Genomic DNA, 130754 nt, shown 5'->3' on the forward strand with positions numbered 1-130754 from the left:
GTTCAAATTAATTGGTAGAAAAAGATGATATAATAAAAAATTAGGATTTCTACTCAAGAAAAGTAATGATCAGTGAATATCTCGAAAGTAGCGCCATTTGTAAACAAAATGATATAGTTGTTTTATGTCTCCTTTGAAACCATATAACTTTTGTCTAAACCATTTTTTTCTAAAATGCTTAGTTTTTCGCCGTGCCGGTACTTTTTATATATCCTATATAATTACGACGAATTTCTGATTAATGATTCGCGCTTTACTGTGAAGAGGCCGATTGATCGAGGAGTTAATTATTTAGAATAATAAATCGATGCGCCTCTCAATGAGTTTAGTCGAGCAAATAATGATCTAATATTTGAATATTTGTTCGTAATGTAACGAAATGATATTCGTAAAATTTAAAAAATTTTTCTGTCCGCGATTGCTGCAATGTAAATTAACAACGAGTGGATTCTTTTGTAGCGAACATAATGAGCGCTGCGAGTTCTTAGACGTACGCTTAACATACTTTATTAACATAACCTGGAGATAAAGCGTGGCGATTTATGTTATCAAGCAACGTTATCAATTATTATCATGCATTGCGTATGTTTCTGTTTACTCATGCGACGGCCATAGTGCAAATCTTAAAATTTTTTAACATCTACCCTTTAGAAGCGTATTAATAGTCTTTCTACTTGCAGTGCCGTTGGTATAAGTAAGGTATTATTAATGTATAAAGGTATAATTAATTGATTAATAAATCTTATTTATTTAGCAATTCATTAATGTAGTTAGTAGAAAATAGAGAGCACAAAGAGAATTTTCTTCTTCTCTATAATAGTTCATGCTTATTATCTATATTTCTTCGTGATTGATTTCGATGTTTCTTTCTGTATGGAATTACATTGCAAAGATGACATTTGTATTTGTATAAATAACTGCCCTCTTTGTAAAGTGATCTTAAATTGCGGAAAGTTTTCATCATATATAATATGTTCTGTGGGAAGCGAGGGTGATTTTTCGAATAATCTTCGAGAAGGCGAGAACGAACGTGCGGAGAAGCCAGTAAATGCTGGTATAGCTTGATGCTATTTAGTCGGCGGATTTATGAGGATCTGTCTCGCACTCATTGAAACTTCCGGCGAAAAGGGGGAAGGCTGACGCTCCGTTCCATGCTACGCGTGCGAAACTCTTGCATATATGTATATGTATACGTGTTTCTTCTCAGTATATTAGGTATGCGATAAGGTCCGGGCATTCGAGAAAAGAAATGAAAAGACTATTTCCGCGGTCATCGTTCTACGGAAGGACTATTTTATTGGCTCACGCGCGATCATATATAAACATTTTTTGTGTTCTTATTGGAATCGAGTCTAATTTCCCCAAAAAATTGTTATTGGAGAACCTAAATAGAAGAGCTATAGGCATTGTAGACTACTTCAATTAGTGACGTCACACAATGTCGTCTATGTCACGGTAGAAGTATTATAATAAAAAATTAAGTATTAATTGATTGAACATTAAATAGATATATTAATTAAAAGTTAAATATACATTAAGTAAAATATTTAAAATTAAATATAAAGTTAAATAAAAGCCAATGATTGTTTTAATTTTTCCATGACGAATTCCAGAACAACGGCTTTTGTTTTTATACATTCAACAGTGTTATAAACACTATTATTGTAAAATACAGAAGTTTTAATAAATTATTACAAAAAATATCATAATATTTGTAACTAGTAATTTGTATTTAAAAATATTACAATATTTATAAAATTTATTCCAATAATTTGATTATAAAGAAGAATCTAGTGTGCGAAAAATAATGGAAAAATATACATTATGTTTTAACATATGAAGAATATTCAGTAAAATTTTCAGCCTTAAATACTTTCCAAGAAATTAAATTTCTTTAGATCGTTTTTCCAGCTTTATTTGTTTATAAATAATTAAAAATATACAATCGAATATAAAAACCACGGAAATATGTAAAGTAAGTATTAATCATCATTTCATCAAGTAAGTATTAATCAAGTAAGTATTAATCATTAATTATCAGAAAAATGTGAAATTATACTTATTTTCATTAAATTATAAATAATATATCGTAAAAATAAAAGAGAAAAAGATGATAAATATACTAATTTAATATACTTAATTTATTTATATTGCCACACAAAAGGTTAAACGTGACGATGGCGCATGAACACTTCTGGAAAACGGCAAGCACACTTTACCAAACGGTTCAATTATACGTTAGTAGCCATGTTAGAGAACATTTTCCATCAATATTTTTTTTCGAGACACACTTTTCTCGTTTATACGGTGCGAGATGAAGTCCATAGCTTCCTATAGTATGATTATGACGTTGCATCTCTTGCAGCTGACATTGCGCAGCTCTGTTATCATTCACCTTGCAACACCGCTCCACCGACTAACGAATCGGCAGCTTCCGGTAACGTTAAAACTGATAAAATATCACTTTGCTTGGTTATTGAAAATATCTGATGTCGCGTTATTTTCTTTGGTCGTGCATTTGCTAATTTTTGTTTTGGCTTTCAGAGCTACTCAAATCTTGAATCTTCTCGTTTTTTTCTGCGAGTTTTTAATCTGCTGCGTTTTCCTTTCTACTAAGTAAATGCTGCGCGAATGAGTCATATTGTACACGACATGCCATGTCTTGAACTGAACGACATTTTGATCATCTCTAGCAAGTCCTTCTTTCAAAACGAATTTCCGGGTCGCAAAAATAATAGCTTATATATACGGGATATACAGGATGTCCCACATAAAATGTGACAACCCAAAAACTCTAAAAATATTTGTCGTATCGAAAAATTGTTCATGACAAAGTTTTATGTATTTGAAAAGTCTTTCTAACTATATAAATAAAAGTCCGCCCCCGCTCTCCTCTGAAAGAGGATGGGAGATAACTTCTACTAAACTAGTTTTTTAAACTAATTAAAACTAAACTATTTAAAATTAGTTTTTAAATGAGACTTCCTATAAAATGTTATATATTTAGATTCTACGGGAAGAAATAAGTAAATTTTATTTGGAACATTTCTTTAAAAAATACTTCTATCAAAAGTTATAAGCATTTAAATTTTATAGTAAAGTACATTCAAACTAAAGTGATAAAATCATAAATTAAATAAAAGATTTCATAATTTTTTATGTTTTTTACTTTATTAAATATTCGAACTGTTGACCACTCACATTTAAACACTTATTAATTTGTTTTACAAAATATGGTTTTGCAGTGATAGATAAAGACAGCATGATCAATGAACGAATAGGAAACGGTTTAATAATTTGCGATATTGCGAAGTGTGCAATTGTCGTACGTCAACGAGGTTATGTCTGCGAGTCAAATACGATAGCCAATATTGCAGAGATTAAAGACAGTGAGAGGCTAGCGACTGCAAAAAATAAGCGGATAGATTCTTAAGAAATACTATGCTTTACTGAAAAGCGGCAGGATGGAGCAAAATATCGTGTTGGAGAGACAGTTTAGGCCTATTTTCAAAGCCTTGAAACTGATAGTGGAAAATATTGCTGATGTGGAAATCGATTTGAAAGCTAAAGCCACTCATGAGTACCCAGCAAACATCAAGTGACAGTTACATAACTGTTAACTATAATTTCTTCCCATTCACGACAATGTAATCTTTACATAACACGCGTGTTATATTGCATTTATATTGTTGAGTGGGAAATTATGGTTAACAGTTATATTGTTATTATTTGGCGTTTGCTAGCTATGAGCGTCGAAATAATAGGTGAAGCATCAATACTCGGAGGAAAAAGGAAAGCGTGAAAGAGAAGACAATATGTGGGACAAGTATCGGTTATTTCGTCGAATCATTCTGCTGTATCCTCTACACCGATCCAATCAAAGTGGACACGATTACTGGACGTTTCTACGAGAGACACTATTGGAAACAATTTAAGATGAGTAACTGTACAATATATCATTTGAGTTGGTCAATATCCTGCCTACTGATGTTTCCGAGACCACGGACGAATTGCTCGCTATATTAGTTAGATATCAGTTAGAAATGTTCGAAGGAAAACGAACGCGATCATTTTAGTTTTCAAAGGGATAAAAATATATTTGATACTGAGTGGCAAAAATATCGCCATAGACAGCGTTTATGCTCAACTATGATGAAATGATGCTTGGTGATAAATGTTTTGACGTTGACAGGAATGATGATATAGTTATAAACGAAATAAGAGATACGTAGGAACTTCGGGAGTTTATATTTATGAAAATCCTTAACGATATCGAAGCCGATAAAGAAAAGTACAAAAACATACTATTGGTGGCAAATACTCACAGATGCAGCCGCAATCTTTGAATCCAGTACTTAGTAACTAGGGATACATGTATGAGCATGTAATAGTTTCCTTACTATCCAACAATAAGGAAACAATAAATTTGTGTGTTAAACAATAAGACGACCGAGAAAAGTTTGTTCGTATTGCGAGCTACGATGGATTAAACGACAACGAGATCTTGCTCTTTCTTTCTTTCTCTCTTTTTCTCTCTCTTTCTCTCTCTCTCTCTCTCTCTCTCTCTTTCTCGCTCTCCCTCTCTCTCAATATTGGCTTCAGACGCCTGTTAAGGCGAATTTTCCAACACCATTGTACGATAAACTAGAGTACAAATGTAGAATGTAAAGATGTTAGAGTAAAAACAGGGACAACGTGGACGCTGTTCCAACTATCAAAAACAATACGTAGTATTGCTGTTGCGAAAACTGCATCTGAAAGCCACAAAGGTCAACAAAAGATTTTGATTACGACAATGAGATTCGCTACGTGCGTTGGAATGATCCCAACGAGTTGCTGGATCGTCTGCGATTGCTGGAGGCTTCGCGTCGAGCTGGCAACAACGCTCATGACAACGAAATTCTGTTTATCATTGGGGAACTTTGCGAAGCCGGGCTTCTTACTAAATTAAAACGCACATCATATTGATGTCAGTCAGTGTTTGTCTATGCCGATATGACGATTAATAAATTTGGATTTTTGTTCGATGGAACGAGAATGACGATAGAGCATTACAAATAAAATGGATCTCTTTAAAAAAGTTACCAAATTTTCCTTAAATATCTCAAAAAATATTAGGCAAATAAAAAATGTTTTAGATAAAAGTTGTTCAAATTAATTGGTAGAAAAAGATGATATAATAAAAACTGGGATTTTCATTTAAGAAAAGTAATGATCAGTGAATATTTCGAAAGTGGCGCCACCTGTAAATAAAATGATATAATTGTTTTATGTCTCCATTGAAACCATTCAACTTTTGTTCTGAAACGTTTCTTAGTATCTTTCATATTTTTCGAATTTTTTGCCTGGCTCATTTCAAATGGGACACCTGTATATTTTAACTCAATTTAATTTAATACGTATGGGACATTCAGTATATTTTAACTCAATTTAATTTAATACATATGTTTCAATCTAAATTAAACTAATACATATGTCTTTTAACCTAATATAACCTGTCTGTACAATTGTCTTTTAACTTAATATAAATTCACCACTTTATACAGGGTGTCCGGAATGTGATCATTAATATTTTGTGTACTGATAGAACTCGTTAAAACAATTAAAAAAGTCCTGTGCCATTTTACAATTTTTTCAATATTTATTCTGTAATTAATTAAAATGTGTAAACGAATGAGCGCACGAGAAAGCGACAGGACGGGCTCTGTGTATAAGAAGATGGCTTACCTCGCGCGGCGAAAGGCAACTATAAGCGACAAGAGGCATGCGCGCGCGACGAGGAGCGAACGAGCGCGAACGACGAGCGAGCGAGCGCAGCGCGACAAGAGGCGGCCGCCCAGCACTCTCTACGCGCTCATTGGCTCACATGTTTCAATTAATAACTCGATAACTATTGCCAATTTGACATTACGGTACATGACTTTTCTTCTCGGCTACACCCAATCTACCAGTACACAAAATATTAATGATCACATTCCGGACACCCTGTATATGTATTACAATGGTATCTTGTAATGTCTTTATGATAACGTTAGTGACGTCATGATATGATGACGTTAGTGAAACGATATAATATTTGTATGGACTTAGAGCGATTTTTGTTTCGGACACTATATAGCTTCATACAGTTTGGACCTTGTACACGACTAACGGCTTTTTTCTGCTTTGTCCTTTAGACACTACGTGTAGTCGTCGAAAGTTATGGTCCTAGCTACGACATTGCTCTTGACATCTTTCGCCTTTTTAGTGTCTCTCTTATCGTCTGCCTTCAACGCGTACATTTTCGCTCTGAGTCCGACGGATTTCGTTATGTCGTTTCATTGTTTTCATCTTTCATTAGCCATTGAACCTTCTTGTTCGTTAACGGTGTGTCTTATGCATTGCCAACAGGATAATCGCTCGAGTCAACATATTGTGTTTTATAAAATCATAAACGTCGGCGCATTCGATATGGTAAATCACGCTATCCGTATCGGTGTATATAATTTTATAACTAGCGCAATATAGAGGAAACGTTCTCGTGATGAAATTCATATAAATAGACTTGGATATATTGTATGAATGTATATAACCACATAAATCGGATCGTTGAACTTTATATTGAATTTATATATTATAATTCTATGGCGACTAAATTTTCGAAAAATACATTTCTGTTATGAAAGTTAGGTTTAGTGATCATTGCCTCTAGACCTAACCGACCATTTCGTCAAAAGTGATTTCAAATTATTTTCCATGGTATTACTAAATATCATGTTATTTATCAATTTGTACGAATTTTTTTTTTAAATCGCTGGTTGCGCGTGTTTTAAATTGTATATTCAGTTTGATGTAGTCGCGGAGCCATCAATGATATATTGATTGCCAACATTTTTTAAATGATTTTTTTTAAATGATACTAGTAGAAGGTATATATCTTTCTAGTATGTTTGTTAAGTGGTCACTTCCTATAGTATGCTCTTAACATATTAGATTGTTAAGTTGAAAAGGATGGATATATTCTTGATAGTAAATAAAGTAAAAAAGTCTAATACTATTTTTTCTTACGACGAATAGTTAGCGAGATATCGTAAGTTAAATGTTGAAAATGTTACCAAGTTTTCTTTAAATATTTCAAAAAATATTAGTCAAATAAAAAAATGTTTCAGACAAAAGTTGTTACAATTAATTGGTAGAAAAAGAAGATATAATAAAAAATTGGGCTTTCTATTTTAAAAAATTAAGTTGACCTTCAACTGACCTTGAAAATGCCCTCTAAATAAAAAAACTGATAATACCATTCTCTTTCCCCTTCGAAATCATGAAAAACGTATTTTAGCTTTTTTTAATATCTTTCATAGTTTTCGAGATGTTTTAATGCGAAAGTTAAAATGGGACATCCTATATATACATATATATCTTATCATTATTATATGTAATGAAAGATATATATATCTCTTATTATATATATATTATTTATCTATTACTATATATATATATATATATATTTCATGATTAATAAATATACTTTGCGCCGTTACGTTATTCATTGAAATTTCACGAATCTAATATTGTTTCTTCGTATCGTTTATTTCTTAGATTCTTACGGTATATTTTAATTGATTGTCGGTCAATCGTCTAGTTTGCTTCGAAGCGACGAACAACTGGCTCGTGCTTCCGCTTATAACGAAAATAGATAAAGCGACCAGGTCGTCCACCTTTCTTGAAATTTTTCGCTTCTAATTGCCGTTTGCTCACGTACGGGACGGCACGTAATGTCACACATTTTTAAGCGGATCAGCGGGTTAATTAGCTGCACTCATTGATACGTCTAACAAGCGCGAAATGCGGATTAACCGCCCCCGTTCTTGACGTTACTGAACCCCTCTTCCTTCCATCATGCGCATGTACACACTTGTCTTGTGCGTTGGAAAAAAAAAGAGAACATTGTTTTCAACGGAAGACGTACCGTTATTCCGCAGATGGTTTCTTACGTTTCTCGCGTGGAGACAATGTACGAATGCATTGAAATGGTCTGATTTTGATTTATACGGGTTCAGAACAATACAGTCAACTTTCAGACTGCCAGTGCGTATTTCAAAAATGCTGAATGTAGAGACCGAGCGCGTCTAGAAGTATAATGATCAATAACCAGCACTGATCGTAAATTAATCGATTAAAAGTGGCAAGAATCTATGTTCGTATTTGCACGTAATTTGCATTTCGCATACATCAAGGCGTCGACTATGTCCTTGTCTTTAAATATACGCAGATAATATACATAACGTTGCGCAAACGTGTTGAAATTATGATTTTTATGGCGCTATAATATTAAAATGTACTGTATCGTATATAGTATGATTAAAAACTAACTATTAAAAATTAAAATAATATTTATTATTAAATAAAATATCTCTTTTCAATACTGAGATGCCATAACAATCATAATTTCAACACATTTTCTTCACAGCAATCAGTTTTATTCGTTTACCATTTTACAATTCCTTAGAAATGTTACAATTTTTGTCTGACAATATTTTTCGAATAATGTATGTTGCTTTTAATATTTTAGCTAGCTATACTTTATATCTCACCCTTCTCACATTCTTTCTTCCTCTCTCTCTCTCTCTCTCTCTTACATACTTTATATATATATATATACTCAGATATAAAAAAAACATATGCGTTATTATGTATATAAATCGATGATAACCAGCGATATACAATATATAAATGCACAAAAGTCTGAAGATTCTTGGGTACTTCTTTTGACGTCATCTTAATTATGACATTAGAAGCAAAAAAATAACACGCTGAAAATTTTTGCATGCCATTTTCAAATAAAAAAATATTTGTACGAAATGATCCTTCATATCGCGATGAATACCTAGAAATATTAAATATTATATTCATTATAATATATCAAAGAGACTTAAATAATTAGTGTGTTGGAGGAGAAACGGCACAGCGTGTGTATTCACAAAAAAATGTCATATTATGAAAAAAATTTTTTTCAGAGTTTTCAGGAGTTGAGGACAGTTTTGGATAGCATTCTAAGAGTTCTAAAAGAAATCATAATGGTCGAAAGCGATCCGATCAACCATTTAGAACTTATTCCACCTTAAAGATCCGGCGAGCGAAATTTGACTAAGTCCTGAGCGAAATTTTTTTTTAAAGTTCTCAGGAGCAGTTCTGAGGGCAGTTTTGGATAGCATTCTAAGAGTTCTAAAAGAAATTATAATGGTCGAAAGCGATCCGACCAGTAATTAAAAAGTTATTTGACGTCAAACGTCTGTACGGTAATACTGTTAGTAATTATTTTTTAAACAATTCTGTGAATTTAATTTTTTTCTTATATCAGGAACTCTAGAACTCATCGAAAGAAATCAGATAGACCATTCAGAAGTATTCGAGCTTGATGTTCAATTTTTCGAAATTTTTAATTTTTTGGAAAAAAATCAAAAATTTCGAAAAATTGAACATCAAGCTCGATTAATTAGTCTTTACTTATTTGTTTAACATTTACTGTCTAGTAAAGCCCAAATGGTAAAAAATAATTTCTAACTAGTTTCTAACATGTGATAACAGTTTTTCTCGGAGACGTTTCTACTCAGATTATAATGGGTGAAGTCACGTCGAAATCGGGAACGCGAAAAATGCGTAAGAATTATATCTTGCAAGATTCGAAGTAAAAATTTATTGAGTCAGGGGTTGCGCGCTGCGAAAGGACGCGGAGGGAACAAAAGTGGACAGCTCGCGCACTCGGCTCGTTCGAGCATCCAGTTTGTGTGTTACGTTTCGTTAAACCGAGTTACGAGTCGTACGTGACTGGGTTCCGTCATGAGTTGCTCGACGAATAATGCGATTCAGAAGCGACTGCACGACTCCCGTGCCGAGGTCACGGCTCACTCTTTTTTGTGTCGCATTTCTTCTTCTTTCGAAACTTCCACTAGCGAGGATACTTTGGCTGTGACTCGACATTGTCCCGATTTCTCAATCGTTTTTTGATGGTCACGACTGCTTGAGGTCTTTTACTATGAAGAATATAACCTCATCGTTTGTTTTATTTATTTTTTAGGCCTCTTTTTCGGACGTGTGTATTAGGATATTTGTTTTACATTGTATCAGGCTGGCAAGGAAGTTATGTTGTTTTTCTTCTATGTAAATGAAAAGCGATTTTTGCATACAAAGCAAAAACTTTATTCTATAATATATTGTCCGTTTAATTCAGACATTTATGACATTTTCTGTTTGGTAGCTTCATGATTCGGGCCTCAGAATTTCTGGTCCTTATCGATGATAAACTGATCCAAGTGCCGTTTGGTAGCCTCATCAAAATGAAATTTTTTCCCTCCAGGGAATTTTGCAAGGAACGAAATAAATGGTAATCTGATGGTATAAGATCAAGCGAATATGATGGGTGTGATCACACATCTCACCCAAGCTGCAACAATTTCTGACGGGAGACCAACGATGTATGTGGTCTAGCGTTGTCATGATGAAAGACAACAATTTACTTTGCGATCCCACCAGTTCTGGGCACTTCTTCTCAATTGCTTCGTGTAATTTGTCTAATTGACGACAATACAATTCCGAATCGATTATTTGGTTATATTAACAGTTCAAAAAGCACAGTACACTTGTAATCCCATCAAATAGATAGCAAAATCTTTCTTTGGTTAATGTCTGTTTTAGAAGTGTTTTGTGGCGGCTCGTCATATTTGCTCCACGATCTTTTTCGTTCCACATTGTCATAAATAATCCATTTTTCATCGCTAGTTAATATTCGTTTCAAAAACGAATCGTTTTGCTCACGTTTCAGAAGACAATCGCTGATATTGATGCGTTTGGTGAGATTAATTTTTTGAGCTTGTGTGGAACCCAAATATCGAGTTTGTTGACGTATCCACGTTGTTTCAAATGGTTTTCAATGCTCGTACGTGATAGGTTTAGCTTTTCAGTGATCTTTCGTATCGCACAATAGCGGTTGGATTCAAGCAATGCTTTTATTTTATCGTTAATCAACCTTAATTGGCCGACCTGACCGTGGCGCATCTTTCATAGAAAAATCTCCTGAACGAAAACGAGCAAGCTAACACTGACACTGGCATTCTGTTAAGGATTCCTCACCATATTCAGCACGTAACTTCTAATAGACTTGCAGAGCGTTCTTTCCTTTTTGGAAGTAAGAAAGTAAAATATGGTGGAAATGCTCGTTTTGATTTTCCATTTTAACCCAATGTCAAACAAACAATTCCTTAACGAATTATGCATTTCTTTTTTTTAAAGAAAGCTTGAAATGTTAGCTGTTAAATGATATAAAGATTATAGGATTTGAAGTGAAGTTAGCTGCGTTTAATGACAAGTAAAGCCATCTATCCGTGAAAAGCTACTTATTTTATTGCCAACCTGATATTTCTGCAAAAACCTGTTATTTCTGCCATATTTCTTTCTCTTCTCTTATGCAAATTAGACTTTATAGAAGTATTCTCGTAAAGTTATTCTTATTATCTTAAATGTAAAAGTTACGGTGGAACTCACGTGAAATCAGCATATAATCAATAGATATCGTAAGTTCATGACATCTGGGTAGTGGTAATTGGCAGGTTCTCATTACACGCATCTGCTTCGTTCTTCTCGTCCTGTTACGCACACGCGCTTGTATCACGCGATTACGAGATCCCGCGTTCCGTAGCTCTGGATAATTGAAACGCCGAATAATTCGGAATCTAAAAAGTTGCTGTTAATCAAAACTCGGCCGCGTTTCCTTTCAACGTACGCGCGACCGAACGCCTAATAGCGCAGTTCGCAGCGTAGGAACCAATTCGGGATTACGCCTCGAGTCCAGGAAGTCGTTCAATAAGGAACAAAGACATTTCCATAATTAACCATTACGGGGCTCATACGTCAGCTTGCTCGGGTTTCTCGAACGTATCTTGCTCCCGCTGTGCTCGCGCGATTGGCGTGGGCGAGCCGATCGATTACAACGAAAATTGTTGCCAGCTGCATTTCGTATGCATCGCCTACCGCAATCTCCGCCTTTGCGATTCGTGAGGCTCCGTGTTATCGATCATGCGTGAAAATTTCGCTTCACGAGTTACGGGTGTTATTTAAATTTAGCGACGGCGAGTTGATTGCGTTCACTTTTTTTTTTTATATCAGAGCGAGAGCGGTTGGGCAACGTGAATCACATTTTCTCGCGCTCGCTCGTCAAGAATGGTGTCATCGATCATGCAAATTTCGCGTCACCTGCGATAAGGATAATAACCTTATTTGAATTTAATGTTAAGTCTTCAATCTTCATGACTACGTCGCGGATTCTTAATATGCTGGACGCACACGATCTGTGTCGCTCGACGACGTGTGTTGTTGCCCTCGTAATGTACAATCTGCTGTAGAAAATTATGTTAATATCAATTGTGGACCAATTCGCGTGATCATCAATTATGAATTTTTATTATCCTGATAGAAATCTATCTACGCAGTTTGCATGTATATACACCCAATTACTGTCTAATATTAATATACTCTTATTAGTTGCAAAAATATTGTGTGGGAACTTGATGAGAACTTGATAAAATTTTACTTATGTCAGGGACTAATATGAGTACCGCGGACCGATTCTTTCCAAGGTGTAGTGTTAGTAATATTAATTCAATCTTATGTGTGCATGTATTATAATCCTTTAAAAAGAAAATCAATAGAATTAACCTATAATTAACTATAATTAAATCATCTTTTTGGTCATGTTTTTCGTGAATATCAAATTATGTATCTAATGTTTGATCAATTATCTCTTTTTTATATTAGTTTATTTTATATTATATTGTTGTTACTTATTGTATAACCTATTTCTTATTTTTAATTATTTCCAATCAATTATATTATCTGCTGTACTTTATAAAAATTAATAATATTTTATTGCTCTTTTGATTCGTAAATATCAGATTATATATCTAATGTTCTTTTTTTAAAAATCCTACAAAGTATAATGGGAATATATGCAAATTTTAATGAAATACTTATGTGTGACTTTATCTAAATTTATCATTTCTATTGGACTTTTTAGTAATCAAATAAATAAAAATTGTCATAATAAATCTCAAACTTATATGATATATTGTTTCATGTAGCATGAGATCAATGAGAGCCATAACACAGAAAATTTTTTTCAGCTAACAAATATAAAAAACAAAATATTACTAGGGCAAACTTATCCATTTTATGAGCAACAGGCTTAATTATTAATCAATTACATAATTCACTGATCTTTATTCAGTAAATGGATTTAGATTTGATGTATTTTTTATGTGCAGTAACCGCAAGAAAAAATATTATATTTTCATTTTGAAATTCATAATTTTCATTTTGATTTTCATAATTTTTCAGTTTCATTAGACAAGAGTCAACGCAACTACTATCCAGTAACTACTCGAAAAAAAAATTATATTAGTTTCTTACTAGGAAAATATAATTTTTAACAGCTTATGTAACGCAAAATGTTTCGGTCATTATTCGGTTTTCTTCAATAGTTATTTTTAACTGAAATTTGATAATCAATCATAATTGTTTGTCAAATTTTTCTAAAAATAGCTAATAAATGAGATTGGAAAATGATCGAAACGTTTATAGTATTATAGTTGGCTTTTAAAAATAAGAATCAAACATAAAAAATAAGAATCGACTAAAAATTGATTAAAAACTTATAATTATCTAGTTTTATCGTTCATTACCAAAGGCTTGTTTTATCGAAACATGCATCGATCAAACTAAGTAGGATTTAATCAGTAATACTAGACAGATGTTGAATACATTTCGAGTGCGTTCGGGGAGCGTGCTACCAATAGCGACTACGCTAATAGCGTAGTCCCTAAATGCAGCCTTTATTTTATTCAAGTTCCTTCTTTTTTCTTCTTCTTCTTTCGTAGTTGACTGTTACCTGCCCGTCGTTTCTTTTTCCTTCTCTTTTTTGTCCTCACCGCTCCCTCACACTCTCTCTTCATCAGCACTCTCGCGAAGTCTCTTCAGTATTGTTCGATTCCGGGAGAAGAGAGGAGAACGGAGGTTAAGTGGAAAACGCGGTCGATACGTGGGCACGAGTTGCACCTAGGCCGCGGAACGACCTTTCTTATCGCGGTATCGTTTACATCGGCATTGCCTTGCGCGCGGTATGAACGTGACGCCTACACGCGCTTTCATCTTATTATAATGCGGATGCGTTTGTTTTGCTTCTTCGCCACCTGATCCGAACGTCGAAAGATATGAGTGTTAAGTACAGCGCGCAGTTTTCTTTTCATTTTCTACCTTCATTCTTCGATTCAATTAATTCTTTATCGTCGTCGCATTGTTAAGAATTGCTCACAGAGTGACAACTTTCGCAACTCTAGTTAATCTAATCGATCTCGATTTGACATTTTTTTAGAATTCCTTATTGTTGAAGACGCTTTAAAATGAGTTTAAACATTTGATATAGAGGAGAAGATGGTATTATAACTCCTGTAGGTATTATGGCCACTCAATATCTCTGATATCAGGTAGTGAATTCCAGTTATTACTTATGAAATAATTTGTTTAATAGCTCGCTGTTAGCGCAGTGACGTTAATATATCGATACACAATAACTAGCACTTTTTACAACACATTTTTATTTTCGAGCATCTCGAAATATTTTTCAAGGTATTTTCAATATATTTTAGCATTTAATTAGACATGCTTCCTTATTATTTCTAAACTCGAGCGTATTATCACACGAATATATGTACAATTGAGTATTTTGTTTGTCACTTGATATTTTATTTGGCTGTACGTCTTTCAACTTATGCAAAAAGTTAAATGGAACAGCATGACATTTTGCTAATATGATATAATCCAATAAGAATGCTGATAAATACTGTCCTTTTTTCGAGGTTTTTATATCGAAGTAATTATTTGATAAGTCAATTCTAATCTAGTCCACTGTTGCACTTATGTTTGCACTATATTACTGTCTTTCTGGCAAATTGTATTTCCTAACAAGTAAGTCAATATCCATATTAAAAATTCTCAGTTATATTCATTATTATTCCCCTCCTAAGAGTTTAATTTGAATAAATATATAATTTTGTAACTAAACACTCTGTGTTGTTTTAAACAAAATCAATTTTTTGTATCAGTTTCAGTGGGATCAGTTTCACATTACCCACATTTCTATTTTTTCGCTGACCCATTATGCTATGTTGCCACATTTTTATAAATAACATAAGTAATAAACTAAATAAATTATATAAATTTGAGTATAATCTTTATAATAATTTCTATAATAATAATAATAATAATTTTTATAATCGACTAAACAACACTGTGACAAATGTAATCATTCAGTTCTCACTTTAAAATATTGATTATTGACAAAATTATTGTATATAAATGAATGAAAGGGGAGGCATAATACCACCTTCTCCTCTACTTTCGTCAGTATCGGCTTTTTTATGTTTGTGTATAAAATATTGTTTTTAATATGTAATTTATCTTATTTTAAATTGGTGCAATATTCTAATATTACTATTTTTCAAAAATTATTAGCACTTAACTTCCTGACATCATTTCTTTTTTTAAATATAAGTTTAAATAGTGAACACGATGGCATCCGAAAAGTTGTGTTTGAAGTACTGCTTTCTTTTCGCATTTCAATTAAAAACGAACGTTACTGAAGTCGTGAAAATTATTTGTCCTGTTTTGAATTGTGATGTATAAAAAGCAGACGTTTTGTAATAGAGATTTCGACTATTTGAATCGAGAACGTCCTGTCTAATAAAAAAAAATTTGAAGACTAAGAACTTCGACAGCTATTAAATTAATCCTTAAATATTAGGATGGGTGAAAATTCACCCGATGATATTTTTTACTAGATAAAAATAAATTTAATTACATAAATCAAAGTTAATGTATATTTTTTGTATTTTTAAAGGAAGGATTTATAATGTTCATAAATATTTTAGACCATTTATGTTCAAGTAAAAAAAGTATTTTTTTATAGTGAAAGGCCATTATTTTTCCTTTAGAAAATTGTATATATGATTTAAAACTGTTTTATACATTGCTACAAATTTTTACCAAATTTATAGTTCATTTGCGTTGTGGCGCCGAAATTCCTCGAATTAAGCTATGAAATAGCCAGGACTTTTTGTCCGTGTTTAACGGTGACTAAAAAATACCGGGCGAGCGACCGACTGAAGAAAAGCCGCGAGAGCGTCCGCTGAAAGAAAAGTTTTCTTTTCTTCATATTGTTATAACAAATCGGCATATCAGAGGTACGCCACCATATGTTTCTTTTTTCCATGCATTTTTATGAACTCAAGGCTTCATAAAAAATAGTCTTTAAATTACTTCTTAAATGATTATTCTTCAGTAGTCTTTAATGGTCTTCAAATTATGTGAAAACGAAATTATACAAATGATTAACTGAATTATGGTGTACATGTCGTGTAGTAAATACAAGGAAAGAGTCATATGCCTCGATCTCATGTAATAATAGTAATAAGCTGGATTTCTTTAAATTGCTCCTTTAATGTTTCAGCCACAGAATTTGGTACTTACTGGGGAATTCCCGGATTGCGACGTGAAGTTGTGTGACTTCGGTATATCGCGATACATTAGTCACGGAGCAGACATACGAGAGATCTTGGGCACACCCGATTATGTTGGTGAGTATTTACTTTTTACGATCGTTGTTCATTTCAAGACACATTGAAAAGAAATTCTCATCGCAACTTTTTCGTCGCTATACAAGATGTTGGGTAGATAGTTTAAAGGCAGTTTATAAGGTAAATTTGCAGGATAGTCATTACTCGTGTGCAGATAGAATACTTCAAATTGAACAAAAGATTTGCAATCGTTTTCCAACCAACTATGTAAAATTTCAAGATGTTAATGAAAAAAGATTGGCAGCCTAATGTGTATGATACGATGGGGCGAGCTCTGTAAGCTCGTCTTACCGTATCTTACTATGATAATATTATTGAAAGATAATGTAGATAATATAATTGAAAATGGCTGAGACTTGCGGTTGTCGCTTACAAAGAAATCGCACGAGGTATGATTGGATTAGCTCAAATATGGTAATCGAAAAATATTGCGTCCATGTTTTATTGTTTACGTAGACTTTCTATAGTTTTCAAATTATTAAACATTAAGATTGGGAGACCTACTGTTGAATAAATCAAGTAGAATACAACGGTGAACATTAAGGGCTTCGATAACAGAAGATTTAGTCGATTACTGTCAGATTAATGGTTCAAGATCGAGCTTTTGTACCTTTTATAATTTTTGTTTTTTTTTCTTATGTTCGACTGGTGTATTAATGTAAATCTAAAAAGTATACACAAATCTTTTTATGTGAAATATATTTATTACACACATATATATATAGGGTGTCCCATTTTAAAGGACCCACTCAAATATCTCAGAAATATTGCGTTAAATCGAAAAATGTTTAAGACAAAAGTTGTTTAACTTGAAGGGGGACATAGGACAGCGATAGCATTTTGTTTATAGATGGCTCCATTTTCGAAATATTTACTGATTATCAATTTTCTTAAATAGAAATCCGAATTTTTTATTACATCATGTTTTTCTACCAATTAATTTGAACAACTTTTGTCTGAAACATTTTTTTATTTGCTTAATATATTTTGAGATATTTAAGGAAAACTTGGTAACTTTTCCAACATTTACCTTACGATATCTCGCTAATTATTTGTCGAAAGAAAAAATAGTATTAGACTTTTTTACTTTATTTACTATCAAGAATATGCTACTATAATAGTGCCCTAACTTTTATTAATTTAATAACTTTGAAATTTCCAAAGGTCGATAAGTTTTTGATCTGACTCGTGTTACAAAGAGACAAGGTTCGTTCAGTACTGCGTACTTCCATTAGAGGAAACAGGCGTGTTGCATAATCGGACAGAACAAGCCACTTCGCGGCTAGGACCGGCTGCGCAATCTGATCGTTCGCTCGAGCCCTTTTACGATTCTCGCGATTACCATAGCAATTACGTCCCGCTACCGCCTAACGGTCTTGTATCGAATGGACATAGGTTAGGTAATATCGAGTCACGAGAGAATCCCTTTACGGTGAAAAACGAAAACTCTCGTCTCACGTTCGAGTGACCTGCGGTTTTCAGGAGGGGCTGGTGCGAGGTCGTCTAACTTGAAGTAGCTCAGAAAAAAACGTAATTCCGAGAACCGTTCATGCGCAGAATTAGTCGAAAGATGATTTTCAAATAAATGTCATAATGTTGACAGCGAAAATAAGGACAGGATTATAATTTGATGAAAAAGCGTCTCGTTCGTTTGTTTTTCATTATGAATCTTAATTGATTAATTAGCGCGTTGAGACTTTGACATCATTAGCGAGACCATAAAAATTAAAATTAGCGAGACCATTTGTGCAGCAAAATAATTCTGCTGATTTTCATGTATCAATTAAGTTGAGGCATAAGCAAGAGAAACATCGGATTTCTCTTATCCGATTCTCAGAGTTGTCATGTTTTAAATTTCTCCTTTAAAACAAATATTTTAAACATGTCCTAAACATTCGACAATTTTAAACATGTTTTTCTTAAAACGTACGCTTTTTTTTAAATGTATGTTTTTAACGCAAACGTGTTTTTTAAATGTTTAATATAAATTTTGGACATGAATTTATATATATATATATTGGTGATATATATTTATTTCACAAAATCTTTATTTTTTCATATGCTTGCACATTATATATTTATTACACTTAAATGTATACACTTTTACAGGATTAAAAAAAAATAATTATTATACGTACATTGCCAATCATTTTACGTTCAAACTATTAACTATTAAAAATCAAATACATATATGTTTTAAACATGTTTGAAACATGTTTTTTACGCTTATTTAAAATATATTGGAAACAAAAAACAATTTTTATCTTTTGCACTCGGAGCCATCTTACGCGTTACTTACTAACAGCTCAGCGACGCGGCACCTTCATACAAATATACAAACAGGAATCGCGTCATATTAAATAGTGTAATTTTAAAATCAAGTAATTTATTGTGACAATGATATTTGGTTTATATGAATCTTTAGACATTGAGGAACATATGACAAAAAGTCAAAATTTTATATCTTATATTTTTGTAACGTGTGGTAACGTTTGAAACAGTCACCGATATGCATTACAGATTCCTTGATGCATGTTGTACAATAGGAAGTAATTTGTTTTGCGTCTTTCACCTAGTTTTTCTATTTGAGCAAACAATGCAGTCCCGTTTTCTTCCTCCCACATTGAGAATATGTAATTTATCATGTATAATCACTAATAAAATCTTTATGTCCCCTAAAAAGGGACATCCGAATGATTTGCTAGACTTACGATGTCCCTTCAGAGGGGACATCCGAGTGCAAAGGGTTAAGCAAAAAAACATGATGTTTTGTTTTTTTATTTTAAACATATTTTTTAATGAGATCTCCTAATTTTTATGGATTTTGTATTGTATAGCATCAAAAAATATTACACACAAAATAATATAAAAATATTTTTTCTGTTATTATTGTACATGGATGAATTTGGCATTTGATGCTCTTTAATTTTTGTTCGTACAAAATTTTTAAATTTTATGAAAATAATGGGTGGCAGTAAATAAAAATTTGACAGTTTCGGAAAATGTTGGAATATATCCTTGCAAAAAATATAAAATTTTTATATAAAACATTTTCTTATATACCTTATATACATTCAAAGATATTTGAATCAAAAATAAAATTACAAATGAAAAAGGTCGTTAGTTTCGACGGATTATTTTAACTTTTACATCACTGAGAAAAAATATAAACCTAATATTTGTTGATACTCTACAATATATATCCAATATATATCCAAAGTCCATAAAAATTGATGAGAGTTAGTTCCAACGGCTCCCTTGTGAGAAAAACGCATAAGCCTATGCGGAAAAATTGCAAAACCGGCCGATATAAAGTGGCAGTTCCAGCGTGGTTAGCGTTATTATATGAGGGATAGCTGCGAGTCGTTATATGCGTATCGCAGTGATTATACGCGGAGCATTAATATGTATGTTCATGGTTACAATTATCCCGTTAAAGAATGCGCGACTCTTTGTAAAGTACCATGTTACGGTATAATGACTAACCGCGACGTAATAATGTGTGACCGAACAAAAATGGTGATACTTCTCTTGAATTTAATTGCTGCGACGTACCCTCGTATATTGTGGAGGTACTAAAATTTAAAGAGATGCTATATTTGGAAACATTATCGATAGAATATTGAGTTTTTCTTTACAAAGTTTACGTCGTATTGGTTAGATGGTCGAATAGAAATAGAAATAGGAATAGAAATTTTAAATTATTCTATACAATAAAAGATATAATCCAAAAACAAATTAGAGCATTGTACAATATGTGACGGAAACGATAACAAATTTGGAAGTTGATCTATTAGTTGATCTCGATCTGTTAATCAAATTAAAAATAAAATAAAAAATTAGCTTGATATAAAATTTCTGCACTTTGTACGCACCGAGTATAAGAAGTTTGTTCGCTTTTGCTCAAGGGAACATTTCAAAGAACATTATTATATCTTTACAACTGAATTTAGAAGTCTAAAAATACAAAAAAAGTTTGCAAAGACAATTATTATATACACGTTGTCAGAAAACAGTGTGGTATGTATTTATATGAGATCCATATACACGAGAAAATACGAAAAGCTTAAAGCATAACATAATAGTGTTAGAAAGAGAAGAAAAACAGAGTAAAAGAGTGAGAAAGGAAGAATTTATCCATTTCATTTATTTGATCGGAGAGCCTACCTATCCACTATAATTGTTTTGTCTCCTGTGTATATGTTCTAGCCCCGGAGGTTCTGAATTATGAGCCAATCAGTCTTGCGACCGATATGTGGTCCGTCGGTGTGCTACTCTATGTATTATTAACGGGATGCTCGCCATTCGGAGGCGACACTAAACAAGAAACTTTTTGCAACATTAGTCGATGCCGGCTGGACTTCCCGGATGATCTCTTTGAGGACGTATCCGAGGAGGCGCGCGATCTCATGCGCAAGCTCATGGTTAAGGATCCGATGTAAGTTATATAATTCTCTCTAACGAGCTTTATGCCTAACATCGATTATAAGCAATGTAACAAAATATAACAAAATGTAAGTAGATTGTTGCTTCAATATTTGTGGATAATATTAAATTAACAAGAAGATGGCAAGACATGTAAAATCGATATTTGAATGAGTCATATTTCACTCGAATAGGGGGATTGAGTACATAATTGAGTACATAAAAACCCTAAAAGGGTTTGCGTGCATGGGCCTTCGTTTGCGAGAAATTTGCAATTAAGAAAACAGCTACATATTAAGTGTAGTAACTTGGAATCAATAAGCATAAAGCGCGGTAGCTGCGGAAGCTAAGGCGCGCGCTAGTATTTTGTCGTCTACGTCCGAGGAGTGTTGGAGTCTTCACAGTGCCAACTTTTTCTTTTTTTATAATATTATGTATTACTATAACTATTATACACAATACTATAACTATTATACCTATTATACTATAATTACCTACTATTATACTATAACTATTATATAACTATAACTATAACACAATGCAATACTATAACTTTTATCAGAGTTGTAGTTGCTACTATTAATTTTTGTTCGATTGTTGAAGTCAAGTAGGTTAGTTTGTGGTCAATAAAAAGGATATGTGGCCGTATCACAAAATGGTTGAGTATTTGGATGGAGAATCACAAGAAAATGATGAAATAATAAATAAGATTATAAATATATAAAAATATTAAATTTTTAAGAGTATTTAAAAAGAAAATTATTGATATTTTTAAGTAAAATGAAAATGTGAACAATTTTCTTCTTTGAACTAAATAAGTACTTATTTATATTAAATCGTAAATTATTTGGACCAAACAATAAAATTATTTGAAAAGCTAATGAATAATATTTATTGATTGAAATATTAGTTTTTTTAGATTATTTCAATTATCAAATTTGTTTAGATGCAATAAAATTAATTAAAGAAATCTCTCTCTGTGTTGGAAGTGGCCAGACATTTATGACTTTTTGTGTATATTAGCTATGTGACGTAGAATTACCAGCTTAAATTAAGCAAAATAAATGTGCGTTGCTGTATTGTTTCCCGAAGTGAAAGATAAATTCGAATAGCTCATAATGCGGACATTATTTCAGCAAGTAGCGCCTAGAAATGAAATTTAGAAACGTACGTGTATGACTGGAAACCGACTTGCAGGAACGAGATTTATATTATTCGGCGATCATCGCGGGCTGCTTTGTTGCCACTTGTCTTCATGTACTCTGTTGATTTAAACGAAAGATTTTCATTCGTTACACGTCCATGCGATCGAGACGAATAACGTTCATCTATCCATTCGCCGTAATTTCTCTACCAAAGAATTCTTTCTCAGCCAAAGAATTTAATTCGTCGATTTCAGATGGCTCGTCTGGCGAGTCGAGTGTCGCACGAGGAGAATGACGAACATGAGGAAGAGGAGAAGAAGAAGTAGATATCGGCCGTGTTATCGGAGAATTCTTAGACCGGTGAAAATAATTCCTTCATAGAAGGCTGCGGTGACTTACCGAGAAGGTCCGGTCCTTACCTCGAAACGAAAGGAGATAGCTCGGAGTGCTTGAACACGCTTGTGCCCAGCGACTATATTGCTAAGTTATGTCAGTATATCGGTCGATTTCCCGGAACGAAAACAATCGCGTTACGTAGACGTATCATTGTAACGCGACATTCCGCGATGGCGCAATCAGGATGACGGCATCGACAATGATGACGATCCATTAAGTGTAGCGATTCCGAATTAGTAGGTCAGTGCAGGTTCGAGCTTTGAAATCTAATTACGCGCCGCTTCAAGGCGAGAGAAAATCATCGAGCGAGAACGGTAGTTTCGCGTTTGCGCGGGTTTGTGTTCGGTACGTTTAAGTCCTTGACTGACTGTGGCTATTGTGACTATTACATAGATCTTTAGGCTAACGAATCAAAAGACAGGGTTTTGCAAGGTTTTGCAAGAAAATACGCAAAGCGAGAAACGCGCGGTTGTGTACTTACATGACAATGGAGACAAAATCATCATAGTGCTGTAACAACTGGTCACATAAAATTCTGAGTGGACTCAATCGATCTTGCAGACAAAATTGTTTTCATTCTTGCCCTGCATGCTTTATGAACGAAGACATGAATCCTAATGTGAAGTCAGAAATCAAAAATTTTCTGTTCGGAAATGTCGTCACCAACAATGTGATGTCTTTACAATGTTCATCAAATAGTGCAATGGGATAGGCAATAAAAAAGATACATTTACGAACAATATAAGCTTGATTGTGTGAAACGTCATCTCTTACATATTTTTTCTTTTTTTGAAATTTGTGATTTTACGCGAGCTGATTCTTTAGAAATATTTATATAATTATCATACAATTATATATTTCTGCTTATCGACTATATTCATAATCAATGTTTAATAGCATATATTTTGTGGCAGAAATATTTAAAATTAACTAAATTATAAGTTTTTAATTTTTTAAATTTCTAACCTTATTCTTAATTATCTAGTTATTATATCAAACTATAGACAGTAGATATTTAGGATACATTTCATACATGCCAAGCATTTCTTGCTATTATATTATAACTAGGTTTGTTTATACGATCTGTGTGATTTTCAATTTTACACGTATATGTAAGTATAAGATAAAAAATCATAAAAGTAACTAACTGTGATGGTAAAGTTTACGTAATATTAGGAATGTGATTTAGTTTTGAGGGTTTCGCAAGAGATGGTACTAATGTCAGTTTTATCGAACATTCCAATCACAGCTATTGTTTCTTAATATTTTAATATTAATCCATCATATTTAGTCATTTACTGACTATAGACGCAATAAAAATCGTGTTAATACTACTTTAAAGATGGAGCTTCCTAAAGAGCATTTTTGACATGTGTTGCTTTTGTTTTTTAATCAGAAGACAACGGCGGCTGAAGATCATAGAATTCTGATAGAAACTTATGATGTTGCTTCATCAATTAAGATACGTGAATATTGATTTTGACAATTCAAAAGTGGTGATTTCAATGTTAATGACAAAAATCGCTTGGAACAATCAGAAAAGCTTGAAAATGCATATTTGCAAGCATTATTGGACGAAAATTCGGCATAATCCGCTTTAGAACTTGCCAAAGCATTAAATGTTGATGGTACAATAGTTATTAAATGTTTACATGATATGAGAAAGATTCACGAAGAAGGAAAATGGGTTCCACATGAATTATCAGAAAATGCCATTGCGAACTGATTGAACATTTGCGTTTTATTGATTGTCAGACGAAGAGTTTTTGAATGAAGATTTTTTTGTATCGTATTGTTACTGGGGATGAAAAATGGAGGTATTTATTTCGGTAATCCCAGAAATCCCAGAAATAGAGAAATGTAATGTTATCTATATTAGTAAATTACATGTTTTAGCACTAACATTAACTAGTATGTTCTCAAAACTTTTTTGATTAATATTGTTTCAATAAGCAATGGATGTCGACTAAAATTTTTTGAAAAATATACAGTAATATTTTTGACAACATATCTCAAGGACAAGGTAATTAGATCTGGATTCCTTATATGGTAACTATCATAAATTATCTAAATATAAAACAACTAGGAATCATTTTTTTTAACATATTGATAAGAGGTATCTAAAAAAAAAATAATGACGCATTATTACAAAGTGTTTGAATCATGATACGATAATACTTGCGCGCAGATATTATTCATTAAAAAGTGAATAGTAAATTTTTATTTTATTATTTTGTAAATCGTTATGTAAAATATCGTGATATTAATGAAATAAAATAAAATTTTGTGAATCACTATGTAAAATATCGTAATATTAATGAAATAAAATAAAATTAATCAATCAACGCGCGTGATACAGTCAGATGAGATCTATCCATCAAAGAAATAATCACCAAACGAATAATAACAATAAGAATTGAGTAGAATGTGAGAAGGAATTTTCAGTAATGACAGGAGACGAAGTTCATATCCATTTTTATTTTCTTTGTAATATCTATTGCACTTTTAACTACTGGTTCTAAATACTAAATTTTTGGAATGAACCAACAAACATTACAAAAATGACTACTGAATAAGTTGCTACAGTTATAATTAAATTTTATACAGTTATAATTAATTTAATACAATTATAATTAAATCTTTTGCAATTTTTAAAGAGAGGAACTTCACGCAGTTTTTCTTTTCTCAGGGCATTGATCAAATTCAAAATCAATCGTTCACTGCAAACATATTTTTTAAACTGTTTGGAGTGTTATCTTAATAAATATGAGTGAACAATTATTCGATTAAAATAAATTTATTTCTGTGATGGAATAGATTAGATCTACTTTCGAGCATAAGCGGCGCCAGAACTATTCATGTGCCATAGGTGGGCCAGCGTTTATATAAATGGGCCATATTTATTATATATTGTATATCATTTTATTATTCATTTTAATGTTTCTGATCGTTGCGCTTTGTCTCTGGAAGAAATTAACTATGAAGATAGAATTTAAAATTAATTGTAGAATTTTAATCATAAAAATAACTTTATATAAAAAAGCTGAATACTTGACAGAATAGGACAGCATAATTATGCTAAAATTTTCTAAAATTTTAGGGTGAGCCAGCGTATTTTTAGATGGGCGAAGGCTCACCCAGGCCCATCCTTGGCGTCGCCTATGCCTTCGAGTAAGAATAATTGTTTGGTGATTCAGCGAGTGCACGATTTGTTTTACATAAATAAAAAATTACTCGAAATCGTGTGTGGAGTGACTATCACTCTACTTGCCGAAAATAAATTGTTGTACCGAGAAACTCAAAGAGTACGACGAACGTTTCGACTGGATAGTTTGACTTGATTCCTCTTTCGGTGACGTGAAATTTCCGTTCATCTTAGAAATACATATTTCTGATTATTCGAATGTTGTCGCATTGACATTTTAAATTATTTTATTCGAATTCTACGAATTTTTGTTTCTTATGAATTATGTGTATCATATTTCGCTTGTTTTACGCCTGCTTCAACATCTCGCGGATTAGCCGTACAAAATACAAAATGATAATATCGTGATTCCACTAAGATATATTAATTAACTCGCTTGTGTGCAGGTAGGGACTGTCGTCGATCAATCATTCGCTTTCGTCCGTCGGTCACGGGAAAAACGACCGGCGCCTTTCTTTGAAACAGGAAGAGCAACGCGATCGAGCGGAATTCCGCCAAAAAACTCGTAGATTCCCTTATCGCTTAGACAGCTGAAGGGAAGTTGCTATCCGGAATATCCGCGTTCTTCCTCTCTACCAGGCAGAGACCTTTATCGTGCCACTCATAAACGACTTATCATCATGTTCGACGACGTGGAGTGGTCTCTCCTTTACGGCCAATCTGCAAAGCACTATATTTAGTGAATCGGCCGGAGAACTATGTTGCAAGTAAATTAGAGGAGCTTTGAAAGTACATAAAACTTAGTACCACATTCCGTAGGTAATTTCAAATTTAATTGCTCGCTGCATCACTTGTTGGAATTAATGTATTTTAATTATACATTCGCACTATTTTCGCTCAGTAGTTTGAGTTATGCCAGCAATCACGGGACTGGTGTTAGATTATTATTATGTTAATGCGTGGCAGTTTGCATAACAAGTGTGTATTATCGAATAATTTACAGTGACCGCGCGGGGCATAGTTACCGTGTTATCTATTTTTCACCAATATGATTTTCCCATTAAAATTATCGATCTTTTTCTGCCTTGATTCCTGGAAATTATGTCGATCCACTTGATTGCAGACCTTGTCGATCTGTTGTTTTACGCGCGACCTGAATTCGATAGTACAAATCTCTCGCTCGCAGCCGATAATCTTGCGCAGTACTGAGGGAACTTCCCTCTAAAACGTCAACGGATCTTTGATAGGCCTGCATTCCTTGGCAGTTACGTGGTACGCTCCGTTATTGAAGACATTCTGTACCGTTTCGCGTGGCGGAAGTCGAGCGATGTGTACGTAACATTTCACGCGGGCTGCATATATATAGTATATACGATGCACGTGTGGCACGAGATAGCCGCGTGAAAATGTTCCAGTGCGAGCGCTGCGACGATGGCTACCGTCGATAATGCGCCGCCCGGAGGTCATTACGCGACGGGTCTCTTAACCTCTTGACTCTCGCTCGCGAGTTAACGAGGATGACGAGAACGAGGCTGTTGTTCACGGAACGAGGCTGTTGTCAAGATACATTTGTTTAAGAGGGCCGTACGAAAATAGCTGATGTGAATGAGTTGTGCCGGGGTCTCTCTTGCACGTTCATGCTTTGGTGTGATTATCGCGAACGCATGTTGCCGGAGGACACGCCAATGATTGTATTCGCGCAGTCACGAGAATATATATATATATATATATATATGTGTGTGTGAGCATGTGAAATATACCTCTTTTAGTAAACAACTTTTTGTCTGTTTGCAGTGAACGCCTGACGGTGACCGAGTGCCTCCAGCATCCTTGGTTCAGCATGTTTGAGCAGCCACCGGCGCCTCTGCTATTGTCCACGTGTTCCGCCTCGTCGGATGACAGTTCCAGCGCGAACTTCTCTATGACGAACTCGCGACCAGACAAGAGCTCCAGCTCGTCATCTACTTCGTCTTCCAATCCATTCTCTTCTTTTCAGAAGCTTGCCATCACCAACGGCCAAACGTCAAAAGCGTCGCCTACACCGAAGAGCGACACTGAGAAACAACGTTTGTCTAGCTCGACCGGCTCATGCCACAATACAGATTCCAAGCAAACAACGAGTCGCGCCATCTCCTCGCACACGGAGAATCTTTATACTAAGTCCACCAAGTCACCGTCCAAATCGTCGCCCAAATCCAAAATTAGGTTTGGCCTGAGTCCCGACCGCAGGGACACTTTCAAGAGAAACATGGACTCGCTAGCGCGTAAGTTCTCCGCGACGGAAATCGTCATCATCGAATCGATGATGTCGGGCACGGCCGCAGGCGGGAGCGAAAGCACCAGCACGGCCGTTGCCACCGCCAACAGCGGTGGTGCCATCGGCGGTGTCATCGGCGCTGGCACTCAGCGTCGTGCTACCGCCACTCACACCATGCCAGCCGGCGAGGTATTCAAGTGCACGCCTGTATTCATCCTCGGCGAAGAGCAGCAGTGTAGCGATAGTGGCAGTGACACCGTCTCCGAGATCTCGACTGACAGCTCGAGCGACCGTAGCAGTATCTACTCAGACGACTCTCTAGACTTCATTCTGTATGGTAAGAGCCAAGGCAGAGCGAGCTTCCCATTTTCCACCACCGACTCGACTGCCGACAGATGGGAGCAGAGGCATCATCAACATCGTAGCAACAGGGTATGGCCGCGTGAATGTAACGGCGTCGTCAGCAAGGCCCTCAGTCGCTTTATGTTGGAGGCGCCCGGCGCGAAGATTGCAAAGATCCCGACGATGCCGCCAACATCGACGATTACGTCGACGACGTCGACAACGGCGGCGACGACGACGGTGCGTGGCAGAACTGCGGGCCTTGAGGCGCTCCGAGAGCGTGGTGGCAATTTAGTGGTCATCAGGGAACCCGTCCGAGCCGGCAGATACACCAGGTACTGCGAAGTACAGTGCGAGTCGGTGCAGGCGCGCATTCGCCGGTTTCAGATGCACGATGCTTCGTAAAGTTCTACAGGTACACGGGCCATATGTGTTCGGATATTCTTTGTGTCACAGGTGAAAGCGCCTGATGGGCCTTAAAGGACCCGAGATTAAGATGGGTTTGATAGATAGTTGTATATATCATTGTTTGTGTACAGTGACGCGACGCGAGATACAAGAAGATGTTTAGTGATGAGGTACTCGAGGGATGCGCGGTGTCAAACGAGCGATAGGAAAGAGGAAGATACGGACAAAGTTCCTCCAGGTTTGCATATGTAGGCTGTGACTCAACGATGGAAAAAATTCTTGAGAAGTTTCGGCATTACACATGTTTCTTCCTTCACTTCTTTCTTACATGAATAAAACGTGATATTTTGACACAGAGAGACCTTGTGTAAAGTAGATCTGAAATTTCACCTTGAAATTGCGTTTCGACAGGATAGTAAAGATGAGAAGGGTATCGCGCGCTACACGGACGAAAGAAAAATTCAACGATGCGAAGTACAGCGTAAATTAAGCGTAGACTTATTAATGTTTGTATTGAGTGAATTACGTACCGTAAAACGGTAGCTGTAAAATAAGAAACTTTCACAGTTCTATGTACGACTGGTGGCAGGTCGTGAAGGTCGTAACAACTTTGTTGCGATATAATGTAGTCAATTTTTTTTAGAGAGTCAATTGTACGAATAAATAAAAGTAAACGGGAATGAGAAGTTGACGAAGTACCGATGTAATGTTCCTTGCACCGTGACTCGTAGCATTCATCATGAAATATCGATATGTTAACAATTGGACATCAATATTTTGCTCTTAATCTCATCCCTAGGCTCTATAAATTTCTATTCTCCATAAATTATACATTTCTTCAACGATGTCGCACCGTTTTGCATTTTAGGAAAGATACGTTCAGAAATAAAAGAAAAGAAAAATAGATTCGAAAGAAAAATCTCTTTCTTTTTATTTCTTTTGTTCATTTGTTTTTCTTTTGCATTGGTATAGATACATAGTAGTATATATAGTAATGCATGTGCACAATAAGAAGCGATGCGTTAGTCAATCGAGTGATAAATATTTGTTACTATTTCCGGAAAGAGAGAGCACGAGATAGAATAATGCATCGTTTCTTTATTGTACCGCGTATAATGCATTGTAACATAATGATGTTATTATGTGACCTTATTATGTGACGTCATTACGTGTGTAGAAGCTAACATCGTCTCCGTTGGCGAATTACATATCCCTTGCTTACCGGTTCATTGTTATTCGATTATTCGCCTATCGTTATTTGTCATGGCATTTATGTAATTTCATAATCGTTACGTCTTGACCTTTCTCTGCCAGTCATTTCGAAATTGTCATTTTTTATATTTCTGAAGAATTTGAAGTACATGATTTAAGACACTCGAAATTACATCAAGTGATACCTCGATAAATATCTGGAAGATTTTACCTCAATTCTTCTCTCCTCCTCGAAACGTTTATTTTCCAAAATTAAGTCAAGTTTAATTCAATCAATAAATTGATCGTGAGAATGAAAATTAAGGGAAACCTTGATATTACATATATTATCTTTACAATTAGTAAATATGAATTTTCAACGGTTAAAGGTAAAAACTTATTTATAGAAAATAATATCGATTATACTTGCAACTAATCATTTTTCAACAACGATATTCAACTTCGATATTAATGTCTGAATTCTAAACAACGATGTTATCCTCATTGATATTTGTCTCTAATTTGGTGTGATTGCAACCATACCGAAGCATGATATAATCATAGATTTCTATATAATAACTGAACTGCTGACTTTGGGATAATGGTGAAAGATCGACACTATACCATTTCTAATGTGCAAAATATACGTACTATCTGTGCGCATATATAATTATTCTAATCAGAAAAATAATGCGTCGTATTTTGTTTCGTTGGAATTATAAATCTTTGTTTTTTATACTTTTTTTATGTTTTGTTTTCTTTCTTCCATGCACTCTTTATTGACTACTAAAGCATGTATTGCTTGTCTAATACTTCTAACTTTTATTTATATTATACATACTATAAATCTTAATATTGACTTTAGCAGTGATTTCTGGTGTAATTTATATATATTTGGGTAAATTCAAAATAAATCGTATCCTATACTCCCTTTGTTTGGGATAAGGAGAGAGACAGTGCAGTCCCATTATCATGTAGAAATCTAGGCATAATGCGTATACTGCAGAGATTGAGATATCGATATCCTCGCAAAGCGTCGCGAGGTTAATAGGGAATTACGTTGCATTGAATTTCGCAAACCGGTCTCCAGCATCTCCGAACAGCCTCAAAGTTATCAACACTAGTCTGAATTTTAACGGATAACTTGGGAATGCGAAAAAGATTATATGTATAAGTGCGTTTGTACAAGAATGAAAGAGACAGAGAGAGAGAGAGAGAGAGAGAGAGAGAGAGAGAGAGAGAGAGAGAGAGAGAGAGAGAGAGAGAGAGAGAGAGAGAGAGAGAGAGAGAGAGAGAGAGACAGAGACAGAGAGAGAGGGCAGAAGAATGAGAGAGAAGAGAGAATCAAATGAAGGAGGAAGCAGAAGGGGTGAGATGAGGGAGAGAGTGGGGCGACATAGAGACAGAGGCGGTAGAGTTTCGGGGGAGGAAGAGAAGGAGAGTAAAAGCACAAGAGAGAGACAGAAAGGAAAGGATGAGGATGGAACGGAGCGAGAAGGTGGTAAAGGCAAAGATGAACAGAGATGGAGTGTGCGAGGGTTGAAGAGAGAAAAGGGATAAGTGATTTTAACTTTTTTTGTATTATATAGAAATAAGTAAAAGGCTGTTGTAAATACTGTTGAGTGTGTGAGAACGGGCATGTGTGCGTATACTGTGTACATTCGTGGACAAAAAGATCGTCCTTAGTTTTTTGTGCGTTTCAGAATGTATCCGTTCAATCCAATGGGATAATTTATTTAAATAGAGAATTTTCCTATGTACAGGGCGCATGCATGCTTGAAACATACTGAAAATAATTACGGACGATCTTTTCGTATCTCGACTATACGTGCTTGCGTATGTACGTACATATAATAAAGTCTAGAATGAGAGTATATCTTCGACAACATCATATTGTGGAAAGAAAGTTTTAACGGATAGTTGTAAGATGTATTCAATGCTATACAATTTTTGCCTGATACATTTTTTACTGTATCTCGTAGTTTTGATGAATATCCGGCTGCAATCATGTAGACCGTATTAATTTTTACGGTTCCCACGGTGCCTTCTTTAGAAGAAAAAAGAAGAATTACATTGCATGTTTCATACAATGTCACGTTTTCCGCGTTTGTTATCTACGACACGCGCTTGAGCCACAAGACTGTGATGTGTCAAGGAAAAGTTGTTCATTGTGCAAAGTGCCTTAATCGCGCAGCTTCGTAGATCAAAATTGAGGGCTTAGAGGAGTCTTGAGACATTCTCTAATTCTAACTAGCTTGAATTTGACTTGACGGAGATTAAATAATGGAGACCAAATGCTTTGAATGTTAGTGAACTACTTTTTGCACGAACCACCGAAAATCATGGCTCTCATATCGAAGGACATTTTATTTTCGTTATTCATTGAATCATATATTACGTACATATATAAATAAATACATACATACATGTATATGTTTGTGCATGTATGCGCATATTCTTTTCGTACGGATCATGCTATCGGAGATCTATTCCAAACTAATTTCAGCATTCTTTTTCGTCATTGCTCTACAACGGAGTTGTTCATACTACATCACGTGATAAAGTAGAAAAAACATGAACACTTCTCTATTCTTCGATAAGTTGTGGATGCGCAAATCAGAATTGTATATACGGTATCGCACATTTATTCAGCGAATTCATTATCGCATACGATCCGATTGCACGGTGCAACGAATGCTAGTCACAAGTATGATTCGTGCTTCTCGTGCTCGTCGCTTCTCTTTCTTTCACGTCTCTAAGTTTTGTTCACTTCGCCGCGGACACACGCTCGTTGGCGAGATGCTAACGAGCGACCTGTGTCTTGCTCGCGCGAAACGAGAAAGAACAGCGAACGAGAGCGTCGTAAAAATATAAAAGACGGACTTTATGTTTTGCTTTGAAGAACAAGAAGAAGAGAGAGAGAAAGAGAGAGAGAGAGAGAGAGAGAGAGAGGGAGAGGCCAGTTTAAGTATTGCGTCTCTCAGCTTGTACACCTTTCCATGTAAGTTTATAAAAGATACGGAAATTCGAAGTTTGTCGTTCATATAAATTTTAACCTTTTCGCTGTTGTTAAATTGATCACAAGGCGTCACCACTGTATAGACAACTCAGTCGCCGAATGCATATAATGAAAAAATAATTATATAGGTCTGTTTCATTTATATTTTCATCGATATAATGTCATCCTATTTCATCAGTTTATTTTATCGATACAATATCAAAAAATGACAACATATCCAATTTTATTATCTACATATTGCTTGAATGTTATTAAAACAAACGGGAAACTACTTTATAATAAAAAGAAACTTGTTTGGCTTTCAATGTATAATATTGAAGGAAGTCATTATAAAAGCACGTCGTTCTAAACAATTGCTTAGCGGAAAGTTACTATAACAGCACGTAGTAGTGGAAAGGTTGAAGACATGGAAACTTCGGAAAAGATTCGATCTTCTTCTTATTCGTATTATTTGCAGAAAAGCGAGGATAACATTTTTCCGCGTGTGTACGCGCATGTATAGGTATGTACGTACGTATGTCTGCATGCATAATGTGTGGAGAAATAATGAAAAATATATCTGTGAATCAAAGAATGGAAATAAGCCTGTACTTTAACTTTTCTATGATGGACAGAGCCGTGCGATTTGAGCGAGGCAACTCACTTTCTCTCGCAGCGAGTTCACGATTATTTATTCCCCTTTCAAGTCATCATGGTAGTCATAGTTAATCGATTCTTGCGTTATATTACGTTTTCGTTCTTTGTGCATAGTCTAAACTTGCGAGAAATGAAGTTGTCTCTTTGCCTTCTAAGACACTCGAATGCGCCGCTCTCCCTGTGAATACTCTATTATATTATTATTATATTATTATACATTATATCATTATTATTATTATTATGTGTTATACTATTATATTACATTATTATTAGTATGCCGTTTAATACTTAAGTTTATTCATGAAAGTTACGATTGCGCATATAGCTGCTAAAAATCTGTAAATATTTATTATTGTATTAATTTTAATAATGAACAAAATAAATGGAATAGTACATTCAGAATTATAGTGAGTACTTTTCTTACAAAACTAGCCATGATTTTCAGTAAAATTTGTTAATACATTTAGTTTACATATAAGTGGCTTTATATCCTTTCATGCTGTAATGTAGAATGGGTTGTTAAAAGGAAAAGGAATTCATACATCTCATCAAATCAAGAGGCACGATAGTGCCTCACGCCAAGTTAAAGCGCAACGAAGTTGCGCCCGAATGGCGCAAGGCACATCGTGCCTATATTACGCGAAACTGTTGAGTTCAAGCGCAACGAAGTTGCGCCCGAACGGCGCAAGGCACATCATGCCTATATTACGCGAAACTGCGAGTTGAAACGAGGTGAAATATTCATATCTCAGCAATAGCTAAACCAATCGAGATTCTTTTAGTCCCAATCGATTCGGTCTTAAAAAATAGGAAGAAAAGTATTATTGTACTTTTTGTGTACATTGTCTCTAAGTGGAGGCATTTTAAAATAAAGTCTGAATCACGGAAAAATTCAATTCAGTAATAAAAAAGAAACGTCGAACGCAGAGGAGTAGGGATATGCGTGCACATTGCTTTCCCGACACCAGGGGCGCTACGAGAGCTCTGAAGAAGCAGACAGTAGCGAATGCAACCGAGTAAGCGAGAGATATGCTAGAATACAGTATAGGATAAAATATGCGAGAGAGGGGGAGAGAGAGAGAGAGCGAGAGAGAGAGAGAGAGAGAGAGAGAGAGAGAGAGAGAGAGAGAGAGAGAGAGAGAGAGAGAGAGAGAGAGAGAGAGAGAGAGAGAGAGAGGAATGAGAGAGGGGGGAGGGAGGGGGGAGAGAGAGGAGAAGATGAGAGGGTGAGGGGGGAAAGTGAGAGAGGGAATGTCTAAAGATAATAATGTGAGAATATTGTTAAGCACAGTATGTTGTGCCGCCCGTCATTTGATTGCCGGTCAGCTGATGCTGAGCAGACGATATGATGGGCCATGCCATCGAAAAATTAATAAAAAAGATATTTTTTTAAAGGTTATCATTATTCAAGAAAGACCTAACGACAAAAAATATACGTAACAAGTTTTTACATGTAAAATTGATCAAACTTACCTTTTTAAACAAAAAGGTAAAAAAGGCGTCAAGTACAAGCGCAACACGTATTGTGTTATTTTTAGAAATTTTAAATTCAAATTATTTTTTTAAGATTTATATGTGTACATAACATAAGATTTTACAAGTAAAACTTACAATTATAATAAAATTCTACAACACTATTCTACTCTGAAAAAGAAATGATATATTAAAACAGTAGCGCCAATTGAGAAACCTAACATATATATATGATTATTGTGTACTGAATATTTTTAGAAATCTCAAATTTAAATTATTTTCTTTTTTTAAGATATATATATTATGTACATAACATAAGTTTTTACAAGTAAAACTTATCAAATTATTTTTCTTTTAAGATATATATGTACATAATATAAGTTCTTACAAGTAAAAATTATATCATGTTATAAAAATGTAACACTCTTATTAATAGTGTTCAATATTAAAAAGAAATATCTGTTTAAAAGTTATTATTATTCAAGAAAATCCTAACTATAAAAGATGTCCATAACATAAATTTTTACAAGTAGAATTTATCATTATTTATTAGAACACTGAGTTATATGGTTATTTTACTTGTTATTATAACAAATTAATTATTATAACAATGCAATAAAAAATATTTAATACAAAAAATCTTGGCGCGGCTGCATCAAAAACTATATCGAAGATGTATGTACATAAAAATCAAAGTACATATCATTGACACTTCGTCAATTACAATAAGAATAACATCTTTGAATAAAAAGATATCAAAATATGTAGAATATATACAGATTACGATATGTATATTCTATAGGTTTATAATTTATTATAATCAAAAACGAATGATTGCGATGTGCGCGAGATATTATATTTCACTCATATGGGAACTTCAAGTTCAAATAAAACTATTCAATACCGCGCTATAAATATAATACGTGTTGATAGAATCAAGTTAATTCCAACAAATATATTATATTATTAATATTCAATACATTCTAATATTATTTTAACATATTTATTTTAAGAGTATTTTACATTAGATGTATTTGTAAAGAAATGGTTTATATTTTACTATTGTTTGAGTTTTAGAGATTTTAATATTAGAGAAATGTTTCATCGATAAACGAGTAATTACTCTATATAAATTTAAATAAAACATTACACTATATATGTATAGAGAGAATTTACAAGTACATTTTATTATAATAAAAATGCTGTCACATATGTATTAAACAAGTTTTAGTTCGACAGTTTTTGGTGCAGCCGCGCTAAGATTTTTTGTATTAAATATTTTTTATTGCATTGTTATAATAATTAATTTGTTATAATAACAAGTAAAATAACCATATAACTCAATGTTCTAATAAATAATGATAAATTCTACTTGTAAAAATTTATGTTATGGACATTTTTTGTAGTTAGGTTTTTCTTGAATAATAATAACCTTTAAACAGATATATTTTTTTAATATTAGACACTATTAATAAACGTGTTAAATTTTTATAACACGATATAATTTTTACTTGTAAGAACTTATGTTATGTACATAATATATATTTTGAAAAAAGGAAACAATTTGAATTTGAGATTTCTAAAAATATTAAGTGTACAATAATCATATATATATGTTAGGTTTCTTAGTTGGCGCTATTGTTTTAATATATCACTTTTTTTTGTAGAGTAGAATAGTGTCGTAGAGTTTTATTATAATTGTAAGTTTTACTTATAAAACTTATGTTATGTACACATATATACCTTAAAAAAATAATTAGAATTTAAAATTTCTAAAAATAACACAATACGTATTGCGCTTGTACTTGATGCCTTTTTTTACCTTTTTATTTAAAAATTTTTATTTAATTTTTATTTAATTTTTATTTAAAAAGGTAAGTTTGATAAATTTTGCATGTAAAAACTTATATTACGTACATTTTCTGTCGTTAGGTTTTTCTTAAATACAATAATCATATATATATATATATATGTTAGGTTTTAAGTATTAAGTATATTAAGTATACAATAATCATATATATATATATGTTAGGTTTCTCAGTATATACCTTACAAAAAAATAATTAGAATTTGAAATTTTTAAAAATAACACAATACGTGTTGCGCTTGTACTTGGCGCCTTTTTTTACCTTTTTGTTTAAAAAGATAAGTTTTATAAATTTTACATGTAAAAATTTATGTTACGTACATTTTCTATCGTTAGGTTTTTCTTGAATACAGTAATCATATATATATATATTAGATTTTAAGTGTACAATAATCATATATATATATGTTAGGTTTCTCAGTAAGTTTTGATTTCTCGATGGCACGGTGAATTTTATTTGTAAAAACTTTACACATATATACCTTAAAAAAAATAATTTGAATTTGAAATTTCTAAAAATAACACAATACGTGTTGCGCTTATACTTCGCACCTCTTTTTATCTTTTTGTTTAAAAAGGTAAGTTTTATAATAAATTTTGTAAAACATGTAGAAACTTATGTTACGTACATTTTTTGTCGTTAGGTTTTTCTTGAATAATAATAACCTTTATAAAGATATTTTTTGAAAATATTGGGTACTATTAATAAACGTGTTAAATTTTTGAAATTACGCGGCCAAGCAGTATTGTGTATCCAAGCATGAAGATTCCTCAACGCTCGATATTTATTCGCTTACGATATTCGGTTTCTTACACTCGGTTACGCAACTTATATCACGGGCTGCCGCGCTTAGCAGCGATGACAAGTGGTGGGAATTTTTCCCATATGGGAGCATGCGTGAGCATGACATCAGAGCTTGACGCAAATATTTCCGTGATGGATGTAAGCGCAGATAGGCGCAAATAGTGCAGATAGTGCGCACGAAATGTCCCGTACGTCTGTCCGTTACAGTTGCCCTGCGTTTTTCCCGCGAGTACTTAGATTATGTATTCATAATGTAAAGTGGGTAAATATTTACTTATGGGGACCACCTCCCGATCTCAAAAATTTTAGTTATATGTTATGTAGATCATCACCCTGAGTAATGCGGGAAGGTTTTAGCCGTTGGTTACTATTTATTAATAAGTTATTAACAAAAAAGTTTGGTATATACGTGAGTTGTAAGTGCATTTAGCACGGCGCGCTACGCGCACCCCATCCCCATCTCACCTGCCGCTCTTCACCTCCTTCCCACTGTTTATTTTCAATCACTTTCGGGTAAATATCGGGGAGTGGGGATGGGGCGCGCATAGCGCGTCGTGCTAAACGCACTTGCAACTTATGTATATACCAAACTTTTTTTGTTAATAACTTTTTAATAAAAATAAATAAAGTGACCGCCGACTAAAGTCTTGCAGCATTACTCAGAGTGATGATCTACATAACATACAACTAAAATTTTTGAAATCGGGAGGTGGTCCCTATAGGTAAATATTTACCGTAAAGTATTATAATAAATAAGTGTAGCGATAAATGTAGTGATAAGTTAAAAGGAAGCTATGATAATAAGTGCGATAAGAATATAATATGCGATGTGAATATAATATATTGGCTGCAGATGTAAAAAAATTACAAATTAATAAATTTTATTATTATCTTTTATTATTCATATTTAAACTACATTATATTTATTGAACAGGAACTTTTTTCCTTCCCTATAATTTCCTTCACATTTCCTTCATAGTGGGGACCTAACAATACCTTCAAATATATACGTCCGTGAAGCTATCACAGTTGGTCTGTTCTTTGTAGCTGCACTGTTGAACTGGTGCAATAAGTTAAAATGAGACAAATATAGGTTTTCTCATTCTAGCTTATTGCACCAGTTCAGTAGTGCAGCTACAAAGAACAGACCAAGTATTTGCTCAATACGCGTGCGTGACTTTCTCCCACGACTTGTCATCACTGGCGCTCAGTCTCTAGTCAGTCGCGATTAAGATTCAAGCCATCATCCACACGCCAGCGCACTCTGTCGCATACGTTGCGCTTGAATTTGAGAAAAGTGCGAGAAACATTTCTGAGAACACTCATCAAGGTGAGATATATATAGTGGACATCATTCGGCGCAACAAGTACATACGCAATCGTGGCACGCTAGACGTGTCGTAAATTTCTCGCAAATATCCGCAGCTCGATCACGTTTCGACGGAACATCTCGACAAGATGAATACGTATGCTCATTATCGGCCGGCGGAGCGAAGGGAAAAGCGGCAGCCTATTATTATGCTCTTAATTGAAACAGCGATCTCGGACGCACAGAAATGTTCGTCTTGAATATCGACGGACGGGAAGAAAGAAACGACGGTAAAACGAGCGAAAAACGGCGGGCGGGTTGGCCCGTAGAAGAGTGTGGAAAGGCCAGAATGAGAGGAAAGGGGGGATTGGTAGAGAGAAAGAGTTAGCCGGGAAGAAAGGAAACGTGATAAATCTCACCGCGAACAATAAGTTATCGTAAAGAATCGTTTTCGCGTTTCGTGACATGGCGAAAAGAACAATGATTTGTCGGGAAAATTCTCCAATTCCATCTCCAATTTCAGAAATGCCCGTAGAGACACCGGAATGGCTGAATGTATGCTTCGTGCAAAAGGCTCTGCGAAAATCGGAGGAGGATAACTCGATCAACGTGATTGATATATTCACGAAACCGGCTACGAATAAGGGTGACAACTACGGCAGTGATATGATTAGGGCTTTAGTCGAATACACGCAAGATCAGGCCGGTCGTAAGATCACGAAGAAAAAATCAATCATCGTCAAGATCGCGCCTATCAACGACGGGATACGCAAGGATCTCGTGAGTGTTTCTTCTCATACATTTCTCAGAGCTCAATCCTTCAGAGATCAATGTTGTCTCCAGTGTCAAATCGAATCGGATTAAATTCTCAAAACTGAATTTGTAATTAATAATATGATTAGTAGCCGCATTAATTAATAATACATGGCTCTGAGAGCTGCTCGCTGGATGGATATTCGTATGAATATTTTTCTCCGGACTTGTAACACGCGCGATGAATCAATCTTCCACGTCAAACTATCTTCTGAGTCCCAATTATATTAATATTAAAATTCCACATTCCCATCTCTTTCTCTCTCTCTCTCTCTCTCTCTCTCTCTCTCTCTGTCTAATTATTTAATTTCGCGTTAATTAATTCCTTTGAAGATTCGCACGTTAAAATGTTGCCTTAGCCAAGGGCCGAACCTGAACATCTCTTTATATTCGCCGGATCTTAAAAAGAATCAATTAACGCAAAAATTAAGTATGATTTTTCAGGGGAGAGCGGAGAGATTGTGTCAATATGCGAGATCTGCATTTAAATCCTTGCAATTCGAAGTTTTCAAACGGTTCAAACAACACGAGATATTTCCTCAAAGTGGAATGACGAACGTAATCAATAGAACCGAAGTCAATAGACATCGGTGATTAGTTTAACAGAACTGACTCAACAGCAAACATGCAAAAAAAAGGAAAAATAATGAGACATTTAGACTTTGTCTAAATAATTCAAGAGTTGTTGTATGACTCGACATTTTGCGATTCGCATTTTGAATGAAGTTGCCGTCTTGTCTGACTCAAATAAATATTAAGCCTATTCAATTCCTATCAAGCCGCATTTGTTTACTATAAATAAGAGACTCATTAAAATCAATCATAGATGCCTACTCTAAATAAGAGACTTATTAAAATCAATCATAGATGTATGCGTGCGTATTATTAACATTAACGTTTGCTCACATCGTGACATTGCTATTATACCGGATTGCAATGTCGAAATTTGCACAAATGAAAATTCAAAAATATGCCGAATGAAAATTCAAATTAATTTTGAAAAATTTGCAGATCCTGAATTCGTCGTTCTTCGATACGGAAATGTCGATGATGTCAAACACCTTGATCAAAATGAATCAGTTGTTGAAATTCAAACATCTCCTAAGCGCCAAATGTTTGTACACACAGAAGAGAGACATACCGCTTCTGATGCTCCAGGACCTCGCGCCTCTCGGTTTCCGTATGGCCGATCGGGAGGTTGGTCTCGACCTGGCTCACTGTATATTAGCGCTTCAAGGATTGGCCAAATTTCACGCGGCATCTGTGGCTGTTTATGAAAAGGTAAATTACGCAATCCAAATCAACGTGTTTACAACGCAATACACATCTTGCCATCTAACTTTCTTCCCATCGACAACATAATATGAATCTAACATGGATATGAGAAGGTTACGTTACACAAGTTTTAGGCCTAATTAAGTTCAAACTGCATTAAAACCGCTTTAAAACTTCGTAAAAATTCCTTTGACGTAAATATAAAACTGCGAGTGATTTAAATCCGCATGTAACGAGCATCTTGTCAATATTATGATCGTACACGAAATCAAGCTTGAAACATTGAGACATCTTTTCAACAATAATGAATCTCGTGTGACTTGTGTCAATTATCGAAAATTAAACAAATTCATCAATCACATTTATGCGCAACGTGAAAGCCTTAAATATCGAACAACGAAAATTTATTATCACCAATGTTGTAAATATTTCTGTTTTTCCATCTTTATAAAATTTGTTTTTTTTTTCTTTCGTTCGTGTTTTAACTTACTCAGCAATTTATCTTATCTTTTGACGGCAAAAGTTATCACATGTATTCAATTACTTTTCCGCTCGTATTGTACGACTTTATTACTGTATGCAACGTCAAGTTTTTTGTTAATATTATTTTGTCGGCAGCAGATACATACATACATGATTATTTTATATATTTTTATACATATTTTGGAGTATTTTGTGTTATACAGGGTGCACGATTTATCTGAAGACATTGAAATATCTCGAGAACTATGCATTGGATAAAAAAAAGTGGTTAATGAAAGTTATTAGTCTCGAAGGGGGACATCCAATGATACCAAACTCGACCTCCCACCCCACCCCCTGGGGGTGCAGGTTGGGGGCAACTTTGAAATCTTAAATGGAAACCCCCATTTTTTATTGCAGATACGGATTCTACGCCACAAAATACGTAAATTTTATCCGAAACTTTTTTTTTTATTCGTGATAGATGGCGCTGTAATCGCAAAAAATTATATTTTCCGCAATTCTCCAGAAATGATCATTGGATTGAGAAATAAAAAATACCTGTTCAATATTTTTAAAGAACATAATAAAAGTTATTCCCCCCCATCCTCTCGGGGTAGAGTGGGTGATAACATTCAAATCTCAAATGGGGACCCATATTTTTCATTGCAGAATTAGATTGTACGTGAAATTTTTATTGAAACAATTTTTTTCATTCGTGATAGATAGCGTTGAATTTTTCCGAGAAACTACTTTTAGCGTTACACAGGAACAACGACGAGGACGTAATAGTTTTATATTCCCTTCGGGTACTTTTTTAATGTGAGTCCCCTTGCCTCTCACAGATCGGGGTGCTTTTTTAATGTGAGTCCCCTTGCCTCTCACTGTTCAATTAATTAGAGTAAGTGTTCGAAAATTTTACCTTCAACTTCAATACACTTATTGATCCTTTTTTCAAATGACTGTGCACAGGATAGAAGCATATCTGCGGGAGTTTCAGCGCAAGCGTTTCTTATGCGTTCTACCATGTTTTCACGAGTTGTTGGCACTTGTTGATTTAAAAATATTGAACAGGTATTTTTTATTTCTCAATCCAATGATCATTTCTGGAGAATTGCGGAAAATATAATTTTTTGCGATTACAGTGCCATCTATCACGAATCAAAAAAAAAGTTCCGGACAAAATTTACGTATTTTGTGGCGTAGAATCCGTATCTGCAATAAAAAATGGGGGTTTCCATTTAAGATTTCAAAGTTGCCCCTAACCCCCACCTCCAGGGGGTGAGGTGGGAGGTCGAGTTTGGTATCATTGGATGTCCCCCTTCGAGACTAACAACTTTCATTAACCACTTTTTTTTATCCAATGCATAGTTCTCGAGATATTTCAATGTCTTCAGATAAATCGTGCACCCTGTATATTATACCAGGTATGTAAATATGAAACCGGAATTTTTGTATAGAAAATACACGTTTATTGTATGAAAATGATAAAAAATATTTTATTCGAAGTATCGCCCATCGCTAGCTATACATTTCTCCCACCTGTCCATTTGTGGATGCCACGCCAAAAAAACTGTTGCTCTTTTGAGGCAAACCAGTCATCGAGCCATTTTCGTAAGAAATGAAGCGCTGCTCAGCAAGTGCATGTCCCATCGATGCAAATAAGTAGTAATCGGACGAAGCCAAGTCTGGTGAATAAGCCGCATGCGAAAGTATTTCCCAACTAAACGCCTCAATCGTTTCCTTGACCAGTTTTTGCTGTGTGTGATGGTGCATTATCATGAAGCAAAATCACTTTGTGTTGCCTTTTTTGATATTCTGGTCGTTTTTCATGCAAAGCTTGATTCAAATCGATTATTTGTTATCGGTAGCGTTTAGTATTAACGGTTTCGCCAGGTTTTAGCAACTCATAATAGATCACACCCTTCTGATCCCACCAAACACAGAGCATTGTCTTCCGTCCATAGCGATTTGGCCTTGCAATTGATGTCGATGGTTCGCCTGAAGTCACCCATGACCTTTTACGCTTAGGATTCTCAAAATATATCCACTTTTCATCGCCAGTCACAATTCGATGGAGAAATGACTTTCTTTTGTACCTGGCGAGCAGCATTTCACAAGTGGTTTTTCGGTTTTCCTGCTGTCTTTCATTCAGTTCATGTGGAACCCATTTTCCCATCTTCTGGATCTTTCCCATGGCTTTCAAACATATGGAGACGGCTTCTCGTGTCACATTTAATTGATCCGCGAGTTATTGTTGCGTTTGAGCGTCATCCTCATCCAATAATGCTTGCAATTCGCTGTCTCCAAACTTTTTCGATGGTCTTCCACGTTGTTCGTTTCTCACATAAAAATCGCCACGTTTGAATTTTTTAAACCACTCAAAGCACTGTGATTTACCAAGAGCATGCTCACCGTAAGCTTCGACGAGCATTCGATGCGATTCTGCAGCAGTTTTCTTCAAATGGTAACAGAAAATCAATGCTGTCCGCAAATCGTAGCTTGCAGGCACAAAATTCGATATGTTCAACGCTATTACAAACTACGCTGTTATATGAAACTTGTATTGTTGTGAGTTGAAAAAGTTTGTCAGATGTCAACAAATGGAAATGGCGCCAATGACGCGGTTTGACGGTAACTACATTGACAGCTAGGGCCATTTATGGGCAAATTCCGGTTTCATATTTACAGACCTGGTACAATAAGACGAAATATGATACTTAACGTGGAGTGAATTATTAGCAATATTGAACCGTAAATTTAAAATGATGCGAGTAAATATGCGTCGGGATAAGGAAAAATTAATGCGATCGTTAACAATCTCTATAAAACTGAACCCATCCAAGATGAACATCGTGTTTCGCGACCCTAAACTTTGATACGGCACATACGTATACGCGGTAATAATGCGTGCGGCATAATGATCATCATAAACTGCTGCGATTTTGTACAGGCGAATGGAAGTTTGAAACTACACGGTGGATGATCCAGCCGGTATGTCTGACAGAGAATAACCAAAGTTCAATATCCGTTATTACTCTTTAGAGCAACGCGTGCTTCGATGTTGAATAAGAAGGGGAAGAAACAGCCAAGTAAAGAAAAATTTGCACATCATACAAGTTGTCCTAAAAGTAACGGATCGCCCTAATAACTCTTCAATATTAAAGTTTCAAGGAAAATGATCTGAATAAAAATTGTAGGGATTTAAGTGAGCTACCTTATAATGACCTTGAGTTTGACCTTGACTTCTATTTTCAAGGTCATTTGAAGGCCAACTTGCGTTTTTTAAATGGGAACTCTTATTTTTTATTACACTGTTTTTTTCTACTAGTTAATTTGAACAACTTTTGCCTAAAACATTTTTCTATTTATCTAACATATTTTGAGATATTTGAGGAAAACTTGATAACTTTTTCAATATTTAACTTACAATATTTCGCTAATTATTTGTCGGAAGAAAAAGTGGTACTAGACTTTCTTGTTTTATTTAGTCTCAAGAATATATTGTTACAATAGCGCCCTGATTTTTGTTAATTTAATGGTTTTGAAATTTTCAAAAGTCAGTAAGTTAACGAAAGTCAGGGCACTATTGTAACAATATATTCTTCACTAAATAAAGTAAAAAATCTAGTAACAATTTTTCTTCTGACAAATAATTAGCGAGATATCATAAGTTAAATATTGAAAAAGTTACCAAGTTTTCCTCAAATATCTCAAAAAATATTAGACAAATAAAAAAAATGTTTTAGACAAAAGTTGTTCAAATTAACTAGTAGAAAAAAAGTGTAATAAAAAATAAGGGTTCCCATTTAAAAAACGCAAGTTGACCTTCAAATGACCTTGAAAACAGAGGTCAAGGTCAAAGTCAAGGTCATCATAAGGTAGCTCACTTAAATCCCTATAACTTTATCAGATCATTTTCCTTGAAACTTCAATAATGAAGAGTTATTGGAGTGGTCCGTTACTTTTGAGACACCCTGTATATAAATACCGATCTTGTCGTTATTTATCAATAGAGTTTGCTCTGGTAATCTGATAATTTTCGATAATCGGAGATATCAGTGAGATATCAGCGAGGTGTCACCAAGCTTACGTAAACTTAAGCAAATGTTTTGATACTTAGGAGCCGAGTCAAAAACAATTGTATGTAAGTGGAACGTTCAATCCCGAGCACCCGAAGAACTTTCGTGACTACTTCAAGAACACTGTTCAGTCGTTAGGAAAAGAAATAGAAACTTGGCCGGAAATGGACCAAAAGTAAGACTCGCGTGCAAACGCAATTTATCGGCAATATTAAACGTTTTCTTTTCCTTTCCTCGATTGTATCTTCCTGAGGTACCATGTGAAGCTCTTTCTATGAGACATATTTCTTTCATTAGATACACAAAAAAGATTGTTAACATCGCCAGTAGAACGTACGAGATAGGGACGAAAGTAAGCAAGCCACGCGAAGGCGATTTCTGCGTGATCAACCACGGAGATTTCTGGGTAAACAACATGCTGTTCAAGTACAATGAAGCTGGAAAACCAATCGATCATATTTTTGTGAGTACGCCATAGAAGTGTGCTATAAACGATAAGATACCCAAAATACGATGTTTTGCTTTCAATTATCTATCATCTCGGTATGAATCAAAATTGTAAAATAATCACCAACGCGCGCTTCAATTACAAGCGAAAATAAGACTGCGACATTGACTTCACCGGCACCGAGACAAAAAGAATGAACGATGATATGCGGTACGACTCAAAATGCAGCAGTGTATTATGAATAATGCAATAAATTCGGCTTGATCGAATTCAGATATATCCACCACCTATCTGCCCGTGTCGCCTACGTAAACTCTCGATTTCCTAAACACGGGTGCCACTTCTTTTCCCGTACACAGATTTCATTTCTAATTCAATTGCCGAGCGCTCATGAGATCGATCGATCGTGACTTCGTTTGATATTGCAGGTGGACTTTCAATTGGCTGTTTACACATCGCCAGCGATCGATCTCCTCTATTTCCTCAGCACAAGTCCCTCCGTGGAGACCATTGAAGATAACAAAGATGTCCTGCTGGACGAGTACCTTAAAACACTATCGTGCACTATGAAAGAAATTGGCTGCAAAACGCAGCCGCCTACCATAGAAAAACTGAAAGACTCCTTGAAGGAAAGAGCTGCTTATGGAATGATAGCTTCCTTCACGGTGTTGCCGATAGTGTTGTGCGAGAAGGAAAATATAAGAGATATCGACGAGATTATCGGGGACGATGGTCGTTACGAAAATCTGAGTATAAAGGGTGCACTTTTTCGTAAAATAATATCGAAACGAATACCCATGTATGATGAAATGGGTTTATTGGACTTATAACGACGTGCTCAATCTTTCACGACATAAAGGGGAAGAGCAAATGTATTAGGTGCGCAACTAAGTTCTCGCTGTTTTTTTGATGAAAATGCAACTTTATTGTGAAAAAATGGTTACAAATGAATCATTCAAAATATTGCCCATCGCTAGCGACAACTTTTTCCCATCTTTCTGGCAGAGCTCGAATACCGTCACGATAGAAGTGTTCGTCTTTTGAGGCTATCCACGAATCAAGCCATTTTGAGATGTCTTCATATGAGCGGAACTGCTGATTAGCCAGACCATGTGACATCGAACGGAACAAGTAATAATCGGACGGCGCAATATCTGGGGAATATGACGGGTGGGGTAGGACTTCCCATTTGAGCGTTTCTAAGTAGGTTTTAACGGGTTTGGTAACGTGAGGCCGAGCGTTGTCATGCTATAGAATCACTTTTTCGTGCCTCTGCTCGTATTGTGGCCGCTTTTCGCGCAGTGCTCGGCTCAATCGCATCAATTGAGTTCGATACCGTTCCCCAGTGATGGTTTCGTTAGGTTTCAACAACTCATAATAAATAACACCGCCCTGGTCCCACCAAATACACAGCAAAACCTTCGCAGCGTGAATATTCGGCCGAGCCGACGACGTAGAAGCATGACCGGGCAATCCCCATGATTTTGTTCTCTTTGGGTTGCTGTAATGAATCCATTTTTCATCACCCGTAACGATGCGATGAAGAAAACCCTTCCTTTTTTGCCGCTGGAGCAGTTGTTCACAGGCGAAAAACGACGCTCAACGTCCCTTGGCTTCAAATCATAAGGAACCCAAGTTCCTTGTTTTTGAATCATTCCCAACGCATGCAATCGCTTGGAAATGGCTTGGCGGGTAACTCCTAATGCTGAAGCAAGCTCTTTTTGCGTTTGGCACGGATCCTCATCGAGCAATGCCTCCAATTCAGCGTCTTCGAAGGTTTTTGGCCTTCCTTCACGCGAACGGTCGTCACTATCGAAATCACCGTCTTTGAAGCGACGGAACCAATCACGGCACGTTGTTTCACTTAGAGCAGTATCTCCGTAAACTTTTTGAAGTTCTCGATGCGCTTCAGCCGCCGTTTTCTTCGAATGAAAGAAGAAAAGCAACACTTCCCGCAAATGACGATTATTTGGCACAAAATAAGACATTTTCACACAACCAAAAGTATATGACGCAAAAACAAAATCACTAATGTGTCAAAGCAGTTTGTTTACCATGTGTCTAAGCTTGGTTCATGACGTTTTGGTTATGTCACAATCGACCAGCACTTACTACTGGAGCAATCTCTTGAAAAACAGCGGGAACTTAGTTGCGCACCTAATAATACAAAAAATCTTACGAATAACGAGATACAGAATGTTTCACAAATTCCACGTTCCTAGGAATTCACGAAGACATAGAACGGATTAAGATAAATATAAAATTCCCATGCTATTTTGCGATGTACGCAACAACCGAGCTATTAATTACAGAAGTGTAATGAATGAGCACGCGCCGAGATGGTATCGAAAAAGCAACGAAGCTGCTCGAGACAAGAGCGGCCCACGTGATCTAACGACAGTTGCCAGCGTGCAAGAAGAAGAAGAAGAAGAAGGAGAACAAGCCGTCGGCGAAGTAAAACACAAATAAGCTGGTGAGGCACCCGGGCGAAAGAGACGGGCCTAGGCGACAGAACGACGGCTGACGAGAAATATAATCTAATCGGAAACTTCAAGATAGTACTTCAAGATAGACCCGCTAAATATTCCCGCTGTGTCGTCGCTGCAAATTCGAGTATGTTGTTTTCACACACGTGAACGTGTAATTAGCTCAAACTTTCTTCACACGATTCTTGCGAGATTTGAAACGACAAAACTCGTCCCCAAAAAAAGACTCAGCCAATCGCACGCTCGTATGCATATAAATAACACATTTGGATTTGCATCTCGAATCATTCGAATATATCGATACTCGCTTTTCAGGTTCTCACAGAGAATGTCTAAAAATCTCCCTCAAACAAGCAGTATCTGATCTTGAAATTTTCACGGATCACGAAACTTATAAAGCGCAAGTTGGAGGAACGAGAATAGTTGCCTTCGCGGTATTTCATTTCAAGATGATACGTGCGCTCCAGTAGTATTCTCCACATGCAACATTTTTCATAGGCACATCCCGCGACATTTTTTATCAAGCACGAGCGACGAACTTGCGTAAAAGAGCTGGAAAACTTTACGAGACGTTTCGTTCAGAGGACAAAGGTTATCCGCGGATGTCACTTTCCCCATACTTATCCGCAAAAATGATCGTAATGCGGATTAAACATAAACCGCGGGAGCAGCTATAGAAGGAAAATCCATGCGGTTTTTACGATCTCATCGGCAGCAGGCTCTGATTTCTTCCCGTCTTTATCACCGACGAAAGAAGCGTCCCAATTTTAAAGAGCGATCATAAAATGCGCGACTACTTTGTCACGCTTATATCATCAACTCCCGCTTCAATATCCCACTTTCGACAGAGTCTCAACGCACGATCAAGCGCGAGTTATGAAGATTCAGTTTCCGCGAAGAAACTAGTCGGGGGGCGTTCGCAGCCGCGGTGGAATTTAACGCTCGCAGTCGCAAGGGCTTAACATTCTACTCGCGAAGGGACGCCATCGCTCCCCTTTTCCCAACAGTGCGGATGTTTAGCTCCTTTCTTCCATATTTTTCGCGACAACGATACCGCGACGAGGTCCTAACGAGGCAAGTTCGCTTATAACCAGCGTTTATGTCAAGAATGCTTTTCGGGAACATTCCGCTCGAGGGGTTAGTCCGCGATAGAAAGTTCCCTGCGACTGGAGACCGCTGTAGTTTAAAGTTAAACTGCAGCAAGAACATTGTTATTGGGCAGCCCTGAGATGGGCTGCTGTCATCCGTCCGCGACGTCTGCCGCGCGCCTTTGCGATTATCGGCAAATTCAGTTTTCTGGATTGTTTGCGCGATTTCAAGTGGCCATAATATATGGCGATAATACATAGCAATATGTGGCAATAATATATGGCAACAATATACGGCAACAATATATGGCAATAATATAAGGCCATAATATATGGCAATAATTCATGGAATATATTTTTCGTTACAAAAGTCAATGCAAATTTGCGGCATGCACAATGTAATAATAAAAGAGCTCTCTGCGAGCATTGAGTCAAACGCTCACCGATGATGATATTGATGATGTCCCATTGCATCCAACCAGATCCACCAATGTCCGTCCATGTCCGCTGCCGCTCTCCATGTCGCGCAGCATCCATCTTGCAGAGCGTTCCACGTTGATTGCTACACTTTTACCATACAATCCGCGACGCGGTCGATACTTGTATTAGAGCGGCTATATTTGCGTCAATTAACGAACGTTATACGTCGACATCGGTGGAAACTTTTTACGCGCTGCGAAACGAACTCTATAAACTCGATCGGTGAGGAGTAAGAACTGTGTGAAAATTTATCGACTCCAACGGTTGTTTACAGCGCTTTTCGCGATCGCGCCTGAAAAGTCGCGAAAATGCGGGAATATCGATATCTACGAGAATATTCGCGAATGCATGCGAGGAAAGATTAGACAATTAGAAACTGGTCACTCCGAGGGAGCGCAAAAAGAAAGAGAGTGAGAGAGCGGGGCAAAGTTTTAACGCATGATGGTTCCGTCACGACGAAGCTTACGTTCGTGATACTTTGGTGAAATGAGAATTTAAGCTTTCTTTGTTAGCAGTGCGGATATAAACGCGTATATTGATAACCGCGGTTGCGATATTCAAAGGCACGCAAGCGAGGTTACTTCAACCTCGGCGTGCGCTGGCGCAATTTCTGCGTGCATTATATGCTACTCGAGACAATAGGGATCGTGATTAATGGACAATATTGCCAAATAATTCTATAGCCTGTTTTGGAAATAAAAAAAGAGTAGCTAACGGTTTCGGCATTTATGCGTATGAATATATTTTACACGGACAATTGAATATTGTCAAATAATTGTCGTTAAATAATTCTGCGGCCCGCTGGAAAATGAAAGTAAAGTAGCTGATGACCGTATCGCGTTTGTAGATATGAATATCTTTTATTCAAATGACTGAACATCAAAAGAGAATCATTCGGTATTTTAAATCTCGTATGTAATGCAGACTATCGATCAAGTAATCCCCTGATTGTTTCGAGCAATATATTTTATTCAACGTCACAAACATACACATGCAAAAATCTATTTGCAATTCGCATTGACTCGAACGATATTTTATCTAGTCCCACATCCGTCATGCGGAATTTTGTTTCTCTTTTCATTCTGTATTTACTCACCGAAACGGCTTGCAGTCAGAGCCAGCCACGTTCCGCTTCAACTCTGTAACAAAAAATTCACATTCGCTCATCAGATTTGACCAACGTGCGGGCGAGTAAAAGAGTAGTTTACCCTCTGCGATCGTAATTCAAGTCGAGCCGGAAATTATATCCCAGCTCTAGATCGCCAAGGATCAAACAGAGGACTATAGTAAACTTGTAAACTTACCTTCAAGCCGACTCTGCTTGGCCCGAATCGAATCCTCCGATGCGGCATCTGCGTTCGCCGGATTGCTGTTGCTTTCCGCAACAACTGAAACAGAAAAATAATTTCCCCGGTTGATAACCTGCGGTAGAGAGAGAATATCTTTGATCGAGACGAATCGAAAATACGGAAATATTTTGATATGGGATTTTTATCTTTATATTTTTGTTCCAACATTGAAAATTTAAATGAGACATGCAGCTTTCAAGAGAGCTGATGAGGAACAAGTTGCAAAGGCAAAGATCGTAAAGGGTTGAACACAGATGTGTAGGAAACTTGTAAACTTTACCTTTCGGCCGACTCTGCTTAGCCCGAGTCGGATCCTTCGGTATGACATCAGCATCTGCCGGATTGCTGTTGCTTTCCGCAACAACTGAAACAGAAAAATAATTTCCCCGGTTGATAACCTGCGGTAGAGAGAGAATATCTTTGATCGAGACGAATCGAAAATACGGAAATATTTTGATATGGGATTTTTATCTTTATATTTTTGTTCCAACATTGAAAATTTAAATGAGACATGCAGCTTTCAAGAGAGCTGATGAGGAACAAGTTGCAAAGGCAAAGATTGCAAAGGGTTGAACACAAATGTGTAGGAAATTTGTAAACTTTACCTTCCGGTCGACCCTGCTCTGCCCGAACCGGATCTTCCGGTGCGGCATCCGTGTCCGTCGGACTTGCTTTCCGCAACTTCTGGAACAAAAATTTAGCGTTCCTGGTTGATAAGCTGCGGTAGAGAAAGAATGTTTGGTCGGGATGAATGGAGAATATTCGCTACGGTTTTTTTTTTTTTTTTCATTGACATTGAAAGTCTAGATAGGATTTGGAGCTCTTAAAAGAGATGACGAAAAAAATGACAACAAGAAGCGGAGACAACAGTTGTGTGCTCTCGAAAATACTTTTTCATGAATGGACATTTAAATTTAGATCCCGTAACGAGAGTAAACAGACTTGAAAGAAACGCTGACCGAAAACAAAAAAGGTCGCAGTCTAAGAAGCGGTATGACGTTGAATATTTTACATAAGACCGGTATACTCACCGGTATACTGTTGGGAATTATTCAGAATGTTTGATCGAGAACATGATGAATTAGAGATCCGCGTTCATGGACCGTTATCCGTCTCTGTCTGGATCAATATCTCTTGTATATAACAACGCAATAAATAGATAGACAGACAGAGATTGACGAGAGTAATTGCAGATTCATAAAGTCATGATTACTAGTCGGATGATGACGGATCGTGAATGCCGAGCGCGAAATTACGACTTCTTATTCCCGGAAAATTCGTCAAACGTCCGCTCTCGTTATCGGAGACCTCCCGCATAAGAAATGATTCCACATACCTGGAAACATGATATTTCGCTGCCGGCGTCCTGCTCCCCTGCTTCTACTGGAGTCCTTCGGATTTCACTCGCTCACGCTTCTAATGCCGATACTCGCAATTCGACTGTGCGGTTAATCAACGCGATGCCGACGCGGTGCCGACTGAGTATCTCATGGACCGACCAGATACATTTCTTTCTATTACACGAGACAGAAGTGACGAGCGCGTCGCACACGGCTGCTGCTGATGGAATAAGGTGGAATACACGAGGCGTGCGAATATTAATACGAAGGGCAAAAAGTGTCGTCGCTCGCGAACGGATCAACACATTCGGCGCGATGTAAACATTGCGGGTCTCGGCGGCGATTGAAGCAAGAGAGACTTGCCCTTGGACGTCTCTTCTTTTGTCGAAGGTTTTGGAACGACGAGGGGAATGCGAGGAGGCCTTTCAACTGTATGCGACATTGATATACTATTCATTGATTACTGAAAATAAAGACAATTATTCTGTCGAAGCATCGGACATTTGTTAGCTTTATGTTAATTAAAGACGAATGTGTACGATTAGAAAATGTATTAGCAACTAATTGTACAGAGTGTCAAAGTTGTTGGGACGCCGTTTTCGAAGAATAATTAAAGGTCATGATAGCGTTAAAGAGTGGAATTTCACCCCATGCGAATTTTATCTCGTTCTTATTAAATGTTAGATTATCCGCTGCGGACAATAACTCTTCTACTTTTCATCTAATATTCAATGATGATAAATAACATTTAATTGCATCCGTTTGGCTTTTTTTATTTCGGAAATAAAAAAATATATACTAGGGTGAGATTTCACCCATGACAACATCAACGTGACTTTCTTTGATGCTTTTTTTAAAAGTTCAGATATTTCGTCGACTCGCGGGATATTTATAATCGGAGTCTCGTCGCGTTAATTAACACGTGCTCTTCCGAGTCGATCGAATGCTCACCTGCGGCCACTATCAGTGCTACGAGGGAATGTCCGGAGCAGACGGAAGACGGGATGTTGAATTGAGAAGCAGGACGAAGGGAACGAAACGCGGGCAACGATACATCATGCGTCTCCAGACGTGTCAAATCGTTTATTATAGAGGAGACTTTAATACGGCAACATGTATTCGAAGATTTAACTTTTAATACGTACTTTTATTTTTTCTGCTCCTCCCCCCTCGTCCTTGCTCTATTTAGACCTCCGGGCATAGACTACGTTTACACGGCTTCTAACTTCGACTTAGTAACTACCGTAGTTAGTGCAGTCTCGAATCTGATTAGAGTATATTTTTAAATCTAAAAGAATATACCAATCGAATCAAAGAATTCACTAACTACGGTTGTTAATAATCCAGATTAACTTCGCCGTGTAAACGCAGTTATTGTCTGGCATAGAAATGGCAACTGTAGTTGCAGCACGGACATAAACCGCTTGAAAGTGGATGTAGCACGTACTGCCACCACATGCAGGTTTTATCGCTGAAACCTGAAAATGGATGTAACATCATAATTCCTCTCTCAAAATGGATGCAGATGGCGCCCTTTCCCAGTATGGAAAGTCAGTGTCGCCGAAAACGCCGTGTTGGCCGCTCTCACGTTCCTCTCTGCTACTAGCAATAGGCGACGGTGGTCTAGGAGGTTGGAGCGTTCGATAGTAACCGCGGGACCCAGGTTCGAGCCTACCTTACATCCCGATACGTTTTTCTCTGGATTGTGCGTGACGGCACAGCTGCCATCTTACCCGTAAACGTGACGTCTACTAGCAATAGGCGACGGTAGTTTATAGGAGGTTGGAGTGTTCGATAGCAACCGCGGGGCCCAGGTTCGAGTCTCGCCAACACCTGGCACGTTTTTCTGTAGACATTTACGTGACGTCACGGCCACCATCTTACCCGTAACGTGTGACGTCTACTAGCAGCAATAGGCGACAGTGGTCTATAGGAGGTTCGCGAGCGTTCAATAGCAATCGCGGGGCCAGGTTTTGAGTCTAGCAACACCATAGACATAGTATATCTAGATTGCGTATTCGAGAAGTGGGGGGTATAGCTCACGTAGGAAAGGATATAATCTGTTTTTACTGTTCGTTCTCTCTCGCACAGTTCTGATGGAAGGGGTATAGGGGAAGCAATTGCTGTACAGTGTTGTACAGTAATCACTGCCCCTATTCCTCTTCCATCGGGACTGTGCGAGAGAGAACGAATAGTAAAAACAGAGTGCTTTCTTTTATACGAAAGTTATACCCCCACTCTTAAAATTTGGGAGAACGCGCAGTCTAGATATACTATATCTATGAGCAACACCCGGCACGTTTTTTCTGGACATATGCATGACGTCACGGCCGCCATCTTGCCCATAAAATCAAAAAATTCTGGGGAGGAGGAAGGGTATCAATAAAGGAGGTATCAATAAAGAGGGGAGGTATCAATAAAGAAGGGGGTATGAATTAAAATATTTCATTAATAAAGTCAGATTTGAAAATATTTCATCAATAAAGTCAGGATTTTGAAAATTCATTCTGAAAAGTGAGTTAGAACCCGCCTTGTTTAACTACTAGTTTTATTAGATCAAGGATCGACCTTTAGTTTTATTTCCGAGTCTCTGTGTCAGACTGCGAACGAAATGACAATAGGTTGATCTCCGAATCCGTTGTTTCGGAGAGAAATATACCGGTCTTGCGAAATCGAGGATTTTCTTCAATTTAACTCCGCACGCGAGAAATAAGCCAACGTTTCCGTTGACCGCGTATGTCTTCCAGAGAATCACGTCATATGCAGCCTCGCAAATTCGGTCCGTCACGTCATGGCCACATCTTCGCGATTTGTAACTGGCGGATCCAAATCCGTCGAGCCAGCATCCGATTCATTTATTGATCGGAGCCGATCTTTATGAATCGTTCCTGCTAAGTGATTTGCGTCAGGGTCCTTGGAGCTCACTTACTGCACAAAAAACCGCTCTCGGTTAGATTTTGTTCGGTCCCACGAACACTCAGCCTGACGTTGATATTGCTCCGGTGCTGAATGCACTACGGACGCATTGCTACAGAAATTTTGGGAAGATGTGGAGATTCCTCAACTGCTCTCTCTTAGCGGAGAAGAGGAGCTATGTGAGAAACATTTCGTTTCTACTCACACGCGTTCATCGCAAGGCAAATATGTTGTTTGCTTGCTCTTCAAAACAGGTCACCCAATAAATCTTGGAGAATCGTTGCCGATAGCTATGTCGTTATATCTTCGTATGGAAAGCAGGTTACAGTCGTAACCTAGCTTCAAGAACTCAAAAATTCTGTGTTGTTAAGTCTATCAATGTTCAAAATATTTTCAGGTTTTTCATAAGTAAGCTCCATGAGTTTCCATAAATAAATATCTCTAAATTCTCCAAAAAATAATAAAAGAAATAAAAAATAAAAAAAGACAAAAAATTAAAAAAGATTCACAGATGTCGACTTCCTCGTGGTAAAAGTCGGGCAACAGCGATGTAATTATCGACGGCTAACAAACATCACAATAATATTATTGAACTTACGGGTCAGAGTCAGTTTTCAAAAATTTTGTTGAAAATTATTCCATATCTCTCGATTGAGGATGAGTAGCCCTCAATAATCTTCTGGTATTGAATTTTAGCCATATTTCACGAAATTTCAGCGATATGTACCGCCATCTTGGATCCGCCATATTAAAATTTGCAAATCTGATCTCGGGTTTGTAATCAGCGACCCAAAAAACATGTAAAAATATCATTCGATTGATATCGAAACATTTTTAGTGCAACCATTCCCTTTTCTCGTGTAGAAAAAAATCGGTCGAAATTTTTAGCTTTAGAGCGCCAATTTGGTCCGCGCCATGTTGAATTTTGAAAAACTCTGTTACTTATCTTGAAGTTTGGGGCCCATGGACGCAAGAAATTTACTCCCTAAGGTTGAACGCAGTTTCAATGTGATATCGTTGATTGAAAAGAATCTGTCAGTGGAAATTTACGTTTTTTTTTTCGAAACAATCGTTTATAACAATTTTGGATTATTGATTTTTTGAAAAAAATGACGTCGGATTCTGCAAGAGCATGACATTCTACGTAAGAAAAACTTTGACTTGAATTTTTTGAAGAACTAGAACATGATGAATTCTTTGAGCGAAAAGTCTCCAAAAATTGTCCGTTTGGACGTTAACGGGTTAAGACAGTTGTTATTATATTCGGTCGGTTAATCGCGCTTTCTCGTCTGTACGTTCATAGGGGAAACCGGGGATAGGAGTAACAATTTATATTCAATTAGCTTAATATCTCATTTAGTTGACCTGATTTTTTACAATTATGTAGTATATGATAGATAATATGGTAGATAAGTATCTTCACATGTATAAGATAAATAGTTATATTATGTAACGATTATTTTAAAAAAGTTACAGTGACATTTTCATGACTGCGCGTTATGTAACTTTTTATTCTATGTCTGGGCCAGAAGTAACAGTCTCGGGGCAATATTTAATACACAGTTTTAAATTATTAAGGATAGTTTTAAATTATCTCTTTTATTATTTTGACCTTATAAACTATACAAACAAAAAAGTAGCATCATTCATAATTTTTTTAACATTAATAAAACTTTTTTTTTGTTATAAACGAAAGCGAAAACTTTAAACGAAACTTTCTATCTTTAATTCTAAATTGCAAGATCTTTTTCAAGGTCATGTTTTGTAACAAAATGTAAAAATTAACTAAAACAAAAACAGTAGTTCTTCTTTTCTTTGATTATTTACTGTCATTATTGTTTTCTTAATTGTTCTCCTTTAAAATTTGTCTTTTAGCTTTATTAGAATTCTTTCTTTTTCCTTCTTTTTTTTGTTTTTCAGGTTTTCTTTGTCTTGAGAATTTTCTTTGTCTCTCTTGCTAACCTTGTTTGCTCTGCTACAATTGTAGTTCATCAGCTAAAGCTTCTTTTTCTGGAATGCCAGTTAACACGGCTGATTTTCTCACTCTACATTTTGATGTTTTCTCTTTTCTGAGTGATGCTTTTAGATATAATCTCACTAACTCACGCGAAAATTAATATTTTACTTACTAGGATAAGTTGTAACAGTGTTACAATTTTCTCCAGAAGAACGTTATTTCTTGCCCCAAAAATGATTTTTCAGATTCACATATATAAGTTCTAAATTAATATCGCAAACACACAAACGAAGCCATATATTCTCTTTGGGGTCATTGACAAACTACGAGGGTAGTCCTAGAAGTACCTGACCTGACGTATAGATAGCGGTTGTTGTTTGAAAAGAATGATTATGGTAGAAAGTACTAACCTTATAAAGCTTAAGTTTGAAGTTTGACGACGCTACGTTGTTTAGTATTTGTTTGGCAGCCATCAATAGTGAACACTCTCAGTGAATTTGTAAACATGGAAAAAATTGGTCATCGTTATGTGATACAATACTTTCATTTGAAAGGTCTCAGTTCAACCAATATCAAAGCGTAGCTAGATTCTATTCTGGGGGAGTCTGCTCCTTGGTTTACAACAGTAAAATATTGGGTGGCAGAGTTTAAACGAGGCCGTACGAGCTGCCAAGACGAACATCGCAGTGGTCGACCAAATGAGGTGACCACGCCAGAAATGGTGAAGAAAATCCACAAAATGGCATTGGATGACCGTCGACTGAAAGTACGCGAGTTAACAGACATGGTAAGCATTTCAAAAAGTGCTGTACATCGCATATTGACTGAAAATTTGGACATGAGAAAGCTGTGCGCAAGATGGGTGCCGCGATTGGAACAAAAACAGCATCGTGAGGATGTTTCAATCGAGTGTTTGGCGAAGTTTCGCAGCAATAAAGCCGAGTTTTTGCGTCGATTCATAATCGTGGATGAAACATGGGTCCATCACTTCACACCTGAGATGAAGGAACAGTCAAAATAATGGACCAAGGTGGCTTGATGGCTATTTTGAGGAGCTCGATTCGTACTATCACTATCACTTTAAACAGGATATCGAAGCTATTGAACATCGTTGGGAAAAGTGTATTGAGCTAAAAGGAGACTATATAGAGAAATAAAGATATTTTTTCCTAAATTTTTTATGTTTTCTTTGTTAGGTCAGGTACTTCTGGGACTACCCTCATATATTGATCAAATGTAAGTAAAACAATTCAGTTTTCCCCATTAATAAAAGAAATATACATTGAAAATCTATACATACGTAGCTGTTTTGGTATGACCTCTTACAACGGCGTGGCCGAGACAATTACTAAGAGGAAACTAATATGTTGTAATGAGACGAAAGTTTTTTGTCTTTGAAGTATTATTATATTTCTGTTCCTTTATGAAATAGAAGCATTGTTACAACCTATCCCTGGTATAAATCGGTTTCCCCTACAATTGTTTCGAATTGGCGATACCGACTTTTCTGATCCTGATATTGGCTCGAGTTGCAAGCAACTTTCGCTTTTCTTTAATGTTTTTGGCTCTTATTTCTCTTTCTACAAATGCTGAAAGAGAGGAATGTTCCGGGGCAAAAGGGAACATCTCAACTTTGTGGCAAGTTACTCATTCGATTCAATATACGATGCTCTCTGAATGTTTTCGAGTGAGATTCCATTCGGAAAATGGAACGACAACTGAATCACTCGAAGCCATCGTGATTTATCGTTCATGTGAAACGAATAATTATCTACTCTGAATCATCGAATTTTCATTCGAGATTAATAGTGAATGACGCCAAGAATAACGTATATAAATTCCAAATGAGATAAAATTCCATTAATAAAGATTAGTTGCAATTGTCGCTTCGAGTAAATTTTCGTTCGTTTCAAGTGAGATTTTATCGACGAAAGATTTAGAGAGCGCAATGTGACGTATTGCGAAAATAATAATATTTGCAACTCACCTGCATCGCATTTTTACGTTGTTGTTTCCTCGAGAGCTTACATGAAACTACATCGAACATACTCGCGGCGGGCACAATGCAAGTAACACTCCTCGTCGCTGCTACTTTGAGTCTATAGAATCGGGAAAAGCGGCCGGTATCGCGCAGAGCCGACGATAATTGCGCTGAAAATTGATATGAAATCGTACATACGTACGAATCGCAGTTGTATGAGCGTGTTACTCGACCCACCTGCGCTCGCAATTTCATGCACCGCACGATGTAGCGTCGTTCTACGCAATTAATTGTCAACGTCGACGCCGATTTGTCATCATTATACCCGAGAATCGCCGCTGAACGCTTCTGTGAATAATCGCGAAGGCAAAAAATTTCAAGCGCGCTTTGTAGACCAACTATCGAGAAAATATCAAGCAATCGCGACTCCAATCGTAATTTCGGGACCATAATTTCGCTATCGTAATGTATTCCATCGACCGATACTACGTGGCCACGTAGTCAACTCCGAGCTGAACTTTTATCATCCCGAGCAAACTCGTATCTCTTTTCGCGAGAGATTATTCGCTTGATCGTGTCGCAAATCTTATTTCTTTCTTTTTTCTTTCTCAAGAAAGAAGTCGCACGCTTGCCCACGGGAAATGAATAGCGACAACAAACGTACGTTTCCAAATGCAGATCCAGGGCAGTTTCTACATGTATTTCTCTATTTGTAGTATACAAATTCGTTCGATATTTGTGCATCATCCAAAGTCTTCCACACATGACACTTCACAACAGAGTACGCAGCACCGACAGATACGCCAGCGAGGTTTTGATAATCTGCATCCAATCAGAAGTAAAATTCTATTAATGAGCATCCAACTATGTCGATTGTGTGAAACGGAAAACGAAATCTTTCTGGAGGAATATTCAGTTTAGGACCTTGTCCCCAAATCGCGTTAAATCCTCCTTTTTGAACAAGGTTTCTGGAGGTTTTGGAGGCACGGATAGTAGAAATCACGAGGGAGAATAAATTTCGCTGCCGGAATAGAATAAAGCGTCACTGAACTTACATCCGTAAAACCGTTCAAGGAGAATACGTAAAATTTTCCGGCTGTCAGATATAGCATGATCTGGCTGCGAATCATACATATTAGGAGACTTCTCTTGCAGTTAAGTGGCATCTCGTACCAGTTGCATTGATAGCACGCATCCAGCACGTTTATGCACTAAACACGAGCGGCCGATTAATAATGTATTTCACATGGGCGTAAACCATAAAGTAATGAACAAAAACTTCGTTATCTTTATCAATGAATAGCGATTCAATTGAGACATATGATGACCTGTTGAGTCAGTTGCTCGCCGATCAAGCAATATCCATAGAGCATAACAAGCGCGATTATAGCGAAGAATATGAAAGTACAGCAGGTCGCCAGTTCCGAGACCTCCAGATTCTGCAAAATATATTCTTGAACATATTCTTGAAATTTCTTCTAGCAAAATTCCACTCGAGAAGTAAAGAAATAGCTGAGTCGCTCGAAATTAAATGACTTATTGCTCAACTTCGTGTAGCAAAAATTCGCTGTTCTGAACTACCGAATGAATTTTTCTATTAAAATTTTTGAAAAGTCCAAGTCAAAGCCAAGTCAAATTAGATCCTTATCTCTTGCAATTCTCGCGATTCTGATTATAGAAGAACTCGATGACGTACTATTAGGACATAATACATCGAAATAGCCAATATAATGCTATTGCCGAAGAGTTCATCCATAAGAACTATGTTAAAAGTGTTGTCCACAGACTTCGCCATCCTTCACGAACGCGACGATATTCCGTGATAAAAATAAGCAGACCGCAGGTGAAACATGAAAGAAAAAGAAAAGCGTTATTAACGATACTGTTGTGTATATCACGTGAGATTAGCTCACCATATTAGCTTGAGATGCATTTGGACGAAGCTGCGAATTCTGGCCACCAATGCATCTCGCGAGTATGCTTGCACGTTCTTAATACGGTACGACAGAATGGACAATTCGCCGCAGATGTGAAATACTAAAATAACTAACAAGCAGATCGCTGCCATGTGACATATGGAGTTGTAAATCATCGGGAACAGGTAAAGATACATAAGCACATATGTCCGAGTGTTAGTGATGTCGAAGAACATATGGATTTTGTAGGGTAAGACGAAGGATCCTGTGTTGTTATTAAATTCTGCGCAAAAAACGTTGAACAATAAAATATTGTTATTGATTACAATATTGATCAACTGATATTATGAAAACTCCGTAATTAACCGAATGATTTTAATGAGAAATTATTAATATTGAAGTATATTTAAAAAAAGTCAAATAATTGTAGAGAAAAACAAACATCTGGTTAATGTAAAATTAAATTCTATAGAATCTAATTTTGAACTCTAATCTTAACAAAATTGATGTTTGATTTTTTATTTTCAAAAGATTATTTTGCTTTTTATGCATGAAGTGTGCTCACAGAACGATTTGGATTGGCCAAGTATATTGTAAAACTTTGGTAAGTGAGAATCAATGAATCAAAAAGATATCAGTCCTCCTTCCGAGGAATAGAAATGAAAGATACATTTCTCGTCTATATACCTTGATTACTGATCGAGAAATTCATGAGCGGTCTAAAGTATAACAATATCACCGTGATGAACATGCCGATGATTGAGCCATAGAGAAATATCTTGGACATATAATTGTAATTATAGTAGATCCTCTTCTCCTCGGGATCCTCAAATTTCCGCTCCATCATATCCTGCCTCACCACGATGATGATGCGCTTTAGTAAGTCGCTGCAACGGATCACCCATACTATCGTGAAAGTGATGGTGTAAGCCACCGTCTCCACGAGATTCATCACCATCAGCTCGAGATCACCGAGGACTTCGTAAAAATTCGCATATGCCATGACGAGGTACAGCGTAAAATACAAGATGTAAATCGCAAAACGGACATATGTACGCTCGAACGGCCATATCCCCCCGACGGAGAAGATCCGTTCTAAATGGACAAACAAATCTTCATGGCCGACATCAGTCTGCAACATGAAGCTCAGGATGAAAGCGGTATAATTCGTAATAAGATTGGATCGTATCGTAATTTTCTCTTGCTTCGATTTTGCACCAAAGAAAGAATTTCGAATGAATCAAACATCATAATTCCTCTCCCTTAACGATACTTTTATTTTCCAAGACCTTCACACTTACAATATAGTTCTTGCCAGACTTGGTCTCCGCGAATATCGTGGATCTTTTCAAACGATACATTTCCCTTTACAGTAATGGTGAGATTTGGATCTTCTATGTCGAGAAAGAAAGAGAAAAAGAGAGAGAAAAAGTTACTTCTACTTTTGCTTTTGTTTGCTGTTTTTATTATTCTTTAGTTGCTTTATTTCCTTGTGTCCTGATAACTGAAATGATACACACGATGGTACATCCAAGAAAATTTGTGAAGATAATCAAAACCAACATAGCGCGTAATATTACAGCAATATCATAATAATATTACTTTCTCATTGCAGTATTATAACATAATATAATAGAAATATTACTGCATTATAACAGTAATATCACAGTAATATTAAAATATCCGCCAAAATGGATCACAGTAATATTATTTTGATATATTACAATAATATTGTGATAATATATCACAGTGATATTGTAGTAATATGTCACAATAATATTATTATAATACTGTGAAGTTATAGAATACTCTTACAGAAAAAAAACAGTTAATATTTGAGTGTTTTTTTCATAAGAGTTAATTTTATATTAATTAATTTAATATTAAATTTTAAATGTTATCATTGAAATGTTATGTTTGTTAATATTATTTTATAAAAAATAATTGTACAAAGAAAAAACAATTATAAAGTAAAAAAGATATAACTTTATATACAATTTTTATAAAATTTTTATTAATCATCTTTACCTTCTGAAGGTGTAAACAATTCAGTTTTTATGATGTATTCACATCTTTTAATTCGGATTTTTCTGCTTTTATTCTAAAATATTATAATTGCTATATCTCGAAAACTAAGCATTTTAGAAAAAAAATGTTTTAGACAAAAGTTGTATGGTTTTAAAGGGGACGTAAAACAACTATATCATTTTGTTTGTAAGATGGCGCACTTTCGAAATACTCACTGATCGTTACTTTTCTTAAACGGAAACTCCAATTTTTTATTATATCATCTTTTGTTACCAATTAATTTTAACAACTTTTTTCTAAAAAATTTTTTATTTGCCTAATATTTTTGGGGGTATTTAAGGAAAACTTGGTAACTTTTTTAATATTTAACTTACGATATCTCGCTAACTATTTGTTGGAAGAAAAAGTAGGTCTCAAGAATATATTGTTACAATAGCGCTCTGATTTTTGTTAATTTGATGATTTTGAAATTTCCAAAGGTCGATAAATTAACAAAAGATAAGGCATTATTATAATTACATTCTTGAGACCAAATAGAATAAAAAAGTCTAGCATCACTTTTTCTTCCGACAAACAGCGAAATATCGTAAATTAAATATTGAAGAAGTTACCAAGTTTTTCTTAAGTATCTCAAAAAATATTAGGCAGGTAAAAGAATATTTCAGATCAAAGTTGTTAAAATTAATTGATAGGAAAAGATGATATAATAAAAAATTGGAGTTTCCATTTAAGAAAAGTTATAATCAGTGAATATCTCGAAAGCGGCGCCATCTGTAAACAAAATGATATAGTTGTTTTATCCCTTTCGAAATCATACAACCTTTGTCTGAAACATTTTTCAATTTAACGCAGTGTTTCCGAAATATTTGAATGGATCTTTTAAAATGGGACACCCTGTATATCTTTTTTGAAACCATACAACTTTTGTCTGAAACATTTTCCCCTAAAATGTCGTATTTATAAAAAATCGGATAGTATGAGTGGTTTGTGACATCCGTATAAACGTAATATATCAATAATATTGTATTATAATATGTAATATTACTGGTATATTGCAATCTAATCATGATATTTTTGTAATATTACGTGCTATGTGGGAAGATATCTTTGAGGTCGAAATAGCCAAAAATATCCGCGTATAAGTATCGTAGAAAAAGATAGAAAGATTTTTCTTGGCTAATTTTTACATTTTGCATTCGCCATCAATATACTGATCGGTTGACAAATACGAAATATAAAAGATGAAAATAGTGAATTTCAATAAAGAATATTCGCGATTCACGAAAAATAGCTGTATTCTTACTTTCGTAACCGATCGTCGGAGTTGTGCTTTTTCATTCACCGATCACCCGCAACTGCGACTCGATGATGATTTGGATTTAATATTATTAAACTTAAGATTTAGGGACCGAGTGTTTGCGACGCGCTCGTACTTTCCTGATTTCTGTTGTTGGATTGCGCACGATTAAACAGTCCGACAGTCGTAATACGTATAGACATCTGTTATATTCATACAACTGATATTAAGGCATTAAGCCATTATTAAACGTCATTTTTCCTAGCGCATCGATTATCTTACTGTCTCGCGTTTATGGCGAAAAGCAAAAGCGCTTATCGCATTTCGTGGAGAAACTATCGCGAAGCTAATTTTTAACGTTAGTGCAGGTAGTCGACGAACTTGTCCAATGCTTTGTGAAGTCTCAATCATAGTCATGGTCGTCGATGTAGACATGTCGTGGATATTCTGATTGAAACAATGTTGACGTATTATGTTTTACCTTTGATATTTTATATCAAAGTCACTTGATCGCTGGATACACATCAGTGTTGAGCTTGAAATTTGCCGGTATGAAATTTGCTAGGAACTAACAAGAATGCTAGAAGTTAAAAATCGGTAAGCAGACGCACATTAAATTCTCAATGTTTTTCCAAACTATTATTATTAGAAAGATATCGATAACTTTTTTCATTTGTTAATGTCGAGAAAAGTATTGGAAATATTACATCGACTAACATCACGTGTCATCGACATATAGGATAAGCAAGCTGTAGTAAAACAATAATATTTATACTAATTTTAAAGATAATTTTATTTATAGAAATTATCTTTCGTTATTTTTCATTATGTACGAGGAGTTTAACGAAAAGATTTGTTTCAAAGATTATTATTGATATAATACGCTATTTATTTGACGCTGGCAAGTTTATGAATTATGATCAAATATAATTAAAGTAAAGGGTGCCCCAAAATGCACGCAAGAAGTAATTTTGATAGAAAACACAGGTTTATAATTAAAAATTGTAAAGTTTTTATTAATTCATAAAGTATACAGTATAGGGTTATGTATGGAATAGCATATCGGGTAAATGGCCTTCACGCCTTTACTGGCACATATGCACTCTTTTGTTGAAATTTTCCATAACCGTTTTGCATAAATGTGGCTGAATTTCGTTGATACAGCGCTCAATTTCTTCCTTCAAGGCATGGATAGTCGTGAGCTTGTTGGCATAAACCTTAGACTTCAAAGAACCCCAAAGCAAAGAGTCGAACGGCGTTAAATTTGGGCGGCCAAATTTGATCACCAAAACGGGAAATTACACGACCAGGAAATGACTCATGCAGTAATTGAATTGTTTCTCGGGCTGTATGGCATGTGGCACCTTGTTGAACCTTCTTGTTGAAACCACATCTGCATTTTAAACACAAAAAACTGGATTATCATGTCGCGATAGCGAGCACCATTAATTGTTATTGCCTGACCAGCCGCATTTTCGAAGAAGAATGGTCCGATGATGCCTCTAGTCCAAAATCCGCACCAAACAGTGATATGTTGTGAATGCATTTGTTTCTCAACAATCACTCGTGGATTTTCTGAACCAAATGCGACAATTTTGTCGATTAACCAAGCCATCAAGATGAAAATAAGCCTTATCGCTGAAGATGATTTTGTTCGAAAAATCAGCATCCACTTGTTGTTGTTCCATAATCCATTCAACGAACTCTCTTCGTTGTGGCCGTTTACCCGATATGCTATTCCATACATAACCCTATACTGTATACTTTATGAATCAATAAAAAATTTACAATTTTTAATTATAAACCTGTGTTTTCTATCAAAATTACTTCTTGCGTGAATTTTGGGACACCCTTCATAAGTCTCGTTTTGCTTATGCATATATCTCGTCTCGTAGATAAATTTTTGCGTATTCTCCATAGTTCACCGGACGAAAGATATTTCGAATCTTCTTATATGAAGGCTTTTTTCGAAAGCTTCTCACATAAAGTTGCGCAATATGGATAAGTACGCTATCGAAGTTTTTACTATCTGCAAACGAAATAAATTATAAGAGAATATGTGAAAGTTCATATTGAGATAAAACACATTTAAGTACAATTAACTTAAAAACTATTTACTAACTTACGCTTGTGAGTGTGTCCAGTGATAACATGTAGAATTTACCAGCGGTCAACACCAGTGGTTTTTCAGATCGGATCATACAAATACTGAGAATCTTCCCGCACGACGGTGAAGTATTGTACCAATCGGTGTTGTAAAAAGTGTCGCGCAATCTGGTACTCTGAGTGGAACAAGAGATTTCACAAAAAGTCGCTGTGGCAGAAAGATCGCGACGCTTTTCTTTAACGAATTTTGTAACGCATCCATATCCAATAACAATTGAGTAAGCATCGTAAGATAGATTTTTTCTATCGCATATCGGGTACGTTCCGAGGTACATACAAAGTAAAAGTGTTGCGATCTTTCCTTTCACCGGCATTGAAGAAAATCGATCAAATTCGAAAAAGAAAAAAAAAGAAAAAGGATAATCGCTTATGATTTACTAGGTATATAAATGAATAATCCAAATTTTTCAGTTAAATTCAAGGTTTATCTTAAAAGAAAATAAAACAAATTTGTCAATTAAAGTATTCGCCGTTGCTTTTTACAACTTTAAGTCATTTTTCAGGCAGCTGATGAATTTTATGTCGGAAAAATGTTATGTTTTTGGGCACGATAAAGTCGTCAAGCCATTTTTGAATCTCATCCACTGATTTGAAGTGCGTATTAGGCAAAGCATGTTGCATCGACCGGAACAAGTGGTAATCGGTAGGAGCAATATCTGGTAAATACGCCGGCTGCTGCAAGATATCTCAGCCAAGACTCATTATGATGACTTTTGTCGTAGAAGCAATGTGTGGCCTAGCGTTATCATGCAACAATTTCACAGGACGTTCTCCTTTGCTACTATATTTTTCGTTCTAATTCTTGACTCAAACGGATTAATTGATGTTGGTAGCGGTCCACAATAATTATTTCATTCGGTTTTAATAACTCATAATAAATCCCTTCATATCCCACCAATAGAGCAGAATCTTCTTTCCGAAATGTTTTAGCTTTGCAACCGACGTTAAGGATTCACCGGGATTTACTCATGACTTTTTGCATTTCGTATTGTCATAGAGTATCTACTTCTCATCACCCGTAACAATTTTCCACAAGAGAGACTTTCTACGCTGCTTATTGAAAAGAGAAAGATACATTGCCATTCGTTGATTTCTGTTAGTTTCAGTGAGTTCACGGAACCCATTTTCCTTTTTTCTGAATCTTCCTCATCTCGTACAAGTGTTTGAAAATAGTTTGTTGCGTTATTCCTAACTATTCTGTAAACTCTTTTTGCGTTTGTGCTGAATCTGAATTCTCAGCGAGCAGTTGCTTCAAATTGTTGCCGCACTTCTGAAGGCCTCCAGGACGTTCTTTGTCATTCAGACTAAAATCGCCGCTTTTAAACCATCTAAACTAAAATGCATACAAATCGTACGATACGACACCTTCGCCGAGAAAGGAACAAATCAATTCGCATGCTCTTGCAGCATTTTTTCCTTGTTGGAATTTGTAAAGAACAATGTCGGATATGCACCTTATTTGTTGTCATTTTTGACTGTACTAAACTGAGTAATTTTTGAAGTTATGTTGTGAGCCTTCCGCCATATTAAATATAATTTTTAATAGCTATATGTCAATACTACATAACCGTAAAAGAGCGGGAAAATTTTATTATTTGAAACTTAATTTCTTAGCTGCTTAAAAGCGTTTGAATTATTCATTTGTATACCTAATATTTATTGATGCGAGGTTGTAATAAGAAAACCTGCGAAATCAGTTCAATAATGACCTCGTTAATAAGACATTCTCCAATATAACAGTACGCAAAAATTGTACTGACCACGCAGCATATGTACAACAAGAAAGTTACGACGTTAGTGCTGTCACCATATTCCGAATTCTGAAATACAATTACATTTTACTCGCAAACTGTCAGTTGATGATATCAGGGAAGTTCATTTGTGTAGATCAAAACTAGTCTCTAAAATTTATTGCAAGCTTTATGTCATTAATTGTCAGACACCTTGTATAACGTTAATTGATATTTGAAAAGGCTTCCACGTTGCGGAAAAATTTTAGATTTTGCTTTAAGATTAAAACCGTGTTTTTTAATGAATTTATTTGTTCCCAACGAATTAGACGACAACGAAACCAATTTACCGAAAATGCGGCTCCAAGGCTCCAACCCGGAAGCCAAGATCATAACGTTATTCTTTGCGAAAATAATTAATTCATTAACATATAAGCGGACGTATTTTGAACATAATTTTCAGCTACTTTATTTGCAACGTTAAAGGTCTAAAAAAATTGAAAAATATAATTTCTTACGTAAAATTTTACGTTCTTTCAGAATCCATCATCAAAATTTGTGTAAAATGAAGTCTAAAAAAGCTATGGCGGCTTTTAAGTCAAAAAATGCGAAACATCGAAAACAATTTTTTTCAATATTTTTTTTTCACATCAATATAATATGAAACTCCAACTTTTTCTGCAACCATCGATGCACAAAATAGTTGTACTTTAAGGATATTTTTTAAGTTTATCAAAATTGTCATTTCCATTTAAAACTGGCAGCAAAATCGCAAAAATTTACGAATTGTCATGCACAAGCGTGCAAGGCAGAGCTTCACCAAAAGACAAACACGCAGCTATTTGTCACAACACTAGTAATATCTCTACTGTAATTATATCTTTCACTGATTTAATAAAATGATTATATTAATTTTTCTTATGATGTCTGTTCACTAATTTTGTCATTTTTATTTCAAGAGTAGAGAGAAGAGATAATTTTCAAATAAAAATTCACGAAATAATGAGGAAAATATAGACGATTTTCACACCTTTTTAGCCGCCATATTAAATCCGTCATATTAAAAATTGTGTATTTGATCGAAAATCAATTGCAAATATCAATCTCATTATTTTTGGTGATAATAAGTCGTTACTTATCCAAAATTTACGAATAATTGTGGAAAAAATATAACAATTCGTAAATTTTTGCGATTTTGCCACCATTTTAAATGGAAATGACAATTTTGACATATCTAAAAAATATATCCTTAAAGTATAACTATTTTATGCACCGATTGCGGAAAAAGTTGGAGTTTCATACTATATAGATATGAAAAAAAAATTGAAAATAATTGTTTTCGATTTTTTCGCACTTTTTTAAAGCGCACGAATAATTGAACGTTTCAATTGATCGCAATTTTTAAACTCGTTTTCTGTTACTTTAATATTATTCTTTCATATTGTGGTTAGTATGGAAGTGTAAGCTTTTGCATGGATAAACTGCAAAACTATTATAATTAATAATAATAAATAATAAACTGTTATAATAAATAAAGTTACGAACTGACGCAGAACATGATAACGAAACTGTAATTTTTTAATTTTTCATTGAATTTTACATAAAATTCTTCGTTCCAGACTTCGTTTTCATAAGTACTTTCATTGTGCAAAAGGATTTTTCAATCTGTGCAGCTAATAAAAAGATTATTGTTTGAAAAGATTGAAATCAATGTGTCGGTAAAACAGACGGCTCCAGGATCCCCTTAACATTGCAAATAAAGTCGCCGAAAATTATGTTCAAAATATGTCCGCTTAAGCGTTAATGGGTTAATCGGTACCGAATTAGACGCTTAATATTTCAAATCGTGAAACTCACCGCGAGCATGTGATACGTAGTCAAACAGAGCAAGAAAATGGTGCCCAGAGTTTGCTGAAGAAATATCATATTGAAATTGTTTTCCAAGATTTCTGCTAATCTGGAATGCGCTGAGTATATAATCTTAAGATTATATTATCGTATTGTTCCCGATATCGAATTTTATACCGTTCACCGATTTATATGATCCTACAAGGACCATCTTACAATCGTCATACAAGCACGTAGTGTCCGCGATCAGAAAATTAAAATTGCGCAGTAGGAGGATATGCATTAAACGTATTTTGGTTCAAATCTCTATTTGGACAGTTTCCGATTATACTTCTCACTCTAACTTACACTATGTGAAAGAAAGTAACGAAAAAATGTAGCTATAAATTCGATCCTATCAAATCGGACGATCATCTTTTGTAAAAAGAACGTGCAAGCGCGCATCGACAATAAATAGACTTACGTAATTAGCTGACGATGCCTCAATACAATGGCACCGATATGACGATTGTAATTCTCGTGATCTTTCAACAATTCTTCGATTTTATATGACAGAACGGCGAATTGACCGCAAATGTGGAGGGCCATGCTGAGTACGAAGGAATCCGGTGCTGAATAGCCGCACACTATCATCGGCACAGCAATTATTTGATAGGCGCAAAGGCAGAAGTAGGTGGTAACATCCTGGATCTCGAAAAAAGGATACGTCCGGTACGGTAATTCGTACGAAGCATTATGGGTCGATACTGCATAAAATAATGTTATTTTTAACTCCTTATTGTTGCTTATATAGTGTTTCTTGTAAACGATATGCAAAAATACACGATGTATTTTATTTTCTAAACGAGACGTTGTACCAATGCTTTGAATTAAATTTTATGTATTGCACAAGTAATACGGAAGTGTCGTGTGTATCGAAAGTATCGATTTATCGTATATTGTGTAATACAACGCTTCAATGCGATTGCAAGTTTGGAAAGTTACTTTTTCAAAGATAACACGTTATATTATACGTGGCGTGTTGAAAAAAAGTAACTGGTTACGGTTATCACTATTGCATTTGTTTAATAATTATGTGCTTTTTGTACTGTTTAATAATTATGTACGATACGAACTTTGTATAAACATAACAAAAATGTTATTATTTTGTTAGTAGTGACAATATTATCGGTTTTGTTACTCAAGAAGTAACGAATAAATAGGAGAAGGAATAGGAGAAGATTGAAAGATCAAAAATTATAACAACCGTTACAATTTTCGGTCAAAGTAATTGAGAAAGAGAAAGAAAGGGGGGAGAGAAAGATCTGGAATAATCAGTGTCGTCGATGAATTCTTGAATAATTTTAACAAAATCTGAACGATTTCCAAGTCGTGTTCTCGATAAAGATATCAACGTCTAATCATCACGTTTATACCATATGCATCGCATTCTCTATTCATGCCAGAACATACAAGAACTCGACAATACAGGCGATAACGTATCGCGAATTATCACAAAATACAGAAAAATACTCGTCGTATACTTACCCGTCCAGCTTTCGAGAAATCTCCTTATGTAGTATAACGTACCCGCTAACGTGGCCATGCCTAGCGACACCTTGATGAATATAAGTGCGAACTTGTTGTAATGCAAATACAACGTCTTCTCCCGCGCGCTGCTGTAACTTTTGGCCGAGAAATCGGGCTGAATGGTATTCAAAAAATAGACCATTATCCCGCGGCTTCGCTCGCATATGAACATCTTGCCTATTATCATCGTGAATAGAATGTTCTCCGCTAGATTGGCGATGATATATTCCGGCTTGCTGAAATATTTGACCAAGTGAGCCCCTCCCATGGTGCAATGGATCACCATGTAGACAAAGAAGAATACGAACGCCACCCGGTTCACTTTCATAGGCCATATGCCGAGAGTAATTAAAAACCGTTTATTCCACGATATTATTCTAAACGCTCGGGTGAATGCGGTTGTCTGAAAGAAAAATCGGGAGATCGTCATAAGATTATATACATGATTCGAGAGAGAAAGAGAGAGAAAGAGAGAGAGAGAGAGAGAGAGAGAGAGAGAGAGAGAGAGAGATATCTATTATCTGACTGGGCTTATCATAACTATATAATTCACATTTATTAAATGTTGTCTTCTTAAAAAATAAGAAAGAATAGGGAAAAATTTTAAGATACAAGAAGATGCAAAAAAATCTATGCCAAATTGTTGGAAACTGGCAAAGTTCCGTCTACAAGAGTTCCGTCTCATATACCGGACATTTTATTTTTACTGAATAGATTGATCAGACACTCGGGAGAAGATAGCACTCAAATATAAGAAGTAAGGAATCTAAATGAAAGTAACAATTGCTGACATAATTGATGGAACAAAGGGAGGAAGGGAGAAATAATTGCAAATTCGAATTTACACACTTGCATGATTCGTGTACTTCTGATGCGTGTTTACAGCCGACTGATCGCAAAAGTCCCGTGTCTGCTCCGAAGTAAACTTCCCGCCGAAAGAAAGGGAATGGTCGATCGTGTAGAAACGAGGAGACATATCAATTATCCTGCAAGATTAATAAACCGGTCTCGTTGTCTGACGGAATGCAACGTCGGAAGCGAAACGTAATTATGAGCTAAAGTTTGTCTGAAATATCGCAGGCACATCGTAATTACAGCTTCCCCTAACGTTTCTTCTCGTTTCACATATTATAAGACCTTGTTTCGTTTTGTTCTTGACGTGCGACAAGAGATACCCATTTAGCCAGTTCGGGTTTATCATAACTATACGTCATGTTCGTCAGATGTCTTTTTCTCAAAAAATGGAGAAAGAGAGAGAGAGAGAGAGAAAATGACAGAGAAGAGAAGAAAAAGGACTTGTTAGAGTCACATATGGGAAACACAGCAGTTGGTGCACAACCATTTGGTGGCCACTATTGCAAACTATATTGATAATATTTTCATCGTCATATATGTGAAACGGTTATATATTCTTTTGAGTCGGACATATTATATTAATAACGAATGTTTGTGTAAAAGTCATAGTTCAAAGTGATAGTTTGAGTGGAGTGCTGTTCTTCTATCAATTGTACCGGCTACTACGTGAATCAACGAGAAGAGCATGTTTAAAAATAGTCGTCGAATTCAACTGAATGAAACACCTATGAGTGACCGGTGGTATAAGAGCCAAGATAAGCGATAAAGAATTGATAATAACAACTGTAATTCCAATAATTGTTAACCATTCGTTAAGAGTTTTGTTCCGCGGAAATGTCGAGTTCGCACGATCGAACAAATACCGAATAACAAGGTAAATACGCAATTTTCGAGAATAGCGATAATGAGAGAGAGAGAGAGAGAGAAAGAGAGAGAGAGAGAGAGAGAGAGAGAGAGGGAGAGAGAGAGAGAGAGAGAGAGAGAGAGAGAGAGAGAGAGAGAGAGAGAGAGAGAGAAACAAACACGTTATCAAACAATTTACAATAGTTGAAGTGTCAAACTATATCCTGTTCAACAAGTAAGTGTGGGTGATATTTTTGTAGAAAATCACAGTAGCACCATCTACCTTATACCGTTTAAATCTCGAAACTAACCTCTTTTGCGCAGTGTACATCAAAAAGTTGCGTAATCGTTAAAAGTAAACATTATTTTTAAAAATAAATGTAAAATATTTGAAGCGTTACGAGACGGTAGTTCTTATTAACCATCCCAAAGGACCAAAATCAACAGTCGCGTTAGCTGTCAGAGCAATTAAGAAATCAGAGCTTTTCGTAAGGAAGTAAGTAAATAGGTTCAAAACTGCTTGAAATGTTGATGACCTGTCAGAAAGGGGACTATTTCGTGCAATGACTCCGAAGGAAGACAAAGCGATTTTGTGTCTCTTTCAGACGAATTCCAATCTTACCTTGCGTCAGGCCCAAGTAAAACTCCGCCGAAAGGGCAGCATATCTCACTTAATACTATAAGAAGCCTGTATAAAAATGATGTGGCATTTCGGTCTACTACTGCTGATGAAAAAACCGCTGCTATCAAAGAAGCATTCTCAAAAAAGAAAAGAGTGGACACAGAAAAGTATCATTGACATCATTATTTCTTGTTCAATTATTAAGGTTAAGAGTGCGGGAGCCACGGTTAGGAAAAGAATAGATCTCGTTGGAATCGAAACTACTTGAGAATATACGCATGAATATAGTTACACAAAATATGAAAGCTGTAATTTTTATTATTTAAATATAATGACCAAACATTAGTTTAGATTATTCCTATTGTTAATAAAAGTTTTGTTTGAATTTAACAAAATTTATTTTTTTACAGTAAATATTTTTAATATATAATAAGAAAACGGATAATCAGGACATATAAATATATCTAGTATATTATTTGTAGAACGTACTATGATTGCAAATATTTAGAGGATATACAAGATATATTGTTGTAATATCCTTTTAATATTCTTAGAATCTATCTGTTCTGTTAAAGGCAAAATCCATATATATTCTTTCAGGAACTGGATAAATATTTTATTTATTATTTTAATTTTTCGCTTGAAAACTCGCATAATTAATGCATTTAGATAAAAATCTTATCTGTAAATTAAAACACTTAAAAGTTTAAATATTGCGCCATTGCAGGGCTACTTTTTCTTCGTGTTTTTTCTACTTGTTGTATAGCGTTCGAATTTGATGATTTTTTCGTTGTTTCTATATTTTTACCGGTAAATCTTTCCATTGCCCTGGTATAAGATCCAGTACAAACTCGGCCCCAGATCTTACGATCTTCTGCGTATTGCTTATTTTTTTCCTCGCTGGATGTTCGCTGCATATCATCTTTCTTCGCACTATTATAATAATCCTTCTCTAAGAATGTGCTGGAGTTCGTGATAAGTTGAATGTCTTCCCATGACATATTTGTGTTAGATTGCACGCTAGATGGTGTGGGACAATTGTCACTGGACAAGGAAGAAGATTGAATGAAGGATAGTGGTGCCACTAATTTTACTTGTTCGTCTGACTGATTGTCAATTGCGGGTGGTTCACTCTTTGCTTGAGAGTGCGTCCGTTTATAGCTATCAGAATCATCTAACTGATCATGAGCGGTGTTATCGTTTAATATAATCTTTGCTGTTGATGTTCTCTTCCTCAAATTTTCCAAATTTTCCTTAGGATTACTCTGGGAACTATCTACTCGATGTAGAATATCTTTGAGATTTACATTCGCAGTGTCAGCGCCTGAACTTAACTTGATTGGTTCGACCTTAGATGTTTTAGGTTCGAATCTTCCATTGATCGTGGTGACAATTGTTTTCTTAGATATTGTGTCGTCATCTTTGTTTGTGGAAGTTACATTAGCATATATATAATTAGGTAATCTTTCTTTTTGGCGAACCGTCACAGCAATCTTTGATTGTGTTAATAATTTCGGTTGTATCTGGATTTTATCTTCAATAGTTTCCATCTTTTTCGGTTGTATCTGAATTTTATCTACAACAGTTTCCATCTTATCATGCCCATTGTTGGACATGAGTGCATCTCTCACGCACTGTTTATATTTTTCGTCAATTGTAGTATCGAGATTACTTCGAATACTTCCATTTTCGATGAAAATAAACTGTCTATTATTATTTTCTGATTGCAAGAGTGACTGTTGATTTGAAGATAAATTTGTATTTTCATTCCAATCGATTAATCCTCGCGAGATAGTAGCAGCGCTCTTTTTAATGTTCAACTTTGTAAAATTCTGCTCGTTCGCCTGCGTGACTAAAAAATCCTTTGCTTTATCTCGAATCTCGTCCTCGTCTTCTACATCGTCATCGTCGTAATCGTCTTCGTTACAGGAATCATTGTCGAAGCTTTTTAAAACTCCCTCGTTTTTCTCATTGCGTTTTCGGAGTTCCTCCCAATTCTTTCGTGGCTTGTAGCTTGTTTTGCGACGGATAATCTTGCTTTCGGTAATGTTAATATCCGGAATAAAAAGACGCAATGCCTTTGTACCAGTCGGGAACATCAACTCGTTAATTCTTTTCTTGGACATAATCGCTTTCAAGCTTGTCTTCGAAGCTACTTCTTGATGTTTGTTAAATGCTGAGACCAGCTGCGCTACCGTGTATTTGGGCTCTTCATTTTCCGATTCCGTTGAACGATTTTCCTTATCATCGGACGTAGCCGAGTTGTTGGAACGGCTGGAAATGTTAGAATACTGGCGCTCACAAGAACGTTTGTCTACATTGAATTCTCTATCGTGGCTTGAAGATGTGTAGTCTGAATCCTCCGTTAAGGTGTCCGACTCAATAGACTTAAGGGAGTCCATATTCTCCTCGGATTCTGAACTAAGCTTCTTCGGAGTTTGTGGTAAATCCATACTCTTCGTTTTCCGCTTCAAATTATTTGACTCGACGTTCAAATTATCTTGTTTGTCGCCATTGAAGTCATTCGTACTCGTTAACACAGTTATTGTTTGATCTCGGTTAATTTCCTGTTTGATCTTATCAGGAATTGAATTAATTTCTAATTTTGTGCAAGTGATCGCATCGTTATCATTTATTGAAAGCGCGAGTTTGGAAGATGCAATCTCTACGCCAAATTGTTTGAAAATAGGCAGTATGTCATCGGTTTGAGCGCGCTGATAACTTTTTCTTCGTCGTTTTAAACATTCTAGACTTCTGTAAATATCTAGTACATCTTGTGATTTTGACAGACATCTCAAGCCATATAACTTTTCGCGAGATTTGCTTATGGTGAGATTTATTGAATTGACGGTGCTGCTTTGTATGGAATTGGTCGCGGCGGAGCCGTTTAACAGACATGCTTGAGACTGAACACGATTTAAGCTACGTATTCTCGAAAGTATTCCACGACTCAGGCCTTGGTTTAGATTAGTGTGCGATCGACTTTGAGCTTTATTCAATAACCCCTGAGTCTGTTCTTGATTCAGCAGACAGCTTTGACTCGTACAACTCAGATTGGTCTTGGATGAATTCAAACTAGTCTGAGAATTTGTTGGACTAGGAAAATCTTCGCTACCTGCTAAGCTGCAATAACTTTCTGTAATGCACTGATTTAGACACATTTCGCTCTGACTTAAAAGGCAATCCTGTAAATTTTGTTGTTGATGCTCTCGATCGTGAACGTCCACGCAAAGATTCGCCTGACTGGTTGTTTGGCTTATTAGAGCCGCTCTTCTCAAATTTTCTCGGCTGACAACGCGTTCTAGAAGAACTTCTCTTGATTTCGACAAGTATCTTCGTAAATGTGGAGAAGCTTGCATGGGAGCACCTCGCAGCCAATCGTGGCGCAGGCATTGTTTCGCAGTCATTCGTGCACTGAAAAAGAAAATAAAAATTGATTATTTTTTATTAAAGGTATGTTAAAATGAATTTAATTTTACATTGATATCATGTGATTCTATTATAGACTTAAGATAAATATATCAAATGTACAAAATTAAATTAGTAAATGCCGGAAAAATATTATAATGAATAATATAAAATAAATATTAAAAAAATTTCTTTGATTTAAAATCCCTAGAAAAACTAAGAAAAATGTTTGAGATATACTTATTTAAAGTCGCTTAGTTTTTGCCCTTTTTGCTTTGAAATGCACTTATTTTAATAAGAAAATGAATTAATATATTAATCAAAATATTTTCCATTGTTTTCTATTACTTTTTCCCATCTTTCTGGCAAACGTTGGATTCTGTGACGATAGAACGAGTTGTTTTTTTAAGCAAACTATTTATCTACCCATTTTTGGACTCTTCATAATTGAAGACGTGTGTCTCGGCGAACGTGTATTGCATCGATTAGAAAAAATGGCAATTTGATGGAGCCAAGTTTGGAAAATAGGCTGGGTATATATACGGTGGGGGGGGGAGGGGAAGAACTTCCCATTCTCCAATAGTGTTTCTTTTATGGTTCTTACAACATGTAGTCGCACGTTATTATGTAAAAGAATCACTTTGTGTCTATTACTGGCTACTGACGGTCTTTTTCGCATCAATTTATCGTTCAATCGATACAATTGTTGTTAGTAGTGATCAGTTATGACTGTTTTGTTTCGTTGCAAAAGCTTATAATAAAGCATGCCTTCCTGGTCCCATTAAATACAAAATAATGTCTTATAACAATGAATATTTCGTTTTGGTGTTGATATGAATGGTTGGCCAAAGTCCACCCATGATTTCCTCTGCTTGGGATTATTAACCCTTGTTATGCACTGTGGGGTCAAAACGAAAGATTTTCGATGATAATTTACGGTATGTTAATTTTCGAAAATAGGACTTGTACTGTCATCTACTGTTAGTTCTGTGTCTCTTCTTTCAGCTCAAGCACGATGTGCCATGATTTAAGCGTCAGTACGATTCTGACTGTGAAGTGAAGTTGACACTCTCCGGTCTGGAGAAACTTTTTTGAAAGTCCTACTATTGTATTCATTTTTTTCTTAAAGTGACATATCTTAAGAATACTTCCTCAAAATTTTAACAAAAAATATTAAAAATTACGTTCGCTACAATATCTTAAGTAAAAAATATCATTTTTTGTGCTCTTTTGCTTTATAAATTTTTTTTTTAAGATCAAATTCACAAAAGCTACGCTATCATTTAAAAATATATTTGAAATATATCCTGGAATTTTTGCCAATCCAAAAAAATAATAATTTCATTGCAATACGCATTTTTGTAACTGGAATCGCGAGAGACCCAATATGACCATTATGCGATTCTACAGAAGTGTGCATAAGGTTTAAAATAAATCTACTTTTTATCACTAGTCACAATGCGCCACAAACAAAAAACTTTTTTTCTCAGCCTGGTAAGCAAGGAAGCCGCGATAGACAGATGACTTAAAATGGTATGGTATTATATTTTTGGACAATTCATGTGGCAGCTATTTTCCTTTCTTTTGAATTTTTCCCATGATACGTAAACGCTAAGAAACTAGCTATTGAATAATAATGAATACCTTTGATAATTATTCAAGTGTTTGAATTGGACTTTCATCCAATAATATTTGCAATTTGGTGCCCTTAAATTTTTTCGGCTGTGCGCCACGTTTTTCGTCTTCCATATTGAAATCACCACATCTGAATCGTCTAAACCACTCTCTACATGTTCTTTCTGATGGAGCTTGCTCACTATAAGTTTCAGAAATTAATCGATGCGCTTCAGCTGCAGTTTTTTTCAAATCAAAGTAGTGAAGAAGTACATATCGAAAAAACCATTTATCATATTTCATTTTAAATCGATTAAGATATATTTCTGTTTTCCCAAAAATAAACCTTTGCGCACTAAATTTTATTGATAGACGTCCAACCTTCAAAAGACAATCAGCTTCAGCTATTAAAGCATATCACTTTTGCAGCTGGAATCATCCCTTGTGAGTGGTGGAAACTAAGTTTATCACTTAATAATCAGCTTGTTTCTTCAATTAAAAGCCATTATTCTTCGACAAAAATGCTGAAATATCCATATGAAAAATTGAAGTAAATTTAACATTGAGATTAAAAGACCTCGCGTACTTGAAACGCATTGATTATACAGGATGTACGAAAAGTATTGAAACCCCTTAATATCTCGGAAAATACGCATTTTATAAAAAGATGTTTTGTACAAAGTTAGTAGGGTATTTTAAAGCGTATTATATGGCAATATTATTATGACCTTAAATAGCGTTGTCAAGGTCACGTGAAAGTCATTTTAAATTTCTTAAATAGAAGCCCCTATTTTTCATTACATGTTCTTGTAGCTTATCTTAAGGGCTTTCCAAAACACTATAAATAAATGTTTTCTCGTTAGATATTTTTCGAGTTACAAGAAAGCTAAAAGTTGCAATACCGCCGGCATTAGCATTACCCAAGATGTACTGTGTGGAGGTTACATGGGCGGATTTACACCTCTTTTGTGTACGCGTGTGTGGTACACGCGCGCGGGCGCGCGACGTGTGCTTTCGTGTATACAAGGTGTTTCTGAATGGTCTATACAAATTTTCAGAGTTCCAGAGATTTCAAATGTTCCAGAGACCAAAACAAGCAAAAATGTCATATGAACATGGAGTTGAAAACGCTTCTTTCTAGAGTTATAACGGTTTGAAGTTTTCCTGCAGTAGAAGAAATTATAACGTTAAATCGTATAGGAGTTACAAGCTGTATTTATTTATTTCTACGGGTATAACAAGACAATACATTTGCTATAGCAAATGTTCAAAATGGCCTCTGTTAGATTTCAAGGGAGCCTGTGCACGTCGTCGCATTGATTGGCGAACCCATTGGAAAATACCAAGTTACGGATGATGTCGCAGCCATCCAGGATCCGCTGACGAAGAGTTGCAACATCTGGTACTGGGACAGAATAAACAAGAGTTTTCAAATACCCCTAGAAGAAGAAATCCAATGGATTCATGTCAGGTGAGCATGCTGGCCACGATATTGGTCCTTCCCGATCTATCTATCGACCAGGATAGGTGGCATTTAATAATTCTCTGGCGGGTCGACTGAAATGGGATAGTGCATACATAAACCGTCATACATAAACCACATTCTTTGTCGTGTAGGCAATAGCACATTCTCTAGGAGTCTTGGAAGTTGATTTTCTAGGAAATCGCGATAAGTTTCAGCATTTAATCTAGCTGGTAAAAAATACGGCCCAATCAAGTGATCACCGATAATTCCTGCTCAAATTCCTGCTCAAAATCAGGCCAAATTGCTGCTGATACCGAGATTGCACAATACCGTGAGGATTTTCTTCTGCCCAGAGGTGATTGTTGTGAAAATTAATTATTCCATCTCTGTTAAAACCAGCTTCATCTGTAAACAATAAAGAAGAATCAAAAACTGAATCCACATACTGCTGTAAAAACCATTGAGAAAACACCAATCTTGCTGGAGAGAGTCTCTGGACTCTCTGCAAATGATATGGATAAAGTAGCTGTTCACGCAGAACTCTCCATAATCCGGTAATGTGAGATACATGTTCTGCTCTTGCAATTTTTCTTGTACTGATTGTTGGGATTGTTGTCAACTCGATCTAAAATGCTTTCTTCAACATCAGTAGTTCGAACAGTTCTTGAAGCACCATAATTGGCTGTTACCGGCCTGAATTGCTCAGTTTCACATAATCGGCGGTCAACTATACAAACGTTTGATGATTTGGAGTTCGATGGTCTAGAAAAGTTTTTTGGTACATTCGAGAGGCTAACCGTCCATTTTCACCGACACGGCCATATATCAGATAGATATCCGCCAATTCTTCAAATGAATATTCATTCATGTTTTTAAAATAGGCTTACAAATAAGCTTTGCAGGATACTTTCAACTGAAATGCTTGCTTTTGGAGTTATGATGCTTTGAAATTTTCCAATGACTAAAAAACTTGTCATGTCAAATTACGTAGTCTTACTTCAAAACAAAACTAAATAAAAAATTCAAATGAAAAGCTCGAATATAGCAAGAAACTCCAGGCCGTCGAATTCCAAACCATCAAACATTCAGCAATTAATCGGCGATTATGAAAAATTGGACAATTCAGGCCGGTAACAGTCAACAATGGTGCTTCAAGAACTGTTCGAGAACTGTTCGAATCTGATGTTGAAGAGAGAAAATTTTTCTTAAGACAGTATTTTGAATTGTAATAACTTTTTTTATACTGCAGTAAAATTTCGAATCATCATAACTTTATAAGTAAGCGTTGTCGACCCTATGTTCATGTGTGATATTTTCTGCTTGTTTTGGTCCCTGGAACATATCCTGAAAGTTTATACAGACCATTCAGAAACATCCTGTATACATATATATTTTTATTTAACCCTTTAATTGCTATGGTCGAGATAACTCGAGTGTGGAAAAATGGCGGCCTTGCTACGATCGAGTTTACTCGATTTGGACTTTCAATGTGTGTGGTATTGCGTATGGTATTTTTTTTTAATTTAAAAATGTGAATTTGTGAAAATCTCTGAGGATCATCAGCAAATTATAAAATATTTTATAATTGTAAAAATAACTCAGCAAAAAGGGTCATATTAGTCATTTAATATCTCAGCAGTTAAAGGGTTAAGTGTGCATAAATACCGCTACATGTTTTTGAGCGTGGTTTCCAGATTTTTCCCCGCTAGACTATTTCCTTTGGGGTTACCTCAAAAATAAAGCCTACAGCACAAAACCTCGGAATTTAAACGAACTTCGTTAAATAAATGACGAGATATATTTGATATCTTTCCATTTTTGCGAAAATGCCATTTCCAATTTTTATACTAGACTGGCACATTGTCAGACTGTTAATGACCAGCAATTTGAGCATTTATTATGAATGCAAACGAGTAGTATAGCTAGGCCGGTTCTAACTCAATTTGCAAAAATGTTTTGCAAAATTCGCTCTTTATTAATTAAATATTTTCATTAATAGCCCCCCTCTTTATTGATACCCCCTTCTTTATCGATACCCCTCTTTATTAATACCCCCTCCTTTATTGATACTCCCTCTTTATTAATATCCCCCCTCCTTCCTAGAATTTTTTGATTCTAGGGGCAAGATGGCGGTCGTAACGTCACGCATATGTCCAGAGAAAAACGTGCCGGAATGTTGCTAAACTCGAACCTGGGCCCTTGCGCCCATTTTTTTCAAACACTAATTTTTTTACACTGACTTCTAAGCTCATTTCTGTTACTTCAGTATTATTCTCTTATATTAGGTATGTGGATTAATTCTGTTACTTCAGTATTATTCTTTTATATTAGGTAGATGAATTAATTCGGTCCATCTGGCGGTCAATTGCTGTACTATGTAATTTTCTAACCTCTAATGTCTGCAAAAGGCTTTATTTTTTAGTTTTGATATCTGGCAATAATATTCAGTTGATTTAATAAATGTTTGGGTTTGTAATAATAACATCGTGTTTATCTGATTCGAAAATGTCAAAATTCGAGCCAAAAAAGCATCATTTCCGGGAATTTCTCATTTTCTGTTTTCATTTGAAGAAAAGCCGTTGTAGCTCATTGAATACTCGTAGAAGCTTATGGTGAAAGTGCTCCCACCGATAAATCATGCAGAGAATGGTTTCGACGTTTCAAAAGTGATGATTTCAATGTCGATGATAAACCTCGTCCAGGTCAGCCGAAGAAGTTCGAGGACGAGGAATTGCAGGCGCTAATCGATGAAGATCCGTGTCAATCGCAACATGAGCTCGCGCAATTGTTGAATGTTGATCGATCAACAATTTCTGTGCGCTTGACAGCCATGGGAAAGATTTACAAAGAAGGAAGATGGATGCCATACGAAAGAACTGAAAGAAAGAGACATCGAGGGACGAAAAGCCATGTCTGAAATCTTGCTTGCCAGGCAAAAAAGAAAAGTTTTTTGCATCGTATTGTGATTGGAGACGAAAAGTGGATATATTTCGATAATCCCAGACGAAGGAAATCCATTAGCGACCCAGGAAAACCATCCACATCGATACCAAAGCGGAATATTCACGGCAAGAAAGTAATGCTCTGTATATGGAACCAGAAGGGTGTAGTGTATCATGAACTATTAAAACAGAGCCAAACCATCACTGCCAAACTTTACCAACAACAATTGATCCGTTTAAACAATGCATTGAAGAGTAAGCGGCCGGAATATGCAAAGAGACACGATAAAGTGATCTTCCAGCATAATAACGCTCGGCCACATGTTGGAAAGATTGTGAAGGCTACCTTGAAAACATTTGGCTGGGACGTTTTACTTCACCCGCCGTAATCACCAGACATTACTCCATCCGATTATCACTTGTTCAGGTCGATGGCACATAGGCTTTCGGACCAGCACTTCAACAATTATGAAGAAGTAGAGAAATGGCTCAATGAATGGATCGCTTCGAAGGACGAGTCGTTTTTCCATCACGAAATACAACAACTGCCAGATAGATGGAAAAAAATAATAGCAAGCGATGACAAATACTTTGATTAATGTACTTTTTCATGTTTTTTCATACTAAAATCTTTTTTGGAAGAAAAAAACGGACCGAATTAATTCACACACCTAATATTATTCTTCAGTCACTATATATTAAGAAAAGACATGGAGATAATTCGTGAAAAAATTCTTTCAAAAAACCACCTCTAAATGTAATAATATGACAAAAATCACACTTGGCAGTGATCATACTACAAAAAAAAGAATTTTATTACTCTTCAGTTTATGTATATTTTGAATCGACAGCAGAATCATTTGAAGAAAAGGTTTGATGAGAAAACTATCTCTCACTTTTATAATACACCCAAAATCACCCTTAGAATTGCAATACGACTAAAAGTAGACTCCGAAATAAAAAAACATAAAATTGCAATAATAAATCGGGGTACATTTCATTATCATACATTCCCTCGCCTTTTACACAGCTTAGTGCTTTTTGATATCGTGAGACTCCTCGCCTCTTACGAATTGGAGTGTTTTTTTATTGTGAATCCCCTTGCTCCTTACAAGTCGGGATAGTTGATTATTGAGTCTTCTCGCCTTTCACAATTCGGTGGTTACGACAGCTGTATGATAAATACCCGTGTTTAATGACAGATAATGCCACTGACGTAAAATCTATATACCACCGTGTAACGCCATTTTTTGAACGACGCCTGTCAAAATTTCAGACAGACCCATGCGATTTCTTTTTGTTTCCAAACTGTTTGTTTCCAAAAATGGCTTAGCAAAAAGCGGTTCGCGTCAAACGAGAGAATCATCGCAGAAACAGAAGCCTATTTTGCGGAGTTCGACCAATCATATTTTTTGGATGGCTTAAAAAATTGGAATATTGTTGGACTAAGTGTATCGAGTTGAAAGGAGACTATATTCAGAAATAAATGAAAAAAATTAAAAAAACATGCGTTTCTTTCCTTAACATGGGTACCTATCATACAGCCCTCGTATTTGAGATGCTATTAGATTTTCATTTTTCATAGAATGTTCGGAAACAATGCATATAGGAACGATGTTCACATTTAGCATCTCACGTCCTCCATATTGGATCCACCGTTTTTTATTTTCCAGTTTTTACTTTAAATTCGTAATTAACGACTCGAAAAATCCCCGAGTATTAAGTTTGAAATCAATTAGCTCATTTTTAGAATTTTATGTTCGCTATATTGGATTCGCCATTTTAATTTTCTCAGTTTTGACCTCAAATTCATAATCTGTGACCATAAAATCCCTATATACCAGGAAATGATTAAATTTAAATCAACAGAAATAATTTGGCTGTGAAAGGGTTAAAACAGTTTTAATCGACTACTAGGTCTTATTTCAGCCTTTTGTCCTTGTCCTCCAAATTAAACTCTAAAATCCTACAAAATTCTACGAACGCTTTTGTATTTTGAGGAATATCAGTTTGATAAGAGAACTCATAAAATGACATAATAATTATACCTTGGGTCTAGCAACAAAAGTTTTGCAACAAAGTCTTTTGCCTGCGCCGAAACATCTTCGAATATCTCTTCAGGAAAATCTACCTCTCCTAAGGATATATTTTGGAAAGTTTCTTGATCGGATTCGCCACCAAACGGTGAGAAGCCCGTCAGCAGTACATAAGTTGTGACACCAAGTGACCTAAAATGTAATATCGTTTTTGTAGAAAGAAACGTTTTCGTAAAAAGAAACACTGATGTACATGCTAGATAAAATAAGGAAAAAAATTAAAGAAAGAAACACTATAATCTTACCACATATCAGCTGCCAGAGTAATCGGCTCATAATGCAATATTTCGGGCGCTGAAAGAGAGAAAGACAAATCTGATTGAAGAAATGTGTGTATGTGCACACTTATTTGTGACAGTTTTCATATATTTTTTATATTATAAAGTTAGAATGCATAAAATAATCACGAGCTATCACGTATAAGTTTGTGTAGTAATCGGTTATTAGACGCTGAAATGATAATTTAAAAGACATTCGACGTCTCAATTTCAACGGAAGACAAGAAAAAGATAATTATCTTTATTATGTTCTTATCTATTACAAAGTATTGATATAATATAATGATTGACATAATATCAGGTATAGTAAAAAGAAATCCATCATTTTTCCAATATATGGCTTTAGTTATCTGTATCTCGCGTTGTATAAGTCCGATCGGGTTCCACTAGATGGCGTTAGAAAGATGAGATTTCGTACTAAAAAAACTTTTCTGACAGTTTTGTAATTAGTTGACTCAGTTTTGTTTGAGCGCGCGTCAAATATGGACACTAGCAAAGAGAAAATACGCTATATTTTACAGTTTTTCTTCGATAAAGGCGAAAACGCAAGCCAGGCGGCTGAAAATGTGAATAGTGTTTATGGTCCTGATACTGTAACAGCCAATCACGCGCAATTTTGGTTTCGTCGATTTCGTTCCGGTAATTTCGATGTCAAAGATGCACCACGCATTGGAAGGCCAATTGTCGAAAATATCGATAAAATCATGGACATTGTCGAGTCCGACCGTCATGTAAGCACTGTTTCGATTGCCCAAGAGCTAAAGATTGCACAAAAAACCGTTTGGAACCATTTGAATAAGGCTGGATACAAAAAGAAGCTCGATGTATGGATGCCACACGAGTTAACGAAAAAGAACCTCATGGACCGAATTTCCATCTGCGAATCGCTGCTGAATCGCAACAAAATCGACCCATTTCTGAAGCGGTTGGTCACTGGTGATGAAAAGTGGATCACTTACGACAACGTCAAGCGAAAACGGTCGTGGTCGAATCGCGGTGAACCGGCGGAAACGGTGGCCAAGCCAGGATTGACGGCCAGGAAGGTTTTGCTGTGTGTTTGGTGGGATTGGCAGGGAATTATCTACTATGAGCTGCTCCTTTACGACAAAACTCTTAACTCGGAACTGTACTGTCAACAATTGGACCGTCTGAAGGAAGCAATCGCCCAGAAGCGGCCAGCTTTGGCCAATAGGAGAGGAATTGTGTTCCATCAGGACAACGCCAGGCCACACATCGATAGTGACTCGTCAGAAGCTCCGGGAGCTTGGATGGGAGGTTCTTATGCATCCACCTTATAGTCCGGACCTGGCACCAAGTGATTACCATCTGTTCCTGTCCATGGCGAACAATTTTGCTGGTGAAAAATTCGCTTCAAAAGAGGCTTGTGAAAATCGACTGTCTTAATTTTTTGCCAATAGGGACGAGGGCTTCTATGAGAGAGGCATAATGAAATTACCTTCAAAATGGCAACAAGTTATCGAACGAAACGGCGCATATTTGACCTAAATCGAATCATTCTAACTATGGTAATTAAAGCCTTCAATTTCATGCAAAAATAATGGATTACTTTTTACTACACCTAATATAATGAAAAGCTAATATTTACGTCATGAACTTTCACATTAGCTTCTATTATAACCGATTATCTTATAATTCGGTAAGTAATGATTCGCATTTGTGACCATGAAATACTTCTAGTATCATTACAAAAAATCTATGAAAATGAAAATTGTTTTTCAAACAAGTCTACAGTAGCGTTCAGTGCTTATTTCGTTTCATAATCTTCACTATCCATGTCTTATTTTGTGCGTATATCATCTTATATTGGTCTGGGAAAAAGTTCGTGGCATTTTTTTAGTAAAATTCAACTGGTTTTCTTATAGTGTGAAAATGAATTTATTTAAACCAAATATGCTCCATTATTATCGACAATGTTTCGCCATTTTTCGGGTAGAGCCATGATGTCATCGGTGAAGAACTTCTGTGGTTTCTGGTTGAAAAACTGAATCAAGTAGTTTTCACAGGCTTCTTTTGAAACCAGTTTAATTCCATTGAGAGAGTTCTGCAGAGATCGGAACAAGTGATAGTCAGAGGGTGCTATGTCTGGACTATACGGTGGATGCATCAAAACTTCCCAACCAAGCTCTCGCAATTTTTGACGGGTCATCAAAGAAGTGTATGGTCGAGCATTGTCATGACGGAAGACAACACCTTTCCTATTATTCAATTCGGGCCGTTTTCTTTCAATTGCCTGGCGTAATCTCTCTAGTTGTCCACAGTAGAGTTGAGAATCAATGGTCTGACCAACTAGAAGTAGCTCATGGTGGACGATTCCCTTCCATCCTTACCACACACACAGCATCACCTTTTTCGGCGTCAATCCTGGCTTCGCGAACGCTTGTGATGGCTCACCATCCCTTATCCACGATCTTTTACGCTTCCGATTGTCGTACGTGATCCATTTTTCATCACCGGTTATGACACGTTTCAGAAATGGCTCGATTTCATTGCGTTTCAGCAACGCATCGCAGATGTTAATTCGGTCTATCATGTTTTTCGCGCTCAACTCATGAGGAACCCATACATCGCGCTTCTTTTTGTAGCCAGCTTTGTGTAAATAATTCAAAACAGTTTTGTGGTCAATGCCTAGCTCCATACCAATATCGACATTGCTGATATACTTATCTTGCTGGACTTTTTCAAGAATTTCATCAGTTTTTTCAGTGATTGGACGACCAGAGCGTGACTCATCTTTCACATCAAAATTACCAGAACGAAAGCGAGCGAACCATTTCCGCACAGCAGATTTTGATAAAGTACCTTCACCGTACACAGCACAAATTTTTTCACAAGCCTGCGCAGCGTTCTTCCTTTTGTCGTAATAATATTGCAAAATATAGCGCAATTTTTAGGAAGTAAAGGATCCACTCAAATATCTCAGAAACACTGCGTTAAATCGAAAAATGGCGGATCCACTATGGCAACTTCAAATGGCTAACTTTGATATGACATTATTATTTAATTTCGGAAATCTGATAACAAATTCGTGATCAGCGATTCAAAAAACCTCCACGTACCTATTTCTGTGGAAATTGAAGGATTTTGAACATTTTTGTCCACCATATTGGATCCGCCATTTTGAATTTCGAAATTCTGACCCCGGATTCGTAATCGGCAATTTCGAAAACCCCAAGATATCAATTATCATTCATATAGCTATAATTGTTTGTCATGGATTTTTTGTACAAAAACGCTGTTTTTTTGCATTTAACTATTTATGTAAACAATTTTATGAACAATTTATGAGAATTACACATTGAAACATTAATATACTACACTTAATAACATAATACTCGAATGAAAACATAAAACATAAATAAAAAACAGCAAGAAAATCGGGTTTTTTATACTTGAAAAACGTAATAAAATGAAATAAAAAAGGTGGGACTCCAGAATCCCGCTGTGTTTCAAAAGGTTAAAAGAACATTTAGAAATTATACAGTTAATTTACTATGATATTTAAATTTTGAATTTTATTATGAAAAGATATACTACAATTGCGCAATGCAAGTTAATATAATTTTCATTATTAGCATGATATGTTAGCCGACAGAAATTCTCTTCGTATGCCTCTCTAAATTATAAAATTTATATCAACGCATATAAAGCAATCTGTCAAAGGTTGAAAAGAATCAGAAGATGATGAAGATTACTCACCAACGTAATCCGGCGTGCCAAGAATTTCTCGAATTTCAGTACCTTCGAGGATCACTCTCGATATTTCAAAGTCACATAGTTTAACGTCACATTCCGGAAAAGTACTCATCATGACCAAATTCTGGGGCTATAAAATTGAAAAAAGAATTCTTGCATTAGTCATATATAAAGTGTTCAAAAAGTTCCGATACAGCCGGATAACTTTTGAAATATTGGTTATTGTAAAATATTTGGTTGCTGTAAAAATCTAAAGAAAATTCTGTAATATTTTATTCAATCAAGTGAACATTGGCAACGTATTCCGTTACTGCACGGTGCTCTCAAGGTTAAATCATTATTTGCCCTTTGAATGATCCTCAACATTTGCCTCGACTCCTACAACCTGAATGCTCAACAACCTGAACACGCTCTTCAGAATCCGGAGTAAAAAATAGGGATTCCTATTTAAAAAACACGAGTTGACCTTCAAATGACCTTGAAAATAGAGGTCAAGGTTAAAGTCAAGGTCATCATGAGGTAGCTCACTTAAATCCCTATAACTTTTATTCAGGTCATTTTCCTTGAAACCTCAATACTGAAGAGTTATTAGGATGGTCCGTTACTTTTGGGATATCCTGTATATATAAGGGTGTCCCGTTTTAATAGTGCACCTCGATTATCATTGCAGAAAGTACTCGGATGGAAAAATGTTTTAGACAAAAGTTGTATGACTTCGAGGGGGACATTAGTGCCATTAGTGTGACCTTGAATAGTTGCTTGAAGGTCAGGTGAAGGTCATCTTCAATTTCTTTAATAGAACCACCTACTTTTCATGACATATTTTTCTAGCTTACATCAAGAGCTTTCCAAAAACCTATAAAGTACCTTTTTGTTAAATACTTTTTATCTTATAAGGTAAATCAGAGCACCGTCCGGCCGGTCAAGGCAAGATTAGTAAACGACTCAGCCAGTCAAAGCAAAATCGGTAAACGACTCAAAAATTCAGAAAACGATAGAGAAAATTTTATGTTAAAAACGTATCGTTCTTCTATTCCGGACTCTTCTACATCGGACTTTTATTCCGTGTCGTCGCGCAGTTTCTGATCTAAACAAACAATGGAAGTTTATTCATTGTAAAAAAATCAGTCAAACGCATATTATTATCTACTAACTTTTTCTTGTTAGGATAAAAACTTTTCGTATTTTTGCGAAGTTTTTTGTTTCCTTATTATAATTGTTTTGTTTTTTTTATTATAATTATGGCCGATTATCCACCAAATTAAATTGTGAGTATGATTTATATGTTGGGTAAGGCCAGAAATAATTACTCGGCAGCAGAAAGGCTTTATGTTGAAAAATTCCCAGACAGATGCCATCCCGATAGGAGAGTAATAAAGAAACTTTGTGACAAAGCTAAATAGAGCATTCTTAAACGAATACGTCGAAAATCGGGCCCTAACGAGATTACATCGTTGACTGCTGTAGACGCCGTTGTCTTGAATTCTCAAATCTCTACGAGATAAATTGAGGAGCAACACGATATACCCAAATCAACAGCCAATCGTGTGCTCAGGGCCAACAAGTTCTATTCATACCACATTCACCTAACCCAACAATTGGAAAAAAGGGACTTCCAACACCATATACGTTTTTGTAACTGGGCTCAAAATCAAACCCCCGATCCAGCTAATATCCTCTTTTTTGATAAAGACACGATCTGTAACAAAGGGGGCGTTAATTTACGTAACTGTCATTATTATTCAGATGTGAATCCACATTGACAAAGAAGCCGAGAATTCCAAAGGCAGTGGTCTATTAACGTCTGGGTAAGCATTCTGGGAGATATGATTGTGGGTCCATACTTCTTTGAAAGAAACGTCAATACGGCAAACTATTTAAGATTTCTTCAAAATGACTTGCTCAACCTGAGACATATCGATAATAACGTACTCAGCCGAATGTGGTTTCAACAAAACGGAGTACCGGCTCATAGATCTCGATTACAGAATATTTAAATGAAAGATTCCCGAATAAGTGGATTGGTATAGGCAGCCGAATTCAAGAATGGCCTCCAAGGTCACGATTTGACGTTTTTAGATTTTTATTTCGAGGGATACATTAAAAACAAAGTTTTTTCGGAACAACCTACGACTGTAGAAGATACGAAAGACCGTATCAGAGAAGCATGCAGAAATATTAATGCTTCAAAAAGTTAAGGACGATTTTCGACATAGACTTGAACTATGCATACAAGTAAACAGCCAGGTTTTCGAATACCTGAAGTAATTAAACGCAAGCCCAGATCTTGTCTTGACTGGCTGGGTCGTTTACCAATCTTGCCTTGATTGGCTAGGTCGTTTACCGATCTTGCCTTGACTGGCTGGGTCGTTTACCGATCTTGCCTTGACAGGCTGGATCGTTTGACGATCTTGCCTTAACTGGCTGGGTCGTTTATCAATCTTGCCTTGACCGGCCGGACCATGCCCCGATCTTGCTTTATAAGTTAAAAAGTATTTTACAAAGAGGTACTTTATTATAGGTTTCTTAAAAGCTCTCGACGTAAGCTAGAAGAATATGTCATGAAAAGTAGGTGGTTCTATTAAAGAAATTGAAGATAACCTTCACCTGACCTTCAAGCAACTATTGAAAGTCACACTAATAGCACCATCTTATGTCTCCCTCAAAACCATGCAACTTTTGTTTAAAACATTTTTCCATCCGAGGACTTTTTGCAATGATAATCGAGGTGCACTATTAAAATGGGACACCCTGTATAATTTCATATGATTATATGTATACTGGGTGTCTTGAACCACCCAGGTCACCCGATTTCTTTTTTTTTCTTGTGAACGCAACATTTTAGAGAAAATTGTTTCAGAAAAAAGGTGTATGGTTTCAAAGAGGACATAAAACAATTAAATCATTTTGTTTACAAATGACGCCAATTTCAAGATATTCATTGGTTATTATTTTTCTTAAATAGAAACCCTAATTTTTTATATCATCTTTTTCTATGAATTAATTTTAACAACTTTTATCTGTAATATTTTTTTATTTGCTTAATAGTTTTTGAGATATTTAAGGAAAACTTAGTAATTTTTTCAATACTTAACTTACGATATCTCGCTAACTATTCGGAAAAAAAATAAAACTAGACTTTTTTACTCTATTTGGTCTCAAGAATGTATTGTTACAATAGTGTCCTAACTTTTGTTAACTTATCGAAAATTTCAAAATTGTCAAATTAACAAAAGTCAGGGCGCTATTATAACAATATATTCTTGAGACCAAGTAAAGTAAAAATGTCTAGAACTATTTTTTTTCCGAGAAATAGCAAAATATCGTAAATTAAATCTTGAAAATGTTACTGAGTTTTCCTTAAATATCTCAAAAAATATATATACAGGCAAATAAAAAAATGTTTTAGACAAAAATTGTTCAGATTAATTGGTAGAAAAAGATGATGTGATAAAAAATTCGGATTTCCATTTAAGAAAAGCAATTATCAGTGAATATCTGGAAAATGACACTATCTATAACCAAACCAATATAGTTGTTTTATGTCTCCCTTGAAACCATACAACTTTAATCTGAAACATATTTTCGAAAAATATATATTTTCCGAAATTTTTAGAAGTTTCTAGACTTTTTGTAAACCCTGTATATTTTGACCTAAATGTTATTATATTATGAAAAAGCTCATATCAAACTCGTAAAGAGACACTATTATAAGTTTCTTTATAAATTGAATAAAAATAATTATATAGAATCATATTTGATTTTATATTGATTGTGTGTACAGATTACGTACAAATACTAATATGATACGTTTAAATGCATATATAAATATTTGTTTTAATTAATATATAATACATAATTAAATATAATATTTTACTTCATCATATATGTCAAAAACTAAAAGAAAAGAAATAAGTGGGGGAGAAAGTAAAGGGACATGAAAAAGAAAAAGTGAGAAAGCTTTGCTTACGAAGATACATGGACAGTCAGAATTTAAATCATGATCGAGATAATTCCGTACTTGGTTCTTCGCTTCGGATGAACGCGATAACAATCACAAGCATCTTTTTGTGTCATATACCATTAGATACAATAATAAGTTATTTTCGCAGACGACAAGAAATATTCGCTTTTACAAATGAAATGTTATAAATCTTATTATTACGCATTATTATAAGTGAATGTTATTAATCGGAACGAGACTCGAAATTAGTTCGCGCATTCGATTTCATTTATGCTTGGCCGATTTAATTATATCTATATATTTTAATGGAAGGAGGTTCCTATGATTAGTCATGGTATTGTTACATATTATTGATTGAATAAACTCTCATATACAAACATGAAAAGAAAGTCCATTGCAAGAATCCATTGTAAGAATTACGTGACACAATGCGGCGCCGCGCAACATGGCGCACTGTAGCACGACTTGAAGTCAGTTCCTAGATCGTGATATGTAAGAAGTGACGAGTTTTCACCGACTTTTTATGGGTCGAACTTACCTTGATGTCCAAATGGGCAATATTTCTTTCATGGAGATAGGCGAGTCCTTCTACTAGTTGACGCACAAAGTGTACAACATCGCCTTCGAGAGGCACCAAATCGCCGTCAATAAGCGTCTGCAAATCACCGCCGGGGGCACTGAAAGAGATCGCCACTTTTTGAGATCATCATTATGGATCCACAAAATGAAAGACGCGGATAATAGAAATAGTTTAGGATCTATTACTTTGTTGGTAGAATAAGCAATTGTTACGTTTTTTTTATATAAATGTCTCACAACGTTCGACCAAAGTTATTAATAATAACAAATGTCACAAATTTGAAATGAAAATTTGAAACAAAAATATCAAATAGTGCACTTAATCAAATTATTGCAAATAAAATTATGTCAAATGATATATTAATAATACATTAATAATGTCTAGCTTCAATAATATATTATTGATATTTTATTTGATATCATTCCATATTTCTTCTGGAACGTTACTTACTATTCCATAACCAAAATAATTTCTTTCGGCGTCTCGTAGACATCATGTAATCTAACGACACGAGGCGATTGCGAACAAAGGGACAATAAGGCGATTTCGTGTCTCAGTTCTGCACTGCAACTGACATTGAATCTGGTCCTGGATGAATACTTTGCCGCGTAAAGTGTGCCAGTCGTTCGAGATTTGCAGCGATAGACTCTTGCCCATTGACCGCTGTGAGACAAATATTTTTTTATATTTTAAGAAATGGAAAGAAGTATAATTTAAATATTGAATTGCTAGATTTAGAAAATTGAATCAATAAAGCTGTAAAGCCAGAAAGTCAATGTATATAAACATCTTATCTTAATACCGAAATCTCATGTTATTATATTATATACAAGGTGAGGAAAAAATACCGAGACCCCTAAATATTTTGAAAATTATAATTTTTATGAAAAAATGTTTCAGACAAAAGTTGTAGAGTTTCAAGTAACGCATTATATAACAATATTAGTATGACCTTGAATAGCGTTGTCAAGGTCACGTGAAGGTCATCTTAAATTTCTTAAATGGAACCCTCTTTTCCATTTTTCATTTTTCATTATATATTCTTATAGCTTATCTCGAGGGCTTTCCAAAACATTATAACTGAATGTTTTTTCGTTAAGTATTTTGCAAGTTACAAGATTTAAAAGCTGCAGTACCGCCGGTATTAGCATTACCCAAAGTGTACTGCGTGGAGGTTACACGCCTGCGCGATTACGCCTTTCTTTTAAAATACAAAGTGAAAGGAATATTAAATATTTCGATTTTCGAATTCGAGCAACAGTTTCGAGCAACAGATAGCTAATGCAACAGCATTAGCTATCGTCATTTGCATTTCATTCAGTCATTATTTTTCAGCATTTTCTTTAGAAAAACTTTCAATTGATCCAAGTATTAATTTATTCGGTTTGACTAATTCTTCCGCTTGTCAATATGCTACGTCTTTCAGACCGAGAACGCATATCTCTTCTGATAATGAGAGAATGGGGTGATCCATTAAGGTCGTATAATGATCGTATAAAGCAGCTTTTTAACAAAACATTTCGTAATCAAAATACTGCCATTTCAAATCTATTGTTGAGAGAACAATAAAGCGTTTTGAGGAAACTGGTAGTGTGAAAAATCGTGCAATATCAGATAGACCTGCGTTAGCAATAAATCCAGAAAAAACATTAGATGTTTTATAATCCTTCATCGAAAATCCGCATGGTTCTACCCGCAAAGTAAGACAACAAAATGATCTAGATCAAATTCAATGTTTAAAATATTAAAACTTAATAAATTTCATCCTTATAAAGTCCACCTCGTGCAAGAGTTAAATGATGATGATTTTGATAGGTGCATTGAATTTTATGAGTAAGATGATGGAAAGAATAGATGAAGATCCTAACTATCTATCAAATATAATCTTTTCAGATGAAGCACCATTTCAGTTAAATGGCTGTGTTAATCGGCACAATTGCAGATTCTGGTCAAATATAAATCCTAACTGGATTCAAGAAGCACATACGCAGTATCCACAAAAATTGAATGTTTGTGCAGACATTTTGAATAATATTCTCATAGGTCCATTCTTTATTGAAGGCAATCTAATAGCGATAAAATATGAGAATATGCTAAGAAATGAAATAGTTCCAGCGATACAAGCAATCACGGGTGACGACTTCGAGAATACATGGTTTCAGCAAGGTGCTGCACCACATTACGGGAGGAACGTCTGTAATTATCTAAATACAGTATTTTCTCAGCAATGGATAGGCAGAAGAGGACCTGTAGAATGGCTTCCTCGATCGCTAGATTTGTCTTGACTTTCTGTGGGGCTATTTAAAAGACAGAGTTTATAAAACGAATCCATAAAATCTGGATGATTTACGAAATCGGATTCTTGATGAAGCTGCTATTATTCCTATTGATTACATTCAAAATATCATTTCATCTTTTTACGATAGGGTAGCTTTTTATCAAACTGTTGATGGTGGACATTTTGAATAATTGCTGTAAACCTTTCCAGTCTTGCCTTAGTTGGGTGAACAATCTTGCCTTAGTAGGCTGGACAATTGGCGATCTCGCCTTCGTAAACTAGACATTTTATCATAAAAAACTCGATAACTTCGAAATGACTTATTTAAAGTGGGTAAAGTGGGTAAGCTTTGAAAAGATTTGAAAAAGTGCTGGAAGAACTTATCTTGTAACTCGCAAAATATTTAACGAAACAGCAGTAAGTTATAGTGTTTTGGAAAGCTCATGAGATAAACTACAAGAATATATAATGAAAAATAGGGAGTTCTATTTAAGAAATTTAAGATGACCTTCACGTGACCTTGACAACGCTATTTAAGGTCACTGATATTGCTATAATAATAATAATAATAATAATAATGCGTTACTTGAAACTCTACAACTTTTATCTGAAACATTTTTTTCATAAAAATTATATTTTTCAATATATTTTGGGGTCTCGATATTTTTTCCTCATCCTGTATATTAGATTGATACGAAACATTTATTGTATTTATTAAATGTAATAAATATTTAAATTACGCAATTTTAAAACAATATTTTGAGGAAATAAACATTATTTAATTAAAAAAATATTATTAATTTTGTTTAATTAAACATTTATTTAGTGAAATAAATAAATAAAGTATATAAAATAAACAACATTGAATTGATATTTTTTTTAAACATCTAACAATTTTGTTCTGTTTTCTTTTTAACATTCAAAAATTAATAGCTTTTACGAATAAAAATTAACAGAAAGAATTTAATACATATATATGGAACAAGTCTAAATATTTCAGTTTCTGGCGTAAATCCTTATCACAACTTTTGGTGTTATAATCATACTAAATTAAAATACTCTTTTTCCTTTCTTACTGATATAAAATATAATCTTACGAAGTTTCATTATATTTTCAATTTTCGATTTCAAAATTACGTTGAAGTATGTGAATGAAAGTAAACTAAATGAAAAATGAAAAATGAAAGTAAAAGTATATAAAATATCTAACAGAACATACGTGAACAAAATAAAAAATACAATAAAAGATAAAACATGATGATAGTTATATTTATATTTATTTACAGATTGCGAAATGTTTATCATATTTCAGGTTAAAGTTGCTGTGAATACAACCACGAACATACGATGCACAACTGCATACTTTCAGCATATCAAATATTCCGATGGAGCTCTGACTTTTATTGTTATTCGACTTCACATTTTTGCGTCGAATTCATTTTGTCCTTGAGAATAAGTTGGTGCATGAGCTCCATTGCCTTCCTGGCACTTCATTACCACTTCGAATACTTTCCGATACGTTTCTTCTTCTCTTTCCTTCATTCGTTACAATCTCCTTTTGCGGATTCCAAGTTTTCCACGAGGTCACACGAGTGCGTCCGAAAATGTCGCGCCGCAACTATGCTTAATGCAGTCTGGATAATTTCAAGCCGAAACAATTCGGCCTTTTGAAACATTATTATTCGATTCATGATTATACAAATTCTCACCATATTTATTATACATTCCTTCGTTGTATTTGTCCTCGAGAATATATTTCATTCTAAACATACACTACAGTCGTGAATGATTCATTTCAGGAAAGTATCATGTATTATTTCCACAATTTTTATATTGATCATTCACATTCGATGATGCTTTTCCATTTAATTTCCTTATAAATTAGATTAATTAACTAATCTAATTAATTTAATATCTATTTACTTAATTAGATATAATCTAATTAAATAAATATTAAATTATATAGATTAATTGGTTAATCTAATATACAAGAAAGTTAATTATTTAATTAATTAATTCGGTAACTGATTTAAAAAATACTTAGATTCTTTTTACAATAACACGAAGATGAAGACGTAATTAAAGATGTAATTAGAGATCGTTGTTACATAAAACTAGAGAAAATTATTTTATTACGATTTTAAATAAACAGCACACACATTCGTTTTTACTTCCAATGAATGATAATTCTTATCTACTTAAATCCTCCTTCTGCTCATATTTTAATTATTATAGAATTCTGAGATAGGTAAATGTAAACATAAATAGAAAAAAAATTATTAGAATATCCTCAAAGTAGTATGTCATGCAAAATATAAAAATCTGAGAATTATTTTTAATACTTTCATTGCATCAATATAACAAATCATCAAATATAAAAATTATCAAAGATAAAAAGTAGATGATTAATTCAATGTAATATATTTAATCCATAAATTAAAAATTGCAAAATTGTGAAGTTTTCATAATTGATTTTGTTATATTCTAACAATCATAAATATCTACCTGAACTCAAAACAAGTGAAGTTTTATTTCTTTTCTCCATGAGAACTTTTATTATTGTTATATAATTAAGCACAAAAAGATAATCTATCGAAAATATTAATTTCGTCTATTACGGTTTTATGTATATAGCGAAAATTACAATTGCGTACTAATGATATGATAATTAAAATTATCGTTACGTATTAATGAGATACCATAAAAATAAAATCAAAATGTTCCTATACACACATACAAGTATATGTGCATATATACAGGGTGTATGAAAGCTTATCATACAGATGAAAGTTGGAAATAGATTGGGTGTAGCCCAGAAGAAAAGTCATGTACCATAATGTCAAATTGGCAATAGTTATCGAGTTATTAATTGAAATATGTCAGCCAATGAGCACGTAGAGAGCGCTGAGCGGCTGCGATAAGCACGTAGACATTTGGTATAAGCGGAGTCAACGAGCATAGATAGGCGAGCGCGCGCGGCGAGGGACAACCGTAAACGACAAGAGGCGAGCGCGCGCAACGAGGAGCGAGCGAGCGCGGACGAAGAGCGAGCGAGCGCAAGCGACAAGAGGCGGCCGCCCAGCGCTCTCTACGCGCTTATTGGCTCACATGTCTCAATTAATAATTCGATAACTATTGCCAATTTGACATTATGGTACATGACTTTTCTTCTCGGCTACACCCAATCTATCTCCAACTTTCATCTATATGATAAGCTTTCAAACACCCTGTATATAGGCGACATTATACAAGTTTTTCAAAAGTAACGGACTCCCTCGCTATCTCAGAATCTATGCATTATAGAGAAAAATAACTCGAACAAAAGTTTTAGGGTTCATAAAGTTTTGTTTTTTTGTGACCTCAAACTTGATCTTGATCTCGACTTTGAAGGTCATTTGAAGGTCAACTTGCGATTTTTAAACGGGAATTCCTATTTTTTATTACACCGTTTTTTTCTACCAATTAATTTGAACAGCTTTTGTCTAAAACATTTTTTATTTGCCTAATATTTTTTTAGATATTTGAGGAAAACTTGATAACTTTTTCAATATTTAACTTACGATATCTCGCTAACTATTTGTCGGAAGAAAAAGTGGTACTAGACTTTCTTGCTTTATTTAGTCTCAAGAATATATTGTTACAATAGCGCCCTGACTTTTGTTAACTTACTGACTTTTGGAAATTCCAAAATCATCAAATTAACAAAACTCAGGGCTCTATTGTAACAATATATTCTTGAGAGTAAATAAAGCAAGAAAGTCTAGTACCACTTTTCCTTCCGACAAATAGTTAGCGAGATATCGTAAGTTAAATATTGAAAAAGTTATCAAGTTTTCCTCAAATATCTCAAAAATATTAGACAAATAGAAAAATGTTTTAAACAAAAGTTGTTCAAATTAAATAGTAGAAAAAAACAGTGTAATAAAAAATAAGAGTTCCTATTTAAAAAACGCATGTTGATCTTCAAATGACCTTGAAAATAGAGGTCAAAGTCAAAATCAAGGTCATCATAAGGTAGCTCACTTAAATCCCTACAACTTTTATTCAAATCATTTTTCTTGAAACTTCAATACTGAAGAGTTATTAGGGTGGTCCATTACTTTTGGGACATCCTGTATAATTATTATTTTTTGTCAGATAAGCACAATATGCACTATTGAGCAGTAAAAAATTTGTAGTGGATATGAATTGTTCCTTTTCAATTTAGTCTCTAAATATCTAATATATTATCATAAGTAATCATATTATTGAACTACATATTTTTAAAATACCTTTAAAGGGCGGAGTATATACAAATTTTCTAGGAAATATACTTTCGCAACTATTAGAGAATGTATTAATATATATATGCATAAACATATGAATGCAACGCGATGAAACTATTAACTCATTATGCAAAGATTTTTTGACTGAAAATAAACTGAAAATTTTCCTCGAAAAATGGATAAAATGAAGAGATATAATACACTGATCTCCTTGCTCTTCGAACTTAAAGCCACTTAATTATTTTTTATGAAGATTTATTAAAAATTGGGTTATGACAATTCTTTCAAAGAAACGATATGAAATGCAGAATTCAACAAGTCTGCTTTGAAATTACGATAGAATAACTGCTAAAAGTTCGCCATTTTATGTTTCAGGGAAGATTGCAATTATATCTACAACAAGAAGGAAAACATTTTGAATCATTGAAAGGAACATTTTGGACATTTATTGAATTGACGTAAATAATTCAGAAGAAAAAAGTAGCATGAATGTAACCATGAATGTGAGTGGTGGTAAGCCAGCTCATGTAAATCAAGCACTCCAGAGGTATCAATTGCCTATTATCCCCACATAGTTAATCCTGAATAACACAAAAACAGATTCTCAAGATCACCTTAGCCCATTAACGTCCAAAGGTCCTAAAATATTAGCCTTACTTTGCAACTGTATTTTATGTAGAGAAACATATTATATAAGGTTGGAATAGCATTTCCTTATGTTTTCGGGGTCGTTCTGCAAGATTCCGGCATCAGAATTCGTTTAGATTCACAATAAAATCCAATATGGCAGAATTTTTTAAAAAAAGTGAAAAACCGACAATTTTATTTTTTATAAGCTTGATTTCGTATCAAAAACGTTACTTTAATACAGATACAAGTGTCACATCTTGTCTAAAAAATGTTGAACTTTCAAGGTATGCATTGATGAAAATGTGAATTCAAGATGGCTGCCTCAAAATGGCGGTTTGAGCGAAAAAACTTAAAAAATAATGTATTTTTAGAATAACTTCGCAAAATCCTAGTATTTAGCATCAATTTAGTATTGTATTGATTTTAGGATATTTGCTGACAACTAATTCATATTAGAGAATTTCAAAATGGCGGATCTAAGATGGCGACTAAAAGGCACGAATTAGTTGTCAGCAAATATCCTAAAATCAGTACCTTGGATACTAAATTGATGCTAAATACTAGGATTTTGCGAAGTTATTCTAAAAATACATTATTTAAAAAATTTTTTTCGCTCAAACCGCTATTTTGAGGCAGCCATCTTGAATTCACATTTTCATCAATGCATACCTTAAAAGTTCAACATTTTTTAGACAAGACAGATGTGACACTTGTATCTGTATCAAAGTAACGTTTTTGATACGAAATCAAGCTTATAAAAAATAAAATTGCCGATTTTTCACTTTTTCCCAAAAATTTCACCATATTGGATTTTATTGTGAATCTAAATGAATTCTGATGCAGGAATCTTGTAGAACGACCTCGAAAACATAAGGAAATGCTATTCCAACCTTACATAATACGTTTCTGTATGTAAAATACAGTTGCAAAGTAAGGCTAATATTTTAGGACTTTTGAGCGTTAATGGGTTAATATGACTTAATAAGATGATAGAAGGTTAATGTGAAATCATTACATTCTTAGTTTATAAAATATTCTGTAAATTTCTTAAAATTAATAAATTAATTAAGACAAATACAAGTTCAAAACGTTACAAATATTTATGTTACAAAAATGTTGACTACGTAAAATAATATTTTCGAAAAAAGTTACTAAAATTTATAAGTAAAGAAAGGACGTATAAAAGTATGAATTGTTATTTAAAAATTTCAAGTTGACTTTCATATGACATCTACATTCAAGATTCAACTAATATATATCTTTTTTCCTTTCCAAAACCGAACAACTTCTATTTAAAATTTTTTTTTGTTATAATTCGTACTTTCAGAAATAACAACTCAGTTTTTTTAAATGCTCCACCCGATATAACAATAAGCTCCTGTGAAATAAAATCATGCATACATAGCAGAATGTCAAGATGTTACGTTACTGTCTTCTATCGCAGTTATTCAATATTTAGGTATATTATATCTGGTGTATCATATGTATTCATTATAATATTTATATAATATTTATTTAAATAGTTTTTAAGTAAAAAATATATTGGTTTCTTTACATAACTTTTGAGAGGACTGAGAAAATAATTTTTTGCATGAAATAAACAGTATCGTGGAATTGTTAAGATGTGAAATTGTCATGCTTAAAAATTGAATCATATAAGCTAATGAATAAGTATTATCAACAAATCATCATAAAGTCTTTAACTTAAAGACCGTTTATAACCTTTATACATAAAAAGAAAAATTTCATCATAAATAGGGTGATTCGAAATTCCTGCATTCGAAGTACAGGACATGATACTTTATGCTAAAATAAACAACTTTTTCCTTTAGCAAAATTGTGTCCGACAAATAGTTTTTGCAGGAGAGTGTGTTAAAATTAATGAATAAGTGTTCTTGTCTATGTAGCGCTCAGGACCGGCGCGCGCGCCTCACTCGCGTGTACCTTGTCAGTGACTAGTATTCATAAGTAATGTCTTTTAAGACGTTCATACGTCTCTTTTGTGATTAGTTTACATCTTAAGACTGTACTTGAGAGAATCTTAAATAATACGAATCAACTATGAACAATACCGGGATTTGACTTTCTTCCATATCGCTTAAATAATGAAAAGTTAATAAAATAAGTACTGCCTTTATTTCTTAAGTAATAAATGAATAAAAAATTATCTGATTGCACAATATCATCTGAAAATAAAAACAAATATATGTTAAATAGTAATATGCTTTGCGAGTTGTGAAATCCCGGTATTGTTTATAGTTGATTTTTATTATTCAAGATTGTCTTAAGTACAGTTTTAAGATGTAAACTAATCACAACAGAGCCGTATGAGCGTCTTAAAAGACATTACTTATGAATACTAGTCACTGACTAGGTACACGCGAGTGAGACGCGCGCGCCGGCCCTGAGCGCTACTAGACAAGAGCGTTTATTCGTTAACTCTTCTGCAAAAACTACTTGTCGGACGCAATTTTGCTAAAGGAAAAAGTTGTTTGTTTTAGCATAAAATATTATGTCCTCCGAATGCGGGAATTTTGGATCACCCTGTACATAGTAGAATCAAATAAAGAAAGCATTTAAACTCTTTAAGATACAAAAAAAGATATTGTCTCGAGAAGCAAGACTAATAAGTGCAATTAGAAACTCAAACTGAGCAAATTCCCATGTGTAAAACAAATATGCTTCGAATATAGATCGACGATTCATTGTCACGGCAATATTTATCGTATTTTTTTGAAACCATTGAAATAAAGATAACGAACATCTGATAACGAAATACAATTCACTTTAGTCGATTCTATTTTAAGGCCACGAGTCGTTGTATCACGCCGATGTACTTCGACTTTTTCGCTTTAACCTTCCTTATTTATATGACTTGGTAAAAGCATGTGAGATGTAAACTAAGAAACAAAGAAGCGATGCCAAACAAAAAGAAGGCGATATGCAATTTTTATTGCTCTCTGTCGCGGGCTCAAGACTTGTTTCTAAAAGTAATTACCAGGGGCAATACGCATCAAAGAATGCACACACGCGCACACGCATACAAGCAAGGGCACGCACGGACTATGATCTGGTGTCGAAGAGAGAGCATTGAATCATCAGAATAGTAGGCTAGCAGGATAATATGCGCTGTATACGGCTGTATACGGTGTTGTCGGCGTCGCTTCAATGACCGCGCAACGAATAAAGCATGCATCTATTATAAAAAATACAGCTGGACATAATCATAGAAAATTGGGTTTTAGCTGACTCGTTCGCATAATGACGGCAATCGGCGAGGTGTTGAAAACTGACGTGGCGAACGCGCGACGGCATAATTTATGAAAATTTATTACGATCTCGCCCCTGAAAGGTACTTTTTTCTTTTTCCACTCTGCTTACTCTTCAGCATGACTCAGTTGTCACACGATAAAGAATGTCTCGAGTCCAATCTATTTTAATTTTCTTCGTTGATATTTATTTTACATATCTAATTTAATATTTATTTTTAAGTGCGCAAGTAGTTTCTCCTTCTCTCAAATCAACTACATAATCTTCATGTCATCATGCAAAGATTATTGCTATAATAATTCGGCTGTGTTTTTTTCTCATAAATTTTTCTCGATCTTAGTTTAAGCCATCGTAAAAGACATGGACAATGATGACAAATACTTGCACGCGTGAGATTCGATAAATATTATGATTATATCCGCACCTTAGAATATATAACAATGATTATTTATATGCAAAACGCATTGTTTTGGCTAACAGCAAGAAGCAATAACAAGTAAATCGCTCTTATTATCGATACAAAACGTTGTAAAATAATCGCTATAACTGATATTGCTTTGCGCAACGAGTTATCAATACACACTATTATCTATTAAAATGACGCATATCGATAAATATGAAAGTCTACTTGAATATTCACTTGCTCATTCATGTAGCCTCTCGTTATGCCTTCCCAAAAGGATGTTAATAGCAGTTTAGGTTTAAGTTTAGATTAATAACTAAACGACTGATAGCAGCCAAAATAAAAAAAATACGGCTATCGCTAATATAAATACTTTCCGAATATATAAAAAGTAAAGTATACATTTTATTTTTTATTGTTCGTCATTTTATTTAAGGAACTTTAGATATAACTTTTAGAGTATTTGTATTGGATCTAACTAACTGGTTTGATTTGTAAAATAGATAACATCTTTTTTTTACCTGTCACGACAAATATAAAAGAAAGGAAAAAAAATTGAAAAGGAAGAAAAGAAAATTGGAAAAGAGAAAAGAAAAAAATTGGTATCCAATTTAACTCATTAACATCCAAGCGGGTGTATTTTGAACATAATATTCAACGACTTTATTTGCAATGTTAAAAGTCTAAAAAAAATTGAAAAATATCATTTCTTACGTAAAATTTTACGCTCTTTCAGAATCCATCATCAGAATTTGTGTAAAATGAAGTTTAAAAAAGCTATGGCGGCTTTTAAGTCAAAAAATGCGAAAAAATCGAAAACAATTTTTTTACACATCGATATAGTATGAAACTCCAACTTTTTCCGCAACCATCAGTACACAAAATAGTTGTACTTTAAGGATATATTTTTTAAATTTGTCAAAATTGTCATTTCCATTTAAAAATGGCGGCAAAATCGCAAAAATTTACGAATTGTCATATTTGTTCTACAATTCGTAAATTTCGGATAAGTAACGGCTTATTATTACTAAAAATAATGAGATTGATATTCGCAATTGATTTTCAATCAAATATAATCAAATATAAATACAATTTTCAATATGGCGGATTCAATATGGCGGCCAAAAAAGTATGTAAATTGTCGATTTTTCTACATTTTTTCTAAATTCCTCTATGAATTCTTTCTCATAACCATTTTACGCACGAACTATTAATATAATATATTAGATATATATTAACTATTATTATGAATTAATTTATTGGTATATATCAATAGACATAAATTTGTAAAATTATAAGGCAGTAAACTGTGAGCGTTAAGCGAGTGTCCATTGCATATTTTGTATTACTTCTAAATATATTACTTTGATTACCCAACTGTGAGCACACTGAATCTCCGGAGCCCACAGTATCAATTTATGATTTCTATTCCAATACTTTTATAAGCTTGTCAACATTTTAGGAAAAACAAAGCTGAAATATTGATCGTCTGTTTTACAATCTTCAATTTCTTGAATTTCAATTAGTAAGTCAACTAAAATCATCCAGATTTGACAAAATAATGTTTTAAATCACTGAAAGATATAATTACAATAGAGATATTACTAGTCTTGCGAACAATTGATGATAAAAATGAGTGAGAATGATATATTGTAAATCGTATAAAAAATAATAAAAGTATCAAACATGATCAAAATATCATATTGGAGGGAAGTATTAAAAAGTTATGGAAGGATTAGCGACATTCGATAAAAATAAATTTTTTTTGATAATTCATATACTCCAATTAAGAACAAAGTAACAGTAAATCGGTTAACACAAACATCAATATAAAAATTCTTTATATTAAAATGATAAATTTATTTAGCCTATCAATTTTATCTATTTATCGATTCATAGCAATTTGTAGCTTCACCGTTCGTGTAATTTATTTACGTGTGGAGTTCATAATTCGTTAATCTAACCATGTGATTCGTAGATCGTTTAAGGAACAGCTAAAATTTGAATTGATTGTTACTTTCAAATGTTTTAGAGAAGAAACCTGGGCATATCATAAAAGAATTACTTATATTAGAAGAACTATATTAATAGAAGGAACAGTCTATATATACGATCATGCTGGTTTCATTTATCTCTATTGCAAAACTGAGTAAACAACATCACAAATATTTGTTTACTAAGCGATCCACGAATCACACGGTGTATAAAGTATTATTGCTAATTTATTTTTTCTTTAAATATATACAAGGTGTCCCATTTTAAAAAACACACCTTGATAATTCTTCAACGAACCATTTTCAGTAAAAATGTTTCAAACAAAAGTTGTATGATTTCAAGGGGGACATAAAACAACTATACTATTTTGTTTACAAATGGCACCATTTTTGAGATATTCACTAATCATTATTTTTCTTAAATGGAAACTCCAATTTTTTATTACATTGCCTTTTTCTACCAATTAATTTAAACAACTTCTGTCTGAAATATTTTTTTATTTGCCTAATATTTTTTGAGATATTTAAGGAAAACTTGATAACTTTTTCAATATTTAACTCACGATATCTCGCTAACTATTTGTCGGAAGAAAAAGTGATACTTTTTTCCTCTACTTGGTCTCAAGAATATATTGTTATAATAGCGCCCTGACTTTTGTTAACTTACTGACTTTTGAAAATTTCAAAATCATCAAATTAACAAAAGTCAGGGCGCTATTTTTGTTAATTTGATTTTGAAATTTCCAAAAGTTCCAAAAACGATAAGTTAACAAAAGTTAGGGCATTATTGTAACAATATATTCTTGAGTTTAAATAGAGTAAAAAGGTCTAATATTATATTTTCTTCTGACAATAGTTAGCAAGATCGTAAGTTAAATATTGAAAAAGTTACGAAGTTTTCCTTATATATCTGAAAAAATATTATGTAAATAAAAATATGTTTCAGACAAAAAGTATTCAAATTAATTGGTAGAAAAAGATGGTGTAATAAAAAATTGGGGTTTCCATTTAAGAAAAGTAATGATCAGTGAATATCTCGAAAATGGTGCCATCTGTAAACAAATTGATATAGTTGTTTTATGTCCCCTTTAAAACCATGCAACTTTTGTCTAAAATATTTTTCTGTATCTTCCATATTTTTCGAGATATTTACCTGGGAGATTTAAAATGGGATCATTTTATGCATGTCCTATTTAAAATAAATTGTTTTAATAAAAATTGAATTTAATTGTTTTATTTTTCAAAAATCCTTTTATTCTGGTACCTAGAAAAAAATAATTTTTATTTATTAAAATAATTATTCTTTTCCTCAGTAAGCGCACCACTTATTATACAAATTATATAAACAACCTTTTTTTATTAGGATTATCCTTAAGAATATGACTGGATGGATTTCAATGCATGAAAAAATTACGAATTTTGTCTGAAGTTAGAAAAATTCTATTCCTTTCTGTTTTGCTAAAAAAAAACTACAAATATTAAGATTTAAACAACGTTTACAATAGAAAGTAAAAATTTGATATAATGAAAAAAATTCTCCCCAATTCTTTTTAACTCTTGTATGGGGAAGAAAATTAATACTGTTAAAAAGTAACCTACGAATCACTGTATTGGTGGAAAATAGTGAATCATATAGAAGATTAATGATAACAATTTCATTACTTTCACTAATAACTGGACTAAATCACATAGTGTCCATCTGTAAACATTGAACGTATGATATATATTTTATCACGAGGTTAATTTGTGTAACGATTAGCAGATGTAATGAATATAATTAATGTGCAACGTGTATCATATATCATTGCTACTATATGTAACATTTCGACAAATTATGCATCGCATGCGAAGTCAATTAATTGTCGTGCCTTGTTGCACGCAATGTCGGTCTGCGACTAGAGAGCGACAGGTTCATTGGAAATAAACAAGGTACGACTTTCGGCGACTGTTGGATCGTTGCAACATTAGGACAGCAATCAACTTTTATGAAAATTTTTTCTGTCAGAGAAAAACATTCTGAAGTTTCTTAATTTGATCTGATTGAATAAGCATATAGCTTAGCTATATGCTTATTCAATCTGCTATATTTCCCACAAATTTTTACAATAAAAAATATCAACAAAGTCTTACATACATGTAAAAAATCACACGTGTATATCTGTTTTGTTAGAATATACACGTATCGAGCAAAACCTGACGATTTCTAATGAAATTTTATATAACTGGAGAACTATCTTGTCCGTCTTCTTAATTGCGGATAGACACAAAAAAACGTTTGAATATATGTAAATAAAATATATAAATATATAAATATATAAATATACAAATAATTTTTTTTTTCAAATTTTAATAAACTCACCTCGCGAATGGTTTTGGATCGATTTCATAATATTCTGTGATGGGTCCGGTTTTAATCAGCCTGGCAAGCTGCGCTTCCTGAACAAGTACCAAACCCTCTTTTACATGTTTTTCACTCCACTGTACTCGGCATCTTCCTCCGCATTTCTCCTCATTAACTATCCGATCGTTCATTCGCTTTGTCTTCTCATATTTGCTCAGAGACGTTTGCAGATTACGATGTTGCAGTCTGGGCGACGTTTTTTTAACAGATGACATCGTGGGTGCTTGGTGGCTGTACTGATAAATCATAATAAAACCCACGACCAATCCAGGACAGAAACACGATATATCAATGAAATCAATGTGAAATCAAGGATACACGGAGATTTCAACACTCGCCTCATCCAACGATTTTAAGGATTGCGCGATTCTCTCTCTCTCTCTCTTTCTCTTTCTCTCTCTCTCTCTCTCTCCCTCTCTCTCTCTGTTTCTCTTTTTCTTTCTCTTTCTCTCTTAAAAAAGCACTCCTTCCCCGTCGATCCACGAAACATTCGTCGATTTATCCAGTAGCGATTCACACACTATTCTCACCCGCGACTGAATATCAAACTCCTCGTCTCATGTATTCAATTCAGGCGTCACACATTCTTGCTCTTGTTCTCGATTTCACGCGCTGCACTCAACATGTTCGATCTCTTCTCAGTCACGCACTTGTAGCTCCGAACAGAAGCGCGCGATGTCATTCTATCTTGGGAGAAGGCGAATACAGTTTTTTCGCTGCGTAATCAGACAACTATCTTTGCATTTTGTGGCAAATATCTTTGTCTACTTTTATCATTTTCTCACGACAAAGAGAGAAGGAGAGAGAGGGAAGGAGGAGGGAGAGAGAAAAAGAGGGAGAGAAAGAGAAAGCGCAAGAAAAAAAAGAGGAAGAAGAGAAATCCCCTGTGGTTCACAGTCCAGCGTCAAATCTGTAACTGGCCGCCACACGTCAACCGCCGCGCTCCTCTCCGTTCGCTATCTTCTTTCTTCGCAGGAAAACACGCCGGATTCTCTGAGAGTCCAACATCGACCGATCCCGTTTCTCTGGATCCCCTCAATTCTCCTACATCCTCTTGTCGCGATTCTGCTCCTTCTCCTCCTCTTTTTCCTCCTCCTCCTCATCTTTCTCCTTCTCCTCTTCTTCATCCTCATTCTCATCCTCTCCCCTCTTATCCTTCTCCTCCTTCTCCTCTCCGCATCTTTTTCCTTTTCTTATTTCAAGGTCGAATTAAAATCGTCCTCCCAGTTTTCCGGTTCCGTAATTATAAGTGAACATGAAATATTTCAATGTAAATAACATAACGGAACTTATTGTCCGTTCTTGATAAAAAAGTGACCAACGATAGTAATGTTTTTATCGCAATTTATTCGATGCACATATGGATAGATTATTGTCGGGATTGTTGTTACTTGTGAAGTCTCAATATTATAATGTTATACACGAGAATAAAAGACGTCATTGGGCAAACACTGACACGAATCCTCACAGCCAAATCTCGTGAAATCAGCTGTCGCTCCGTAAGCGGTTTAGAATGAGAATCTATAGTCGAAGAAATGATTGATAGACTACTCATAAATATATATCAGTTAAATATCGTACACCTGGATAATATGACCCATTACCTCAATTCGTCTCCAAAATATTTTAATAACTCGCACTCATACATATAATATTTAAAAAATAGCCGTTGTTAATTATCCGTTAACATTTTTCCTCAACTAATCAACTTTAAATAACTAATCAACTTTAAATAACATAATGGTCAATATAGCTTGTTAAGCCAAATTTCAATTGAATCTAACATGCCAAAATTATATCTCAATTGTTCGAGGAAATTTCCGGAAGTCGCACAAAGAGCATCCTCGATAATATTACGATCAATGCCATATGGGAGTTACTTCAGTGAAGAACCTAGAAAGGAGAAGCGCCGCAACAGAAATTCCTCCTCTCCTCCTGACACTTCCTCCCCACTCTTTTGATTCCTCCATAGGGCACATGCATAATGTACTCACGCCTGGACATCTACGCTATGATCTCTGCGCGATTGGGTTCCACCTACGTTAGAAAATATTCTCCAGCATCACTATTACTACCACAAGCGGCACCATAAACGCAACTAAAAGTAGCAACGACTACAACGGCGAGATATTCGCTTTCAGTCTAAGAAGAGGAATGGGGGAAAACTAATTGGAAGAGCAAGCTTGGACCATGAGCGTGATTTTCTTTTTTTCTTCTTATGATGCTGTCGAGACCTACTCCGTTGAAAAATGTCATGGAGATCTTGTAAAATCATTAATTGATCTTGACGCATTGAGAAAAATAGAGAAAAATATAATTCCATCATTGAATTTATATTACTCAGAAAGAATACAGATCGCTTCTTTGAATTTTTTTGCTAACGAAGTTTATTCACTTATTTAAAAAAAAAATATCTATGTAACTGGATCAATCTTTAACTTTATTCGTTACAATAAAGAAATCTCGAAAGATTGATCGCATGATAATTAAAAATTATCGTATCGTCGCACATCAGGTTAACAGAGCGATTTCTCAAATGACTTAACAAAAATGTGTCTGTGTCGCGCAATATTTTCTGGCGGATTGTATTATCGAAATAAGCCACAATAATGCGTTTAATCCGCGATTAGATAAAAGATTAATTGTGAAAACAAAAGTCGAAAATATCGTTATCGATGCCATCACTAAGCGAAATTTTTTAATTTTTTATACGAAGCGATCCCATTAAAAATATCATTGCGGATGAAACAGTCTTGACGTTCTAAAGATAGAGGCCACTTGATTTTTCTCACTTGCCAAACATTTCTGCTCTTTATTCCGAGAAGTGAACGGACTTGTATAAAAGCGTTAATATGTTAATGAACGCGTACAAGGATTTTACCTTCATATTTTCCTCATTCAATTATAATACTTCTTGGAAGTGTATACCATAATTCTGTAGATTTGAATTCTGATGAAAGCTTACACGAAACAACAAATGTGAAATCTATAGATTTCGCTGGATTATTTTATAGTAGTTAGTATAAATTGCATGCTTAGAGTTTACTTTAATATCTCAAATAACACAAAATATATTAATGTTATTAATGTTTTGAATATTTATAGATATTTATGAGATATGTCTTTGAGGATAAAGCATTCGAATCGGATATCTTATGAATATATGAAATATTCTATGAATATATGATATTCCATGAACGTTTGAGATATACAGGGTGTACCAAAAATCTGGAAATTATTTCAGTCAAATATTTCATAAACTATGCATTTTAAAAAGAAATGTTTCAGACAAAAGTTATTTGGTTTGAGAGGGGACATAAGATGGTGTCATTGAATTAACCTTGAATGAACGTTCCAAGATTATATGGAGTTCAACTTTGTCTTTTTAAATAGAACTCCCTATTTTTCATTGCATATTCTTATAGATCATCTCGAGAGCTTTCCAAAACATTATAAATAAGTTATATTTTATTGAGTATTTTCCGAGTTATGGGGTTTGAAAGTTACAATACCACCGGCATTAGCCAAGGTGTACCGCGTGGAGGTTGCACGATCGGATTTATATCTCTTGCGTATGTGTGTGTATGTGTCACAGCAGAAATAAGGACCCCACAGTTCGTTACTCCCGTAGTATTTAATGACTCCAAACCCTCTCTGCTGTGTGTGTGCGTATGTGTGTACGTGCGTGTGTGTGTGTGTAGGGGTGTGTGGTTTAGTTGAGTAAGTGTTTAAATTGACCTCCGTCTGCTGCTTGACAATAGCCTAGCCATAAATAAAAATTATTTAAAACATTTCGTCTCATCTCTGCCGGGATAAGATCGACTTGGTGTATTATACGTCCCCTAAGATCCGCAAGGTTGGCAGATTTTGTTTCGTATACATTGTTTTTAAGATATTCCCAAAAAACGTAATCAGGAGAAAGATCTGCTGATCTAGCAGGCTACTCTATTTGACCACGTCTTCCTATTCATCGATTTGGAAAAGTATTATCCAAAAATTGTTGTACTGCTACTGCATAGTGTAGGCCTGCACCATCTTCTTGGAACCAAATATTTTCTATGTTCCCATCAAACATATTTTCAAGAGCGGGTATGACTTCATTTTGCAATAGCTCCTGATAGAGGAACCGCGTTCAAATTCCCATTAATGAAGAATGGTCCGACAATACCATGTTCGCGGAAACCCGCCCAAACGGTAAGTTTTTGGGGATACTGCGTGCGGATATTACACATCCAGTGAGGATTTTCATCACTCCAATATCACGGTAATTATGCCGATTTACGCTCCATTCAATTAAAAAGAAGCTTCGTCGGAAAAAATTATGTGATCCAAAAAGTTATTATTATCATCGTATCGACACATCATTTCGTCGCAGAATTCATTTCTTCGAACAAAATCATCTTCCGATAGCCCCTGAGTGATTTTAATGTTGAAAGGATGCCATTTCTCTTTCACTAAAATACGATGAATGGACATTGTACTAATCTCATGCGCTTGCCCTCAGGAAAAAAACCCTCAATTTTGGGTGTAAACACTGAAATTTGGGTGTTTACCATGAAAGTTGAGTGTTAACCGTCAACATTCGGTGTGAATTGAGTGTTGAGCATCAATGTTGAGTGTCGGTTGGGCGTGACCATCAATATTCGTTATTATCTTGGTGTAGACACTCAATATTGGGTGTAACCATCAATATTCGGTGTATTATTGGTGTAGACACTGAATATTGAGTGGTTAAGTATTGGGCATCAGTATTGGGTATTGGTTAAGTATAACCATTAATATTCAGTATTAGTTTGATGTAGATATTTAATAGTGTTTGTCGGTTAAAGCGTTAATGGTGCAATAGTGCGCGCATGCCAATGGTTAAGAAACCTAATAATAATGTACAATATACATTTTATATAATAAATAATACATTATTTATTGTACACTTTTTTAGTTTTACAATAAGTTTACATACTTACAAGAGAACATTATATCCAGTACATCGAGAATCGGAATATCAATTTTTTTGGTGATTCTAGAGGCCAAAAAATAGTGAAAGGTAATTAATTGGAGAAAATTAATTGAAATTAATGAGAACATTTGTATCTTTTGTTTTTGTGACATTTTCATATTTTGAATAAAATATAATGTTGAGTAATTAGTCTTTTATTCTTCATTTTCCAGAATATTTCAAGTTTGCAATGGACGACAATATACACAAATGAAAGTATGTTTTCGTGAAACCCTTGTTTCATTATATTCTCATTTAATAACTTATAAATGAGGTATTAATTGAATAACTAAATAGGCTAAATATACTTTCATTTGACTGTTACACATTCATTTCGATGGTATTCCATCAACTGGGTGTAATACTCGGATAAAGATATATACCGGGTGCTTCAGACCACTCGAGTTACCCGATTTTTTAACGCGACATTTTAGAGAAAAATATTTCAGACAAAAGTTGTAGGGCTTCAAAGGATCTATTTACTGACGTTATGAATTTGACCTTGGGATAACCTTGAAAAGTCCAGTCAAGATCAACATAAGAATCTTAAATGGATATCCCAATTTTTTATTACATTATCTTTTTCTAGCAATTAATTTGAACAACTTTTGTCTGAAAAATTTTTTTATTTACCTAATATTTTTTGAGATATTTAAGGAAAACTTGATAACTTTTTCAATATTTAACTCACGATATCTCGCTAACTATTCGTCGAAAGAAAAAATAGTATTAGACTTTTTTACTTTACTACTTATGTTGTTTTTTTATATTGAGTCATAATATAATTTTTATTCAAATAAATCATAATGAATGTAATGAAAAAATGTATATTTAGATATTTCTTTCTCTCTATTTTCTTAGAAGAAATTCCTATAAATTACTTATTTTTGCATTCTAGATTAGAACTTTCTCTCATCGAATGACTTATGATAACTCGTGTGATTTGGTAAAATTAAATTTTATTGTAATACAAAACAAGTGTTTTTTTATAGTTTGCATTGCATTATAATTACTATATAGTATACACAAATAATGATACATTTATCTGATCATTCCCACCGACTCTTTCGCACTCTCTTACGTTCACTCTTCTCTATCCCTACAGAATTACAGGTTTGGTTGTCTTGTGGTATGGATTTTGGTGGTGGGATAGTTGGCGGTGGAGGCATTATTACTGACGGCGGAGTAATTGTTTGTTCCCACGTGTGATCTGATGATGCTCGGAACTATAATAAATGATATATTTTATTTATAAATTTTATTCCATGATTATACTTTTCTACTCATTTATATATTTAATATTTTCAATATTTATTTTGTAATTATCTTACTTGAGAATTGTATTGACTTCGAAAAGCAGCTTTCATAGCAGAGAGTCTATCGCTACCTGGTCCATGCCTTTCTAGTTTCTTCACAACGTCGCTAATATCTTTAGATGTTTGAGACGATGATCCACTCTGAAATATATTGTTATGATTAATTTAATCGTTACGGATTTTTCGAAATAAACAATTATTTATCATATTTTTGTTAAATGCGATATATACCAAACCCGACGAATCAGGTCTGCCTCTAAAACCAAGTCCAGCACCACCAACATTTATACTTTTCCCTTTTCCCCCTTTAAATCTCGATTTCCTGAACCATGCACTTTGCATGGCCAAGTCCATTAAACTTTTTGGTACTTCTTGGTTTGCTCCTTCTAAATTTCTTACTAAATGTCCGGAGAACTCCTTATCCTTTTCCGTTACAAGGGTATATGCTGTACCCTTCTCACCTGCACGACCTGTTCTTCCTATTCTGTGCGTATGTGTATCGATATCTCGTGCTACATCATAATTGATGACAGTCTTAATATGTGGAATGTCCAAACCTCGTGCTGAAAAATCACACAATCACATGAGCTTTACATATACAATTTTAATATTAATATAAAGTCAATTTAAATACCAGCAACGTCAGTAGCAACTAAAGTACTGACATCCTTCTTCTTAAAAGCTGTAATCACTTTATTTCTTTCAATTTGATCCATATCACCATGTAGAAGTAATACATCAAATTCTTTTAGTTTCAAGTTGTTCGCAAGTTCTTCTGCATTCAGCTAATATAAAAGAAAAAAAAACATTAGATTACACATGCCTGTTATACTATAGTTATAAAAATGTTTAGTTTTTGCACCTTCTTGGTAACGAAAATTAAGAGACTGCCAGCACTTAAAAATTCAACCAAGTTCTGCAGCAACCAGTTCCATTTACCACCAGGATTGTGAAACATAATTACGTGTTGCGTCACGTCAGTATTAGCTTCACCAACGTCTCCTTGCACTATTCTAACAGGATCCATTAAAACATCCCTAGCTAACTTTTCAACCCTTTTTTTAAATGTCGCGCTAAATAATAACGTTTGTCTGTCGGGTCTCACATGATTGCATATAGATCGTACTTGCGGTTCTAAAAAAAAAAAAAAAAAAAGGAGAGAAAAAAATAAAGGTTAGACGTTATTGTATAATATCTAATCTAAATAAATACATTTGCTCACCAAATCCCATATCAAACATTCTGTCAGCTTCATCTAGAACCAAAAATGTAACTCTAATTAAATTTGTTGCTTTCATCTTAACTAAATCAATCATTCTACCAGGAGTAGCAACTACAATTTCTGCACCACTCTCTAATGCTTTGCTTTGCTCCCATTTGCTGCCACCTCCGTAACAACAACATACTTGAATATTATAAACCTTCCCAAATTTCTTTGCTTCTTGATAGATCTGTTAATAGTATTCATAGTAAATTCTACTTCACATTTTGTTGCATACTTTTGAAACAATATTATATAAGATACCTGTTGGGATAATTCTCTGGTTGGCGCCAGAATGAGACCAATAGGCCCATCACCAGCTTTCAATTCACGTTGATCCATGATATGCACTAACATTGGCCAAATAAATGCGGCTGTTTTACCACTACCTGTTTTTGCTATACCTATTATATCTCGTCCATTTAAAGCAGCCGGTACTGCTTGTGCTTGAATAGGCGTTGGTTGAGTAAACTCATTTTTACGAATAGCTTTCATTAGCGCATCGTCGAATCCGAAATGTCCAAAGCTAGTAACTGGATTTGGTGGTGATGGTCCAGATACTTTTATACCTAAAGTTTTTCTTAAATTGTCAACTTGCTGCTTGTTTAAATTTGCAATTTCTTCATGTACATTGTAAAAATTCTTCTCAAATGATTCATAATCTATTTTGCTATGACCAATTGGAGGTAATGGATCGATTTCCTTCTTCTTCAGTGGAGCAATAGGATTACCATCTTCGTCATAATCAATTTCTTGATCAGATTCTTCTTGTTGCAAACCAGCAGTTGGATTTTCTTCCATATATCTTAAAAGTGAAACAAAATAGGAATAATTATATTTTTTCATATCTTCGTACTGTAATTTTGATATGTAAATTATACTATCTTTTTCAGTACAACTATGTTATTCAATAAATTTATACCTATAATAACTTTCTTCATCATCTTCTCCATCAATATCTGCCCTAAATCCTTTAGATTTATCTTCTTTGCGATCAACATCACATTGAGCCAAAGAATTATTTCGTTTTACTTCAGCATCGATACCTGCCATAAAAGCATCTAAGGGATCCTCTTCACTGTCACTTTCACTTTTTGTTGCTGTTTTCTTCATCAAATCATATGTAGGAGAACCAGGTGCTGGTATATATTCTAATGAAGAAGTTGGAAGTTCATCGTCATCCTCAAAATATCTAATTTCAAATAATATAATATTGCATGAACATTTAATATTACAATTATTACTGATATTACATACAATGTTATATATACATATTTTTTCTGTATAAAGATTCATACTATATACATGCATATATGTGTGGACAAAAATATATATACATACATGTATAACTTTAAATAATTATATAGATATATTTAATTTCTCTCTCTCTTCCCCTTCAATATGGTTTATTTTCAAAATTATACTCACTCTTCTTCTGTTTTGCTACGTTTCTTAGGCATGCCCCAGGAAGCAGATAAAGCATTTTCCGTAATAGCAGACATTGTATGATAACCTTGTTTACTTAAAGCAGAATTTGGTGGTGGAGGAGGTATATTAGTACCACTTCTTTTTGTTCCAGCCATTTGAAAACCAGCAAAACCAAATCCTTTTGGCTTGTTACCACCACCTCTATGATAACTCATTGTCCTTATAAAAGTTAATACTAATTAAAACAAAATATTATGAATTATAATTGATATTTATAAATTATAAGATTTATACACACACACACACATATACACACACACACACACATACACATTTATAAATAATTTCTTATGTTTTAGGTTATACAAATAACAAATTGTTGTTGGGGATTTAAAAAATAATTTATCATAAATTCTCAATCCTTAAACCATTAAACATTAAATAAAAAACATAATTAAGACTACATTCCAATATTTACTGCTAATACTGACAATACATAGTACATATTATATGAATTGTAGATTTTTAGTACTGATAGAAAATATTAAATGAAGTCTAAGTAAATAGTTAATCTCTATTACATTATAAGATCCAATGAAATGATTAATATTTTTTTATAAAACAAGTAAACAGCACTTTGTTGAAAAATTTTATTTGAAATATTTCTAGTCCTATGCAATGATAACTCTAATAAAATTTTTTTAGAACCTATTTGGTCAGATATTTATTTAAAAGTCAAAAGGTTAAGATATTATTCTGTTGAATTTCAAAACATCACTGATATTATAATTTCATTAAACTTTTCTGTTCTATTGTTAAATTCAATAATTATTTGAATTAAGTATTTGAATCAAGCAATAATTTTACTTTACATACAATTCACGGATTTATTCACAATATAACAGACGTAATATCAAATGATAAAATCCCCCGTCACAATAAATGAGCTCTGTACTGAAAAGAAACCTCAAGTCTGTCCTTTATAGCTGAACTGTAGAGGCTCGTCTACAATGGCAGTAAGCAGTGTTAAGGCCATTACACAATGCCAGGTAATAGCAGTGAGATTGTAGCAGAGAGGAAGTTGAAAGCGGCCAACACGGCGTTTTCGGCGACACCGATTTTTCGCACTGGGAATGGGCGCTATCTGCATCCATTTTGAGAGCGGAACTACGATGCTACATCCACTTTTAGGTCTCGACGGTAAAACCTTCATCTGGTGGCTGTCCGTGCTACATACACTTTCAGGCGGTTTATGTCCGTGCTACAACCATAATAGCGTACTTGACAAGCACGGTCTCGCGCATTGTTATGCATTTGTAACAGGAATTAACATGTTAACATGCACAAAAAAAATAAGAATTGAGATTGCATATGATTAATATCATGAAGATTATATACGATTTATATCGATATATAAATATATGATAATAAGATAATATTTTGTGTGTACCCAAAATTATTTTTCCAAAATATTTCAGCGTTACGTTAGTATTTATTTATACTCCGGCAGGCGTTTTTTAGTGCAGTTGTATCCGTGTGCATGTGTTGCATTGAAAGTGAGCGTGACGTACGTGTGCATAAACGCACTCACACACACACACACACACACACACACACACACACACGTGTCATACGCAACAGATAGAATCTCAGGCTATATGTTTAAACATTTTCAATTGCCATACGTTTCTATGTAAGAATGTAGTCGGCACACACACACACAGAGAAACTGCTCCCGTCTATCCGTCTGAGGTCCCTCCCTACGATCGACTTGTTTTGACGAGCCAAGCGAAAGAGAGAAAGAGAAGGAATGTGTTCGCTCCATCTCGTTCTGATTCGCAACGTTGCCGAGATTGTGCTTCCCGACACACGGCCGAAACTGACATTTCACTCTCGGCGTGAATCCAACGAGATGATCAATAGCAATCGATTTCGACTAAACTCTTTATTTTGGACTTTATTTTGGTGCCAGAAACAGGCTTGTATCTCTAGCCGTTTAGGAGATATCGAAGGTTAAAGTTTTCCCACCTTTCTCCGTTGATATTTCCGCTTCTACTGGGAGTAGAGAGTCGTCATTTACGGGAAAATGTAGGGTCTTGAGAGGACTTTATTTTGGTGCTAGAATCAGGCCTGTATCTCTAGCCAATGAGGAGATATCAAAGAGGTTAAAGTTTTCCCACCTTTCTCCGTTGATACCACCGCTTCTACTGGGAGTAGAGAGTCGGCATTGTAGACGAAAATGTAGGGTTTTGAGAGGACTTTATTTTAGTACCAGAGCCAGGCCTGTATCTCTAACCGTTTAGGAGATATCGAAGATTAAAGTTTTCCAACATTTATCCGTTGATATCTCCGCTTCTAATTGGAGTAGAGAGTCGTCATTGTAGTCGAAAATGTAGAGTTTTGAGAGGACTTTATTTTGGTACCAGAGCCAGGCCTGTATTTCTAACCGTTTAGGAGACATCGAAGGTAAAAGTTTCCAGCCATTCTCCGTCGATATCTAGCCTTCCTCCGTCGATATCTCCGCTTCTACTGGGAGTACAGAGTCGTCCATGTAGTCGAAAATGTAGGGTTTTGAGAGGACTTTAATTTGGTACAAGAGCCAGGCCTGTATCTCTAACCGTTTAGGAGATATCGAAGATTAAATTTTTCGAACATTTCTCCGTTGATATCTCCGCTTCTACTGGGAGTAGAGAGTCGCCATTTACGGCAAAATGTAGGGTTTTGAGAGGACTTTAATTTGGTACCAGAGCCAGGCCTGTATCTCTAACCGTTTAGAAGATATCGAAGGCTAAAGTTTTCCAGCCTTTCTCCTTCGATATCCAGCCTTCCTCCGTCGATATCTCCGCTTCTACTGGGAGTAGAGAGTTTGCCATGTAGTCGAAAATGTAGGGTTTTGAAAGGACTTTAATTTGGTACCAGAGCCAGGCCTGTATCTCTAACCGTTTAGGAGATATCGAAGATTAAATTTTTCCAACATTTCTCCGTTGATATCTCCGTTTCTACTGGGAGTAGAGAGTCGACATTTACGGCAAAATGTAGGGTTTTGAGAGGACTTTAATTTGGTACCAGAGCCAGGCCTGTATCTCTAACCGTTTAGGAGATATCGAAGGTTAAAGTTTTCCAGCCTTTCTCCGTCGATATCCAGCCTTCCTCCGCCGATATCTCCGCTTCTACTGGGAGTAGAGAGTTTGTCATGTAGTCGAAAATGTAGGGTTTTGAAAGGACTTTAATTTGGTACCAGAGCCAGGCCTGTATCTCTAACCGTTTAGGAGATATCAGAAAGCTTAGAAAACTTTAACTTTCGATATCTCCTAAACGGTTAGAGATACAGGCCTGGTTCTGGCACCAAATTAAAGTCCTCTCAAAACCCTACATTTTGCCGTAAGTGACGACTCTCTACTCCCAGTAGAAGCGGAGATATCAACGGAGAAAGCTTGGAAAATTTTAACCTTCGATTTCTCCTAAACGGTTAGAGATACAGGCCTGGTTCTGGCACCAAATTAAAGTCCTCTCAAAACCCTACATTTTGCCGTAAGTGACGACTCTCTACTCCCAGTAGAAGCGGAGATATCAACGGAGAAAGCTTGGAAAACTTTAACCTTCGATATCTCCTAAACGGTTAGAGATACAGGCCTGGTTCTGGCACCAAAATAAAGTCCTCTCAAAACCCTACATTTTGCCGTAAGTGACGACTCTCTACTCCCAGTAGAAGAGGAGATATCAACGGAGAAAGCTTGGAAAACTTTAACCTTCGATATCTCCTAAACGGTTAGAGATACAGGCCTGGTTCTGGCACAAAATTAAAGTCCTCTCAAAACCCTACATTTTGCCGTAAGTGACGACTCTCTACTCCCAGTAGAAGCGGAGATATCAACGGAGAAAGCTTGGAAAACTTTAACCCTCGATATCTCCTAAACGGTTAGAGATACAGGCCTGGTTCTGACACCAAATTAAAGTCCTCTCAAAACCCTACATTTCGCCGTAAGTGACGACTCTCTACTCCCAGTAGAAGCGGAGATATCAACGGAGAAAGCTTGGAAAATTTTAACCTTCGATATATCCTAAACGGTTAGAGATACAGGCCTGGTTCTGGCACCAAATTAAAGTCCTCTCAAAACCCTACATTTTGCCGTAAGTGACGACTCTCTACTCCCAGTAAAAGCGGAGATATCAACGGAGAAAGCTTGGAAAACTTTAACCTTCGATATCTCCTAAACGGTTAGAGATACAGGCCTGGTTCTCGCACCAAATTAAAGTCCTCTCAAAACCCTACATTTTGCCGTAAGTGACGACTCTCTACTCCCAGTAGAAGCGGAGATATCAACGGAGAAAGCTTGGAAAATTTTAACCTTTGATATCTCCTAAATGGTTAGAGATACAGGCCTGGTTCTGGCACCAAATTAAAGTCCTCTCAAATCCCTACATTTTGCCGTAAGTGACGACTCTCTACTCCCAGTAGAAGCGGAGATATCAACGGAGAAAGCTTGGAAAATTTTAACCTTCGATATCTCCTAAACGGTTAGAGATACAGGCCTGGTTCTGGCACCAAATTAAAGTCCTCTCAAAACCCTACATTTTGCCGTAAGTGACGACTCTCTACTCCCAGTAGAAGCGGAGATATCAACGGAGAAAGCTTGGAAAACTTTAACCTTCGATATCTCCTAAACGGTTAGAGATACAGGCCTGGTTCTGGCACCAAATTAAAGTGCTCTCAAAACACTACATTTTGCCGTAAGTGGCGACTCTCTACTCCCAGTAAAAGCGGAGATATCAAAGGAGAAAGCTTGGAAAACTTTAACCTTCGATATCTCCTAAACGGTTAGAGATACAGGCCTGGTTCTGGCACCAAATTAAAGTCCTCTCAAAACCCTACATTTTGCCGTAAGTGGCGACTCTCTACTCCCAGTAGAAGCGGAGATATCAAAGGAGAAAGCTTGGAAAACTTTAACCTTCGATATCTCCTAAACGATTAGAGATACAGGCCTGGTTCTGGCACCAAATTTAAGTGCTCTCAAAACCCTACATTTTGCCGCAAGTGGCGACTCTCTACTCCCAGTAGAAGCGGAGATATCAAAGGAGAAAGCTTGGAAAATTTTAACCTTCGATATCTCCTAAACGGTTAGAGATACAGGCCTGGTTCTGGCACCAAATTAAAGTGCTCTCAAAACCCTACATTTTGCCGTAAGTGGCGACTCTCTACTCCCAGTAGAAGCGGAGATATCAAAGGAGAAAGCTTGGAAAACTTTAACCTTCGATATCTCCTAAGCGGTTAGAGATACAGGCCTGGTTCTGGCACCAAATTAAAGTACTCTCAAAACCCTACATTTTGCTGTAAGTGGCGACTCTCTACTCCCAGTAGAAGCGGAGATATCAAAGGAGAAAGCTTGGAAAACTTTAACCTTCGATATCTCCTAAACGGTTAGAGATACAGGCCTGGTTCTGGCACCAAATTAAAGTGCTCTCAAAACCCTACATTTTGCCGTAAGTGGCGACTCTCTACTCCCAGTAGAAGCGGAGATATCAAAGCAGAAAGCTTGGAAAACTTTAACCTTCGATATCTCCTAAACGGTTAGAGATACAGGCCTGGTTCTGGCACCAAATTAAAGTGCTCTCAAAACCCTACATTTTGCCGTAAGTGACGACTCTCTACTCCCAGTAGAAGCGGAGATATCAAGGAGAAAGCTTGGAAAACTTTAACCTTCGATATCTCCTAAACGGTTAGAGATACAGGCCTGGTTCTGGCACCAAATTAAAGTGCTCTCAAAACCCTACATTTTGCCGTAAGTGACGACTCTCTACTCCCAGTAGAAGCGGAGATATCAAAGGAGAAAGCTTGGAAAACTTTAACCTTCGATATCTCCTAAACGGTTAGAGATACAGGCCTGGTTCTGGCACCAAATTAAAGTCCTCTCAAAACCCTACATTTTGCCGTAAGTGACGACTCTCTACTCCCAGTAGAAGCGGAGATATCAACGGAGAAAGCTTGGAAAACTTTAACCTTCGATATCTCCTAAACGGTTAGAGATACAGGCCTGGTTCTGGCACCAAATTAAAGTGCTCACAAAACCCTACATTTTGCCTTAAGTGGCGACTCTCTACTCCCAGTAGAAGCGGAGATATCAACGGAGAAAGCTTGGGAAATTTTAACCTTCGATATCTCCTAAACGGTTCGAGATACAGGCCTGGTTCTGGCACCAAATTAAAGTCCTCTCAAAACCCTACATTTTGCCGTAAGTGACGACTCTCTACTCCCAGTAGAAGCGGAGATATCGACGGAGGAAGGCTGGATATCGACGGAGAAAGGCTGGAAAACTTTAACCTTCGTTATCTCCTAAACGGTTACAGATACAGGCCTGGTTCTGGCACCAAATTAAAGTCCTCTCAAAACCCTACATTTTGCCGTATGTGACGACTCTCTACTCCCAGTAGAAGCGGAGATATCAAAGGAGAAAGCTTGGAAAACTTTAACCTTCGATATCTCCTAAACGGTTAGAGATACAGGCCTGGTTCTGGCACCAAATTAAAGTGCTCACAAAACCCTACATTTTGCCTTAAGTGGCGACTCTCTACTCCCAGTAGAAGCGGAGATATCAAAGGAGAAAGCTTGGGAAATTTTAACCTTCGATATCTCCTAAACGGTTAGAGATACAGGCCTGGTTCTGGCACCAAATTAAAGTCCTCTCAAAACCCTACATTTTGCCGTAAGTGACGACTCTCTACTCCCAGTAGAAGCGGAGATATCGACGGAGGAATGCTGGATATCGACGGAGAAAGGCTGGAAAACTTTAACCTTCGTTATCTCCTAAACGGTTACAGATACAGGCCTGGTTCTGGCACCAAATTAAAGTCCTCTCAAAACCCTACATTTTGCCGTATGTGACGACTCTCTACTCCCAGTAGAAGCGGAGATATCAAAGGAGAAAGCTTGGAAAACTTTAACCTTCGATATCTCCTAAACGGTTAGAGATACAGGCCTGGTTCTGGCACCAAATTAAAGTGCTCACAAAACCCTACATTTTGCTGTAAGTGGCGACTCTCTACTCCCAGTAGAAGCGGAGATATCAAAGGAGAAAGCTTGGGAAATTTTAACCTTCGATATCTCCTAAACGGTTAGAGATACAGGCCTGGTTCTGGCACCAAATTAAAGTCCTCTCAAAACCCTACATTTTGCCGTAAGTGACGACTCTCTACTCCCAGTAGAAGCGGAGATATCGACGGAGGAATGCTGGATATCGACGGAGAAAGGCTGGAAAACTTTAACCTTCGATATCTCCCAAACGGTTAGAGATACAGGCTTCGGACAGGTACCAAATTAAAGCCCATTCAAAACCCTACATTTTGGACTACATGGACGACTCTCTACTCCCAGTAGAAGCGGAGATATCGACGGAGAAAGGTTGGAAAACTTTAACCTTCGATATCTCCTAAACGGTTAGAGATACAGGCTTCGGATAGGTACCAAATTAAAGCCCTTTCAAAACCCTACATTTTGGACTACATGGACGACCCTCTACTCCCAATAGAAGCGGAGATATCGACGGATGAAGGCTGGATATCGACGGAGAAAGGTTGGAAAACTTTAACCTTCGATATCTCCTAAACGGTTAGAGATACAGGCTTCGGACAGGTGCCAAATTAAAGCCCTTTCAAAACCCTACATTTTGGACTACATGGACGACCCTCTACTCCCAATAGAAGCGGAGATATCGACGGATGAAGGCTGGATATCGACGGAGAAAGGTTGGAAAACTTTAACTTCGATATCTCCTAAACGGTTAGAGATACAGGCTTCGGACAGGTACCAAATTAAAGCCCTTTCAAAACCCTACATTTTGGACTACATGGACGACCCTCTACTCCCAATAGAAGCGGAGATATCGACGGATGAAGGCTGGATATCGACGGAGAAAGGTTGGAAAACTTTAACCTTCGATTTCTCCTAAACGGTTAGAGATACAGGCTTCGGACTGGTACCAAATTAAAGCCCTTTCAAAACCCTACATTTTGGACTACATGGACGACTCTCTACTCCCAGTAGAAGCGGAGATATCGACGGAGAAATGTTGGAACACTTTAACCTTCGATATCTCCTAAACGGTTAGAGATACAGGCTTCGTACAGGTACCAAATTAAAGCCCTTTCAAAACCCTACATTTTGGACTACATGGACGACCCTCTACTCCCAATAGAAGCGGAGATATCGACGGATGAAGGCTGGATATCGACGGAGAAAGGTTGGAAAACTTTAACTTTCGATATCTCCTAAACGGTTAGAGATACAGGCTTCGGACAGGTACCAAATTAAAGCTCTTTCAAAACCCTACATTTTGGACTACATGGACGACCCTCTACTCCCAATAGAAGCGGAGATATCGACGGATGAATGCTGGATATCGACGGAGAAAGGTTGGAAAACTTTAACCTTCGATATCTCCTAAACGGTTAGAGATACAGGCATCGGACTGGTACCAAATTAAAGCCCTTTCAAAACCCTACATTTTGGACTACATGGACGACTCTCTACTCCCAGTAGAAGCGGAGATATCGACGGAGAAAGGTTGGAAAACTTTAACCTTCGATATCTCCTAAACGGTAGAGATACAGGCTTCGGACAGGTACCAAATTAAAGCCCTTTCAAAACCCTACATTTTGGACTACATGGACGACCCTCTACTCCCAATAGAAGCGGAGATATCGACGGATGAAGGCTGGATATCGACGGAGAAAGGTTGGAAAACTTTAACCTTCGATATCTCCTAAACGGTTAGAGATACAGGCTTCGGACAGGTACCAAATTAAAGCCCTTTCAAAACCCTACATTTTGGACTACATGGACGACTCTCTACTCCCAGTAGAAGCGGAGATATCGACGGAGAAATGTTAGAAAATTTTAACCTTCGATATCTCCTAAACGGTTAGAGATACAGTCTTCGGACAGGTACCAAATTAAAGCCCTTTCAAAACCCTACATTTTGGACTACATGGACGACCCTCTACTCCCATAGAAGCGGAGATATCGACGGATGAATGCTGGATATCGACGGAGAAAGGTTGGAAAACTTTAACCTTCGATATCTCCTAAACGGTTAGAGATACAGGCTTCGGACAGGTACCAAATTAAAGCCCTTTCAAAACCCTACATTTTGGACTACATGGACGACCCTCTACTCCCAGTAGAAGCGGAGATATCGACGGATGAAGGCTGGATATCGACGGAGAAAGGTTAGAAAACTTTAACCTTCGATATCTCCTAAACGGTTAGAGATACAGGCTTCGGACAGGTACCAAATTAAAGCCCTTTCAAAACCCTACATTTTGGACTACATGGACGACTCTCTACTCCCAGTAGAAGCGGAGATATCGACGGAGAAAGGTTGGAAAACTTTAACCTTCGATATCTCCTAAACGGTTAGAGATACAGGCTTCGGACAGGTACCAAATTAAAGCCCTTTCAAAACCCTACATTTTGGACTACATGGACGACCCTCTACTCCCAATAGAAGCGGAGATATCGACGGATGAAGGCTGGATATCGACGGAGAAAGGTTGGAAAAATTTTAACCTTCGATATCTCCTAAACGGTTAGAGATACAGGCTTCGGACAGGTACCAAATTAAAGCCCTTTCAAAACCCTACATTTTGGACTACATGGACGACTCTCTACTCCCAGTAGAAGCGGAGATATCGACGGAGAAAGGTTGGAAAACTTTAACCTTCGATATCTCCTAAACGGTTAGAGATACAGGCTTCGGACAGGTACCAAATTAAAGCCCTTTCAAAACCCTACATTTTGGACTACATGACGACCCTCTACTCCCAATAGAAGCGGAGATATCGACGGATGAAGCTGGATATCGACGGAGAAAGGTTGAAAACTTTAACCTTCGATATCTCCTAAACGGTTAGAGATACAGGCTTCGGACAGGTACCAAATTAAAGCCCTTTCAAAACCCTACATTTTGGACTACAATGACGACCCTCTACTCCCAATAGAAGCGGAGATATCGACGGATGAAGGCTGGATATCGACGGAGAAAGGTTGAAAACTTTAACCTTCGATATCTCCTAAACGGTTAGAGATACAGGCTTCGGACAGGTACCAAATTAAAGCCCTTTCAAAACCCTACATTTTGGACTACAATGACGACCCTCTACTCCCAATAGAAGCGGAGATATCGACGGATGAAGGCTGGATATCGACGGAGAAAGGTTGAAAACTTTAACCTTCGATATCTCCTAAACGGTTAGAGATACAGGCTTCGGACAGGTACCAAATTAAAGCCCTTTCAAAACCCTACATTTTGGACTAGAATGGCGACCCTCTACTCCCAATAGAAGCGGAGATATCGACGAATGAAGGCTGGATATCGACGGAGAAAGGTTAGAAAATTTTAACCTTCGATATCTCCTAAACGGTTAGAGATACAGGCTTCGGACAGGTACCAAATTAAAGCCCTTTCAAAACCCTACATTTTGGACTACAATGACGACCCTCTACTCCCAATAGAAGCGGAGATATCGACGGATGAAGGCTGGATATCGACGGAGAAAGGTTAGAAAACTTTAACCTTCGATATCTCCTAAACGGTTAGAGATACAGGCTTCGGACAGGTACCAAATTAAAGCCCTTTCAAAACCCTACATTTTGGACTACAATGACGACCCTCTACTCCCAATAGAAGCGGAGATATCGACGGATGAAGGCTGGATATCGACGGAGAAAGGTTAGAAAACTTTAACCTTCGATATCTCCTAAACGGTTAGAGATACAGGCTTCGGACAGGTACCAAATTAAAGCCCTTTCAAAACCCTACATTTTGGACTACATGGCGACCCTCTACTCCCAATAGAAGCGGAGATATCGACGAATGAAGGCTGGATATCGACGGAGAAAGGTTAGAAAACTTTAACCTTCGATATCTCCTAAACGGTTAGAGATACAGGCTTCGGACAGGTACCAAATTAAAGCCCTTTCAAAACCCTACATTTTGGACTACAATGACGACCCTCTACTCCCAATAGAAGCGGAGATATCGACGGAGAAAGGGTTGAAAAACTTTAACCTTCGATATCTCCTAAACGGTTAGAGATACAGGCTTCGGACAGGTACCAAATTAAAGCCCTTTCAAAACCCTACATTTTGGACTACATGGACGACCTCTACTCCCAGTAGAGAAGACGGAAGATATCGACGGAGAAAGGTTGGAAAACTTTAACCTTCGATATCTCCTAAACGGTTAGAGATACAGGCTTCGGACAGGTACCAAATTAAAGCCCTTTCAAAACCCTACATTTTGGACTACATGGACGACTCTCTACTCCCAGTAGAAGCGGAGATATCGACGAATGAAGGCTGGATATCGACGGAGAAAGGTTGGAAAAACTTTAACCTTCGATATCTCCTAAACGGTTAGAGATACAGGCTTCGGACAGGTACCAAATTAAAGCCCTTTCAAAACCCTACATTTTGGACTACATGACGACCTCTACTCCCATAGAAGCGGAGATATCGACGATGAAGGCTGGATATCGACGGAGAAAGGTTAGAAAACTTTAACCTTCGATATCTCCTAAACGGTTAGAGATACAGGCTTCGGACAGGTACCAAATTAAAGCCCTTTCAAAACCCTACATTTTGGACTACATGGACGACCCTCTACTCCCAATAGAAGCGGAGATATCGACGGATGAAGGCTGGATATCGACGGAGAAAGGTTGAAAACTTTAACCTTCGATATCTCCTAAACGGTTAGAGATACAGGCTTCGGACAGGTACCAAATTAAGCCCTTTCAAAACCTACATTTTGTGACTACATGGAAG

General features: G+C 35.5%; 6 protein-coding genes across 12 annotated transcripts in view; 2 read left to right on the forward strand and 4 right to left on the reverse strand.

The window, feature by feature from the left end:
* The window catches only part of LOC105184456 (serine/threonine-protein kinase 17B), a 268682-nt gene extending 238398 nt beyond the window's left edge, over nt 1-30284 (forward strand). Inside the window, exons 4-7 of one of the 2 annotated variants that reach the window (XM_019841999.2) lie at nt 16535-16661; nt 20871-21099; nt 27567-28786; nt 28911-30284. In XM_019841999.2, the coding sequence (XP_019697558.1) occupies nt 16535-16661; nt 20871-21099; nt 27567-28776 (1566 nt within the window). In that variant the 3' untranslated portion in view covers nt 28777-28786; nt 28911-30284. Of the gene's footprint in view, nt 1-16534; nt 16662-20870; nt 21100-27566 lie in introns of both variants that reach the window. The other variant, XM_025303753.1, reaches the window with a different exon arrangement.
* An 8713-nt stretch (nt 30285-38997) lies between these two features.
* LOC105184455 (uncharacterized) lies at nt 38998-49994 on the forward strand. Of its 5 annotated transcripts, XM_025303768.1 has the most exons (8): nt 39004-39100; nt 39196-39369; nt 39603-39859; nt 40904-41173; nt 45753-45886; nt 46009-46174; nt 46588-47038; nt 48472-49994. In XM_025303768.1, exons 2-7 carry the CDS (start codon nt 39327-39329, stop codon nt 46987-46989), a joined length of 1272 nt encoding a protein of 423 aa, XP_025159553.1. In that variant the 5' UTR covers nt 39004-39100; nt 39196-39326; the 3' UTR covers nt 46990-47038; nt 48472-49994. The 5 variants fall into 5 exon arrangements, 4 of the variants coding, with proteins under 4 accessions (XP_025159554.1, XP_025159553.1, XP_011141574.2 ...); XM_025303769.1 differs by lacking the exon at nt 39196-39369 and having other exon boundaries at nt 38998-39100; XR_003113688.1 differs by lacking the exons at nt 39004-39100; nt 39196-39369 and having other exon boundaries at nt 39376-39859; nt 48472-48772; nt 48961-49994.
* Nucleotides 49995-60429: 10435 nt separating this feature from the next.
* LOC105184457 (odorant receptor 4-like) lies at nt 60430-65147 on the reverse strand. The gene is made up of 8 exons (XM_025303770.1): nt 65004-65147; nt 62974-63176; nt 62360-62804; nt 61670-61955; nt 61453-61552; nt 61085-61195; nt 60812-60967; nt 60430-60578 (listed from the first exon to the last, which is right to left on the reverse strand). Exons 2-8 carry the CDS (start codon nt 63031-63033, stop codon nt 60528-60530), a joined length of 1209 nt encoding a protein of 402 aa, XP_025159555.1. The 5' UTR covers nt 63034-63176; nt 65004-65147; the 3' UTR covers nt 60430-60527.
* Nucleotides 65148-66835: 1688 nt separating this feature from the next.
* Nucleotides 66836-73524, reverse strand: LOC105184461 (odorant receptor 22c). The gene is made up of 7 exons (XM_019841996.2): nt 73486-73524; nt 72269-72713; nt 71205-71487; nt 70751-70850; nt 68873-68983; nt 67124-67279; nt 66836-67026 (listed from the first exon to the last, which is right to left on the reverse strand). Exons 1-7 carry the CDS (start codon nt 73522-73524, stop codon nt 66976-66978), a joined length of 1185 nt encoding a protein of 394 aa, XP_019697555.2. The 3' UTR covers nt 66836-66975.
* Nucleotides 73525-75168: 1644 nt separating this feature from the next.
* Nucleotides 75169-111029, reverse strand: LOC105184458 (probable serine/threonine-protein kinase MARK-A). The gene is made up of 7 exons (XM_011143276.3): nt 109891-111029; nt 95142-95354; nt 94650-94788; nt 90151-90277; nt 86401-86449; nt 86108-86287; nt 75169-78044 (listed from the first exon to the last, which is right to left on the reverse strand). Exons 1-7 carry the CDS (start codon nt 110178-110180, stop codon nt 75329-75331), a joined length of 3714 nt encoding a protein of 1237 aa, XP_011141578.1. The 5' UTR covers nt 110181-111029; the 3' UTR covers nt 75169-75328.
* A 4880-nt stretch (nt 111030-115909) lies between these two features.
* Nucleotides 115910-119985, reverse strand: LOC105184459 (ATP-dependent RNA helicase DDX42). Of its 2 annotated transcripts, XM_011143277.3 has the most exons (10): nt 119810-119985; nt 118934-119152; nt 118428-118697; nt 117770-118310; nt 117467-117695; nt 117107-117378; nt 116879-117029; nt 116476-116807; nt 116260-116385; nt 115910-116154 (listed from the first exon to the last, which is right to left on the reverse strand). In XM_011143277.3, exons 2-10 carry the CDS (start codon nt 119146-119148, stop codon nt 115978-115980), a joined length of 2313 nt encoding a protein of 770 aa, XP_011141579.1. In that variant the 5' UTR covers nt 119149-119152; nt 119810-119985; the 3' UTR covers nt 115910-115977. The 2 variants fall into 2 exon arrangements, with proteins under 2 accessions (XP_011141579.1, XP_025159551.1); XM_025303766.1 differs by lacking the exon at nt 119810-119985 and having other exon boundaries at nt 118934-119168.
* Nucleotides 119986-130754: the final 10769 nt, after the last annotated feature.

Source organism: Harpegnathos saltator, unplaced genomic scaffold (assembly GCF_003227715.2).
Source record: "Harpegnathos saltator strain DR-91 unplaced genomic scaffold, Hsal_v8.6 scaffold573, whole genome shotgun sequence".
Lineage (NCBI taxonomy): Eukaryota > Metazoa > Arthropoda > Insecta > Hymenoptera > Formicidae > Harpegnathos > Harpegnathos saltator.

Excerpts from the sequence above, each read along its gene's own strand:
- LOC105184455 (XM_011143272.3), top strand. The coding sequence starts at position 39,545 with ATGGCGAAAAGAACAATGATTTGTCGGGAAAATTCTCCAATTCCATCT. Across the intron at positions 39,860-40,903 it reads ACGGGATACGCAAGGATCTC|ATCCTGAATTCGTCGTTCTT; the intron begins GTGAGTGTTTCT and ends AAAAATTTGCAG. Across the intron at positions 45,887-46,008 it reads TGGCCGGAAATGGACCAAAA|ATACACAAAAAAGATTGTTA; the intron begins GTAAGACTCGCG and ends TTCTTTCATTAG.
- LOC105184457 (XM_025303770.1), bottom strand. The coding sequence starts at position 63,033 with ATGTATCGTTTGAAAAGATCCACGATATTCGCGGAGACCAAGTCTGGC. Across the intron at positions 61,553-61,669 it reads ATGCATCTCAAGCTAATATG|GATGGCGAAGTCTGTGGACA; the intron begins GTGAGCTAATCT and ends GCGTTCGTGAAG. Across the intron at positions 61,196-61,452 it reads CGATGTATTATGTCCTAATA|AATCTGGAGGTCTCGGAACT; the intron begins GTACGTCATCGA and ends TATATTTTGCAG.
- LOC105184461 (XM_019841996.2), bottom strand. The coding sequence starts at position 73,524 with ATGACGTATAGTTATGATAAACCCGAACTGGCTAAATGG. Across the intron at positions 72,714-73,485 it reads AACCCGAACTGGCTAAATGG|ACAACCGCATTCACCCGAGC; the intron begins GTATCTCTTGTC and ends TTTTTCTTTCAG. Across the intron at positions 67,280-68,872 it reads GAGAATGTCTTATTAACGAG|AGTACCAGATTGCGCGACAC; the intron begins GTCATTATTGAA and ends TGTTCCACTCAG.
- LOC105184458 (XM_011143276.3), bottom strand. The coding sequence starts at position 110,180 with ATGATTTATCAGTACAGCCACCAAGCACCCACGATGTCATCTGTTAAA. Across the intron at positions 86,450-90,150 it reads TGGCACGCCGGATTACGTTG|CGCCCGAAATATTGCATTAT; the intron begins GTGAGTAATCTT and ends TCTCTCTTTCAG. Across the intron at positions 78,045-86,107 it reads CTTTTGTTGCTAGACCCAAG|TGCACGAATGACTGCGAAAC; the intron begins GTATAATTATTA and ends TTTCTTTTTCAG.
- LOC105184459 (XM_011143277.3), bottom strand. The coding sequence starts at position 119,148 with ATGAGTTATCATAGAGGTGGTGGTAACAAGCCAAAAGGATTTGGTTTT. Across the intron at positions 118,311-118,427 it reads GATGAAGAAAGTTATTATAG|ATATATGGAAGAAAATCCAA; the intron begins GTATAAATTTAT and ends TTCACTTTTAAG. Across the intron at positions 117,030-117,106 it reads TAATTTTCGTTACCAAGAAG|CTGAATGCAGAAGAACTTGC; the intron begins GTGCAAAAACTA and ends CTTTTATATTAG.